The 123,536-nt window shown below is 45.2% G+C and overlaps 2 protein-coding genes across 2 annotated transcripts in view; both read left to right on the plus strand.

The window, feature by feature from the left end:
- Positions 1–6,970: 6,970 nt before the first annotated feature.
- FBXO3 (F-box protein 3) lies at positions 6,971–54,810 on the plus strand. Its single transcript, XM_073604216.1, has 11 exons — positions 6,971–7,234; positions 16,792–16,881; positions 20,020–20,177; positions 22,531–22,645; positions 23,521–23,725; positions 26,238–26,283; positions 29,247–29,331; positions 30,855–30,977; positions 33,077–33,192; positions 44,905–45,101; positions 49,583–54,810. The coding sequence occupies exons 1-11, from the start codon at positions 7,044–7,046 to the stop codon at positions 49,715–49,717; spliced, it is 1,461 nt and encodes a 486-aa protein (XP_073460317.1). The 5' UTR covers positions 6,971–7,043; the 3' UTR covers positions 49,718–54,810.
- Positions 54,811–77,028: 22,218 nt separating this feature from the next.
- The window catches only part of LOC141111970 (uncharacterized), a 50,749-nt gene continuing 4,241 nt past the window's right edge, over positions 77,029–123,536 (plus strand). The window contains exons 1-8 of the mRNA XM_073604217.1: positions 77,029–77,183; positions 80,760–80,898; positions 96,593–96,726; positions 101,811–101,949; positions 107,632–107,741; positions 111,824–111,853; positions 120,849–120,927; positions 122,668–123,536. The exon at positions 122,668–123,536 is cut by the window's right edge and continues 4,241 nt beyond it. Coding sequence (XP_073460318.1) covers positions 77,111–77,183; positions 80,760–80,898; positions 96,593–96,726; positions 101,811–101,949; positions 107,632–107,741; positions 111,824–111,853; positions 120,849–120,927; positions 122,668–122,905 — 942 coding nt within the window. The 5' untranslated portion in view covers positions 77,029–77,110 and the 3' untranslated portion in view covers positions 122,906–123,536. The remainder of the gene's footprint in view (positions 77,184–80,759; positions 80,899–96,592; positions 96,727–101,810; positions 101,950–107,631; positions 107,742–111,823; positions 111,854–120,848; positions 120,928–122,667) is intronic.

Raw genomic sequence — 123,536 nt, forward strand, 5'->3', positions numbered from 1 at the left:
AAACTTATCTGTAGCCATGAAAGAGGTACCCTTCAGGCTTTTACCATGGCATAACACATAATGTTTTGACAAGCAATGATCCGCAAAAAGCCTTTGTGGATATTAGCCAAATGCTCCTTGAGTCTGACCATTATTCGGTAGTCACTCCTTTTAGTAAATAGTATCTCCCATATGTCTGAATCATGTGCCAGCAAATTTTGGAGGTCTTAACCATGAATGGGAGTCTGCTGGTGGGAAAATCAGAATGTTGATTGGAGGAGCCTGGAGACCATAAAATGTGCACTGTAAATCTCTTATGGTCAGAGAATGTGAAGTTTTAGGATTGGGCTCCTTCACTCCAGCATTGCATGGCTACACCGCCTATAAGCTTTCCTTTTAGGACTTGTCACACATGAGGTTGGGGCAGGGCGCCAAGATGGGGGAGGGGCGGGGGAGAGCAGGGTCACTGATAAGGGGCAGTACAGCTAGCTCTTCTGTACTGGGCCCCATCAGTACTGTTTGGATAAACACTGATTCGGCAAGGTGCACCTTCACCTGCGTGGACAGGGATCTTTGCACCGGTACTGAGTTGAGGGGCAGTAAAACATCATAGTTGAGCCGCAGTCTTCCCCCACTTACTACTGTAGAGGCAGGGGCTGGGGGTGTACACACGGTGCTTTGCTTTTTGGCCGTGGCAGGAATTAGAACACCTGTGTGATCTGCATTTGGATCTCAGCGGGCATTTGACAGCCAGTGACTAGGTGTTACATCGCCTCCTCACCACCTGATTTAACACTATAATGCCGCACTACTGTGCTGCAATCATGTGCATTGCACGCAGTTGCAGCGTGGCCCCATTGAACTCGATGGGCAACTTTGACAAGCAGTGTCGCTTGTCAAACTCTGCATGCCTCAGCATGTGAGCAGCCTCGTCTGACTGATATTTTACAGTTTAGGTAGGCATCTGGGGGGTGGTAAAAAAGCAGCCCAGCCGCCAGTTATTGCCATTCCCAGAACACCCATCTTAAAGAGACCTGTTGTTTTGCACAAGTGGTTGCATGCAGGGTGCTTATGTGGGGTCCAATGGGTTAACCACTTTCCGCCCAGCCTATAGTCAATTGACAGCTGGGCAGGCCTCTCATCGATCCAGGTGGACGTCATATTCACGGGGCCAAGGACACAGCCAATGACTGATCACTGTACCCAGCCACTGCTGGTACCATATGATCACTGTAACCAATCAAAAGCAGGTCATATGACAGTTGTAAACAATGGATGACTTTCTTTCAAGCCATCCATTGTGTACAATTGTGTTGCTAGCTGTGATTGGTCACAGTGATCACATGGTGCAGACTGGGCCAATAACAGCCCATCTGTGCCATGTGATCAGCTGTGGCCAATCACAGCTAATCACAACAAAACAAACTGAATAAATCAATTTAATTTCATAAAACACTTGCTTGCTTATAGCAATGAAATTCATTGCTATATGAAAACATAATGTGTGAAAAAAAATACTGATCACTTCCCCAGAGTAGTACAATGTTACTTTGTATATTATATGATGACGCTGCATGGGTGACATGGGTGTTATTTTTTTATTAAATGTAATAATTTTTTTTTTTTATTTATTTTCCAAAAAAATTATGACAAAAAGGTACATCTTTAACCGCTTGCCAACCGCCTCACAACGATATACGTCGGCAGAATGGCACGGCTGGGCAGGTCAACGTATATATACGTCACCTTTGAGACGCGACATTGTGGGCGCGCGCACTGCCCGCGGACTCTATGTCCCCTGGGAGTCCCGCGGTGGTCTCACGGAGAGGAAAAACAGGGAAATGCTGATGTAAACAAGCATTTCCCCATTCTTCCTAGTGACAGGACACTGATCACCGCTCCCTGTAATCAAGAGCGGTGATCAGTGTCGTGTCACAAGTAGCCCCTCCCCCACAGTCAGAACACATCCCTAGGACACACTTAACCCCTTCAGCGCCCTCTACTGGTTAACCCCTTCACTGCCAGTCACATTTACACAGTAATCAGTGCATTTTTATAGCACTAATCGCTGAATAAATGACAATGGACCCAAAATGCCGTCAAAAGTGTCCGATGTGTCCGCCATAATGTCGCAGTGATGATAAAAATCGCTGATTGCCGCCATTACTAGTAAAAAAAAAAAAATATTAATAAAAATGCCATAAAACTATCCCCTATTTTGTAGACGCTATAACTTTTGCGCAAACCAATCAAACCAAAAGCTTATTGCGATTTTTTTTTTACAAAAATATGTAGGAGAATATGTATCAGCCTAAACTGAGGAAAAAAAATGTTTCTTTATATATTTTTTGGGGATATTTATTATAGCAAAAAGTAAAAAATATTGCCTTTTTTCAAAATTGTCGCTCTTTTTTTGTTTATAGCGCAAAAAATAAAAACCGCAGAGGTGATCAAATACCACCAAAAGAAAGCTCTATTTGTGGGGAAAAAAGGACGTCAATTTTGTTTGGGAGCCACATCGCACGACCGCGCAATTGTCAGTTAAAGCGACGCAGTGCCGAATCGCAAAAAGTGCTCTGGTCTTTGGGCAGCCAAATGGTCCGGGGCTGAAGTGGTTAAAAAACTTGCCACGCCTCTTCCTAAATACCTTGAATGGTCTACAAGAAATGAGATTGTCCGTCAGTACATCAGGACAGTTTGTGGCATGGGCGTCCGCAGGTAGGGGCAAGGGGGGTCAAGTGCCCCCCCCCCCCCCCGGAATCAGGGATCGGATCTTAAATTCAGCACAGTTGCGTCGCTATAGGGTGCTGGCAGCCCGCACCCGGGTACCACCCGCCAGTGGGGTGACACCATCAAGGTGCTGTCAAGCCCCCCCATCAGTGTAGTGTGACTTTGGCTCTTTTCCATGCTTAATACAGCAGAGAACTCGGCAGCGCTGTGACAGGAGAAAGGTGAGCTGCGGGCTGTCAGAGGTTTCCCCCGCTCACCCCCCTTTCTCCTGTCAGGGAGAAAAGACGACGGCTCTCACCAGGTTCCCTGCCCAGCTTCCTGCCCACACTGTTCCTTCCCTATTGGCCATAACTGAGGGCCAATCAAAAGAGACTAGGAGAGGAGAGCATCATGGGACATGTAGTCCCAAAGATTGGCAGCCCCATTTTCCACAGGGAGGAGGCTATAGTTCGATCAAGAGAGAAATTGAGAGACTGCAGCCTGAGGGAGAGACAAAGAACGAGGAGTGTGCTTGGCGGAAGCCAGAGAGAGGGCCACCCTGCCCAGCACCACCAGAAAGAGCCACCAAAGAGAGCCACGCTGCCCAGCACCACCAGAGAGAGAAAGACTAAGCCACTACCAGGGTACAGACATGCTACACTACTGACCAGAGTCACCCCCCGGGGAACCCAGAGTGAGCAATTGTCTAGCCGGAGGGATCACTGCTGTAGTTTCGCTGGGTTTGGTAAGAGGGCCTGTTGGCCATTATGCATTACTTATCCTAGGGACTGTACTACGTCTGCAGTCTCTGACCATGATAATGACATTGTCAAAAAGGGGCGGTGCATGGGTGACACTAAAATGAGGCCACCCCCTGAAAAAAGTTCTGTGGACGCCCATGGTTTGTGGGCTCTATAACTTTGCAACAGACTAAATAATAAACAATGATTTGGGTTATTTTCACCAAAGAAATGTAGCAGAAAACATTTTGCCCTAAATTTTTGAAGAAAGATTATTTATTTGGAAAATCTTATAACAGAAACGAAGAAATACTTTTTTTTTTTTCATGTATTTAGCAAAGAATAAAAAACCCAGTGGTGATTAAAGTGGTTGTACACCGTATACAACCACTTTTACCAACAGGTGACATATATTAGGCTTACCTGTAGGTGTTGGAAATATCTCCTAAACCTCCATGGTTTAGGAGATATTTACAAAAAAGCCGTGCGCCGATGATGACGGCGCATGCGCACTTTAGAAAGGGCACATCGTGCCGTTTCTAATAGGGGTCATGCCGTGACTGGCGGCTCCCGCGCGCATGCACGGAGTGACGTCACGCGACTCCGGCCAGTCACAGAGTTCGCAGACCCAGAAGGAAGAGGGGTGAAGATGGACGCTCGCTGCTAGTGGGGACAGCGGTGACATTGTAGGCTTCGGTGTCAGGTAAGTGACACATAATGGGCTACTATGCGATGCATAGTAGACCATTATGCTTTACCTTTGCAGGAAAATAAAGAGCAAGTAAAACACATCAGGGTTTACTTCCTCTTTAAAGCGGAGATCCGCCCACCGCTGCAAGAATTAAAATCCAGCAGCTACACATACTGCAGCTGCTGACTTTTAATAATAGGACACTCACCTGTCCTGGAGTCCAGCGATTTTGGCACCGCAGCTGATGTTTCCATCAGCTGTCGGGTGCTGCCGCCTCCATTGCGAGTAAGGGAACCTGGCAGTGTAGCCTTTCGGCTTCACGCTGAAAACCCTACTGCGCATGCGCGAGGCTCCGCTCCTCTCTCCTACTGGCTCCTACCTGCGGCTGAGGCTCCCGGAAGTGGGGAAAGCATACCTGTGACAGACAGGTATGCTGCCCCCCCTCCCGCCCGAAAGGTGCCAAATGTGGCAACGGAGGGGGGGAGTAGTACAGTGGATGGAACTCCGATTTAAAGTGGTTGTAAACCCTTTACAACCACTTTTTACTATAGGCAAGTCTTTAATTAGGCTTACCTGTAGCTACACTGGATATCTCCTAAACCCATACCTCCCAACTTTTTGAGATGGAAATGAGGGACACCTATCAGCAAAAGTATGCAGGCATAGGACACACCCCTTGCCACGCCCCCTTAAAGGAGAATTGTACAAAAAAACAAACTTGGTTAAACCCCAAGTGCTTTTTTTTTACCACTACTATTCCTTTATATTTGCTTTTGGAATTTACAAATGCAGCAATTTAGAAATCAGATGAAAGGTTTAGCTCTGGGAAACACTTTTGGAAAGATAAAAAGTGCATTTTATATACAACTGTATAGTTCAGACCAAAATGAGGGACAAATGAGGAGGAATGAGGGACAGAGGGACATTGCTCCAAATCAGGGACAGTCCCTCGAAATCAGGGACAGTTGGGAGCTATGCCTAAACCTGCACGGTTTAGGAGATATCCCTGTATTTGCATGTGCTGACGTCATTGGCACATGCACACTTAAGCAAACTGAGGCAGTGGCACGTACAGTCAGACTGCGCCGTTATCAGTGCGCATGCCGGCCGGAGCCACGATAACCGGAAGTAATCCCTGGGAGCGATGTCGGCCGCCGGAACGGTGAGAACGAGGATGGCTGTGGGGCCTTCGATCTCAGGTGAGTAATTCATAATGAGCTAGTATGCTATGCATACTAGCTCATTATGCCTTTGTCTGCATTATTATCATTATGCCTTTGTCTTGCAGTTTTTTTGGTTTTTTTTTAGGGTTTACAACCACCTTAAATACCACCAAAATAAAGCTCTATTTGTGTGAACAAAATGATAAAAATTTCATAAGGGTACAGTGTTGCATGACCGCGCAATTGTCATTCAAAGTGCGAGAGCGCTGAAAGCTGAAAACTGGCCTGGGCAGGAAGGGGGTGAAAGTGCCCCTGTATTGAGGTGGTTAAAGCAGGCGGGTGAGGTGGTAACACCTCCTCCCTGCCTGTCAAACTCTCTCTGAAGAGTGATCTAAATGTGGATCACTCTTTAGAGAGCACCGCCATGTAAACAAAGCCTTATCCGTCATACTGCAAGTAGGCAAGGATGGGCTCAGCACAGCCCTCAGTGATGGGAGAATGAACCCACTATTCCGTGTATTCTGTGCCAAACCCTTCACTTCAAGTGATGGCAGAGTGGGCATAAATGCAAAGCTTCGTCTGAGGAGCAGGAAAAGAACAAAGATGGCGGTATGATGGATAACGCAGTGCTGTGAGAGGGGTTAATGTGTCATTTGGGGAGAGACACTGAGAAAAATGCTTTATTTGTATATAACAAAAAAAAAGATGGCCAAGGTGTTTAACCACTTGACATCCGCGCTATTGGCCGAATGACGGCCACAGCACGGACCTGAATTCCCGGGAGGCCGTCATATGACGGCCTCCCCTGTGCACGCGCCCTGCCGAGCACGCTGTGATCACCGAGTCACTGAGACTCGGCTGATCACCGATCCGAGTAAGGGGCCGGTCACGGCCCCTTACCATGTGATCAGCTGTCAGCCAATGACAGCTGATCACATGATGTAAACAAAAGCGTGAGTAGAAAAAAAAGCCGATCACCGGCTCAGATGCGAGGGACAAAGGTCCCGAAGTTGAAGAGGCACATCTGCCTCATCTGTGCCACCTAACAGTACCCACAAGTGCCACCTATCAAGGCCCACCAGTAGTGCCAATCAGTGCCACCTAGCAGTGCTGCCTATCAGTGTAACTGATCTGTGCCCATCACTGCCGCCTCATCAGCATACATCAATGAAGGAGAAAAATTACCTGTTTTAAATTTTTTATAACAAAATATACATTTTTTTTTTTTAATTCAGTCTTTTTACATTTTTTTACAAAAAATAAAAACCGCAGAAGTGATCAAGTACCACCAAAAGAAAGCTCTATTTGTGGGGAAAAAATGATAAAAATGTCATTTGGGTACAGTGTAGCATGGCCGCGCAATTGTCATTCAAAGTGCGTCAGCGCTGAAAGCTGAAAATTGGTCTGGATAGGAGGGGGGGGTTTAAGTGCCCAGTAAGCAAGTGGTTAAATGTTAATTTTCACTGATAGTTGAACAGAAAGGGTTAACAGCGGGTTACAGGTGGAGAATGCGGCCACTGGACACACACTAGACAGGTTAGGTGGGAACATGTTGCCTTATCGCTTTTCATTTGTTTGCGAGCGCGTAAGGGGCGCAATAAAATACAAGAGATACGGGGACGCGCACGGCACCCAACACGCAAGGCCCATGGCTCCTCCCCAGGGGGGTGTGGTCAGGCCGCTGGTCCGTGGCAGCGTTTTGTAGGCGTGGTTAAACAGCTGGAATGGCCTGGTGTTTCGTCAGATTAGGCGACCCGTCGGATGACGAAACACAGGCACGTCCCCCATGCTTCTTGGAGGGGGGCGTGGTGTGGTGGTGGAAAGGGGAGGAGTCGCGCTTGCTCTTCGGGTCGCCTAAAGATGGCGGGGGCCGGGGAGCTGGGACTGGCCGATCTGCCGTCTGACCCTCTGCTGCTGATCCTGTCCTACCTGGACTTCCGGGATATTCTCAGGTACAGAGAGCCGCTGTGTGTCCCCCATGTGTGCTGTGCTCAACATGTGTCCGCCCTGGATATGTGTCCCCCACCACCCTGTGTAGTGTGCAGCCTGTATGTCCCTCCCCCCCCGGTCAGCTGATCTCCAGTCTTCACCATGACAGGTTATGATGTGCGGGGTCACCTGTGTGTGTGATCTACCGCCACAGTCTTCCCATCCCCCCCTTCACTGATCAGTGTCTGTGTAGATTGGGGCCCTTCCATTGTATATGAGGATCACCCCCCCCCCCCCCCCCCCTGTTCATGGGCGCCTGGGGGGTCATCATCTCCCTTCTTGTGTCTGGGTGCATTGGGGGGGGTCATTCTTTCCCCATCCCCGGGTGCATGGGGGATCATTTGCCCTCCCCCCCGGTCCCGGGCAGGTTGGGGTGTCATCCCCTCCCCCCCTTGGTCCCGGGCAGGTTGGGGTGTCATCCCCTCCCCCCCCCTGGTCCCGGGCAGGTTGGGGTGTCATCCCCTCCCCCCCCCCCCTGGTCCCGGGCAGGTTGGGGTGTCATCCCCTCCCCCCCCCCCCCCTTGGTCCCGGGCAGGTTGGGGTGTCATCCCCTCCCCCCCCCCCTGGTCCCGGGCAGGTTGGGGTGTCATCCCCTCCCCCCCCCCTGGTCCCGGGCAGGTTGGGGTGTCATCCCCTCCCTCCCCCCCCCTTGGTCCCGGGCAGGTTGGGGTGTCATCCCCTCCCCCCCCCCCCCCTTGGTCCCGGGCAGGTTGGGGTGTCATCCCCTCCCCCCCCCCCTTGGTCCCGGGCAGGTTGGGGTGTCATCCCCTCCCCCCCCCTTGGTCCCGGGCAGGTTGGGGTGTCATCCCCTCCCCCCCTTGGTCCCGGGCAGGTTGGGGTGTCATCCCCTCCCCCCCCTTGGTCCCGGGCAGGTTGGGGTGTCATCCCCCCCCCCCGGTCCCGGGCAGGTTGGGGTGTCATCCCCTCCCCCCCCCTTGGTCCCGGGCAGGTTGGGGTGTCATCCCCTCCCCCCCCCCTTGGTCCCGGGCAGGTTGGGGTGTCATCCCCTCCCCCCCCCTTGGTCCCGGGCAGGTTGGGGTGTCATCCCCTCCCCCCCCCTTGGTCCCGGGCAGGTTGGGGTGTCATCCCCTCCCCCCCCCCCCCCTTGGTCCCGGGCAGGTTGGGGTGTCATCCCCTCCCCCCCCCCCCCCTTGGTCCCGGGCAGGTTGGGGTGTCATCCCCCCCCCCCCTGGTCCCGGGCAGGTTGGGGTGTCATCCCCTCCCCCCCCCCCCCCTGGTCCCGGGCAGGTTGGGGTGTCATCCCCTCCCCCCCCCCCCCTTGGTCCCGGGCAGGTTGGGGTGTCATCCCCCCCCCCCCTGGTCCCGGGCAGGTTGGGGTGTCATCCCCTCCCCCCCCCCCCTGGTCCCGGGCAGGTTGGGGTGTCATCCCCTCCCCCCCCCCCCTGGTCCCGGGCAGGTTGGGGTGTCATCCCCTCCCCCCCCCCTGGTCCCGGGCAGGTTGGGGTGTCATCCCCTCCCCCCCCCCTGGTCCCGGGCAGGTTGGGGTGTCATCCCCTCCCCCCCCCCCCCCCCCTTGGTCCCGGGCAGGTTGGGGTGTCATCCCCTCCCCCCCCCCCCTTGGTCCCGGGCAGGTTGGGGTGTCATCCCCTCCCCCCCCCCCCTTGGTCCCGGGCGGGTTGGGGTGTCATCCCCTCCCCCCCCCCTTGGTCCCGGGCAGGTTGGGGTGTCATCCCCTCCCCCCCCCCCCCCTTGGTCCCGGGCAGGTTGGGGTGTCATCCCCTCCCCCCCCCCCCCTTGGTCCCGGGCAGGTTGGGGTGTCATCCCCTCCCCCCCCCCCCCCTTGGTCCCGGGCAGGTTGGGGTGTCATCCCCTCCCCCCCCCCCTTGGTCCCGGGCAGGTTGGGGTGTCATCCCCTCCCCCCCCCCTTGGTCCCGGGCAGGTTGGGGTGTCATCCCCCCCCCCCCCCCCCCCGGTCCCAGGAAGGTTGGGGAGGCATCCCCTCCATCCCTTGGTCCTGGGTGGATTTGTGGTCATTTGTCCCACCCCTTGATGCTGAGCGGGTTGGGGGTCATCTTTATCCAACCCCCCATCTGGGGCGGGAAGGGGGTCATCTGCTATTCCGGGTGGGTCAGGGGTCATCCATCCACTTGATCCTGGGCTGGTTGGGGGTCATGTGATCCCGGGCACTTTGGGGAAAATTATCGATCATTTTGCATTGGTCGGCAGCACTGAGATCCTTTGGTCATGAATCCGATTTGTATCTCCACCAATCAGATTATGAGTTGGCAGAGTGGAAGAAGATGCGATCAATAATTCACCTGCATGGTCCAGGTGGTCACTGACATCCACTTTCCTGTATGTGGCATATTGATCAGTTGTGTTGTGAACTACAGATCGATTATTCCTATCGATAGAGATGGCTCGGGGAAAACGTATCAGAGTGTGTGGTTACCAATAGGAATATTCTCTTGTAGTTTAATCATTCACAGATCTCTGGTAATGAATGGTGCGGGTGAAGTTAACTAATCTTCAGGCCTAAAATGTTTCACATGTGTGCAAAAAAACTCCACAAAACCAGCTCTGGTGGCGAAAGGGTTAATGCAATAATATGAATGGGCTCTGAAGGTACATCAGTCTGAATTGCACAGGTTTGTGATCGCTCGTTTAAGTCACTTTTTACCCGCTTGACCGCCAGAAGATTTACCCCCCCCCCCCCCTCCTGACCAGGCCACTTTTTGCGATACGGAACTGCATTGCTTTATCTGACAATTGCGCAGTCCTGCGACACTATATGTAGAATTTGTCTCCCCCACAAATTGAGCTTTCTTTTGGTGGCATTTGATCACCTCGGCACTTGAGTACACTATAAACAAAAACAGACTGGCGATTTTGAAAAAAAAAAATAAAAAATGTTATTTTTCTGCTATAAAACATATCCAATAAAAAAAATTAGAAAAAAAATCTAATTTCTTCATCAATTTAGGCCAATCTGTATTCTGCTACATATGTTTTGGTAAAAAAAAAAAAAATCTCAATAAGCGTATATTGATTGGTTTACACCAGAGGTTCTCCACTCCAGTCCTCAGGACCCACTAACAGGCCAGGTTTACAAGATAACTGAAATACATCACAGGTGATATCATTTGCTGCTCAGTGATTGCAGTATTCTAGTCTGCATCTCCCCCAAGGTAATACATAAAACCTGGTCTGTTAGTGGGCCCTGAGGACAGGAGTTGAGAACACTGCTTTACGTGAACATTATAGTGTCTACAAACTATCGGAGATATATTGGAATTCCTTCCTCACCCCCCCCCCTTTTTTTTTTTTCTTTTTTTTTTTTTTTTTCTTGGTAATGGTGGCAATCAGCAACTTACAATATTGTGGCGAACACTAAGGCTACTTTCACACTGAGGCGGGCGTCGGCGGTAAAGCGGCGCAGGTTTGCGGCGCTGCCCCATTGTTTTCAATGGGAAGGGGCGCTTTAGGAGCGGTGAATACACTGCTCCTACAGCGCTCCGGAGATGCGGCTTGCGGGACTTTTTTGACCGTCCTGCAAGTGCAACGCGCCAGTGTGAAAGCCCTCAGGGCTTTCATATTGGAGTGAATTGAGCGGCCCTTTCAGGGCGCTTTGCAGGCGCTATTTTTAGCACTATAGCGCCTCTGTGTGAAAGTAGCCTAACTGACACTTTTGACACTTTTTGGGAACCAGTGACCCTAATACAGCGATTAGTGCATATTTTTTAGTACTAATCACTGTACTAATGACACTGGCTGGGAAGGGGTTAATAATCAAAAAAAAAAAAAAATCAGGCAGAGATCAAAGGGTTACCTGTGTGCCTAGCCAGTGTTTATTATGTGTGCTGCTTTTAATAGGGGAAGAGATGGATTGGAGTCCCTGCTTTGCAGAAACACAGAAAGCCATCCCTTCTCCCCTCTGTTAAAACAGAACTGTGCCTTGTTTACATAGGCAGAGCCCCATTCTGATTCTCTGCCTGACGATCGGCAGGTGGCGGCGGACATCAAGTGCCCGGCACCCGCAGAACGGCTTCTGTGTATAACGGCAGAAGCAGCACACGTGGCACCCCCTGCAGGCGGAAGTGTGGGATCACGTGTGTGTGTGTGTATAATAACAGTAAAACTGCTATAGGACGGTCAGCAAGTGGTTAATTTCTGACTATCCAGAACAGCAAAATAAACCTTTTGTAGGTGAATATCCCACACCTGTATTGTGTTCTCTAACCCTCTGTGTATAATGAATCGCAGGCTTGTATACATCCACTCATCAGAGCGTGTCCCTGGAAGGGATTCTAAATTCTTAGTAATCATAGTCCTGTCGCTCTGTGTATTCTCATTTATATGTGTAGATCATCCCACTGGAACCCCAACTACATTCTCCTTCATCGGTTATTCCCATCATTTTGGTTTGCCCGTTGCCCCGCACTTCTGTAAATTTACCTTTTTTTTTTTTTTTTTTTCATGGTTATTTTATCTTTTCAGAAAAAAATGAAAAGGCCACTCACGCTGCTGCGCTTCTAAAATGCACTGCATATAAATTTAGTACAACACCTATGTGGTTTTTAGCTGGTTGTTAGAGGAGGTCCGGCCTTCCCTTGAAAAAATGTAAAAGTCAGCAGCTGCTGACTTTTAATATTGGGACACTTACCTGTCCAGGGAGCCCATGATGTCGGCACCCCAAGCCGATCTTCAGATCATCTGTCGGGTGCAGCCGCCACCATTCCTGTTAAGGCCCCTTTCACACTTGAACGACTTGTCGTGCGACTTTGAAGTCCCGAGTCGCAGGACAGGTCCGTTCCCCATGATTTCCAATCACAACCATATATATTAGTACGACTTCAAAGTAGTCCCTTCACTACTCTGGTCTGACTTTGATGAGTTACACAGGCACTCCCTGAAAAATTGCGCGACTTTGAAGCCGCGGTAGTGTGAAACAGGCCTAAGGGAGCCCGGCAATGAAGCTTTTTGGCTTTACAGCCAGTCCCCAACTGCGCATGCGCTTTTCAGATTGGTCTGGCGTCGGAGGAAGGGGCCGAACTTCCCGAAAGTGGGGAATGGTACCTGTCAAAAACAGGTGCCAAATGTGGCACTGGAAGGGGGGGTGATGGATGAGCGGAAATTCCACTTTTGAGTGGAAATCTGCTTTAAGGACTCCAGGGGGTTCTGGCTCCTTATCCAGTGATTAGTGGAGCCGTCGCTTGCCAGTGTCCCTAAAGAGATTATAAACCTCCATAGGGAAGTTGTACCTAATAGGTAAGCCTAAAATAAGTCTTACCTATTAAGTACTATAAATGTGCGCCGTTCAGGAGATATTTACTTTTTACTGCGCCAATGATGCCATCGGCGCATGCGCTCTGAAGGAACAGCCGTCCGTGCCGTTTCTTCAGGTGAGTGTGCTGTGACCAGCCGGTGATGTCACACGGTTCTGGCCAGTCACAGAGCTGGAATCCGCGGCCCCGGAAGGAAGATGGGCGAAGATGAATGCGGCCTCCAGCGGGGACGACGCAGGCTTCGTTTGTACGTAAGTGTCACATAATGCATACAAGCACATTATGCCTTTACTTTGCAGGGACGAAGAAAGGAAGAAAAACCCACCTGGGTTTACGTCCTCTTTAACAACCAGCGATATGCTCATTTGGCTGCACTTCTCTTATGGATCACAGGAGTGCAGTTTGGTTTGCACTCCTGTGACCCGTTTTCAGCAGAGAACGGTCTGAAGTCGGCTCTCCGCTGATGGCGCAGAAGTCGGTCCAGGGTCCGCGTCATCGCAACCACGGAGTCAGGATCCACCAGATCCCTGGACCGACTCCCTGCTCGACCTCTCGGCGAGCCTCTGGGAGCCTGAGCCGGCCGCCCCCTCCACAGTCCAGCGCTCCAGTGAGCAATTAGGGGGCAGAGCAGAGAGCAGAGAACTGACAGTCTGCAGGGAGCTGTGAGAACCGAGCGATCGGCGGTGTTCAGAGGCGCCGGGGGACAGATGCAGCATCCACCTAGGTAAGTATGATTCTTAAAAGGGGAAAAAAAAAAAAGAAAAACCCATAAAAAACACTGGTGGGTGCTGGCTCCACTATTCACTATGTTGGTAGGTGGCCACTTCTTAAAGCGGAGTTCCAGCCAGTTATGTGTTTATTAAAAGTCAGCAGCTACAAAGTGTACCTGCTGACTTTTAATAAATGCACACGCACCTGTCCCAGGATCCAGAGATGCGCCCGCCTGAAGACTTTCTTCTCTCCTTCTCCTCTCCACGGAGCTGGCATTGCAAGTGTGGGCACCCGGCTGTGACTAAAATGAATGAAAGTAGGTTATATGGTTTCCAATGGCATAGTTCACACCAGAGCAGTCAGTTCCAGGGCTTTCCAGTTCCAGAAAAAAAAGTAGAACATGCTGCATTTTTTTCCTGCACTGGACTGTACTGGGATGCGGTAAAACGCACCTGAATGCATCAACAACGCACAGGACCCCAGTACAGTGTGAAAAAAAAAAAAAAAAAAACATCTGGAGACGCACCGGAATGTGCCTAAAAATGTGTTAAATGCATGCAGAAACACATCCGGAACAGATCAGGAGTGCGTTTTTGTGGTGTAAACGAGCCCTTAAAGTGGTTGTAAACTCTATTACACCACTTGTACCTACAGGTAAGCCTATAACGAGGCTTACCTGTAGGTACCTTGAATATCTCCTAAACCTGCACAGTTTAGGAGATATTCAGTATATGCGCTGCTGCCGACGTCATCGGCGCACTGAAGAAACGGGTAGCTGGTGTAGTTTCTTCAGGAGTCATGCCGTGACCGGCGGCTCCCATGTGCATGCGCGGGAGTGACGTCATCGCGGCTCCGGCCAATCACAGGGCCAGAGCCGCAAACCAGGAAGTAACTCCGGGGGAAGATATCCGTGCTGTGCTCGGAGGGCCGACGCAGATCCAGGGCATCGTTCTAAGGGAAGTATTTTGTAATGTATATGCGATGTATGTATTTGTAATTGTTTTTTTGTTTGTTTGTTTTTTAGTTTTTTTTTTTTTTTTTTTTTTTTTTTTTTTTAGTTTGTTGTTTGTTTGGTTTTTTTAGTTTTTGTTTTTCTTGTTTTTGTTTTCCCGAGGTTTACAACCTCTTTAAGCTCTGTTGACACAGAAAAGGTGTGACGTGAGATTTTGCATGGGTGTTTTTTTTTTTTGTTTTTTTTTTTTGTTTGTTTTTTTGCGCACACTACTGCAACGCAGAGGAGTGAATTGCCCCCATAGGGATCAAGCATGTCTTGCACTGGAAATAGCTGCCCAGCGCCTATAATAAAAATGGTGTGAGGTTTTCTATAGATCTGCATGTTATGTAACCCCGCAGGTGATGTTTGCATGCAAAGAGTTGGTGTGGTACAGTCAGATAAATATGCAGTGTGGATATCATCACAGAGACACATCCAGGCTTGTTATCTGGCAGGGACAGATCCTTGTAAATGTAAACCAGTTCTGTCCCCGCCCCGTCCTTCACTTCTTCATACGTCACCATCAAGTACAGTCCCCAGTACAGTCTGGTACGATATTCCCAAGCTCTCTGTGTTCTGGCACCGTGCCAATCTGCAGCAACTGTGATTGGATGACTGTAGGGAATGACTTTTTTTTTATAAAACAAATTGACTTGGGGATGCGCAGCTCCTGTCAGCTGTTGTCTTTCATAACAAAAGACACAAATTTGTATAAACTCTCACTAATCTCCTATGGGAAAATAAGTCTTTCCACTGAGTTTAGCAGTGTTAAAGGATAACTCCACTTTCATGGTAAAAAAAATAATGAAAATAAAATAAAAAAAAAAAATTGTATGTACAGTGAGGGGGAAACCGTGTTTGATCCCCTGCTGATTTTGTACGTTTGCCCATTGACAAAGAAATGATCAGTCTATAATTTTAATGGTAGGTTTATTTTAACAGTGAGAGGTAGAATAACAATAAAAATATCCAGAAAAACGCATTTCAAAAAAGTTTATAAATTGATTTGCAGTTTAATGAGTGAAATAAGTATTTGATCCCCTATCAATCAGCAAGATTTCTGGCTCCCAAGTATCATCTATACAGGTATCAAGCTGAGTTTGGAAGCACTCTCTTAGAGCCCTTTCACATTGAGTGGCGATTAACCGTCGTTTTAGTGGCGCTATTCGGCCGCTAGCGAGGCGCTTTTAACCCCCAGTAGCGGCCAAAGAAAGGGTTAAGTGCGACTGAAAAGCACTTTGCAGGGGCTTCGGCAGCGTTATCAGTTCATTTCAATGGGCAGGGGCGGTGGAGGAACGGTAAACCGTGCAGGTTTAGGAGATATCTTGGGTAGCTACAGGTAAGCTTTATTATAGGCTTACCTGTAGTAAAAAGTGGTCTGTAAGGGTTTACAACCACTTTAATCTTTTAGACCTAAAGTAGTGTTTGTTTTTTTTGTTTTTTTTTAAGTGTGCATAAACTGCACTGACCTTTGGGCTCAAATCTGGGGATATTAAACACGGGACTATACTGTCATCACTTTGTTTTTCGTTTCCTCTTTCTCTCTTATGCACTTTAAAGCAGAGTTCCACCCAAAAATAGGACTTCCGCTTTAAGTGATGGTGACCCCCTGACATGCCACATTTGGCATGTCATTTTTTTTTTTTTTTGGGGGGGGGGGGGTGGGCAGCCAGCTCCCACTTCCTCCTCTGGCACCTTGGCGCCGGAAGGAAGTTCACCCCTCCCCACTCCCTGCAATCTTCTGGAACACGTCACAGGTCCCAGAAGATTGCCCGGCAATTCGCAGCACGGCTCACGCATGCGCACCTGGCTTTGAAGCCACAGCCAGGCGCCCACAGTTAGAATGTTGTGGAGAGGGAGATGAGCGAGGCTTCCTGCGCCCGCATCGCTGGGCCGCGGGACAGGTGAGTGTCTGATTATTAAAAGTCAGCAGCTACACTTTTTGTAGCTGCTGACTTTTAAATGGGTGGAACTCCGCTTGAAGGGCCAGTTCACACTACATGCAGTCCAGTGCGTCTTCTTTTTTTTTTTTTTTTTCTTCTGCATCAAAAATGCATGGAAAGTAGGTTATATGGTTTTCAATGGCGTAGTTCACACCAGTGCGTTCCAGTTCCAGAAAAAAAATAGAACATGCTGCATTTTTCCTGGACTGTACTGGAAAACAGTAAAACGCATCAGAAATGCACCTAAACACACAAAAGCGCACTGGAACACACATGTCCTTATTTAAGGGTAAGAAAAAAGAGGGGAAAAAATGCACTGGACTGCCTCAAAATCGCACTGGTACACATCCAAAACGCGCATGCAGAAAAGCACCTGGAACGCATCCCAACTGCGTTTCTATGGTGTGAACTGGCCCCTACTCACACTTTTATTTTTTTTAATGTTTAATTTTTCTAATTTTGTATCTCATACAGGGGTACAAAAGAGATCCATGTACCATCAGCCAATGATGGTGGGGTTCTGGGTAGCAAATTCAAATGACAAAACCTGCTCCACCAGTGTATACATGACAACCTGTTTCTCTGCATATTTTACTTGTATGATGATTGATTTTTTTTCCTTGTAGCTGCAGTCTTGTTAACCGAAGACTCAACCAGCTGTCCAACCATGATCCTCTATGGAAGCGGCCGTGCCGGAAGTATTGGCTTGTGTCTGAGTAAGTTTACTTCATATCCTTTTTAATTTATAATCTTGTATTGCTGCATTTTTGAAAATGAATTCCAGCTTTTGTTCGACTTTAAAATGGAACTAAACCCTCCCTATCCTTTACAGCCAAGGAAGCTGCTATCTTGGCCTCTGCTTGATCTGCAGTTGCCATGGTGCTGCACATGTGATCTGTTAAGATAACAGCCGCATAAGTGGAGGTAAACCCTCACATATACCCAGTGAAGTGAACAGCCGTAGATTATACACAGAGATGAAACAAATCTCCCTACATAAGCTTTTCATGTATATCTGCTGTCTTTCCCTTTCTATATTCTTTAGATATTTTTACTTCCTCATTCTGCACTGTGAGTGTAGCCTTTGCTTACACAAGGAGACAGCTGATTGGAGGAAAGGTACACACCCCCATCCACATAAGCAGAGACTTGCAGAGCTATGCTCTGACAAGACAAGCTCTCTGCTAATCTATTTATAGCAGCCTCCCCTGACACAAACTTCAGGCTGGTTTTATGTCCCGTCCTGGAGAACTTGTCAGAAGTTATCATGCAGATAACAGAGAAACAAAACGGCAGAAACACACAGGACTCAGTGCTTTGGAGAGAGATAAGAAAACACTACAGCTATATGTGCATAGGTCAGATTTCATGAATCAGGTTTGCATCCACTTTAAAGTTCGGGTGAGAGCTGACATAGGCACACTGGCAACTGTTTTTTTTTTTTTGGAAAACCAGTAATAATTTGGGTTTAGTTCTTCTTTCAGTTTGTGTGGGCCAGGCTTGGTCAAACAAACTGTTTCCATTACACATTGATGTGGCTTCTGCTTGCACCTCACTGTACTGTAGTTATTGTGTAATTAAACTGCACTTGAGTTGGTGAACAACCAATCAGTGTACAAAAGCAGCAACTCAACTGTGAAGTATTGACACAGTACAATATAACATAAACATCAGAGCTGAACTAACACAATTCAATGTGATAATAAATATACATCTCACAATAGAAACGCCAATGATATAAGACAAATATGAAGAGAGAGGAAACCGACCTCTACGTGATTGAACCAGTAAATTCCTTAATACAGTAAGTGTCCATCACCATTGAGCTATCCCATCCTTGTGTAAAACCACTGCCACAAATGGTAAAAATGCACACTTACGGCCGCCGCAGATGACCCATAGAAGTTCTACCAAGCTCAAATCATAATCGTCACAGGGTGGACAGCAAAAAGGCAGCCCCAACTCCTTTCCATAGGGGGGCAGGAAATGAATGATACTCCTCCGCCACAGATCCTCTTGCTCAAAAGAGGAATATAAAGACAAAATGCACCAATGGTGTGATATCCTTGGTATAACTTTATTAAAACAATAAAATCACACTTGCGTGCTAAAAGAAGTCTTTGCGCAATACAGTAAACAAATGATTTTGGCAGCAATTCTCATAACGCCTGCACTTCCAGGATCAGTAAGACGCAAGGACTTCAGCACATATCTCCTCCCTACACGTTTTGTCACAAGTGAGGTCATCCGACGTCACGTGCGACTAAGCAGATAGGGCGGAGATACTTGCTTACGTGACTGATTGTGAGATTTATATTGATTTATTACATTGAATTTTGTTAGCACAGCTCTTTTTATGTTCTGATGTACTGTAGTTACATTAGCTACATGCAGTATGCAGCATGAGCGACACGCTGACTGCTTCCGGAACCAAAAAGAGTTGGGCTGAGTGCTTTTCTGCCATTCAGGAAGAGCCTTCTATTCTTAATTTGTACAAAGGTTTCTCTAATTGGCTGAGGTGCAAACCATGACTGTCTGCCCGCCTCTCCATTTCGGCCAGTCAGAGGAAGTCTTTTATTTGTTGATAATAATGGAAGACTACTCCTGAATGGTGGCGAAACGCTCAACCCGACTGTTTAGTTCCAGCAGGAGACAGGAAGTCACCGGTACTGCTGTCAGAACGCAGCACTGCATGCTGTTGGAAGCTAATGCACTTGTACATTGCAACGCACACAGCAGCCACATGAACATGTGTAATGGAAGTAGTTTGTTTTGGCCCAAACTAACTATATAAAGGAAACTGATCGCTGGAATTCTATTTATGAATAATTCAAATTTAAAAACTGTTTATGGCCTACTGCAGTATTGGAAAGAGTGGAGAGGGATTAGAACACTTGTCAGGTGTTTATTTTTTTTATTTTTATTTATTGCTGTCTGTGTCCCCATTGGGGAGCTTCATACTTTTTTATTTGTCTTAGTGACCTTTCTTACCGAGAGTGTTTTGAGTGGTCACCAGAATAATAGAGAGGAAATCTTCCAATGGGGACACTGGTTTTGGTAAGTGAGGGATTCCCTCACTATGGAGGGAGGGGGGGGAGGGTTCCTCTCACTTCATGATGTGCCTATGGGACAGGAAGTGAAGTGAAATTTCTCCAATAGGAAACGGATGGCAAAAAATCCTGACAGGGGTTATTACCCTCCCTTACCCTCTCCAAAACTAACAAAAGAAACTTTTGCTTTCAGTTCTACTTTGCTCTGTACAAGTGTTGTATTTTTTTTTCTTTAGAATGCCTTAAAGGGGTTGTAAAGGTAAAAATTTTTTCACCTTAATGCATTCTATGCATTAAGGTGAAAAAACTTTTGACAGTACCGCCGCCCCAGCCCCCCCCGTTTTACTTACCTGACGCCTCGAATCTTCGCTCCTCGTCCTCGTCAGCTTCATTGCAGCTCAGCCTGGTCGCTGATTGGCTGCAGTGGATGGATTGAAAGCAGCGCAGCCATTGGCTCGCGCTGCTGTCAATCACATCCGATGACGCGGCGCGCCGGGGGGCGGGGCCGAGTGATACAGCGAGCGGCTATAGCCGCCGGCTGTATCACGGGAGCGCGCCCGCAAGCACTCACCACCGTGCGAGGGAGCTCGCATGAAGGTGGTAAATGCTTGCGGGGAGGAGCTGAAACAGCCGCCGAGGGACCCCAGAAGACCAGGTTCGGGGCCACTCTGTGCAGAACGAGCTGCACAGTGAAGGTAAGTATAACATGTTTGTTATTTTAAAAAAAAAAAAAAAACATCTTTACAACCCCTTTAATTTCTTTTTTTTTTAATATAATTTTGCATTAATATTTTCTCATTCAAGTGACAAGAAAAAGAACAGAAGCTGGAAGGCAACATTTATGGCGCATTACTTTGATATGGGGCGATACATACATCACTATGCCAAGCTAAAGGCCGCCTGGGATTCCCTCAAGGAATATTTGAGTGAAAACTGCCCACGGATGATCAGCTCTCTAAAAGGTATACTTCCAGGCTTTACAAGAGATGGGTAAAGGGAGAATGAACTGCAACTATCAATCACTATAATTATGTGTCTGGAGCTATTTATTTATTTGAGGATGCTCGGTTTTAGATATAGGTAGAGCCAGGTGGGCTGAATCTTGTATGCTTAGCATAGTGTTAATGGTAAGATCTCCCTACCATAATTTCCGACTCTGCTGCTGTCCATTTGGGTGTCCCTGCCCACTTTGTGTGAACCAGCTCTTCCTGCTCACATTCTCTATAACCATGATGGCGAACCTTGGCACCCCAGATGTTTTGGAACTACATTTCCCATGATGCTCAAGTACACTGCAGAGTGGATGAGCATCATGGGAAATTTAGTTCCAAAACATCTGGGGTGCCAAGGTTCGCCATCACTGCTCTATAATATCAAATTGCAGGTGTGGTGGTGGGGGCGGGCGGTTCCTTTTTTAATGGACACGTATCTAGGCAAGGAGTTACAGATGGGGGTTTTGTTTTTAATGTCCAGAATGATTTCCATAGTTTACACCAAGAGGTCCTCCAGACTTTCCAAGCAAAGGGCAAGTAAAATGAGCTTGCACCTTTTAGTTGGTGTTGGGGGGAGGAATGGTGGCCCATCGTTGGTGTCGGGGGGGAGGAATGGTGGCCCATCGTTGGTGTCGGGGGGAGGAATGGTGGCCCATCGTTGGTGTCGGGGGGGAGGAATGGTGGCCCATCGTTGGTGTCGGGGGGGAGGAATGGTGGCCCATCGTTGGTGTCGGGGGGGAGGAATGGTGGCCCATCGTTGGTGTCGGGGGGGAGGAATGGTGGCCCATCGTTGGTGTCGGGGGGGAGGAATGGTGGCCCATCCTTGGTGTCGGGGGGGAGGAATGGTGGCCCATGGTTGGTACCGGTGGGAGGAATGGTGGCCCATCGTTGGTGCCGGTGGGAGGAATGGTGGCCCATCGTTGGTGCCGGTGGGAGGAATGGTGGCCCATCGTTGGTGCCGGTGGGAGGAATGGTGGCCCATCGTTGGTGCCGGTGGGAGGAATGGTGGCCCATCGTTGGTGCCGGTGGGAGGAATGGTGGCCCATCGTTGGTGCCGGTGGGAGGAATGGTGGCCCATCGTTGGTGCCGGTGGGAGGAATGGTGGCCCATCGTTGGTGCCGGTGGGAGGAATGGTGGCCCATCGTTGGTGCCGGTGGGAGGAATGGTGGCCCATCGTTGGTGCCGGTGGGAGGAATGGTGGCCCATCGTTGGTGCCGGTGGGAGGAATGGTGGCCCATCGTTGGTGCCGGTGGGAGGAATGGTGGCCCATCGTTGGTGCCGGTGGGAGGAATGGTGGCCCATCGTTGGTGCCGGTGGGAGGAATGGTGGCCCATCGTTGGTGCCGGTGGGAGGAATGGTGGCCCATCGTTGGTGCCGGTGGGAGGAATGGTGGCCCATCGTTGATGCAGGTGGGGTTTAATGGTGGCCCATCGTTGATGCAGGTGGGGTTTAATGGTGGCCCAAGAGCTGGATAAAGGCCAGCAACGGGCCACAGTTTGGAAACCACTGGTTTACACATAAATAACTTTTGTGCACCTTTTGGCACTACAGAGCATTTTACTGGTTATTTTTGTTAGAAAACAAAAAATACTCTTGCAGTGGGGCTCCTTTACAATCACTTTTAACTCTTTCAGTGCGGGAAAGTCTTGTGTCTTTTTGTTGTTTTTTTTTTTTTTTATAGAAAGAAAAGTTTATACTTTAAAAAATGTTTATACTTTCCTGCTCTGTTGCAGTGGATTTGCACAGAGCAGCCTGGATCCTTCTCTTCTCGGGTTCCTCCTTGGCTTTCCTGGTCCCTCCCTCCTGTTGAGTGCCCCCAGATAGCTTGCTATGGGGGCACCCAAGCCGAGCTGCAGCTCCGTGTTTTCATTCAGACACAGATCTACGGTTCAGCCCCCACCCCCCCCTCGCTCTCCTGATTGGCTAACTGCCTTTGACACCAGTGGGAGCCAATGGTGCTGCTGCTGTCTCTCCCAATCAGGAGGGAGTGTCCCGGACGGCTGAGACACTTGTGGACAGAGAGGGGGCTCAGATAAGTATTAGGGGGGCTGCTGCACATACGAGGCTTTTAATCTATATCGTGGTAGAGGGCAGTATTGTGGGAAACAAGGGTTTGATGTGAAATGGGCAGAGGGCACTACTGTGGGGGAAGGGGGTGATGTGAAAGGGGCACCAGCCACAGTGCTACTGACCCACAGAAAAAGACCTACTTACACGAGGCCGCATATGTGCCCACGGCGAGAAGGCCTTAATGCAAATATTTGATAAATTGATTGTAATTTTATTTTTCTATGTTGTTGACGTTCTTGCGATGCTTTGGCAGCTGGGGTTCCCGAGGAAGATCTTGATGCTGTTGAAGAAAGGGTAGGCTGTAAACTTCCCGACGATTATCGCTGCTCGTTGCGAATACACAATGGACAGAAGCTTGTGGTGCCTGGGTGAGTAATGGAGAGTGAGCCTTGCGTCATTTTCTTAACGGAGCATCGACTGCTTTCCAACCAGCTCTGAACAAGGCAAAATGCTTCACCTAGTGTGTAGTGTTGAGAATGCTTTGTTACTTCTGTATGGCTGTGCCAGGCAGATTTTTTTTTTTTTTTTTTTTTTTTTTTTTTTTTTTTAAGCCTGCTTGTGTCTGTAATGTGGATAAAGGGTTTTGAGCTGGAGAAGGGCGTTTAGTTGGATCTGTGTTAGGGACCTTGTGTAGGGTAAATACTCCTCCAGCTACACTATATTGTCAAAAGTATTGGGACGCCTGCCTTTACACGCACATGAAGTTTAATGGCATCCCAGTCTTGATCCGTACGGTTCAGAATTGAGTTGGCCCACCCTTTACAGCTATAACAGCTTCAACTCTTCTGGACAGGCTGATCACAAGGTTTAGGAGTGTGTCTATAGGAATGTTTGACCATTCTTCCAGTAGCGCATTTTTGAGGTCAGGCACTGATGTTGGACAAGAAGGCCTGGCTCGCAGTCTCCGCTCTAATTCATCCCGAAGGTGTTCTATCGGGTTGAGCTCGGGACTCTCTGTGCAGGCCAGTCAAGTTCCTCCACCCCAAAATCGCTCATCCATGTCTTTATGGACCTTGCTTTTTGCACTGGTCCAAATCAATGTGCAGTTATTTTTTTATTTTTTTTAAAAGGAACTTCTTTATGGAAATATTGAGAGGACTTTTGGATTTAGCATGTATGATGTGTCCTAGATATCTTGAGCAGTTCATAGACTAGTTCATTTGTTACTGGTGAAATGCTCTCTAACCTGCGCTGGTTGTTTTTTGTTGCTCATGCCATGTTCCATTTTTTTTTTCTGTTCTAGGTTAATGGGCAGCATGGCTCTGTCAAACCATTACCGGTCAGAGGACTTGCTGGACGTTGACACGGCAGCGGGCGGATTCCAGCGCAGGACGGGGCTCAACCAGTGCTTGCCTATCACCTTCTGTATCCACACAGGGCTCAGCCAGTACTTGGCACTGGCAGATGCAGAAGGAAGAAATTGCAATGAAATCTTCTATCAGTGTCCAGTAAGGATTATTATTAATAATAATTTTTTTTTTTGTATGACTTTAATGCAAATGTGTTATTACAGATTAGAGAAGGTAACGGTAACTCATGTATAATAATTGCTAAGAGAGTTTCATTACCATTTTGTTAGTTTTACAGTAACTTCTAAATTTAGGCTACATGAGCACTTGCGATTATGGACTTTTTGCTTTGTATGTAGATGTGCTTGCTGTGGGTCGGTTTAGAGATGAGCAATCTGCTGTAAATCAGGCTGGCAATGCCAACTAATTCCTTCAATATTGCTGAACTCATTTGACTAGAACATGGAGGGTTTGATAGCATTTGGCACAGGTTAAGAGGGTAGTGTGCACTACAGGTACACACAGACCTAGTACTGTCACAGCCTACTTACTGGTGTACATATGCCTTGGGATAACACACCAGAATATATTTCTTCTTGTTGCTCCCACAGTAAAGGGTCAACTTATTCAGAGTGATCTTTCACTTTTTTTATTATCCATTGACACAGGAATACTTAAAGCCTGTCTCTGGGGAAAGTATAACTTCTCCCTTGCATTGTGGCTGCCCCGGCACTAAAGGGGTTAATTGCTTATTTGCATCTAAGGTGGTTCAATATAGAACTTTTCCTTACCAGATCCCACGTTCCCCCCCCAGCAGCCGACGCTGTCCTCTTCTCCCCTATACCTCGGCAGTGGAATGTTCCTCGTGACTTCCTGTTCTGCCTTCTTTGAGTGGCTTAGGCGCTTCCCTATACCTCGGCAGCGGACTGTTCCTCATGACTTCCTGTTCTGGCTTCTCGTTCCTCCATCTCTAGGTGGTTCAGATGCTCCCCTACACCTTGGGAGTGGACTGTTCCTCATGACTTCCTGTTCTGGCTTCTCGTTCCTCCATCTCTAGGTGGCTCTGACATAGGCTGGAAACCGCGGATGATCAAAGTGAAGAAAATGTCATCAACAGGGATGCCCTATTCCTTCTACTGCCCCCATTGGGGGCATACCCCTTCATATATGGTAGAAGTGAAGAAAAGGTCATCGGCACACCAAGGATTCCTCAAAAGAGATTTATCTTCCGTGGTCACATGATTAACATACAGCAACGTTTCAGAGCCACGCAGGGCCCCTTTGTCGGGCAAGAATCCCGTATGGGTCAGCTGGTTACAAAACACAAAAGATGTCCATCGAAATGGTTAAATGGAGAGTAAAGAATGGTTAAAATGTAAGTGGTCGTTATAGGCTATCCAAGGATCCCAAATCTTCCGAAATTTGGTGTAGGCGTCGGAAGTTGTGTATGGTTGTGGTCAGGGTCTGCCAGGTTGCCAAAGAACACAAACCCCACTAACTTCCTCTGAGCTTTAGTCAGACAGGAGCCATAAGTACTGACTAATGCAGTAGGTGGTATAAATATCAGGGGCTTTTTGACAGATTAAATTGCTTTAGGTCTCAAGCTTCTACCAAAAAAAAAAAATGGTAGACTCTTCATTTGATATCCGATAAGTAAAGACTTGATTGATGAGTCAAGGGTTTTGAAAAGTGACTGCTCTTCACAGGCATATTTTAGTTTTTAAGCCTGGCCTTTGGCCACCCAAGGATGTGCATTTTGCACATTTCACCCTAATTCCCTGAAGGTATATTTGAGGTATCAGTGAGCAAAAAAAAAAAAAAACATACATCCTTGTAGTGCTTCCAATACAACACACTCTCATAACTTTGCCTGTATGGGCAAAGAACAAGTTTGCTCTAAAAGCTATCTTCTCCAAAACACTTACCAGGAACATTTTGTTCACCAGCTGTTTGTCTACATTATGAAGACTGTATTGAGGAATGATGTCATCATTTTATTTGTGTAATGACATTTGGGCAAAGCTAGGAGTTCTGACGTGATCTTGCTGCTGGAGTTCCCAGCTTATGAGAAGTCAGCATATTGGTTGATTGTTAGTAATAGTCAAGTGAAATAGAAATGTATTTGTGGATCAAGTATAAGGCTGCTTTCACACTGATGCTCTTTACAGGCGCTATAGCGCTAAAAATAGCGCCTGTAAAGAGCCTCTCCTCTTACTCCAGTGTGAAAGCCCGAGGGCTTTCACACTGGAGCGGTGCCCTGGCAGGACGGTAAAAAAAGTCCTGCAAGCATCATCTTTGCAGTGCTGTAGGAGCGGTGTATACACCGCTCCTAAATCGATTCTGCCCATTGAAATTAATAGGCTGCGCCGCTGAACCACCGGCAAAACTGCAAAAAAACAGCGACGCTTTGCAGACGGTCTTAACCGTTTTTCATCCGCTAGCGGGGGTTAAAAGCGGCCCACTAGCGGCCAAAAACCTCCGCAAAAACTACGGCAAAGGGCTGCTAAAAATAGCGGCGCTTTACCACCGATGCCCTCAACGCCCCAGTGTGAAAGTAGCCTTAGTATAATTGACTAATCTGCAAGAAACAACCAAGTTTTGAAAAAAGGGGGAAAAAAAGGAGTCAAACGTCACTGAATCTGAGTGTAAGTGCTTGTGTTCTGTGTTTTAGGACCAAACTGCACATAACCCAGCTGCCCTGGATATGTTCATCACAGGTAAGATATGTTCTTGGTTCTAACTTAGAGGGGTACTTTTTAACGTTTACAACAGGTACACGGGTAAGATGCTTACTGTTGTGATCTTATTGGACAGCTTGGTCCAAAGTTTCAGTGAAACAGCTCTCTTGCTCCTCCTACTGAGTGGCCTCCCTGGCTAACCCAAAGTGCTTTGGTATCCTTTGTCATGTATTAAAGCACAATCTGTATTTAAAGCTGACCTCCAGGTTTTCTGTGACTTTAAATAGTTCATTTGCACCAAGCTGGTCCAAACTATTTCCTTCACTTAAGTGTTGCGCTGGCTCTAAGCACTGTATGTACATAGAGTACACCGTGTTGGATTCTGGCTGTAAGACAGAGACTTCCCTTCTCTCACCCAGAACATTGCAGTGTCGGTCTGAGCAGTGCTCAGCCATTCATAGGCAGCTTTTTATTCTGTGAATGAATACAAAGCTTCCTCCAACTGTCCAAGTCGGAGATCGTGATGTCCTCAGCCTGCCCCTCTGCCTCAGCCAATCAGAGGAACTTTGAATTCATTCACAGAATTCAAAGCTGCCTATGAATGGCTGAGTACTGCTCAGACTGACTCTGCAGTGTTCTGGGTGTGAGATGGGAAGTCTCTGTCTTACAGCCAGAATCCAGCACTGTGTACTGTATGTAGCTGATAATTTCATGTAATGCACACAGTGCTTAGAGCCAGTGCAGCGCTTGGTAAAGGAAATGGTTCATTTGATCCAAGTGAGCTATTTAAAGTGATAGGAAACATGAAGATCAGCTTTAACCCCCCACCATCACCCTGAAACCCATACATAAAAAAAAAATTATGTTCCTTAAGACCCCTTTCACACCGAGCGTGTTAAAAATAGCGCTTGCAATCCGCCCTCAAACGGCTGCAGCATTGTCTCCAGTGTGAAAGCCCGAGGGCTGTCACACCGGAGCGCTGCGCTGGCAGGACGTCAGGAAAAGTCCTGCCAGCAGCTTCTTTAGAGCGGTGAAGGAGCATGTGTTTACTGCTCCTCCACCGCTGCTCCCCATTGAAATCAATGGGGCAGCGCTGGGATACCGCCGGCAAAACGCCGCTATTGCGGGAGGTTTTTAACCCTTTCTCGGCCGCTAGCGGGGGGTAAAAGCGCCCCGCTAGCGGCCGAAATGCGCCGCAGATCCGATGGTAAAACGCAGCTATAAATAGTGGCGTTTTACCGCCGACGCTATAGGCGGCTTGGTGTGAAAGGTGTCTTAATTGAGCAGTCATCCAACTGGTCATGTGACATTCTTGGGGCTTGTGGTCTTAAATCCAGTAAAGAGCTATTAACGGATTATTATTATTATTATTCAGGATTTATATAGTGCCAACAGTTTACGCAGCGCTTTACAATATAAAAGGGAGACAATACAGTTATAATACAATAAGATACAGGAGGATTAAGAGGGCCCTGCTCAGAAGAGCTTACAATCTAATAGGGTGGGGCAGGTGGTACAAAAGGTTGTAACTGTCGGGAATGAGCTGATGGAAGTGGTAAAAGGATTAGTTAGAGACGTTATAGGCTTTCCCGAAGAGATGAGTTTTCAGGGATCGCCTGAAGGTAGCAAGAGTAGGGGATAGCCGGACAGGTGGAGGTAGTGAGTTTCAGAGGATGGGAGAGGCTCTGGAGAAATCCTGGAGACGGGCATGGGAGGAGGCGATGAGAGAGCTTGAGAGTAGGAGGTCTTGAGAAGAGCGGAGAGGATGATTTGGGTGCTATTTGGAGACCAGATTGGTGATGTAGCTCGGGGCAGAGTTGTGAATGGCTTTGTATGTTGTGGCTAGTATTTTGAATTTAATTCGCTGGGCAATTGGGAGCCAGGGTAGGGATTGGAGGAGAGGGTTGGCAGACACTGAGCGGTTGGTAAGGTGGATAAGTCTGGCAGCAGCATTAATGATAGACTGAAGAGGGAATAGCCTATGGAGAGGTAAGCCAATGAGAAGGGAGTTGCAATAGTCAAGGCGAGAGATAACAAGGGAGTGAATGAAGAGCTTGATGGTTTCATTTGTTAAAAAGGGGCAAATTTTAGAGATGTTACGGAGGTGAATTCTACAAACTTTTGTCAACGATTGGATTTGAGGCTGAAGTGACAAGTTTACTAGGATTACAACTAGTACCCTGGCATGAGGGGAGGGACTGATGGTTGCATTGTTGATTTTGATGGAAAAATCGTAGAGGGGGTCACGGGCGGGGGGAAATATTAATAACTCAGCTTTAGAGAGATTTAGTTTAAGGAAGTGGTGCGACATCCATGCTGATATGTCAATTAGTAAGTTAGTAATGCGAGAGGAGACTGAAGGAGTGAGGTGAGGAGTAGACAGATAGATTTGGGCGTCATCGGCGTATAAGTGGTATTGGAAGCCGTGGGCGGTTATCAAGTGACCAAGGGAGGCGGTGTAGATAGAGAAGAGAAGGGGTCCAAGAACAGAGCTTTGGGGGACACCCACAGAAAGGGGCAATGGAGAGGGATTACGTTGGTCTGGGGATTACGGTTGTACTGTAATCCCCAGACCAACATGGTCACAAACCCCCAAAAGGTGTGTCCATGATACCCTGGGTTTTACAGTAAGTTGTTTGAATTGCCTTTCAACCTCTAAGAGACCTGGTGGAGCAGATTTTCTACAAATATTTCAGCAAAAGATTTTATTGAATTTTTTTTTTTCATTTTCTTGTATGCCTGGCTAACTTTTTTAAAAAGTTCAGCTTTTAATGTTTATTTGGTAATTGAGTTGTGTGTGTGTGTGTGTGGATGTGGTGCATGTACTGTGTATATATTGAAAAGGTTAAAAAAAAGGTCAACTCTAAACCATTATGGTTTCCCTTTTTAAATGTGAGTTGAGGAGAGGATTAGGCCGCGTCGGCTCCTTATTAGACTTATAAGACTATTATTAAGACTATTAAAGACTATTATTAAGTCTTTGTCTATTCTCTCCATATCAGGCACCTCCTTCTCTCAGTGGTTCACCACCTATGTGGAGCGTGTAGTGTCATGTGACTACCCCATCATCAGGGACCAGATCTTCAGGTAGCATGGACAAAATGCATAACTTACCGTATTCAATCATATGGGATCAGATGGGAAAGCGGGCAGTCCAGGCGCTTTGTTTATAGTGGAACATTGGTATAAATTGCAAGTTTTTTAAAGGCTTTCATAAGATCTGAATTGTGCTTGCTTCTGGCTAGAGTTGTGCTGCCACTTGATCTCTGTACAGTGCCTTGAAAAAGTATTCATACCCCTTTGAAATTTTCCACATTTTGTCAAAAACTTAAATGTATTTCATTGGGATTTTATGTGATAGACCAACACAAAGTGGCACATAATTTTGAAATGGAAGGAAAATGATAAATGCCTTTTACAAATAAATATGTGAAAAGTGTGGGGTACATTTGTATGGTGCCCCCCTGAGTCAATACTTTTGTAGAACCGCCTTTCACTGCATTTACAGCTGCAAGTCTTTTTGGGGATGTCTCTACCAGCTTTGCACATCTAGAGAGTGACATTTTTGCCCATTGTACTTTGCAAAATATCTCAAGTTCTGTCAGATTGGATGGAGAGCGTCTGTGAACAGAAATTTTCAAGTCTTGCCACAGATTCTCAATTGGATTTAGGTCTGCACTTTGACTGGGCCATTCTAAATCATGAATATGCTTTGATCCAACCCATTCTTTTGTAGCTCTGGCTGTATGTTTAGGGTCATTGTCCTGCTGGAAGGTGAACCTCCGCCCCAGTTTCAAGCCTTTTGTGGACTCTAACAGGTTTTCTTCTAAGATTGCCCTGTATTTGGCTCCATCCATCTTCCCATCAACTCTGACCAGCTTCCCTGTCCCTGCTGAAGAAAAGCATCCCCACAACATGATGTTGCCACCACCACGTTTCACAGTGGGGATGGTGTGTTCAGGGTGATGGGCAGTGTAATTTTCCTTCCACTTCACAATTATGTGCCACTTTGTGTTGGTCCATCACATAAAATCCCAATAAAATACATTTACATTTTTGGTTGTAACATGACGACAAAATGTGGAAAATTTCAAGAGGTATGAATACTTTTTCAAGGCACTGTGTGTGTATAATAATAAAAACAAAAAAAAAAAAACAGTACAGAAAACGAAATGTACAGGGCCTGGCACTTGGATTTGCAGAGCCCTGACCACAAGCTTGTTAAAGGATAAGTTCACCTTTCATAACATGTTAAACCCATATTCAGGGTGTAACATGTAACATGTTAAGAATGCACTGGCCCCTGCAAGTGCTCCTTCAAACCATATCCACAGATCTGCAGGAGACCTCCATCGCTGGTGCAATGCTTGACAGGCTCCCAAAACGAAGAAATGTGCTTTTTATTATTTTTTTGTCAAAAGGTGAACTTTATCCTTTTTTTTAAGGTATTCATCTGGTAGAAGAAACCAGGGGCTTTTGTGTGTGGTTAGTATTCGTGCATATTGTGTTTGGAATGTTTAAAACTAAGTCTCCTATACTTGAGAACTCGCCTATTCATGTTGTGTATGGAGTCCTTTTTAACAGATTTATTTATTTTTTCTTCCCCTCAGGTATGAACATGAGCAGGACTGTGTGGCCACTACTGATGAGCTGTCGGTGTCAGTCTCCACTTCCTTCCTTCCTGAGCTGAGCTCTATTCACCCACCACACTTCTTCTTCACCTACAGAATCAAGTAAGCGTGAACAGTGCTAATCATTTAAAAAATGTGATTGTGTGAAAGCTGTATTAAACCCAAAACCAGAGGGACCACAGAGGTTACTAGTTAGTAATTAGCATTAGTTACTAGCTAGTAATGATACAACTACACACATTTTCATACATAAACCCGTTTGCCCTGTTAGACCCCTTTCACACTGAGGCAGTTTTCAGGTGTTTTAGCGCTAGAAATAGCGCCTGAAAAGTGCCTCCCATGCCGCCCGAGTGGTTTCACACTGGCCATGCGCTTGCGAGATGTCAGAAAAAGTCCTGCAAGCAGCATCTTTTTGGGGCAGTTTAAGAGCGTTGTATACAAAACGTCCCTGCCCATTGCAATGAATGGGCAGCACTTCTGAAGCACCGCAGCACGGGTGTTTTTAACCACTTCTTTGGGGTTAAAAGCGCCCCGCTAGTGGCCAAAAAGCGCCGCTTAAACAGAGGTAAAGCGCCGCTAAAACGAGCGCCCTTTTATCGCTAACGCACGGGCAGCCCCAGTGTGAAAGGGGTCTTGCTGAGTTCCTGACAGTGCCTGGTCACACACTCTCTCCCAGTGAAGTCCATAAGTGCCTGTGCCAACACACATGGCACTGGAATGGTCCTCTGTTACCATCAAACCTGCCCTAAACAGCCAAACCTGTCCTGTGGTGGTTTTAATAATTTTTTTTTTTTTTTTATTGCAAGTTTTCTTTTAGTAGAATAAATAAGGTTACAGGATTCTCTGGGGATACAGAGACCAAAATTACAGCGCTAAGCATAAATGAGTACATCCCAACAGATTTGTCAGAAAACCTTTTACTTTTCTTTCAGAATCAACATTTTCTATGGGACGCTATACTACAAAATACTCCAACAAATGTGGGCTCATTAATTGAAACCAATATTTGTTATTTTGCACACAAAGTGTTTTTCCTAAAAAAAAATTCAAGACCATGTTGCAAAAATGAATACGCCCCAATGAAAGTCTTAAGAGCAAAGCTAAATTTTAGAAAGCAAAATCCTAATTATCGTATTGGTGTATAAAACATGCACCCCAGTCTTAAGAGGGAAGTTTAAGGAAAAAATGTTTTAAAAAAAAAAAAGTATTTTTTTTGAAAAAAAAATGGGATATTATAGCAAAAAGTTCTTTTTAGTTTTTTTTTTTTTTTTTTTTTAGTTTTTTTTTCAAAATTGTCGCTCTTCTTTTGTTTATAGCGCAAAAAATAAAAATGGCAGAGGTGATCAAATACCACCAAAAAAAAGCTCTATTTGTGGGGGAAAAAGGACATCAATTTTGTTTGGGTACAGCGTCACACAACCGCGCAGTTGTCAGTTAAAGTGACGCAGTGCCGTATCGCAAAAAATGGCCTGGTCATTGAGCAGCCAAATCTTCCAGGGCTGAAGTGGTAAAAGTGTATTGCCCGCCGTGAATAAAAATACTGGGGTTATGGCAGCTATCTGTTAAATACAATGGTATTTAACTTCAAAGTAGCGACGTATATCCACGGTGGGCGGTCCGGAAGTGGTTAAAAAGAATTCAGCTACAGGTGAGTCTAATCATTAAACGGATATCTAGCAGACAGTTGCTTATAAAAGAAAACCCCTCCCATTTCATGCTCTCAACAATGTCACAAGGCCTGAGAAAGGATTATCATTTCTTTACAGAATAAAGGTGAAGGCTACAAGATCAGCAAAGCTTTACTTAACTGCAGTTTTGCTCCAGTATTCTGACTGATAAGTAAAGAAGTAGAAAGCCAAAGAGGGGTGATTGTTTCCCGTGACAGAATATGACGTACACTGCAGAGGAATGGCATCCATGGGCCTTTTAAAAAGCCTGTTTGTCTGTTACAAAGGCATTTCTGGAGAGCATGTAGACAAGAAGGGGTTGCAGGAGACCAGCACTCCTGACAACAGAAGAAGAGTGGAGATTGTGATACATGGCGCTTTCGCAAATGAAATGTAATTGATAGGATTTACATGTACTTTTATGTTTGTACAAAAAGATGCAAATTATGCTGTTTAAACATAATAAACTGTTTTTGTCTGCAAATACTTGTCAATCTTTCAGACAGTAATGTCCGCCTCTCTCTTGATCTCCAGACTGCAAATGGCCAAAGATGCTTTACCAGAGAAGGCATGTCAGTTGGATACCCGCTACTGGAGAATAACCAATGCCAAAGGGCACGTGGAAGAGGTGAAAGGCCCAGGAGTAGTAGGTGAGGGTCTGAAGTTGGCATAATTTATCCAAACCTGTCCTGTGCTCGTAATGCAGAATTGGGGCTTATACTATATAATTTTAAATCGCATAATGTTGGAGATCCTGTGCTATCCCCATGCAAAATGCAAAGTAGCACGTTTACTCACAAGCCGTCCTGCAGTAGGGGGTACTTTCTGTGCATATCCTGTATTCGTTCACATGATCCCACATGGCCCAACATAGAAAATTCATGGCGGTGTCCCTGAGCTCTGGTCTGAGTGTGTGTTTTTGTTTCTCTGCTGCAAAGGCTTTTTTGTGGCTGCATTGAAACCACATGCCATGCTCTTCGTTTTTTTGTTACACTGGGGTAGTAAAGGCAGGGGGTAGTGCAGTCTGTCTTTTGCGTCTGTCGTGGAGGTGGTTGGTTTTCATAACTGCAGCACCACATTCTTCTCCCTGTTTTAAATATGCCACATGGAGGCTATCCTTATGGATTTCTCATGCTGCGATAGGTTGCTTGACTATCGTGCTGAACTTCTGGCTTTATTAACTTGGATCATTTACCTAAGATAATGGAATCCTCCCGTATCTTGTAGACATTTACAAATGAATAAACTTAATCCAATCACGGTCTTAAAACGCTCCTTTTATCCTTAGTAATTAGGACATGTGTTATGGAAATGATTAAGAGCTCCAATCGAGCCCAAGGTTATCTGCTGCTGTCTCTAATTTGAAAAGTGTTGATATGCATGCATATAAAAGTAAACACTCTGAGACACGCTCAGCGCTATTACTTGTTTCACTTCTAATTTATTCAAGGCGGTGTTAATGTTTTATACACACAAATACGTCATTGCTATGTTAGTCTAATAGGTACATCTCATTGGTTAAGATAGTAAAGAAGATGGAGAATGTTCATAACGAGGTTTGGCTCTCTTTGGTTTTATCTCCAGTTCCGCGTTCTTCTGATGTGTGGGATGTAGGGGGTATCCGCCATCTTGAGAAAATATAGGAACAGAGCAAACCTGTATACTTATATAATGAGTAAGGAGAAAAATATGTATGCACATAAGAAAATAGACATTTTCAGATTACTATTATTATTATCTACATCACATTCCTTCACAATCCCCCCTAAAATGACTATTTTTTTTTTTCTGTCCCTAATACTAAAGGTCCTACTTTTAGCCTGGCCCTTCTCCTCAGCAACTCTTTTAGGCTGTATATAGAATTGGGCAGCAACTGTTCACTTCCCTCCTCGATACAGCTGGAGATGTGCAGTCAGGCGCTATCTATCCCTATAACCCTATAGGATTGTGAGATTTTGGACAGGCAGTGACTGTAGAGGAGTGAACGGTTTGTCATCTTCCATCATAAGGAGGTCCTCTTCTTCTTGGTGGAGAAATGTAGGTGTGCTATTGTCTACAGCCTTGCTCATTAACTTTTTACAAAAGGTAGAATACAGCATACAATCAGGGCTAAAAGAACCAGGATTATTAATACCGTTACCCCTATCTGGACGAGCACCTTCTGCCACCCACTCGTCCAGCTAAAGTATCGGTCCCATGGGTCTGTGATACCTGAGTTCTTCTTCAACTCCAGTGACAGATCTTCTAATTTCTTTATAGCTAGAGTAACCTTACCATTTGGGCCAATATTATCAGGAATGTATGTACAACAGGTTCCCGTTTTTTCCTATGATTTTACAAACACCCCCCTTCTCGGCTAACACCATGTCTAAGGCCATCCGGTTCTGGAATGTCATGTAGGAAGTGGGGGCTAACTGGTCAGCAATTCCCTGGAGGGCATCTTTAGTGTAATTTACACATCTCTGTTGGTTATAATATGTGTAGTGTCAGGTCACCTAGAGGCTGGGTGACAGATGCACACCGTTGGGATCAGGAGTGCACCGCAAGGTAGTGGACCCTACGGGTGACTGCTGCGGCTTAAACCCTGGGAGGTTCAGGAATCAGGTCTACTGGATCACTGACACAGATCCCACTGGGAGCTAGAGCATAGATTCCCCAGGGCGCGGAGTCTAAGAGCCAGCAGGTGTTCGCCAGAGCCTCTAGTGGTGAGGATGGACTGCGCTGCAGTCTGGCTCCAGGTCGCGGCCCCCAGGGTCTCACAGCTCACGCTCACGGTAGACTACAGGAGAAGAGGAAGGAGGGAGCTGGCTGGAACATCAGGGTCACAGGCAAACAGGGATGGCCGGGAACAGGCCAAAGTCGGTAACAGAAATCAGATGTAGGAAACACAGCAAGTACACACAGAGGCTAACACACAGTGGTTGATCAGCACTGCTGGCTTGCAGTGCACAGGTTAATATAGGGTTCCCTGATAGGGCCTGGGATGGGGCCATGCTTAGAGGAGAGGTTACAAAAGCAGTCAGGTGAGGGTCAGCTGGTCTCTAGAGATGAACACATGGAGACAGGTATGCTGATCGACAAACTCTATTGCATAACCATGACATGTAGTTAATCCAATCTACATTCTTGCTGACAGTTGTTATGGGGATCAAAGACTCAAAACCAGCTTTTACCTGATCACTGGCTTTAAACTCATCAGGGACCCCCCTTGTAACCCCTATGACATGTATGTATACATGAGGATCAAAAGCTTCCGGAGAGAGCTGCTCGCTTCCTCCTCTGACTGTGTGCTGGGTCAGTGCATGTATCAGGGGTATCTTTGGTTAGGATATGGGGGCTTTCTATTTTCATCTTTTTTGTCTAATGCACTCTGTGGTCGCCCAGTCTGGCCCTGTGTTCCAACCCACTGGCCCCCACAGAAACCACAACTCTGTCCCCAGTAACTGTCTGTGTGGCATACATATATGTCCTTACCGTCAGGGATCTCACTGTACCAATGGCATCACCATGAAGGGTCAAACGGACAAGGTACTATGTCACAGTAATCTAAGGTAAAGGTAGTCACATGTGTACCTGAAGAGTTACACCAAAATGTAATTATGTTATCATTTTTGTGATGGCCACCTCCTGGGCCCCTCCCCCCTAGATCAAACAGAAAAAGGATATGTAGCACCCGAAAACACGCTCTCCTGCAGTGATAAGCGTGCATTCAGGTGTTCTTCCTAGCCAACTTGACTGAGGTGGCTGTGGTCACCAAAACTTGGAATGGACCATCATAACTTGGCTCAAGGATCTCCTGACAGTAGTTGGTGTGTTCCTGTATCTAATTCAGGATCTGGAATGGAAGAAAACACCTGGACATGCATTCAGGTTAATTCTCGTGATAATGTGGTTACATAATTAGTCAACACATCAGACTGTAACTGTAACTGTTGTGGAAAGTAACAACCAAGTCTGGGAGCTGAACCAAACAAAATTTCATAAGGGGATAGGGCATGTTTCCCCTGGGGGTGTGTCTGACACTGAACAGGGCAATGGGCTAACTGTCTGGCCAACTCATGTTAGTCTCTTGGGCCATCTTTAACATCCTGTTTTTAGTGTCCCATTCATCCTTTCTACCTTCCCGCTACTTTGAGGGTGGTATGGGATGTGTAGTGCCAACTGAACCCCCAGTGCTGCCCAAATCTCTTTTTTAAGGGTTGTTGTTAGGGCTGGTCCCTGATCTCTCAATATCACCTCTGGGACCCCAAATCTACATACTATCTCACTCAGTAGTTTCTTAGCTGTGGTCCTGGCAGTCGTGACCACTTCCACTAGGGCGTTTTCAAATCTGTCACTTCTTGGCACTTGAGAATGATCAATTTGCATCCTCTGGAATGGGGTATAGGGCTTTTGCCAGGTGCTTCTTCTGTGCTTCTTCTGTGCATCCTGGGTTACATTTGGTGCAGATAATGCATGATCTGCAGAAGTTGTCGGTCAGTGGAGTAACTCTTGGTGCAACACTTGTTGATAAGAGAGTTCATAAAAGTCTTTGTCAAGTGGGCAGCTCCATGTGCCCATTGCACCACAGCTGGGTACATACTCCTGGGTAGACAAGGCTTCTTGTTGCACTCGAATAGTCCATTTCTGAGAGTTGCTCCTCTCCGTTTCCAGCTTTCCTTCTTATCCGGACTTGTTGTTTCCTGTAGTTCTTTTAGATAAACTCTGTCCACTGGGAAAGTCTGTAAGGTAAGCACGGGGTGGTCTTCTTCTACCACCCTGCTGTCCACTTCCCGTGGACCACCAGCTGTCTGTTTGGCAGCTGTATTGGCTCGATGATTGCCTTAAGCTTCCTTTGAGTTCATTTTGTCGTGTGCTTTACTCAGAATAGTCACTTAGGTTGTGAGAAGCAAGGCATCAATCAAGTTTTCACAGGTGTTCCTGCAGCCATCAGGAGTCCTCTGTTCTAGATAACACCATAATCATGGGCAATGTTGAAAGCATATCTTGAGTCCATATGAATGTTGGCTCTTTTTCCCTCTGCCCATTTACATGCTGTAGTAAGTGCTTACAGCTCTGCCTCCTGTGTAGACATCACCAGTGGTAAGGCTTCAGCTTGTAGAACAGTGTTTTCAGTGGTGACCGCGTGTCCTGTGTGGTCATGGGGTGACAAGTCAAGACTCTACTCCTCCTCCTTTCCCCCCTCGAGAAGTGGAAGAAGGGTGGTAGGGTTCAGTGTTTGACAACTTAATAGAGTAATGCTGTCCAGTAGGAGGGAACACAGGAGTCTCAAGTGTCTGGTAGTGGACAAGTGTTTCGGTTGGATCTTGGTTGAATATGGCAACAACGTCATGGGGAGCAAGCAGAACGAGGCAGTGTCCGAGGACCAAGTTCAAAGTTTTGTCAAGCAAGGCTTGTGTAGCAAATCCAGCTCGCAGACACAATAGGCCTCCTCTGACTACCACATCCAATCGACAGGAATAATATCCTACAGGGCGTAGGCTGATGCCGTGTGATTGGGTGAGTACACCTGCAGCATGTCCCAGACGTTCGGATACAAAGAGCTTGAGCGTTTTGTCGTAGTCTGGGAGCCCTAGCGCCTGAGATGGCACACTTGAGGGCCTCAAACTTAGATATTTCTTCAGGAGACATCTGGAAGGGGTCTGATTGCAGAGCATCAGTAGGAAGGCTTCTGGAATCCATGCTCTGCACTAGGAAATTAGTCCAAGGAAAATGACAGGTGTTGAGCACCACTGCATTTTGGGCTTTGTGGTTCTGCAGCCCTGGTTGGCAAGATAGCACAACAGGCTTTCTGAGGTGACTTCAACAGGGGGTAAGTCAGCTGCACAAAAGAGAAGGTCATCAACATGTTGGAAGAGAATCACTTCCGGGTGTTCCTCTTGTCATGTTTCAAGGATGATAGCCATAGCTTTTGCAAACTGGCTTGGAAAGTTCTGTGCCCCTTGTGGCACAACTGTTTAGGTATGTTGCCGTTTCTTTCCGTGGATGAATGCAAAAAGGTACCAGCAGGAGGGGTGAGGGTGGACACTGAAGAAAATGTTTGTAAGGTCCACCTCTGTGAGGTATTTTGCAGTCAAAGGCATCCACAGTAGGTACCTGGTTCTCTTTTTAGGATTCTCTTCTTGGGGTTATTGTGTGGTTTCCGGGGCAATGATGCGCCCTCTTTTAGCTTGACTGAAACTGGTGGCACCTTTAAGTGACCGTTGTCTTCCGGTCCTGTGGACCATAGGCACGCAGGGATTCTGTCAAGTACTTCCTGCAGTATTGAACTTGAAGTTTTTTTTCTTCATTAAGTGTCATCAGGAAAGGCTGAGAACACAAAGCAGATGAGTCTTCTAGAGATAGGGGAGTATGTAACTTCATCCCCCCTTCAGGCGTGTCCTGATTGAGGCCTGTAGTCCGGGCAACACATCAGCTCCTAGTAGATTCAAGGGACATGTAGAGGACACCATAAATCTGGCAAGCAAATCAGGAAGTGGACTGGAGCGGGGCACCCCATCCATTCCTACGCAGGAAACATCAATAGTGGAAAGGAAAGAATTATCAGGCAGGTCCACAGCCCTCAACAGGCTTCTGGCTGCACCCGTGTCAATGAGAAAGGTGGTAGGTTTTCCTTGTATGGGTAACGTGACTTTTGCTAAGGGTCCCCCAGTTCCACTTGAGGACACTGCCATAAGGGGTGACACGGGTTTGCCCATTTCCTAGTGAGAGTTGGGGCGTGGTGGTGGTGGTTCATGTCCCTGTTGCCCTGCATAGGGTTCCCTGTCTCGTTTGGGATATTTTGGGGCTCTGCATTCTTTCCTTATGTGACCCCGTTTCCCACAGTTGTAACAGGTGATCCTTACCCTGGTATTGGGCAGTGGTGGTGGACGAGTGTAGGTGGGATCTTCGTCATGGATTACCATGAGGGGCGTTGGTTTTTTACCTTTTTGATTTTCTATACCTCTGGCCACCAACAATAAATCAGACATTTTCATTGAACGGTATTCAGGGCGGGCCACCATCAGGCCTTTTCTGATATCCTCTCTGAGCCCTGAAACAAAAGCAGTTGATAACGTGTGTGTGTGTGTGTGTGTGTGTGTGTGTGCCTTTATGAGTCTAGCATGATACTTCTTCACAGACTCCCCTTTATCTTGGGTAATATCTTGGATTGTGGTCTTCTGATCCGTCAACTTCTCCTTTGCCCAGTCGTGGAGTTGTGCACAGAACTCCACGCCTGAGGTGTAGGAAGTGGCACTTGTCAGGCAGGCATCATTGAAGGCCATCTGCATGACTGGCCAAAAGACATATCCTGCTTTGATTTGGCATAGGCTGATCAAGTCTCTCCAGGCAGCTGAGTAAGTTTCTTGTATCTGCACTATCCTGTGGTAGAAGGGAATTGGCTGCTTCTCTGGGTCAGGCAGACTTGTCACTAAGGCCGCTGTTTGTGATAGAGTAAAAGCGACATACATCACTGGTGCCCCTTCTGGTAACCGAAACTGTTGTTGGGGCGGGGGCTGACAAGAGGCACTGTTCTTTAGGGTTGCCAGCATGTGTTTGAGATCCTCTCGGAACTGAGAGTCTGGAGCTGGATTGGGCGTTAAATCAGTGGGTGGCCCTGCTGCCTGCTGTCGGGCTTCCCACTCAGATGCTTCTTCATCATTAACATATCCGGCCTGGGAATGTGATGCTCCCGTATTGGGGAAGACAGGTGTGTGGTATGAACCATCTTGGTTTAAAACAGGGAGGGCTGGGTACAGGCTGTTTAAGCTTACTAGGTGTACTAAGATGGCCGCCGGCAGGAAGTGCACTGGACTGGGTAGAAAGTGAAGGCATGGGTGCACTAAGATGGCCGCCGGGCTGAGTTGTCACAGTGGGTTGTGCTTGGGTGGTGAGAAAGGAGTGGTTGTTAGACGGAGGGCAGTGCTGTCCCTCCCCTCCTTTGTTTCAAGTTCCAACATATCATCAGCTCTGTGATACACATACATAATACAATCGCCATCTTTCTTAACTTCCTTTATCCAATTTTCTTTATCACACAGGATTTTTCTCCCTGTCTCTTCAGCAACATAACTTTCGCCACTTCTTTCAACTTTGTTAACTATTTCAACATCTTCTTTGCAATATCACTTTCTTTTCTCTCGTACAACCAAGGGGTTAATATTTTTCTCAGCGTTCTTATCAGCAAATTCCTTCGGTGGGGGCTCATAAGACTAATGTACGGTTAATCTCAGAACAAGAACAAACACATCAGGGGTAGTGAGGAGCTACGGCCCGCGACCCAACAGATCCCCCGGGCAGCCCCCCCTCCGACCTTAACCAGTCCCCACCCCCTCTCATGTATAGCGAACAGTAAACCACAAATACACTCACGACAGGACATTACACCTGCCACTCTTCGAACTGCAAAATTTCAGCAGGCTAAGATAACCACAAGGGCAGACCACCCTGCAAAAATAAACCCGTTTATAGACGTTTTTTTTTTTTTTTTTTTCTTCTCCCGCTCTACACCAAGAGGCCGACAACTCGTCTTGGGGTGAGACTTCTGTAACACTTTCAGACTGCAAAGCCAGCAGCTGAGATATCCCTCAAAGGTTCATCGAACCCAGAGTACACCCGTCTATAAACGTTTGCCACAAGGGAAACAATCTCATTCCAGAGGCCGACAGCTCATCTGGAGATGAGACCACACATTCACGCATGTAGCACTTTTAGACTGCTGAGTTTCGTAGCCCAAAGAATGGCAGACAGTGAACAAATAAAGACAGCAGAAACCCATTGGCAGGTTCGTTAAAACAACCTCAGGCGAGGAAATACCTGCCTCTAAGACAGTCTCAGCATACCGACAGAATCCAGCCGTCAACCGAAAGATAAGAGAGTCGTACAGTGGTAAGAATATTAATTAAATATAATTAAACTCCTGTCAGCAGGGAATTCCCTGCTGACAGGAGAATGTAAACAGAGGGGGGCAGTGTTTACAAAGCATGGGGAGTGTGTAGACAGAGGATCTGTCACTTGCCGATGTTCTAGCAAATAATGCCCATCGTCAAAGTGCCCGCGCTTGCGCAGTATGGAAGAGCACTCAAGCTGATTTCCCGATCAGCTGGCGTGATGTCACAATAGTGCATGCGCACATCATAGAAGGCATTTTTCGACAGGGAAGATACTATTTGACAGGCACAATTGAAGGCTATGCAAACAGCGGAGGGACGCTGTAGTTATCAGATTGTGCCTCGCTGTTGCGGGGCGGGTTTACAGTGTGCTCAAGGTCAGGTTTTGCCTGTGTTACAGGGTGGGTTTTTAAGGAGAGATCTGGGGAATTGGCGCTGCCCTATAAGCAGTGTATATTACTTAAAAATCAAGAAATAAAAATAAATAAGTGACAAAGTGCGTGTAAGAGGAAAGGACTTGATGTGTGTCCCTTAGGTGAATATACCCCTACGCATGTGCAAGAATACAAAAATAAATAAATAAAGTTGAATGTTTGGTGAAAAATATATATAGTATATGACCCTTTAAAGGTGAACGTGCAATTCCTCTGTGTTGTGTATGTGAATGATCCAATGAGTGGGTTGGGTTTACACTTGCCCAACCTCCATTATAAATCTTTGCATTTGCAACAAACCAAAATTTTTTTTAAAATAGTGTGTAGCCTCCCCTTGAAATTATTGGGGTCCGTGAAAAAGCACACAATTTGGGGGCTACCAACATCCGTATAAGGTTACCACATATCCCCAATTTGTATAGTGACTGAAGTGCACTGTGTGTAAAAAAGAGAAAACGTGCTAAGACTCTATATTACAGTATATTAGACTTCCCCAAAATTCATGTATAAAAATAGGAATCCAAACATCAGTTAAATTAAAAACAGCGTATATGAATGCAGCATCTGTAAAAAAGTCCCTGTGATGGACCCAGGCAAAAGTAAAATGTCTTATTTGCAGAAACAGGAATCTTAAGAACACCAGGATCGGTTGACATGCAGTTAAAAATGCCCAAGGGGTAATAAGAGGTGACTTCCGTGCATGTAGAAGCTGGTGACTCCAAGTGCTCCCCCACTCACCAGAATCCGTCACCCCCTAGGGGGTACTAGGCAGAGGAGTGGGTGTCTTTGGGTAGCTGCCTCTGATGGATGTCTCTCTTAGCCTTCACTGCTCCGTGAGGTTCCTCCGTTGATCCGGTTATAAGGGTCCCTTTATAATGATCCAGGCCCGGGTACCTCCACTATTATCCACCTCCGTACTGCTAGATCTTGCAGCTTTTTTTCTTTCCATAAACAATTTTTATTGACTTGCACTGTGCCTTTAAACTTTCTCCTCCTCTTCTCCTAATCACTGTCTGTGCTGGCCCCCCCCACCCTTTACTTTAGCAAGGGGGAGGACTTGCCATGTAATTTCCTGCTGGCAAGTGACAGATCCTATGTGTACCCACTCCCTGCGCTCTGTAAACACTGCCCCTCTCCTGTTTTACACAGTGTCCCCCTCTGCTATTTATATTCTGCTGTCAGCAGGGAATTCCCCCGCTGACAGCAGAGATGTGTCACTGGTTGTTAGGACGCTGACAGGTGCCAGCTCCTCACAACCAATGCAAAAACACACTGTTTGTCTGACATCTGTTTTTTAGGTCCACTTCCATTTTTTTTTTTTTTTTTTTTTTTTAATGAAAGAAAAATTGGCCTTTCTTCCATTCTCATCCAATGACCTGCCCATAGAAATACATTTGTGTCAGTTTTTCCTCCGTCTGTTGACTGGTGAAAAAAGAAACATACAGAATGCCAGTGTGAAAGGGGACTAAAGTGGTTTCTGCCTATCCCTCTGGCTGCAGTTCACCAAAATGAAATGTTCCCTCATTGTCTGTCTGGATGTGGTTCGGCGATGAGAATCCGTCAGCCACTGGTTCTTTCAGGAAGACTGATTCCCTTTTTGTCATCTTGGATGGACAACATAAGGGTGCACCAGCTTCTCATTCCACCATCTTTTGGTATCTCAGTCGGACCTTTACCCAAGTTTATGGTCTTGTGGATCTGGTTCCACGTTTTTCCTGTCAGGACACACTGCTAGATTTGTGATTGCTCCTTTGGGCTTTTCAGCATCCAGCTTTTTTTTTTTTTCCCCATATTTGCAAGGCTGCTACCTGGTTCTCTGCCCACAAATGTTTATAAGTTCTGCCAGGTAAAGGTTTTAGCGTCATCTGTTGCTAACTTTAGATGCAAGGGCCTTCTGGGACTTAAGGTTGCAGGCAAGTCCACATTTTTTCCTTGGTCCGTTACTCGCTGTGTTGCTGACCCCTCAGTTCGACAGCTTTTGGATGTCCCAATGATTGACTTTGTGTGTCTCTTTATAAGATGAAAAATAGTTTTGTACTCGCCATAATTCATTTCTTGGAGTTCACTGAGGGACACCCCTCTGTTTATGGCCTTGCTCTTGGTATATCTTGCATGTAGTAGGAGGTGTTTCCTGTGCCGGTCTAGGAGTGTGCAATATTACTCTTTTTTTTTTTTTTTTTCCCTTGGCCAATCCCCCTTTTGTAGGCAGCAGTATAACCCTCAATTGAACTCAAAGATGAGAATTTTACAGTGAGTGCAAAAATCTAGCATATGTACTTCACTCTGTATTTATTTAATCTCCTTCGTTGCCGTAAAGCTGCACTAAGAGACAACCAGCCTTTGCTGCATGCATGTGTGTTGATAGGAGGACCAAGTAGAATGAGCAGAGTTGATAAATAAGTCTGCAAGTGGGGAGGTGCCATCTCTGAATTCCCTAAAGCATAGCTCCAGCCCCCCACACTAAAAAAAACTCAGCAGCTACAAATACTGTAGCTACTGACTTACTATTAGGGCACGTACTTGTCCAGGGATACCACGGTGTCCTCACTCAAACCGATTCTTGAATCAGCTCTTGGGCGCTGGCATCGCCATCTTGGGAAAGGGTAAGCGGTATTGAGGCCTTGCGACTTCACAGCCGGTTTAATACTTGCATGTGTGAAACGTGCTGCGCTTTCGCAATTGGTCGGCTGCGGCCAAACTTCCGGCTGAGTTCGCTGCTGTGATCTCAGCAGGCAGTGGGAGCTGGTACCTGTAAAAACCAGGCACCCGCCCCCACCCGACAAGGTGCCACAAGGCTCCCCACCAAAGGAGGGGAGGAGGCAGACAAGTGGAGCTTTCCCTTTTTAGGTGGAGCTCCGCTTTAACGCTTAACAGAGGAAATCCTGTCACACTGCTATTGTATAAATCACAACAATGGCTGGACAAAATGATAAGCTCTTAAGGCTATTCATACATTTGTATCTCAACTTTGTAGCTGTTTACCTGGAGTTCAGTCTGCCAGGATTTTGTTCCCTTTTATGTAATTAGTTAATCTGATGCCTTTGTATTGTACCTGCAGGTGATTACCCAATTCTGAGACCAGGCCAGACGTACGAGTATACAAGCTGCACAACATTCTCAACAACCTCTGGCTACATGGAGGGCTATTACACATTCCACCGGCTGGACAAGAAGAGCGAGGTCTTCAATGTAACCATTCCTCGTTTCCATATGAAATGCCCCACATTTCGAGTATCTAACATTGCCACAGTAAAAGTATGTTGAACATCCTGAGTTTCTCTGATTTCATTGGAATGTGGGTAAAGGATAGTTGTACTTGGCCATGTCCAACTGCACCCATTTGGGGATGTTTAACGTGTGTTTTTTTTTTTTTTTTTTTTTTTTTTTTTTCTTTTAAAACCAGAAAACGGTCTTTATTTAGGAAAATGTACATACCAAAAAACCCCAAAAAACTAAAGAAAACCTAACATGGTGACCGTCCTGAGGGGGGGCAGTAAGTTGTGTTTTTGGGTTTTTTTTTTTGTTTTTTTTTTGTCAGAGGCATGTCCCACACACAAGCAAATAAGAGGTAGTGCATTCCACATAAACCTGTAATACAAAGATAAAAGGTGTGATTACTAAACAGAACCCAAAGCATGAAGTTGCATCATGTGCAAATATCCTGACAGTTGTAACCACTGGTCCCAGTTCTTGGATGTTAAACATTTTAACACTTTTTTTTTATAAAACTGGCTTCCTCTGAGTGTCTGGAATATACTTCAGGAATTATAACCACACAAGGAAGGTGGCTGCCTACAGCAGTGGTCAATGGTAAAACTGGCCTCCTTGGGGCTGTAATTAATAAAGTTGCCCCCCCATATAGCAGTGAACAATAGTAAAGCTGGCCCCGTCGCGGCTGCTGGGTGAAGTTGGCCTCCACCCATGTTAGATTTTAACCATTGGGAGAAATATAAATCATATCATTGGTGTTTAGTGGTTGGTTACTTTGCTGTCTCCCACCTTCTAAGTGTGTTTTTCAAATTTAAAAATCCATAAACAAAAAAAAAAAAAACCCATTTGCAACAATTTTAAGCACAACTTGACCTCCTGATAACTTCCCATTATTATACCCACCAGTGGAGTATTTGTGCTTTTTAGAGAAGAAATTGTACAAGTTCCTAACTTCAGCGTCCCCTTCTCTAATGGCATGAGTGTAATGACGGATACTTTGTTTTGGCACCCTTTCCGTTCATTTAGGAACACTTCTGCAGGTATGGTGTATCGCATGTAATCTGTGCTAACCCCGACTCTTATCCCATTAATTAATGTGAATACAAATTATATAAACAATGTTGCCACTTTGAAATACTAAAAAAGGTTATCAAGAAAAAAAATTGAAACAAATGACTAGAAGTGCTGCAACCTTAGAAAAACAAGAATTTTCAGTTTTAACAATATGATAAAAGAACTCAGGTGCGCTACTAATGTCTGACCCACCCGACTGCAGGAAAACTCCCTTAGCCTGGGTGTGTATGTGAACAGTGCCTTAGCAATATTAAATAAAAACACAAATGAAACGCTTGTAAATAAAACACTAACAATGTGACAAAGTCCCCTTGAGGAATGGGTGATTGGAAAAAAGACGATTTTAAGCAGTCCTGTAATTCAAATAGGTGCTTTCCTAGATAGAAAAGTTCTTTCAATAAGTACCAGGATCCTGGGATGAAATGAAAAAAGGGCGGCCGCTTACCAGATATGTGGGACCCCTGTTACGGGGGTCTTACAGGCTCAGATGTAGTAAATCCCACAGACAGGAATGGCCGATGAGGTCCTCCTATTCAGATATCCATCTGCATACTGTCTTCCACTAGCATCAGGACGGCGATATGGAGAAGTCCAGCGGACTGGAACAGCTGATCAGGAGAACAGCTGATCTGTTTAACCAGACTCCGATCCTTCACATGCACTGTGGATTCAATGTAGCCGGCCGGTTTTGGTTCTACCGCTTGCCATGTTTGAGAGGGGATTAGAAGAACAGAAAAGCACCCATGGTATAGTAAAGTAAAAAACCTTCTTTTATTAAAGTTAAAATATTGGAAAAAGATCAAAAAACGAATGTTGGAGCAGTACTTAATCGTCTTTTTCCAATCGCCCATTCCTCAAGGGGACTTTGTCACATTGTTATTGTTTTATTTACAAGTGTTTCATTTGTGTTTTTATTTAATATTGCTAAGGCACTGTTCACATACACATCCAGGCTAAGGCTCGGTTCACACTACCGCGACTTGGGATCCGACTTGTAAGCCCTCAAGTCGCCCCAAGTCGCCCCAGAAAGAGATTCACATTACAGTGCATGGGAGCGTCTTAATAGACACTACTGAAGTCGCTCCGACTTCAGAGCGTACTCCCTGTACTACTTGGATCCGACTTTGATCCGACTTCAGCCTATTGACTATCATTGAAGTCGGATCGCCGTCTCGCATGATCCGACTTCGGCATGCGACTTGTGCTCAAATGATCTTGAGGGGAACTCCACGCCAAATTTTAAATAAAAATCCGGCATGGGTTCCCCCTCCAGGGGCATACCAGGCCCTTGGGTCTGGTATGGACCTTGAGGAGAACCCCCTACGCCGAAAAAACGGCGTGGGGGGTCCCCCCAATCCATACCAGACCCTTATCCGAGCACGCAGCCCGGCCGGACAGGAATGGGGGTGGGGACGAGCGAGCGCCCCCCCCTCCTGAACCGTACCAGGCCGCATGCCCTCAACATGGGGGGTTTGGTGCCTTGGGGGAGGGGGGCGCGCTGCGGCCCCCCCCACCCCAAAGCACCTTGTCCCCATGTTGATGAGGACAAGGGCCTCTTCCCGACAACCCTGGCCGTTGGTTGTCGGGGTCTGCGGGCGGGGGGCTTATCGGAATCTGGGAGCCCCCTTTAATAAGGGGGCCCCCAGATCCCGGCCCCCCACCCTATGTGAATAGGTATGGGGTACATGGTACCCCTACCCATTCACCTAGGGAAAAAAGCGTCAATAAAAAACACAGTACACAGGTATTTAAAATAATTTATTAGGCAGCTCCGGGATCTTCTTCCGACTCCGGGGGTCTCTCCGGCGTCTTCTCCCGGTGTCCGCATCTTCTGCCGGCTCCACCGCTATCTTCTGGCGCTCTTTTGCCAGCGGTGGTCCGGACCTCTGGATCATCTTCTTCCCTCTTCTCTTCCAGAGATGTTGACACGACGCTCTCCCCAGCCAGAATGGTTTCTGTGCGCTCTGCAAGGGACTTATATAGGCCGTGACCCCGCCCCCTTATGCCGTCACAGTCCCTGGGCATGCTGGGTCTGTGACGTTTTAGGAGGCGTGGTCACCGGGTGATGACCACGCCCCCTTATGACGGCACAGCCCCAGCATGCCCTGGGACAGTGACCTCATAAGGGGGCGGGGTCACCGCCTATATAAGTCCGTTGCGGAGCGTTCAGAGACCATTCCAGCTGGAGAGAGCGTCGTGTCAACATCTTTGGAAGAAAAGAAGAAGGCAGAAGTCCGGACCACCGCTAGCAATTGAGCTGCAGAAGATAGCGGAGGAGCCGGCAGAAGATGCGGACACCGGGAGGAGACGGCGGAGAGACCCCCGAAGTCGGAAGAGGACCCCCGAAGTCGGAAGAAGATCCCGGAGCTGCCTAATAAATTATTTTAAAAAACCTGTGTACTGTTTGTTTTATTGACGCTTTTTTCCCCTAGGTGAATGGGTAGGGGTACCATGTACCCCATACTCATTCACATAGGGTGGGGGGCCGGGATCTGGGGGCCCCCTTATTAAAGGGGGCTCCCAGATTCCGATAAGCCCTCCGCCCGCAGACCCCGACAACCAACGGCCAGGGTTGTCGGGAAGAGGCCCTTGTCCTCATCAACATGGGGACAAGGTGCTTTGGGGTGGGGGGGGCCGCAGCGCGCCCCCCTCCCCCAAGGCACCAACCCCCCCATGTTGAGGGCATGCGGCCTGGTACGGCTCAGGAGGGGGGGGGGCGCTCGCTCGTCCCCACCCCCATTCCTGTCCGGCCGGGCTGCGTGCTCGGATAAGGGTCTGGTATGGATTGGGGGGACCCCCCACGCCGTCCTTTCGGCGTAGGGGGGTTCCCCTCAAGATCCATACCGGACCCAAGGGCCTGGTATGCCCCTGGGGGGGGAACCCATGCCGGATTTTTATTTAAAATTTGGCGCGGAGTTCCCCCTAAAGATTCATACCAAACACAGTGGCGGGGATCCAAGTCGGATCCCCGTTCATTGAAAGTCGGATCCACAAGTCGTGTTGAAGTCGGGTTAAAGTCGCGTTGCAAAGTCGCGTTGAAGTCGTGTTGCCCCTGTGTGAATCGAGCGTAAGGGAGTTTTCCTGCAGTCGGGTGGGTCAGACATTAGTAGCGCACCTGAGTTCTTTTATCACTTCTGCAGGTATCCCAGGATTACTAATGCTGGCTTATGGGGAATATTAGCTAATGTTACCCAGGATCATACAGAGTGGACATGAGGGTTGCTTTTTCTGTTTATCTGGGCAGACCTCAGTGACTAGAAGTTTCAGTCCATAACCCTTGTCAAATTCATATGTTTCCCAGTAAGCTTAGAGACTCATTGTACATCTATACAGGTTTCCATATAGATCTTGTTGAAACTGCATACTAAGCTTTGTATTGGAGATTGTTATTGCATTGGGTTTGGTCAATTTTGGCGCATTAAAGACCTAAATTGCTCTTTTCTGCTTTACAGCATGAAAGAGAGAGCTGCAATGACTGTGTCCTAGATGACTATGACCCTGATGACAGCGATGACTTTGATGATGAAGAGAGGAGAAGAGTCTTCAATATGCCCAACCCCCCAGTCCACTGCCCACGCTTCACCTGAATCGCGAACAGCTGCTCGGGAAGAACGCCTTGTGCAAGATTTCACTAATTTTTGTTGGAGGGATATTGGACAAATGCCTTGTGTATTATCAACATGGCCAATTTCTTGCTTTCGTGTAGCCCCTTATTTTATTTGTTTTTCCAGACTTTTTTACATAGGGCAGGCCATATGAGCATAAGGTTCCCCATCAGTGAAGGAAGAGATGTACAGGCCTGTGATAGATCCCAGGTGAACATGTGCCTAACCGTACAGTTCTTTACAACCACTGTGGAACATGAAGGCGGTGCTTCTGTATTCTGCTGTTAGCATCTATATCCATTGAGTAATCAACCTGTCCCATTATGAGAGTTTTAACAAAGCAACATTTATCTCTACGTTCAGGCATTTTGTATTTCCTGTAAGTACTTGTAATACTTCAAGAATCATTTTTTGGGTGCCCCTGAGCTTGCAAACATAATATGGTAAGGCTGCCCTATCTGCTGTAACCCAAACTCACTTTCTATAATCGTATGCAAGCACCTAATTGGCTAGTAGAGCTGTTCACATCAGATTGTTGACTCAGAAGAGCTCTGTGTTGAAGCAGAAATCTAGGCCTCCATATATTGTACATCAGGGTTGCACCCCTGCTTTGGTGCTCGCTTGGAACATGAAGCTGTGGCTTCACTCCCTGACACCCCTGTTTTCTGGAAAGGAAAACTGCACGAAGGAAATCTGCAGGCTGCCATTGCTGACTGTCATTTAGATCCAGCAGCTTCAGTGCTTTGAGGCACCAACTTGGAAAGAGTATGCAGATAAGGCTTAACTACTTGTATACTTGTTCTGGGTCAGTGACTTGGCACTGAAGGAGCTCGGCATGGCAGCCATGCATCTAGCATTTTTAGGAGGAGAGGTCTGAAATGGCAGCCCTTGTTTCTCTCAGTAAAGTGTGTTTAGAAACATGGTGCCCTTTCCTATGCAGGGCAAACTGACCGTGTCTCTGCAAAGGCCCACCAACCCATTTTAATATATCTTGCAAGCACTCCCTTGCTGCTGTTCTTCTTTCTTCTTTTTTTTTTTCTCCATTGCAGTTGGTGACAATACCCTGTGCTTTTGGGTACAGGGAAGCCTGTGACTTGTGATGCCACATGGTCATGTGACGGTGCTCTAGCTAGTAGACAATTTGTAGGCCCAAGCATTGTCACATGACCAAATAATGTCACTGCTTCCAAGCTTGCTACCACACTGATTTGAGTGCTGGCTGTATCAGAAAAAGGAACAAGGGAGTGCAAGCAAAAGGAGTAGGGGAGGGGGGGCCTTTGCAGAGACACTGTCACTTTGCCCTGGGTGTGCATGGTTAACATGTCTGTTTCTGAAATTCCCCAGTTAGGCTTAAATGCTAGGTTCTCCTTTTTAGGAAGATGTTCCTCAGTCCCCTCACTGTGACAGTGCGCTGGGGTTCTTCTTCCCACAGCCCTTGTCACATTCAACATCGGAACTACTGATTGGCACACTTGTAGTCCATTGACAGTTCCTCCAGCTCTGCAGTTTAAAGCCTGTACAGAGAGCTGTAGGAAGCGTCTACAGAAGCCTGCCATTGCACCCATGATCCACTGATCACAGGTGCAATACCTTGTTGGCTCCTGTGAAAAGTAATAAATGCACGCTTTTTTCCCCTGCAAAAGTATGTGCATTTTTTTTATTTTTCCCCCCATAAAGGTAAACACAGCCTTTAAAATTTGTTAATGTGGTTGTAAAGCTAGAAGTTTTCTTACCTTAATGCATTCTCTGCATGAAGGTAGAAAATCTTCTTCTGTGTGCAGCTTCTCCTTTTTATATTTACCTGAACCTGATCCCAATGCAGCACTAGAGCAGCGGCTCTCCACTCTTCCCCTCCTCATAGGTGCAGAGACAGCCAGTGATGAGGGGGTGGGGCCGAGCCATGGCTTGCTAGTGAATCTGCATGAGTGCCCCCATAGCAGGCGGCTTGCTGTGGGGGCACTCATCAGGGAGGAGGAGCCAGGAGTGCTGGTGGGGGACCCCAGAAATAGAGGATTGGAACTTCTCTGTGCAAAACTTTTACACAAAACAAGTATGACATGTTTGTCCTTTTGTAAACCTGCAGTTTTTATTTTTTTTAAATCACTTTAAAGACCCTCTTTCCATCCATTTTTTTTGTATAGCAAAGCCCTTTAAATCTATTGCTTGCTGAAGATTTTAAGAGCTTGTGGAGGTCCTGGTACTGCCTGGCAATCTATCTGTTACCAAGCTGTATCTGAACTTACACAGCCTTAAATCTCCTTTAGGCCAGGTTCACATATGTGCGGCCGCTGGTTCATGCCTGGGGTCCGGTGCGTGTCCAGCCACCAGTTCAGGTGCAAATCTGGTCCGATTTATTTTTGTTTTTTTTATCCAAAATTCACACCTGAATCGGATCCAAAGACGCACAGGACCCTTTTTGAATGTGGATCGTGGCGGCCCCCCCCCAGACATGTGTGAACCGGCTCCATTGAGAGCCGGTCACACTTGCCTGTCATGTGAATTGGCTGCGGAGAATCTTGTATCCAATTTGCATATATGTGAACCCAGCCTCAAGGTTAAATATCTGGGGGCAGGCACTACAATATTGGAGGGAGTTGGGCTGTAAGGTGAGGCAGTCTTGTTCTTACCCTTTTTAAGGTATGCAGTTCATTTGATTTATAAGCTATAAACCCATATTTTTCTAGAATGTGTGTATCTTTTTTTTTTTTTTTTTAATGACATCAGGAGATGGAATTCTTAGTTTTCAGTTGAAACAAATGGACATCCCAGACATATTCCCCTTTTTTCCCTTTTCTACCTTTATTATTTCTAAAGTAACCTTTTTATGGTGTGCAATTTCAGTTTGACTCAGAAATGGGTGTTAGGCTCTTTAGGAAAAAAAAAATAAATAAATGTCTTTTGTTAAGAATTTAGTATTATTTACATTGAGCAATTTGCATATTTGTAGTGCAACACTGAAGCAAAACTGGTTTAAAGATAAAGTCCACTTTCAGTAGATCGTTCCTGGTCGAACAGGGCAGAGTTTATAGTGCAGTTCTTGATGCAGCCCCCCGACCCCCAGAGTTCCCACAGTAGTATTTTTTATATTCCCTTTTTTTTAAATACTTGTCTGTTTATACTGACTAATCATGTGATGGGCTGGGTCATCAACTAGTAGGGCGTGTCAACTGTCGTCCCTTGTATTACCATAGTGCCACACATAATATTCTATATATGTAATGCTTGAAAGAACTGAATCTTCAGACATGCTAGAGGAAATCGTGGGCAGACTGAACATGCCACAGGTGTGGTTGGAGACTGGACACATGCTGCAAAAGACAGTGAGAGATTGGGGGATTATTACCCAAGGCAAGTTATAGATCATTGCTATTAAATAAATGCTGCCACTCTCGCTACTAACTACTGGGGTCCAAGGACCATACAGCAGTTATCAAAGGGCATGCGTTGGAGCTGAATCTGTTGCCCTCCAGCTATTGCTGAACTACAAGTCCCATCATGCTTCTGACTTTGGGAGTCCATGTTTGTAATGGTCAGTCTTGTAATGCCTCATGGGACAGCTGGAGGGCCACAGGTTTATTACCTATGTAAGGACCTCTTTGGTCTTTACCCAGCAATGGGTGGCTTCAATGATACAGAGAGTGGTGACTTATGTGCATCATTGTATACAAATGCTGGGTAGTCTTCAACCTGGATGACTGAGGATATCTTGTGGTGAAAAGAGTAATGGAGAGGATGTCTCCAGATTAAGAGTGAATATCGCAGCCTGCCCTGCTGTTTTATTTATTCTCCTGAGGGGGACATTAAAGTGGTTCTAAAGCCTTAGGGCCAGATCACACTACAGAAACGCAGTCCAGATGTGTTTTTGCATGTAGGGGTTGTTTGTTTGTTTTTTTTTTATGCATTTCGTTGCATTTTTGATGCTTCTTCAATGCTTCCCAGTATGTTTCTTTTTTCCCCTCTTGGGTATTTTTTTTTTTTTCTTCATAATGTGTTTTGATGCATTTTGCAAAGCTCCAGTGCAGTTCTTGCAAAAAAAAAAAATGCAGCACGTTCTACTTTTGACTGTACTGGAACGCATTGCAGTGGTGTGAACTTTGCCATTGAAATCCATGTAACCTACTGTCCATGCATTTTTGATGCAGAAAAAAAAAAACTTCTGTGCTGCATGTGTTCCCCCAGCCCCCACTTATACCTACCTGAGTCTGATCTTGATCCGGCGCTGTACACAAGAGCAGCAGCTTTCACGGCTCTGTCCCTCCTCACTGGGCAGATTGATAGAAGCAGGAACCATTGGCTCCCGCTGCTGTCAATCAAATTCTGTGATGAGGGGGTGGGGCCTAGCCACACTGTCTGTGTCAATAGACACAGACAAGGCAGCTCGGGAGAAAGCCTACATATGGACGAGTGCCCCCCTTGGAAGCAGCCTTCTGTGGGAGCACTCATTGAAGAGGAGGACCCCGGGGCTGTCCTGTGCAAAATCATTGCACAGAGCGGGTAAGTATAACAGGTTTGTTTTTAATACAAAAAAAATCCTTTAATGTTACCTTAAAAAAAAAAACGCTCCCAGTTGGGCTTTATAAATACACTAGTACCTGAACCCACAGCAAAGGAAGCTGACACAAGGTCGTTTGTCTCTAGTGCTCTATCCACTGCAACAGGTCAAGCACAGGTGATGTCAAGCATACAGATCAGGACCAGCTAAGATGTATATAGGCCAGACCACATCCCAATCCTTAAATTTTTATATCACAAGTACCTACCTAAAGCGGAAGCTTTGCATCGGCTGGGCAGTAAGGCCACCATGGCCACAGGTTTAGGCAAGTATTACTGAAGACTTCTCTGGTAAAGGGCCCTTGTCCTGGAGTTACTTTAAGTGGATGTTTCCTTTAAACCGCAAATTTCTAAAATCTCAATTCTTACATTTGTGGCAATATTTTTTACGTGTATGTTATAGTTGAAATGTTTTTTGTTTATACTTGTCTGCTTCACTACAGAGTAACATGGAGTTTACACGGCAAATGTTCAGAACTCTGTATTCCAAAAAAGCCAAAGCAGCTTTCTTAATTTTTTTTTTTTATAAACATACCAAAGCCATATTTGCAGCGATTTTGCCATATCCTGTGAATATTGGCTTATTCTTTCAAAATGGCTGCGACTAAATATTTACATCCTACAACACTGCTGCGGCAATCTGGTGGAAGAGGTACATGTATCCTTGTTAAGGCCTATCTCATCCTTTTTTTTATTAAGCTATTCAGCTTCTTGCCTTGTAAAGGTGGATATGTCCTCTGCTGTGTATATCGGATCAGAAACTTTCAATAACGCAGCTTAATGCGAATTTAGGCTTGTGTGTAAAAATTGCAATTTTTCCTAATTTATATAACCTAATTTTATGATGACATTGAATACAGTAAATAACGTTTGAAACAAATAAAAAAAAAAAAAAAAAAGTTTAAGAACAAAATGGCTTGGTTTAATGCGTCTGTTTGTTTTATTCAGTCCAGTCCAGCAGAGAGCTTGTGTGATTTTTGCAAAGCTATTTAGGCTTTTGAAGGTGCCCTCGGCAGCATTCAGTAGGCTCAACAAACACAAGATAAAAAGAAAACCTTGTTATTCCAAAGATTTAAAACATACAAACATTTTAAAATTTGGGAACAATAACCGGTGTCCCTGATATTTAGCTCTAGAAAATCACAGATGGAGTGACCTCTGGAAGATGACCATTGTACCACTTCAATACCTGGCACTTATACACCTTCCTGCCCAGACCAATTTTCAGCTTTCAGTTTGAATGACAATTGCGCGGTCATACAACACTGTACCCAAACTAAGTTTTTATCATTTTGTTCCCACAAATAGAGCTTTCTTTTGGTGGTATTTGATCACCTCTGCGGTTTTTATTCTTTGCGAAACAAATAAAAAAAAGACCGAAAATTTTGAAAAAAATTAAAGTTTTGCTTTTGTTTAAAAATTTTGTAAATAAATTCTCTTTCACTGATGGGCACTGATAAGGCGGCAGCGATGAGGTGGCACCAATGAGCGGGCACTGATATGCGGCACTGATGGGCAATGGTAGGTGGCACTGATGGGCACAGGCTGCAAAGATGGGTTCTTATGGGTGGCACTGATGGGCACTGATACGTATCCCTGGTGGCAGTGGTAGGCATTGGAGTGGGCATTGATTGGCAGCTGCCTTTGCACTGATTAGTTTTTCCCTGGGGGTCTAGGGGGCATACCTGGTGGTCCAGTGTGGCTGGTTTCCCTGGTGGTCCTGGGTAGGATCCGAGGGGGGGCTGTGCTGATAAACAATCAGCACAGACCCCCCCCCGTCAGGAGAGCAGCTGATCGGCTCTACTCTACTCGTGTCTGTCAGACGCGAGTGAGGAAAAGCCGATCACCGGCTCTTCCTATTTACATCGTGATCAGCCGTGATTGGACACGGCTGATCACGTGGTAAAGAGTCTCTGTCAGAGACTCTTCACCTAGATCGGTGTTGCGGGGTGTCAGACTGACACCCCGCAACAACGATCGCCGCGATTCGCGCCTCAATATCCTGAGGATGTCATTTGATGCCCGGTCAGGATATTGAAACCACTTTGCCGCCGTCATTCTGCTATATGGTGGGCGGCAAGTGATTAACGCTAACAAATACCAGCTGCGTATTGGACGCTCAGCATGTTTCGTGGGAGAAACCACTGCTTCTTCAGGAATTATTACATAGAGAGCAAACCCCACATTTAATATTATAATAGAGTGTAGAGGGAAAAAAAGAGAGTAATTACAACAATATTATATTACAAAATACAGATGCATATACAACTACAATACAGAGGGGTCCCATGTACGCTATCTTACCCAGGACGAGGTCAAAGGGCAAGGACCCAGGAAATGAGTCTGCACCAGCGAATACCAGAACTCCACACCAAGAGGGGGCACCCCGTCCTGCGTCTAACAACTGTAATAGTACAATTTATTGAAATGGTGTACATACTTGTAAAACACAATTAGTGTTCACAAATAATAAATATATATATAATGTGTGTGTACATTCTCTGTAATGCACCGTATGAAGATGTGCAGTGCATCTGAGTCAGAACCTCTGATTTGGAGCTGGATCATGGCAGGGAAGCTCTTAAAAGACAAAAACCACTGCAAAAGCAGGAAACAGAAGACATGATATGCTATTCGGCAACCCAAGACCCCAGATAAGAGGTATTACCAGGCTTTACCTTGTAAAGTCAGTATGACCCCTTTCACACTGACAGCCTGAAAACCACCTCCCATGCCACCTGAGTGCTTTCACACTGGGGCGGTATGCTTCCGGACTTTACAAAAAGTCCCACAAGCTGCATCTTTGGGGCACTTTGGGAGCGCTGTATACAGCACTCCTAAACCACCCCTGCCCATTGGAATGAATGGGCAGTGCTTCCTAAGCGCCACAACAGTGCTCCTTGGGATGTTTAAAGCTTGGGAAATATTTTGTATCCAAATCCGGCTTTAAACTTCTCCACAACAGTATTACGGACCTGCCTGGTGTGTTCCTTGGTCTTCATGATGCTCTCTGCGCTTTCAACAGAACCCTGAGACTATCACAGAGCAGGTGCATTTATACAGAGACTTGATTACACACAGGTGGATTCTATTTATCACCATCAGTCATTTAGGACAACATTGGATCATTCAGAGATCCTCGCTGAACTTCTGGAGTGAGTTTGCTGATACAATCAAAAATCACTTGTTTTAAGGCCTTGTTACATGAATCAAGAGAGAGAGGATAAAAAGAGGATAGAGAGGGAGGGAAATGAGGGGAGAAAATAGGTAAGGGTGAGGAAGGTCAAGGCAGATGAGCAGGCCTTGGTGCAGCACATTGGAGGGTCTAGGCAGAGTCCGTTTAATTAGGTGGCATTAGCAAGGTTTTTAGGGCATCTGAGGTGGAATAATCAATCCAGATAAGCCATAGGGTTTTGAATTTATCAAAGGTATCATTATCTAGGGCAATCATCTCTTCCATTCGCATAATATCGTTGACGATAGAGACCCATGAGGGCAGAGGAGGCGTAGTAGTGGTTTTTCCAAAAGAGGGGTATAAGTTGCCTAGTTGGCGAAAGAAAAAATCGAAGTAGGGTACGTTTTTGCGAGGGTATGGAGCCTGGAAGCATGGACAACAGTGCTACTTCTGGCGTGGGTACCGTTGGCCTATCGTAAAGGCTACTATATATGGCAAAGACCTGGGACCATAGGGGCTGTATGGCATTGCAGTCCCACCATATATGGAGATAGCTTCCATCTGTTTCTCCACATCTCCAACAAGACGTAGGGGTGGATGAAAAAATTCTATGGAGAGATTGGGGGTCCCTGTACCACCTAGCCAAAAGTTTAAAGTTCTTCTCTTGTGTGTAACAAGAGATGGAGGATTTGTGTGTGAAGTGGAATGACTTTTGCCAGTCTACCAGCGAAAGGTCCCTTCCCAGATCCGAAGCCCACCTCTTCGTGTAAGGTGGAAGTTGATCATGGGTCAGTGAGTGTAGTAGTTTGTAAATAGTAGAGAGTAAATGTTTAGGTGTTTCCGAGAGAGAGCATAGCTGCTCGTAGCCAGTCAGAGGTCTATGTATGTGGCCGGAGGAAAACAGGTCAGAGCAAAAAGAGGATATACGTAGAGCTGTAAGCCAGTTACTGCGGTCTCCAGACAGAGCGGGTGTACCCTCAGTTGGATGTATGAATGAGTTTGCTGTAGGCCAGGTGGTCCGTAAATATGAGCCCACTGTGTTGGATCCCATGCCCTGGGGGAGATTAGGATGATCAAAAAGTGAAGTAAGTGGTGAGGGGTCTGTAGATAGCAATGTTGATAGTCCCTTTTTGTACCACAGGTATAGTGCCGCAGTCGTTAATGGGGAAGAGTTTGATAGGATAGACAGTTTTTGACCATATCCCCAAAGCAAAGCCCGGAGGTCAGAAGTGGAGAGATCTTGTTCTATGGCAGTGGATGCCTTGGGGAATGGACGAGGGAACCACTCGAGGATCCTAGAGAGGACGGCAGCCCTGTGGTACATTTCAAAGTCTGGGAGACCCGCACCATAGCGTTTAAACGTTCAATCCAAGGTCTCACGTTGAAGTATATGCTTGTCCCAGTTCCCGATCTGGTGAAATGACCTCAAGGGCAAAGAAGGAAACCATCTCCGTATGGTATTTATGATGAAGACCAATATGTCTAGTAACTGGAGTAATGATTTTTCCACTACCTGAGTAGTATGGTCTCTGATTCTTTGTCCTAACTGTTGCTTTGTTTTGCCAATATAGAATGCTCCACAACGGCAGGTCATAATATATATGACCACCTGTGTCGAGCAGTTCGAGAAGGTATTTGATTTATGCCACTGACCTTTAGGTAATCTAATGCCTGGGCCCTCCCGGACCCAGGGACATCGTGAGCAGGTACCGCGTGGTAGGGAGTTGTTGTTGTGTGGTATATTTTGACTCAATGCCAAATTTTAAAATGTTTAAATGTTTTAAATCTTTGGAATAAAATCTGTATATTTTTATCTACCTTGTGTATGTTGAGCCTTTGTACGGTACCACGAAAGTCTAAAATAGCCTCCATTTATTCTCCCCTCATATACTGTGTATAGTTACACTGGTCCAAGTTGGACCAATGTACCTATGTAAAAATATACCATGCCTGGAATTCTTCTTTAAATTAAAGCAGATCCCTTAAAGTGTGTGGTTTACTGGCTCATAAAAAAACTGGAGATCAGAAGTTTTTTTGTTTGTGTGCCAATTCTAGGTCAGAAATTACTAACCCTGTTGCTCTTGCAACATTTTAAGCAGGTCAGCAATGGCCGAGCAGACATCAGCAGACATCAGACTACTTGAATCTAAAGAGTCTTCTTTCTTTTGGACTGCAGAGTGGGAGGTTCCTTCCTATGGTTCCTACATCTCTGTCTGGGTGGACATCAGCATTTTCCATTGGGTGTCCAGAGGTAGGGTTCTCACAGGTTCCAGAAGACACCAGTGGCATGATAATGTCACAACAAGGGCCAATGGAAAAAGACTGGCCAGTGGCAGACCCAGACTGTAGCAGCAGATCACTGGTCTCCACTCCCAGAAGTGGCATTGGGGAGGGATATGGGATGGCACATGCGTGTAATTAAAGGTTTTTGTTGCAAGACTTACCTCTCCACCACCTCTGCAACATCCATGAGCTTCCTTGATGGCTGTTCCATCTTCACCCAGTCTTCTGCATTTGGTACGTAGCCGAATCAGTGCAGCCTCAGTAAATCTTTGGGCACTGTACCCAGACCCCACGCTGTGGAGACAGTTTGTTAGGTTGTTTCTGGTCCTGGCTCCTGCATGGGCACTCCTGGACCTTGGCACTTGTTGCAATATGTCAGCTACAGGGTGCTGTACAGGTCCCGGGCTGTGTTCCATCGATATAGAACCTAGTCCCTATAGACCCCTTCGGGGGTATACCCAGCGTGACAGGTGAAGCCTGGAGTTCATATACAGTCCAGCATCATGGACAGGTATCTCTGACTGTTATTGTATAAATGGGGCTATGTTTTTGTAATGTATTTACTTAAAAAGTGTAAACTTTTCAAACTTGGCTCTAAAATTGAACCACTCCCGAGTTCAGTCTCAGGTGCATGACGAGGTGTTGTATCACACCATTGGTTGCACATTTTAACGCCACTCCACCTGTGTGCTTCCTCCTACCCTTTCGCCATGAGCATTCGTTGCAGTACAATCTAGACATGTTTTTTTGTGCACTCCTACTGGACATGCTTACCCTCTTCCATCTCCCAAACTCTACTCTGTGAGTACAACAAAAGGGAAAACCCTCACTTGTAGCTATGGCGGATCCAATTCAAAATCACAGGTAAACATTCACTTTGTCAAAGGCCTGCACAACATTAAACATGACAGTGACGATGCATCGCAGTGGAGCAGGCAGGACCCAGTCTTAGCACAGGCATTAGCATCTGATTCCAAAGCTATTTCAGACACAAGCGGCCTATTTGACTAAAGCAGAATTTTCTGAATTTACGTCACATTTCCTCGGACAAATTGGCTATCTTTTCCTAGGGCTCAGAAACACTCTGCTCTCTACAACATGGCAGGCCCAGCCCTGCAAACCAGCTCTTGCTGCAATTTCAGTATGCCAGACTGCAGCTAACTGTACTAGGACAATGAACAACCAACATTACCTTTTTATTTAAGGATCGGGCTGTTACAGAACAATTACAGCACTTCTGCTTTTTATGTAGATGCCCTAGAACATGTCATGAGACAAATCTCCAGATTGGCTCTGATCTCCATTAACATACACAGAGCGTAAAGGTCCTAAAGCTTGGACATCTGAATCTGCCTGCATAGGCACCTCCCATGTAAAGCTGTGGCCAAAAGTTTTGAGAATGACACAAATATTAATTTTCACAAAGTCTGCTGCCTCAGTTTCTATGATGGAAATTTGCATATACTCCAGAATGTTATGAAGAGTGATCATATGAATTGCAAAGTCCCTCTTTGCCATGAAAATGAATTTAATCCCATAAAAAACATGTCCACTGCATTTGCAAAGAAGGCTTCAGGGCGTCCAAGAAAGTCCAGCAAGCACCAGGACCGCCTCCTACAGTTGATTCAGCTGCGGGATCGGGGCACCACCAGTGCAGAGCTTGCTCAGGAATGGCAGAAGGCAGGTGCAAGTGCATCTGCATTCACAGTGAGAAGATTTTTGAAGGATGGCCTGTTGTCAAGAAGGGCATCAAAGGAGCCACTACTCTCCAGCAAAAACATGAGGGACAGATTGATATTCTGCAAAAATGTTTGGGGCATCCAGAAAAAAACTTGCCTAGAGAAGAAAATGTGAGCGCTAACATCAGCCCTGTGTCATGCCAACAGTAAAGCATCCTGAAACCATTCATGTGCGGGGTTTCTTCTCAGCCAAGGGAGTAGGTTCACTCAATTTAGCCTAAGAACACAGCCATGCATAAAGAATGGTACAAAAACATCCTCCGAGAGCGAATTCTCCCAGCCATCCAAGAACAGTTTGGTGATGAACAATGCCTTTCCCAGCATGATGGAGCATCTTGCATAAGGCAAAAGTTATAACTAAGTGGCTTCAGGAACAAAACATCAAAATTCTGGGTCCATGGCCAGGAAACTCCCCGGACCTTAATCCCATTGAGAACTTGTGGTCAATCCTCAAGAGGCAGGTGACACACACACACACACACACACACACACACACACACACACACACACACACACACACAAATTCTGACAAACTCCAAGCATTGATTATGCAAAAATGGGCTGCCATCAGTCAGGTTGTGGCTCAGTCAGGATGTTGCCCAGAAGTTGATTGACAGCAAGCCAGGGCGAATTGCGGAAGTCTTGAAAAAGAAGGGTCAACACTGCAAATATGGACTCTTTGCATTAACCTAATGTAATTGTCAATAAAAGCCTTTGACACTTATGAAATGCTTGTGATTATACTTCAGTAGACCATAGTAACATCTGACAAAAGGATCTAAAAATAGGGAGGCAGCAGACTTTATGAAAATTTATATTTGTGTCATTCTCAAAATGTTTGGCCACGGCTATATGTCCTTTTAAGGAATCTGTTTGGTGAGACAATTGAGAAATTAATTAAAGAGGTGACAGGCAAAAACATTTTTCTTCCAGAGCAGAAGGTTTCATTACCATTCTCCTCAGCAACCTAGCCTTTCCCAAAGCCCTCTTCAAAATGAAGGGGCATCCTCAGTCCTATGAGTGGGGGGATGTTTATTACAGCTTGCCTCTCTCTGGGTCACAGATGACCCAGACCTGTGGGTTCAGTCAGTGGTTTCTAAGATATACAAAATAAAGTTCAAGACTCTACCACCTCACTACTTTCTTCTTTCAAATCAACCAAAAGCTGTGCCAAAGGACAGTTAGATTTGCAGCCTGAACCACCTCTTGTCCTGGGGAGTGGTTGTCCAAGTACTACCATAAGACAGGTTCAAAGGATTCTACTCAAACCTGTTCATGGTACCAAAGTCCAACTGCAGCGCTTGTCCTATTCTCGAGTTACAATTCTTCAGCAAAAGTGTTCATATTCCAAAGTTTTTCATGGAATCTACAAGGTCAGTTATTGCCTCTAAATCCAAGGGGAATATACCGTGGACATGCCCATCTCCATGTTCTCATTTACCCACCTCATCAGCGCTATCTGTGCTTCACAGTTCCACTTTTTTGCACTATCCTCTGCTCCTAAGGTGTTCAAAATGGTCTTGACACCCTTACTTTTCCTTCTCAGAACTCAGGGCATTCAAGTCAATGTAACATGACCTGCTCCTGAAGGATTCATCTCCATTGCAGCTTTTAGAAAATGTCCACAAGACAATTCAGCTACTCTCTATGCCTTTGGCTGGGTGATAGATTTCAACAAGTCAGTTCTCCACCACTCTCAAACTGGCCCGGAAGAACCTGGTACACAGATGTACTCAAACTTCTAGCACACAGCCTTCCCGATAGGCCAGATCTACTGTCTCAAAGCCCTCTGTTCACCTTGCTTCACCATCTCTGGCTTTAACACCTTGACTGTTGAAACCCAGATCCTAAAGGATGGAGGGATTTTGGAGTATGTGATTTTTAGCTTGCTGAAAGCAAGAAAAGTTCCTTCCAGGAAGATCTATTCTTGCACCTGGAAGTCTTTTTTTGCCTGGTGTGATCACAGCCAATTCAGTCCCAAAAATTACTATGTGCATTGCATTCTGGCTTTCCTCCAAACAGGACTTGACCAGACTTGGTTCTTCCCTTAAGGGTCAACTGTCGGCTTTGTCCATCCTTTTTCAAAGGTCTCCGCCTTCACACTCCCTTCACAGGCGTTTCTTTTATCAGGCCCCCCTTGCAGCACCCTATGATTCCCTGGGACCTTTAGAAAACGCCCTTAGAACTTATCAGGGAAATTCTTCCTGGAGATTCCTGCCAGCAAAGTGGCCTTTTTTTAGGAGCCATCACTTCTGTCTGCTTTGTTTCTGAACTAGCAGTCCTTTCCTATACAGAGCCTTTCCTCATACTTCGAAAAGACAAGGTTTGTCCTACCCTCAAGATCATCCTTTTCCCGTAGATAGTTTCAGCATTCCACATCCATTAATGACTGCTGTGCCCTGCTCCTAAGCACATAAAGGAATTCCCTCTACATTGCTTGAATGTAGTCAGAGCCATTAGCGCATGCTTAAAAGCTACTGCTCCCATTAGAAAAATGGATTCCCTGTTTGTGCTATTCCTTGGGATCTCACAAGAGGCACCCTGCTTCAAAATCCCCCATTGCATGAGGGATAAAGAATCTGATTGCAAGAACCTGCTCTCCTAAGTAAAAACCTTCTCCAGAGAGGCCTGGAGCAGGTGGAATAAAATGAAGCTAGCAGAAGGCCGGCATGACAGGGGGATAAGGGTACAGCTAGGGTTAAATTGGAAGTTGTTTTAGATTTAGGGTGAGGGGATTGGGTACAGATAATGTTGTAAGGGGAGGGGTTTAGGTTATTTAGGGGACAGGAGGGGTCCCGGGCAGCATTGCGGGGAGAGTTACAGAGAGAAAGAAGTTTGTATCCCCAGGTAGAGAGCGATGGCTGAAGTAGACAGCTTATTGGCCCAGCTGCGGGCTGCGGCGACTACCCATGGCCCTGGATGGCTGCACAGCCAGGTGGCTAGACTCCTCGGACCTCAGGCTGGAGAGGAGGTGAGGGGGCAGGACCTTCCACGCGCCCGGAGGTCGCGGCCTCCGGAGCGTTTTTCACCAGAAGCCTCCCCCAGAGCTGCTCGCCACATTAGGAGCCCCCCGGAGCGGGACCCGTCAGGTCCACCGGCGAAACGACACCCGGTTTCTGCCGTGGTGGTTCCTGGACGGAATCCTCGTCATCGGCGGAGCTCAGTGGGCGGGGCGTCAGCAGGACCCAGCGTGTCCCCCCCGCCCGCTCGACGAGGGCAACGTGAGGCGCCGGACGCTCCCTGTGTTGTGCATACAGCCAGGGGGCGGTCTCAGCGTGTGAGGATGACGTCAACGGCCGCCGGGCTTTCCCCATCCCCGGCCGGCGGCTCGGAAGTCCGGAGCGATACCCCGTCCAGGAGGAGTGGGAGGCCCAGCAGCCAGGTATCCAGAGCGACGATGACGGCGATGGGAGGAGCCAGCGTCAGGAGGCGGGGTCAGCGCGGTCAGGAGACGGCAGCATCCAGGCCCTCTTCCACGGGGATGGATGACACGGAGCCCCTGCAAGCGCCCGGTGACCGGTCTGAGGGAGAGTTGAGCGGGTCTGAGGAAGAAGAGAGGCAGGAGCGTCCGGCGCCATCGGATTCGGGAGCAGCGGCGGCGGGGACACCCCCTGGTCGGCCCGGTAAGTCACTTCCTGTGTCCTCTCATACACTGACCAATGCTTTGCAGGGGTTGTTGGGGGCGGCTGATATGGGGGGGTCTGGGGTCGCATTGGGTGTGCTGCAATCGGGGGCTACAGCGACGGCCGGTCCCCAGCCAGCGGGTTCAGGACCTGTTTCTGGTGGCACGGATGGACAGTTGCAGGCTTTGTTGGGGGGTTTGCGGGAATTAGTCCAGAAGTTTGCGCCAGGTATGGATGGGCGGGCACCACATACTGCAGTGTGGGTCCCTCCAAGTGCAGAATCGCCAGTGGTTGGGGCAGTGCCCCTTCCGGCTGCGGTGGGTGTGCCGCCCCCCACGGGGACGGTGCCCCCAGTGGTGGCCACCCCGGCCACTAGTGTGGTTGCTTCAGGTGACGGGGACAAAAGGACGGACGTGGTTCGCATTGCGGATGCCGCAAAATGCGAGGTGTACGTCTGCTTCGAAGGGCCGCTTGGGGCACATTTGAAGTCGGAGGTCCGGGAAAAAATCGTGAAAGGGGAGTATGTGGAGATATTTTCACTGCTGCCCTGGGAGAAGTTTAATCTGGATAGGGTTAAGCCAGATGACAGTAGAAAGGAGGATGAAGAAAAACGGCGGTATAGGTTGATACCGCGCACGTTTGCTAATTGGCTACAGGCGTTCGCGATTATGGCGAGTGTAATTGGCGAGAAGAACCCTGAACATTGTTCGGCGCTCTTTTGCTACTTGGATGCCATTGGTGAGGCCTACAGGGTGTATGGGGGTACAGCGTGGCTCAGGTATGACGAGCAGTTCCGGCAACGGAGGGCGGTGCGCCCCTCCCTTCGCTGGGATCACAAGGACATTAGCCTCTGGATGAAGCTTATGTCCTCGGCTCGGGCCTCGAACCAGTTTTTTCCAGGAGGGGCCGGCGGTTCAGCGTCACCCGGACAGCCGGCCGCAAAAAAGTGGGGCGTCTGTTGGCAATACAATGACGGGACGTGTAAGTTCGGGGGCGCCTGTCGTTTTAAACACGAATGCTCAGGCTGCGGTGGATCTCACCCCGGATCCCGTTGTTTTAAAAAAGGGAAAGGTCGCCCCGGAGAATTGGGTAGCAAAAGGGAAGACACCAGTGAAGGTGGAAAAGATGCAGCCTTTCCTAAGTAGGTACCCGGACCGGGCGGCAGCCCGGCTTCTGCGGGAAGGGTTCCTGGAAGGTTTTAGAATCCCTAGTTCATTGACTGTTATCCCGCCGGTGGCAAAAAATTTACGCTCTGCACTGAGTCACCCCAGTGTAGTTGGGGAAAAATTGGGGAAGGAAGTGGCATTGGGCCGGATGGCTGGGCCATTTCAGGAGCTACCGCTGCCGAATTTGGTGGTCTCTCCGCTTGGGGTGGTCCCCAAGAAGGAGCAGAATAAGTTTCGACTTATACACCATTTATCATTCCCTAAAGGCGGATCGGTCAATGATGCGATCGACCCTGATGCTTGCACGGTTTCATACACGTCGTTCGATGCAGCGGTGGGTTGGGTGCGTCGTTGTGGGAAGGGAGCGCTTATGGCAAAAGCGGACATCGAATCGGCTTTTCGCCTCCTCCCGGTGCACCCGGACAGCTGTTGGTTGTTGGGGTGTTGCTGGCAGGGTAGGTTTTATGTCGATCGTTGCTTGCCTATGGGCTGCTCGGTTTCATGCGCTTTGTTTGAAACTTTTAGCTCATTCATTGAGTGGGTGGTTCGGGATGTGTCAGGTTTGAATTCTGTAATTCATTACTTGGACGATTTCCTATGTGTTGGCCCCCCAGCATCTAAGACGTGTGCTATGCTGTTGGCCACGTTACAACACATGGCATTACTTGGACGATTTCCTATGTGTTGGCCCCCCAGCATCTAAGACGTGTGCTATGCTGTTGGCCACGTTACAACACATGGCTGGTACGTTTGGTATCCCGTTGGCACGGGATAAAACGGAAGGCCCGACTACCGTGCTTAGTTTCTTGGGCATAGTCATTGACTCCGAGGCAATGGAATGTCGATTGCCTGAGGATAAGTTGGTGGCTTTGAGGAGGGAGATACGGACGACGGTGGCGTTGCGTAAGATTCAGCTTAGAAGCCTGCAGTCATTGCTGGGCAAGCTTAATTTTGCGTGTCGCATAATTCCCATGGGCAGGGTGTTCTGCCGACGGCTGTCGGCAGCTACAGCAGGGATTAGGTCCCCTCATCATTTTATTAGGGTGACCAGTGAGCATCGGGCTGATCTGAAGGTGTGGGACAAATTTTTGTCCACATACAATGGTAAATCACTGTGGTTGTCGGGACCATTGAGCAATTGCGATTTGCAGCTGTTTACGGACGCAGCTGGGTCGTCGGGTTACGGGGCATTCTACCAGGGGCGTTGGAGTGCTGAACCATGGCCTAAGGAATGGCAGGAAGCGGGACTCTGCAAGAACTTGGTGTTGCTGGAGCTGTTTCCGGTGGTGCTGGCAGTGGAAGTTTGGGGTGAGTCGTTCAGGGACTTGAAGATCCGATTGAACTGTGACAATTTGGGGGTGGTGCAGGTGATTAACCGCATTTCAGCCTCCTCGCTACCGGTCGTTCGGCTGTTGCGGCACCTGGTGCTGCGCTGCCTGCAGTTGAATATCTTTTTGTATGCGGTGCATCTTCCGGGGGTAGATAACACGTTGGCTGACGCCTTGTCTCGTTTCCAGTGGGACAAATTCCGGGACTTGGCTCCGGCAGCAGATCAGCAAGGGGTTCGGTGTCCCCGAGGGCTGTGGTCGATCGTTTGGGACCCCTCGCGCGATGGATAAAGGGCTCGGTGAGTGTATCCACTTGGGGGGCTTATGAAAAAGTGTGGTCCGAGTGGTGGGCACTTGTCAGGCAAGTTGGTGTGGACCCTGGAGTTGGGGACGTGAGGTTGCTGGTGTTGTATTTTGTCTCCAGGAATCTGGAGCAAGGGGTTTCGGTTTCAATGATGGACCGCAAGCTCGCCGGTCTGGCATTTTTGTTCAAGCTGCAAGGGGGGACGGATCTTACCAAGGATTTTTTGGTAAGACAAGCAATGAAAGGTTATCGGCGGTCGCGAAAAAGTCAGGACACGAGGAGGCCATTGACCTTTAACAACCTGCGTGTGGTATCTGATCAGTTGGGCACGGTATGTGCGTCGGCTTACGAGGTGCTGTTGTTCCGGGCAGCTTTTTCGCTGGCCTTTTTTGGTGCCTTTAGGATAGGGGAGCTGGTTAGCCCTTCAAGGAAGGTTTCGGGGGGCATGGGGATACAGGATGTGAAAGTCACGGGGTCTAGCTTGGAGGTGTGGTTGAGAAGGTCAAAAACAGATCAGGTTGGAAAAGGGGTTAAGGTGCAGCTATATCGGATGCCGGATTCTTCGGTATGCCCGGTGAGTGCGATGAGGGAATTCTTGGGGCAACGCCCGTCGAGGGAGGGGTCTTTGTTGATCCACAATGACGGTTCACCTTTAACAAAATTTCAGTTTGTGGCTGTTTTCAAGAAATGCTTGAAAGCAGGGGGTCTGGAGTGTACGCAGTATGCTTCGCACTCCTTCCGCATTGGAGCGGCCACAGAGGCGGCCCGATGTGGGTTGGACGAAGCGTCTGTTAAGCGCATTGGCCGCTGGGAGTCTAGGAGATTTCGTACATATGTGCGGCCACAATTAGTGGTCGAGTGAAGTGCGGCTCAGCAATGGAATTTTTAGGGAAGGATGGGGGGTTTGTTTTGGTTAAAGGGATCTGATCATGGTGTATGTTATTTGACTTTGGTTATCTGTGGTTTTTTCTTTTCTTTTAGGTGGAATCAAGAGGGGTCTCGTGTGGATATTGGGCCACTCCTATGTGTTTTGGGGGGCAAAACGAGCAGATATGAGACCTAATGGGAGGCAGTTAGGGATTCCCAGGGAAGAGGCTTGTATACGTTGGGTAGGCAGGCCGGGAATGCAATGGGCTAGGGTGTTGCCAGAAGTACAGCATTTCGCGCGCCTGGATAGACCACCAGATGTGTTGGTGCTCCATGTTGGAGGCAACGACCTGGGTGGACGTCCCAGTCGGGAGCTCATAAAAGACGTCAAGATTGATTTCTTGCGTTTGAGAACTTCCTTCCCTGAGATGTTGATTGTTTGGTCCGATATTGTGGCCAGGACAAGTTGGAGGTTGGCGAGGTCAGTGGACCGCATAAACAAAACCAGGATTAAGGTGAATAAAAGGGTGGGCCAATTTGTGATACGGAATGGAGGTTTGGTAGTTCGCCATTGGGAGTTGGAGAAGGATGTGGGGCTGTACCTGCGAAGGGATGGGGTTCACCTGTCCGAAGTCGGCATTGATCTTTGGTCCCTGGGTTTGGAGGAGGGGATTCGGAGGGCACTGCGTGTGTGGAGGGGCTCCCAAGGGTAAGGGGGTCACCCTTGTTAGCTTTGGCGGTGGTGGTGGTCTTTGATGATGGTAACTAACCCAGGAGATGGAAGTGTGGGGGGACTCAACGGTTATGGGCCCCTATTGGTGTGTACAGTTAACACTGATTAGCTGAAGATGGTAATGGTGACACTGCGGGTAACGAGTTGTCTTTGGGCTGATGTTATCACGGCCGTAGGCCTATTATGATAGAAGGCCCGCAGTGTAGATGTGGAACAGAAGTTACGTTGGGAAGTGCCGTCATTGACCACCAGGAGGAGAAAACTGACAGTTGATTTTTGTTACGTTAAAATGTTACAGATATATATATATTTTTATATGGATTTATATTGGTTAATAAAAGGCTGCTATGGCCAGTTTTACCCCAACATTGGTGTGGTGTCGTCACTATAGTTAAGGATAAATGGGATTTAAAGTTGGGGTAAGATAGATGGCGGCAGCCATAAAAGGGAAAAGGTGTGCATCTTATTTACACTGGTCAAGAGAGGCCTGGAGCAGGTGGAATAAAATGAAGCTAGCAGAAGGCCGGCATGACAGGGGGATAAGGGTACAGCTAGGGTTAAATTGGAAGTTGTTTTAGATTTAGGGTGAGGGGATTGGGTACAGATAATGTTGTAAGGGGAGGGGTTTAGGTTATTTAGGGGACAGGAGGGGTCCCGGGCAGCATTGCGGGGAGAGTTACAGAGAGAAAGAAGTTTCCCACCCACCCTCCCTGAATAAGTGGTTGTGTATCTTGGGTTAATGTTTTCTTTACAGGTGGTATGATGGATTACGTCGTGGCAGCATATGAATGGCGGTGGTGGTGGTCTTTGATGATGGTAACTAACCCAGGAGATGGAAGTGTGGGGGGACTCAACGGTTATGGGCCCCTATTGGTGTGTACAGTTAACACTGATTAGCTGAAGATGGTAATGGTGACACTGCGGGTAACGAGTTGTCTTTGGGCTGATGTTATCACGGCCGTAGGCCTATTATGATAGAAGGCCCGCAGTGTAGATGTGGAACAGAAGTTACGTTGGGAAGTGCCGTCATTGACCACCAGGAGGAGAAAACTGACAGTTGATTTTTGTTACGTTAAAATGTTACAGATATATATATATTTTTATATGGATTTATATTGGTTAATAAAAGGCTGCTATGGCCAGTTTTACCCCAACATTGGTGTGGTGTCGTCACTATAGTTAAGGATAAATGGGATTTAAAGTTGGGGTAAGATAGATGGCGGCAGCCATAAAAGGGAAAAGGTGTGCATCTTATTTACACTGGTCATGAGCTTTTGTGCACTTACTACAGCAGATCTGTAGGAGTTTAATGGGCTTTTTGATACTAAGCCTCTGTCACCCAACTGTGTAAGGCTGCCACCTGGTCTTCTGTGCATACTTTCCCAATGTTTTACCAGGTGAATGTCCAATCTCCTGCGGAGGCAGCTTTTGGCAACAAGGCTTTTGCAGCAGCACTCTGCACTTCGGTTTTTTGACCCCTCTTGTTGCTTGGGACTGTTGGCACAGTTCCATTTGCCTAGTTGTTGCCCACAATTTTGTATTCATTGCTTTTGGATGTCCCATGGTGTATGCATGTATTGCCTGTGTCCTGTACTGTGTGATTAAGGTAAAAGGAATTTTGACTTGCCAGTAAATCCCATATCTTGGAGTACATACAGGACACAGGTCACCCTCCCTTCTTTTCCTTGGTTTACTGTGCATTGCTTACTACAAAACGGAGGAGTCGTGTAGTGGGGTAGGGTTTTAGGAGGAGGCGCCCTAGGGGCTGTTTACTCAAAAGCTTGCAGTGTCCAATTACCTGAATCCATGGTATATGAATGTTGCCTGTGTCCTGTATTCCAAGATATGGAATTTACAGGCAAGTCAAAATTCCTTATAGTGCTCATTCACAAATAGTGTGGTGACTGGCGTTTTTTCTGTGCTGAAAAAAATGCCAGTCACTGCTGAGACACATAGAAAGCAATTGTTTTCTATGTGCCCTGTTCACACTGCAACTCAATCTGCAGGTGCAGTGGGCTGTGATAATATGAAGACATGCTGCATTTTAAAACAGCGCACGGGAAGGGACCACGCAGCTGTGCGCTGACATCAATGAAGTGTCACTTTGTGCGCTTCAAATAAAGATTCCATACAAATAAGGGAAGTGTGCGATGTACTGAAATGTGCATCCCACCGCCGACTCACTGCAGCCAAAACTAATCTCTGCCCATACACTAAAGCTGGCCATACATTATACAATTTTCTTATTCATTTTTCTTTAGATTTACCTTCAACTATCTAGTGCAAGGGCCTGCCTAATTGCATACAAATTGAAAGTTTTTAGGTTTGACCTCATATTATATGGTTTTGGTAAATCTAAAGGAAAATTGTATAAGAAAATTGTATAATGCATGGCCAGCCTATACTGCGATCGTTTAGTGTGCAGGCAATGTGAATGGGCCCTTATTCTTTGCATGGGAGACTTTTATTTTTAACATAGCATCAGATTCACTTTATGCTTCCTTAACCTAAAAAAAACACAGCTAACATAATTCATTATGAATCATGTCAAAGTTGCATACATTTTCTGTATCTTTAGGAAATGGTACAAATTTGTAAACATCTGTAGCGGTTTTGTAGATTTAGGGTGCTTTCGCTCTGCCCTGCTGTGGTTTAGCCGCAGCGAAGTGTACCTGTGGTTTCCCATAGACTTCTATTGCGGCCTGTGTTTTTGGTGCCTTTTCTAAAAGTGCACCGTAGATGCAGATTACAGGGCTTTTGCTGCGCTTTCAGAAAATTCACATAGGTCATAATAGAAAGTCTATGGGAAACCACAGGTACACTGTGCTGCAGCCAGACAGCAGTGGGGCAGTGTGAAAGTGCCCTAAGTCAATTTATTTTTTTAAATTAACAAGCCTTTAAATATAAGACTGTAGCATGTATACACGATTCATAATCTTACATGATAGCCAGAGGCAGGTTTAACACTAATACCTAAACAGGTCCTTCCACATTCCCTATGGTAAACATTGTGTCCTCATTGCTTCTAGTATAGCAGACTTAGAAGGAATTCTGGGGCTGTGCCTATGGGCAGGAGCGCTGTGTGAACTTCAAATTGGGGTGTGTAGGAGTTGGCCGAGAAGGAATGTGACTACTCAGACTCTTGTTGTAACATTTTAAACCACTCTCTATGTCAGCTGGAGTGCTGGTGGTTTAAAAAGTACGCAGGTCATCCAGGATAAAGACAATACGTCACACTGACTTATTCATTTCAGTAATCAAAAATAAATGTAAATGACCTAAATATATTTTTTCCCTCGTAGTGACGTCACGTGTGCATATTATACTAATTTCCCACATAGGTAATGGAGAATAGTCACGTCATTTTGTAAATTATAGCATTTGCAGTAGTGATGTCATTTGTATAAAATGTATAAATTTAAATTGGAAGGGATTTCAACATTATGAAATATAACATATTTTGGAGGGTAGTGATGTCACTTCTGTAAATATTTAACACATAACTGGGGTGTAGTATTGTAGTTCTGTAAAATATAATATAAAATTGGTGTGTAATGATGTTAGTACTGTAAACTTTAACATCAGAAGAGTAACAATATCACATCTATAAAATATAATATATTTGAAGCATATTGATGTCACCCCCTATATAACATTTTGGAGGGTATTGATGTGACCTCTATATAATATAAATACATTTGATGGCATTGATGTCACCCCTATATAAGATAACATATTTGCAAGCTAATGATGTCATCACTTTATAACATATCTGGAGGATAGCGTTGTTCTATCTATATAATATATATTTGAAGTGAATTGATGTCACCAGTATAAAATATAATATATGTACAAGGCATTATTGCCCCCCCCCCCCCATATAACATCTTGGAGGGTATTGATGTCACCTCTATACAGCATATTTGGAGGGTATTAAGGTCACCCCTACAGTATATAACACACAGTATTTTAAGGGCATTAATGTCCCCTCTATAAAATATATTTGGAGGGTATTGATGTCTCCTCTATGCAACATATTTGGAGGGTACTGCTGGGACCCCTATATATTATAACATATTGGAGGGTATTGTCACCCATATATAATACAATATAACCTATTGGAGAGTAGTGATGTCCCTTCTATATAACATATAGAGGGAATTGTTTCCCCCCTATATAAAATAACATTTTTGTAGGGTATTGGTGTCACCTCTATAAAAAATATTTGGAGAGAAGTCACCCCTATATAATAAAAATTGGGAGAGTATTAAGATCACCCCTATATAACATATAATAATTTAGGGGTGTCGATATCCCCTCTATAAAATATATTTGGAGAGTATTGATGTCACTTCTATATAATATATTTGGAGGGTACTGCTGGGACCCCTATATATATATATATATATATATATATATATATATATATATATATATATATATATATATATTATAACATATCTAAGGGGTGACAGTGTCACCCATATATAGTATAACATATTGGAGGGTGGTATTGTTGTCACCCTTATTTAATATAACATATTGGAGGATAGTGATGTCAATTCTATATACTGTGACATATAGAGGGTATTGTTGTCACCACTATAAAAAATAACATTTATAAGGTATTGATCTCACCTCTAAAAAATATATATTTGGAGAGTAGTGATTTCACCCCCTATATAATATAAATTGGGAGGATAGTGATGTCACCCCTATAAAATATAACATATCTTGAGAGTATTGATGTCACCTCTATATAATATAAAATATTTGTGATGTCACCCTTTTGGAGCAAAAAACAGGAAATCGCCCCGGGACTTTAAATGAGGCAAATGCGGTTAGCCAACAATTGACAGAGTAAATGCAGTCTCAAAATGTATTAAAATTGTCATGCAAACATAGACGTGAATCACAGCCAAGCCACTGAAATGATACATGCAGTAAAAAATGTCATTACACTTATCATGGTATAAAATGTAAATTGAAAGGTACTCAGGCATGAAAAGTATCCCAACACGTTTCGCAGGGGTAGATGCATCTGTAGGGGGTATAATGAACCAAATAAGTATCATCACAGAGATGGTAACTTGACAATTAGTCAAGAGGGTCCAAAACGCTTGGCCCTATACGCACCGGAGGCTGGATCAGACTGCCAATTGCTGGATACCCAGAGGCGGCAGTAATGAGCGTCCGGCTCAGGAGCTGAGGAGGCAGAAGAAAAACCAACCCAATAGAGCACAAATGGGGGGCAGACATGGCCTTGATGGGGGAATGTGTCACCAAAGATCTCCCAGTATCCATTAAAGATGTCAATTGAAACATAAATGCATATGTATCAATAGATGCTGTCATAACAGCATAGAAGTAAATTAGTACATAATATAAGAAAGTATATGCATGAACCATCTGGTTCAATAATGGTATGGGCTTAGAATCTAGGGGACAATAGAAAAAATAAATGAAAAATAAAATAAATAAAATAAAATAAAATGTGTACATAAAAACAAAAAATGACAAAAACAGTGCGATAGAGGGTGTAGCGTGTTAGAGTGTGTCCCGCATAGCATTTGTCTTTTCATTCATATACACATTTTATTTACCGTATTTATTTGTTTATTTTTTCTCTATTGTCCCCTAGATTCTAAGCCCATACCATTATTGAACCAGATTGGTTCATGCATATACATGCTTACATCATATACTAATTTACTTCTATGCTATTATGACAGCATCTATTGATACATATGCATTTATGTTTCAGTTGACATTATTAATGGATACTGGGAGATCCTTGGTGACACATTCCCCCATTCCGGCCATGTCTGCCCCCTGTTTGGGCTCTGTTGGGTTGTGTTTTCCTCTGCCTCCTCAGCTCCCGAGGCGGATGCTCATTACTGCCGCCTCTGGGTATCCAGCAATTGGTAGTCTGATCCAGCCCTCGGTGAGTATAGGGCCATGCGTTTTCTACCCTCTTGACGAATTGTCATGATACCATCTCTGTGTTGATACTTATTTGGTTCATTATACTCCCTACAGATGTACTCCACACGCATCTACCCCTGATGAAGCGAGCATGGTCTTGTGAAACGCATTGGGGTACTTTTCATGCCTGTATACTTTGCAATCTATATTTTATACCATGATATGTGTTTTTTTACTGTATGTCATTTCAGTGGCTTGGCTATGATTCGTGTTTATGTTTGCATGACAATTTTAATACATTTTGACACTGCATTTACTCTGTCAATTGTTGGTTAATCGCATTCACCTCATTTAAAGTCCCGGGGCGATTTCCTGTTTTTGTCACCCTTTTGGAGGGTAGTGTAATGTTACCCTTATAAAATATAAATGATATTTGAAGGGTGGTGATGTCACTTCTGTAAAAAAAAAAACTTTCAATATATTGTAACCCCTATTGAAGGTAGTAGTGTCGCTTTTATAAAAACACAATATATTTGGGAAATAATTATGTCATCCTCGTAATATACAATGTATAACATATTTGGACAGTAGTGATGTCACTTTAAAATGTACAAAAATGCTAATGTAATTTAAATTTGACTGAGTTTACTTCTAGCCAAATCTACGCTTTGAAGAGCAGGAATGTCCTGGCTGTGAATTATAAGTTTGAAGAGTGGTGACTTGACTCTTAAAAAATTAAAAATTGAATTTGGTAATTATTAATGTCACCCTTAAATGTCGCTTATATTTGGAGAGAACAAATGTCCTTACTGTGAAATGTGAAAGGGAAATGTTTTCACTTCTGTAAATTTAATTAACTGTAATTATCCCTAAAGGTATATTGTACGTTTTGTATTATATCTAAAAAGTATATTGTATATTTTTTATTCTCTCTAATGCCCTGTACACATGATAGGAAAATGTGTGATAGGACCTTGTTGTCAGAAATTCCGACCGTGTGTGGGCTCCATCACACATTTTCCATCGGATTTTCCGACACGCACAGTTTGAGAGCAGGCTATAAAATTTTTTTTCATTTTTTTTTATTTTGTTGTCGGAAATTCCGATCGTGTGTACACAAATCCGACGCACAAAGTGCCACGCATGCTCAGAATAAATAAAGAGATGAAAGCTATTGGCCACTGCCCCGTTTATAGTCCCGACGTACGTGTTTTACGTCACCGCGTTCAGAACGATCGGATTTTCCGACAACTTTGTGTGACCGTGTGTATGCAAGACAAGTTTGAGCCAACATCCGTCGGAAAAAATCCTAGGATTTTGTTGTCGGAATGTCCGATCAATGTCCGACCGTGTGTACAGGGCATAAAAGGTATATTGTTTATTTTTGTATTAATATGTGAATTGCTGTTAGTAGGAAGATGTGAGTTCCTAGGAAAGGTACTAATTGTACTGTCTGTGCCAAGAGAAACTCTTGATAACGTTGACTGTGGTGACTTTAGTAGGATTGAAGGGGGATGACACATAGAGGTGCAGCTGCATGCCTGCGTCATGTTCACTCTTTCACACCTAACCATAGGCGAGTGTCACATACTGCCCATCCTCCACCCCTCCCACTATAGACACAGGTACGCTCCCTCGCTTGTCTTATCACACACCTAGGTTTTGGACAGACACTGACAATATGCTTCAGCAAACTTTGTGTCTCTCTCTTCTTCTTGCCGTAATTGGGATATGTTCTACAAATGACATCCCAGGTAACAAAAACTTTATTCTTTTACATACGTTTTCTGAGGATCTCTTCTTTGTATATTGACTTATATCTTAATTCAAGGAAATCTGTATTCAGGCAGCCTGTTTATCAAGCTAGGCTTGGGGCATTAGGTGAAAAAAGCCTCTCTCAACCTCTTTTAATGTGGAGGAAGCTTTTAAATAACTCTCCGCTCTCAAGGAACCCCTGCTAACATCTATAGATCACCGTACATTAGCAAGATGGTCACTGTTGAGAATGCGCCTTTACATTTGTGGTCAATGGGAACATTTCCCTCTGACAGATAGCTGAAAAGATCTTTGTTGTCATTGGTTGATTATCTGAGATTTGAAAATTGCTCATTGCTCAAGGAACCCCTTGCAACCTCTGGAGGAACCCTAGGGTTCTATGGAACCCCGGTTGAGAAAGGCTGGAGTAAACCCTGACTTGATATGTTTTTTAGTTTGCTGGCAAGGTCATGTGGAAAGGCCTTTCATTAGTTACGAGTGCCTATTGTTATTACAGTTGTATGGGATGGGTTTATACCCCAGTCAGTTTATTTTTGCTGTCCATGTCAGGGAGATCTCTCTTCCCTCTGTCCTGCAGACACAACAAACTTTGTACAAATGTTTTTTACAAATAAATATCTGAAAAGTGTGGGGTGCATTTGTATTCAGCCCCCCTGAGTCAAAACTTTGTAGAACCACCTTTCACTGCAATTACAGCTGCAAGTCTTTTTGGGGATGTCTCTACCAGCTTTGCACATCTAGGAGAGTAAAACTTTTGCCCATTCTTCTTCGCAAAATATCTCAAGCTCTGTCAGAATGGATGGAGAGCATCTGTGAACAGCAATTTTCAAGTCTTGCCACAGATTCTCAATCGGATTTAGGTCTGGACTTTGACTGGGCCATTCTAACACATGAATATGCTTTGATCTAAACCATTCCATTGTAGCTCTGGCTGTATGTTTAGGGTCGTTGTCCTGCTGGAAGCTGAACCTCCGCCCCAGTCTTAAGTCTTTTGCAGACTCTAACAGGTTTTCTTTTAAGATTGTCCTGTATTTGGCTCCATCCATCTTCACATCAACTCTGACCAGCTTCCCTGTCCCTGCTGAAGAAAAGTATCCCCACAACATGATGCGGCCACCACCATGTTGCACGGTGGGGATGGTGTGGTCAGGGTGATGTGCAATGTTTTTCGCCACACATAGCGTTTTGCTTTTAGGCCAAAAAGTTCAATTTTGGTCTCATCTGACAAGAGCACCTTCTTCCACATGTTTGCTGTGTCCCCCACATGGCTTCTCGCAAACTACAAACTGGACTTCTTATGGCTTTCTTTCACCAATGTCTTTCTTCTTGCCACTCTTCCGTAAAAGCCAGATTTGTGGAGTGTACGACTAATAGTTGTCCTGTGGACAGATTCTCCTACCTGAGCTGTGGATCTCTGCAGCTCCTCCAAAGTTACGATGGGCCTCTTGGCTGCTTCTGTAATTAATGTTCTCCTTGCCTCGCCTGTCAGTTTAGGTGGATGGCCATGTCTTGGTAGGTTTGCAGTTGTGCCATACTCTTTCTATTTTAGGATGATAGATTGAACAATGTTCAAAGCTTGGGATATTTTTTTTAAACCTAAACCTGCTTTAAACTTCTACACAACTTTATCCCTGACCTGTCTGGTGTGTTCCTTGGTCTTCATGATGCTGTTTGTTTACTAAGGTTCTCTAACAAACCACAGAGGGCTTCACAGAACAGCTGTATTTATGCTGAGATTAAATTACACACAGGTGGACTCTATTTTCTAATTAGGTGACTTCAGAAGGCAATTGGTTCCACAAGATTTTTTTTTAGGGGTATCAGAGAAAAGGGGGCTGAATACAAATGCACACCACACTTTTCAGATTTTTATTTATAAAAAAAATTTGAAAAACATTTATCATTTTCCTTCCACTTCACAATTATGTACCACTTTGTGTTGGTCTATCACATAAAGTCCCAATAAAATACATTTATGTTTTTGATTGTAACGTGACAAAATGGGGAAAGTTTCAAGGGGTGTGAATACTTTTTCAAGGCATTGTATGTAAAGCTTTGTGTAAATTGACGGTGATGAACAAGCACCTGTAATAAATAAAATAAATTAAAAAAGATTTTGCTTTACATACACTTAAATTTCAATGCTTTATGATGATTCCTAGCACTGTGTTTTAGCCATAGGTGGCTGAAATGCTTCTCGGGTATCTCACAAATCACCTGAAAGACTGAAGGTTAACACATTTAGGCCTTTTACTCATTGATGTCAGACGCTCCACGAAGGGCACCCCTGAACAGCTTATTTCTCACTGGAGCATCCTATCTGGCTGTCATATTAGGAACAAGTGGTTTATAATTCTATGTTATAGTTGGCCTGGGCATTTTCATTTCTTTGTGGTCCTATATACTTTTTAACAAATATGTGTGGTAAATCTTTGTATAATTTCACAAAGTGAATACTGTTTTGTGAAAGGAAAAACCAGTTGCTCAGCATGCACATTATACATCAGGCATGTCGAACTTCATGCAGCCTCCTCCCCTATATTTTGTGGCTTTCAGCCAGTTAAAGGGTTTAACCACTTGCTTACTGGGCACTTTCATTCACCCCCCTTCCTGCCCAGGCCAATTTTCAGCTTTCAGCGCTGTCACACTTTGAATGACAATTGCACAGTCATGCTATACTGTACCCAAATGAAATTTGTATAATTATTTTCACACAAATAAAGCTTTCTTTTGGTGGTATTTAATCACCACTGGGCTTTTTTTTTTTGCTAAACAAAGGAAAAATTGAGTTAGGAACTGTTAAAACAGTGGTCATCAACCAAGTCCTCAGGGCTCACTAACAGGCCAGGTTTTATGTATTACCTTGGGGAGATGTAGACTAGAATACTGCAATCACTGAGCAGCAAATAATATCACCTGTGATGTATTTCAGTTATCTTGCAAACCTCGCCTGTTAGTGGGCCCTGAGGACAGGGTTGATGACCAGTGTGTTAAAGGACTGTTGCTATAGGAGACAGCGTTCCTGCATGTGCAGATGTGGCACATTGCTGGGGCCTTTCCCCGCACAGCTGTCCTCCTTTTGAAGTCTCGGAGTCTGCCAATTGAATCTACAACTGCTTAAGGGTGTCCTGGCCCTAACCCTCTTTCCCCAAAAAATACTAGCTATCTTTGGCTTTGAAGGTCCTCATTAGACTGGACAAGGCCAGATACCTTGCTACACATATAATGTGTAAGCACTAATCTTCAGACCTAAAGTGATTTTTTTTAAATGTATGCAACCCCCCCCCCCCCAAAAAAAAACAAAATTGGCTCTTGCAGCAAAGGGGTTAAGGCCCTGTGTAATGCAAAAATGCTTCATATCCTATTCTGATAGAAATGCATTCAGCTGCAAGTCAAAGATGAGAATTAGATACATTGTAATGAATGAGACTTCTATACGAAATGCACTGTAATGATGTAAAATGTAGACGGGCATGGGTGAGTAGGTCCTGATGGCTTTTTGGCGACTGTGACCATATGGGCGGCTTTATCGTTTCTTCATATCTGTGTTTCAGTTATCTCTGGAGTGTTCATGCCGAACAACATCACCGTGGACTATGACGGGGCCAAAGCCGCCTGTGCAATGCACTACAGCCGACTGGCGACTCTGGATGAAATTACTACAGCCTTCAAAAAAGGATATGAGTTCTGCAAGTAAGTATGAAAAAAAAAAAAAAACATGGTACCCTATGCAGATCATAAATTATACCTGTCATTGAATTTCGGGTGAATTTTTTGTTATTCTGATGTATCCAAATTTCCGAATAACATTTAATTTCAACGAATCCGAAACAAGGAATCAAAATTTTGGACAAAATTCGAATTTGAATAGTTTTACAATCGAATATAGTTTTCGAATCAAATTTAAATACTTTTCAAATTAAATTTGAATTTCCGAAGGGAATAAAATAGAATAGAAAATAAAGGAATAGAATAGAAAATAATATAATAGAATATAATAGAAAATAAAAGAATAGCATATAATAGAGTAAAAGAGAACAGAATACAAAATAAAAGAATAGAAAAAAATACCAGAATATAAAATAAAAGCTTCCACTGCGCGCACCAAACTGGGCTCTGAAGAGTGCCGAGGTGATGTCACATCACATACACCTCCACCTTTGAATCTGCCCCACTGCTGATCTGGAGCTTTTGTGGAACCTGGAAGGAGAATACATTGACGGATCGCCACCAGCGTGAACAGACCTGCTAGTCAGGATGTAGCATCAGCATGGTTTTGGGTGAGCTTGTTCCAGGGTAGCTGCTCCTGATGTTCTCACCCTTACTGCACTGCTGCCACCACCGCTGAGTGGATGCCCCCCCACCTCCATACATTAGGGAGTGGATGCCCCCCCACCTCCATACATTAGGGAGTGGATGCCCCCCCCCCCCCCCACCTCCATACATTAGGCTGCAGTTTCACCAACTAGCCTCTCCTTTCTTCGTTCCGATGTCAGCCCTTTCCACATGCTTGTTTAATCAATCCTTCATCTCCCACTAGCGCACGCAAGCACCTGAAAAAACAGCAAACAGTCCACACAATACGGATGGATCGGTTTCCCCTTATTGGTTTCAAGGACTATTTTTGATGTGCCCATTTAACTGTCTAGGTTGGTCTACTATTTTTCTAGCGATTCCATTGGCCATAGCTGCTTTCTTTGAAGTGCCTAATCAGGGCACAGGGTTGACTGGTAGTGTGAAAGTGGGTAATGCATGTGAGCCTGGGTCCCCTTCTTTCCTATTTAGATTTTTTTTTTATAACTTCTTTATTTTTCCATAGATTTCACAATACAGTTCATTACAAGTACTGCTATCCATCTGTGTATCTTGTATTACTTTTGATTAGCTCTTTCATTTCATGTGATTTCCCCTTTTCTACTTTTACCCCCCTCCCCTATCTAAATTATCGTCTACCTCCCTAGCCCCCCCCCCCCCCCAAAAAAAAGGGTGGAAGCTATGGAGGGTAGAGGATTTATAACCCCCTCTCCCTACCTCTCCCCCCTCTTCTCCTCTCCACCAGACACCCCGGCCCTCTATTCTTAGATTCGGACTTAGCACATTTTTTATGTCATTCTGATCTCTCCCTGTACGCCAGATACGGGGCCAATGTCTTCCGGTATCTCTCATCTTGATCTTTCATTGCCAATGTAAGATTCACCATTTGTTGGATTTCTGCAATTCTAGCAAGCCATTGTGCTCTAGTTGGAGGGCTGTCTCTTTTCCACAGGACAGGGATACATGCCCTAGCTGCCGTTAGAGGATGTCTCAGCAGAGAGTTTTTAAATTTTTCCACTGATATAGGAATATCCAGCAACAAAAAAGTTACCAGTCTATCTCCAAGAGAGATTCCTGTTATTGTTTTGATAGTTTCAGCAACCATTTCCCAGCACTCTCTAATTCTTGGACATTCCCAGAAAATATGTAATATTGTACCTTCTGCTTCATGGCATCTCCAACAAACATCTGACATTTGGGGGTAAATCCGATGTAATACATTTGGTGTTCTATACCACCCAGTAAGAATTTTGTATCCCCCCTCCTGGCATCTACTTGCTACTGATGCTTTTTGATTAAATAGCAAAATCCTGCCCTTCTGTGCATGGGAGAATGACATCTCTAGATCTCTCTCCCACGCCTGGAGGAAAGTAAGTTCCTGAGCTGTCTCTAGTCCAGTTAATGTAGTGTAAAAATAAGACAGCGAGCGTTTCATTGATTCTCCCTTCAAGCATGTCTCCTCAAACGCAGTCAATGCTCTCACTTCTGCATATGTATTTAATTTAGATCTGATAAAGGATTCTAGTTGCATCACTCCACTGAAAAGTGAATGATCCTGCTGAAACCCCTACGTCGTATTGCTCCAAACCTAGGGTCCGTCATTCTGAAACACTGGCGTACCCAGGATCGGGAGCAATGGACTAGGTTTTATCGAGATAGGCGTTTTTTTAAATATCTTTTAAATCGTCTGCAAAGTAGTGCCTATTGTTGCATGTTTCCTCACTTCTGTTGGCACCTCAGCTCCTGATATCCATACTAGACCTTCCAATGGAATACCTATCGATGCCTGTTCTATCAGTATCCAGGGTTTCTTACTTTTAAGCCTACACCACTCCATCACTCTGGCTAAGTGTGAGGCTTCCTGATATCTTATTGGGTCTGGAAACCCTATCCCTCCTTTTCCTTTAGGAAGCTATAATATAGTTCTGCGTACTCTTGCTGGCTTTCCGGCCCAAATAAACCTTTAAAAATCTTGATCTGAGATCTCTTAGGAAACTTGAAGAAATCTTAATTGGCAGGGTCTATATTAGATACAGAAGTGTTGGCATCACATTCATGCTAATGATATTTGTTCTCCCGAACCATGTAAAAATTTAATTTCCTTTGAAGTTACATTTTTTCCCATACTCACTTAGCTCCATCAACAGGGATGGAAGGGATATGGCTGGGGCGGTTACAAAGAAAATTAAATCGTCGGCATAGGCCACAATTTTCTGTTCTTCCTTTATTTTTATCCCCTTAATATTCAAATTTGCCCGTATTTTTCTTAAAAAGGGTTCTATTGTCAAAATGAAGATCAGGGGTGAAAGAGGGCACCCCTGTCGCGTTCCGTTTTGAATAGAGAAAGGCTCCGAGATTCTATTGTCTATCTTTACCCTGGTGCTTGGTGTTGAGTATAAATTGGAAATCCATCTCAGCATCCCATCTCCTAGACCTATGTGTTGTAGTACCGCCTTTAAAAAAAATCCAATCTACCCTATCAAAGGCTTTTTCCGTGTCAGCTGAGACTATCACCATTGGTCTCTGCTGCCTTTGTGCAAGGTAGATCGTGTTCACCACCCGCTGTGTGTTTTCTCTTCCTTCTCTCTCAGGGGTGAACCCCACCTGGTCTGGATGTATTAAGCCCGGGATGTAATCTACCAATCTCATGGCTAAAATTTTTGTGAACACTTTAAGGTTCACATTCAGCAATGAGATAGGACGGTAACTAGGACATTGGGAGGGATCCTTCCCCTCTTTCGGAATAACTGTTATGTGTGCCAATAGTGTTTCTGTTAGGATTCGCTTCCCTTCGCATACTGAATTATAAGCTGCTATGAATCTCGGAGCCAATTTCTCAGCGAACGTTTTGTAATACGATAAGGTGTACCCATCTGGGCCCGGAGCTTTACCCATTTTCAGTAATTTTAATGCCCTCATAAAATTCCTCTATTGTAATTGGTACATCGCATTCTCTGGCTATCTCCTCTGTCAGTTTTGGCATTTCTGTCTCTTTGATATACTCCCTAGCTGCTTCCCATTTATTTTGAGCATTAACTGAGGTAGATTTCCTTTCTAACTGGTATAAGCTCTCATCATATTCCTTAAACACCTGAGCGATTTTCATCTCTCTGCATTTTGATTTGTGTGATGTGATTTCGAGTAGTGGTTTATCTAAGAGGATTTGCCAACATTCTCCCTGGTTTATTCCCAAATTCGTAAAATGTCTGTCTCCTTTGGGTTAATTTGGCTTTTGCTTTTTCTGTTAACTGAAGATTGAGCTTTTCACGTAGGCCAGCTAGTTCCTGTTCTATTGCTTGTGCCTGAGATTTTTTATGGACTACTTCTAATAGGGCGTACACATGGTCGGATTTTGTTCAGACATTCCGACAACAAAATCCTAGGATTTTTTCCGACGGATGTTGGCTCAAACTTGTCTTGCATACACACAGTCACACAAAGTTGTCGGAAAATCCGATCGTTCTGAACGCGGTGACGTAAAACACGTACGTCAGGACTATAAACGGGGCAGTGGCCAATAGCTTTCATCTCTTTATTTATTCTGAGCATGCGTGGCACTTTGTCCGTCGGATTTGTGTACACACGATCGTAATTTCCGACAATGGATTTTGTTGTCGGAAAATTTTATCTCCTGCTCTCCAACTTTGTGTGTCGGAAAATCCGATGGAAAATGTTCGATGGAGCCCACACACGGTCGGAATTTCCGACAACACGCTCCGATCGGACATTTTCCATCAGAAAATCCGACCGTGTGTACGGGGCATAATTCCCCAATACATTTGAGCAGCGGGTCAATTTGTTAATTCAGTTTTCGTTTCCTATGTGCCCCCATGGAGATAAAAATACCTCTCATGACACATTCATGTGTCTCCCATATACAGAAAGGTGTTGTTTCCCCTGTGTCATTTATTATAAAAAAATAATCCAGTTCTTGCTTTAGTTTCCCCTCATACTCGCTCTCTTTAAGGAGAGTTTCATTGATCTTCCAATGCCACTCTCGAGATTCCGCCTCCCCCATTTCTAGCGTACAGCTTGTCGGAGCATGATCTGATAGGGTAATCGATCCAATCAATGCTTCTATTAAGGATGTAATTATATTTTGGGAGGACAAAATATAGTCAATTCTGGAATAAGTCTTATACTTTGCCCGAAAAAAATGTGTAATCTCTGTCCTGTGCATGGACTGTCCTCCAACTATCTATCAATTGCAGTTCCTGTATAATTTTTTTCGCTTTCCTCAGTTTGACATAAGAGAGGTGAGTTGATCCTTTTGATGAGTTCCTCATCGGGTCTAGGGCCATGTTAAGGTCGCCCCCCAACACTAAGATTCCCTCCTTATGTTGTTGCACTGTCTGCAAGTAAACCTCCAAAGAGTTTACTTGGTCTTCATTTGGTAAATATAAATTTACCAGCGTGACTTTTTGAAGACCCAGGGTTCCCTTCACTATAAGGAGACGTCCCCCCTCATCAGTAATTACACCTGATTCCTTCCATGGCATCTGTCTTACTATTACAATAGACACCCCACAAGATTTCAACGTCTGCGATGTACTATGATACACAATCGGGAAACCATGGTTTTTACGCTATGGAATTTTATCCCTTTTAAAATGTGTCTCCTGTAGACTTAATTTGGGATTTAGGTCTTCCTAATTCCGCCATTAGTCTTATCCGTTTCTCTGGGATATTTAATCCCTTGACATTATACAATGTAAAAGTTATCCTAGTCGTTTCTAGAGTTGGCTAAATCTGAGAGAGAGGAGAAGGGGGAGAGGGAAAAAAAAATTTCCAAAACAATATTCCCCTTCCCTAGGAGCAAAAACTCTTCGGGTGGGTAGGTGGCTGAGTACAAATCCGGACCAGTCCTCTACCCCCCCAAAAAAAAAAAAAAAAAAAAACCCCAACGCCTCCGACTTTTCCTCCACCCGGAGGAGAGGCGTTTAATATGGGGGGTGCTGTCAAGCAGGCAGGAGTCTGTGCATTGAGATCTTACACAGTGCCCTCCACATATATCATTTTATGGCCTCTACCAAATCCACACTTTCTTCCTTATTTCCTACGACCTGGAGAAATAATTTTGAATCAGCCCATTTTTGCACCCTCATATCCCCGACATTTGCAATTCCATGTTCCCCCCTTCCCTAATCCAGCTCTTCTATCATCCAAATCCTACATATACATTCTAATTTTTTCTAATTTCCCCTCTCTTCCGTTTTACTCCTCCCTCCCCCCCTTTCATAAATTCCCCCCCCCCCCCAAAAAAAAAAAAAAAAACCCAAACAGGCAAGTTGCCATGCCAAAAAAATAAAAAAATGTCTCCCTTCCCTTTTCCTTTTCATCCAGTGTCCCATATCTTGTGTGTCATATGTGTTTTATGTCTTTGCGTATATATTTTACGTGTGTGTCTGTGTGTGTCTGTGTCTATTATATATCTTACTAAATAAATCCCTCCCCCCCAAAGAACAACAAAAAAAACCAGACATCAACTAAATATTAACCCTTCTCGCCCCCCTCCCCCCTCCCTCACCCCAGTGACTATCACATTTTACATTTCATTTTACAATTTTGTGCTAATATCCAGTGTTTTGTTCCTTAAATTGCAAATTAGTGTTGTAAGTGATTAATTCTGTGTATTACATATTACATACAAAGGGTTTCCCTCCTCTTTTTCTTCCCTTTACCCTCACACCACACACACCAAAAAAAAAAAAAAAAAAAAAAACCCCAAACGACAAATCACCTCCACAGTTTCTTAGGAGGGGCAACCGTCCCATATATATATTGAGAAGGGGGGGGAAAAAAAAAAAAAGTAGAAAGTTCTCTCCGTCTGCTGGGGGGAAATCAATCCATTTGTTTGCCAGGTCTTTTGATTAAATGATTTACTCCGTCTGGGATGGCCCCCACCTCTGTTGTTCCCTTTGCTGAGAAGATCCTTTTTCCCCTACTGTTGGTAGGTCTATCCAATTAGGCACCTCAAAAGCTGCTGACCCCAGGAACTGAAACAGCTCAGGTAGTTGCTCTGGGTCATGTAAATTAAAAGTGCATTCCTCCTTTTTAATTATCAGGGAAATTGGGTATCCCCATCTGTATGTCGCCCCACTAGACCGCAGGTGGTCCAATAGTGGTCTTAACATCCGTCGCCTATCTTTTGTCTGTCAGCATAGATATGAAAAAACTTGTATTTCCTGCTTTTTAACAGGGGTTGTAAAGGTAATTTTATTTTTTTTAAAAAATAACTAACATGTCATACTTACCTTCACTGTGCAGCTCGTTCTGCACAGAGTGGCCCCGAACCTGCTCTTCTGGGGTCCCTCGGCGGCTGTTTCAGCTCCTCCCCGCAAGAAATAACCACCTTAATGCGAGCTCCCTCGCATGGTGGTTAGTTGTTGCGGGCGCGCTCCCGTGATACAGCCGGCGGCTATAGCCGCTCGTTGTATCACTCGGCCCCGCCCCCCAGCGCGCCGCGTCATCGGATGTGATTGACAGCAGCGCGAGCCAATGGCTGCGCTGCTTTCAATCCATCCACTGCAGCCAATCAGCGACCAGGCTGAGCTGTAATAGAGATGACGAGAACGAGCAGCGGAGATTCAAGGTGTCAGGTAAGTAAAACGGGGGGGCTGGGGGCGGCGGTATTGTCAAAAGTTTTTTCACCTTAATGCATATAATGCATTAAGGTGAAAAAATTTTTACCTTTACAACCCCTTTAAATTCCACTGGGTTCTTTCGCCATGCCGCTCTCATTATCTCTTCCTTTATTTTATAAAAGTGTACTCTGCAAAGGACATCTCTGGGAGTTTTCTGGGCAGGATTACGGAATGTAGGGATCCTATGCACACGGTCGAGCTCAAAGCTAAATTATTCCTTCTACTCATTTCTATTTCATTGGACACCCCCTATTCATGTATGTATCCTTATAAAGGGGAAGATTACCATTAACCAAACGTTTCCATTGTATCAAGGAGGGAAGGTTGGGTTTCTTCCATTGCATGGCTATTTGCTTTCGGGCGTAAAAAAAGAAGCAACCCCACCAGTGTACGTTTTGCTATAGTCGGTATCAGCGTTTCAATCAGTCCTAAAAGACAAATCTCCATTACTGGTGGCAACGTGTTTAATGCGACTCTGTTTATCATGTCAAGTACCTCCCTCCAATATTTCTATATTTCAGGGCAGTGCCAGAAAATATGTGCGAAATCTCCTGGTGAAATTCCACACCTCCAACATTCAGCGGAGCAGGCAGGGTTTATAGTGTGAAGTCTATGTGGAGTATAATATGCTCTGTGTACTATTTTAAATTGTACTAATCTATCTCGTATGGAAACTAGAGAGCGAAAAGGGAAATCCCACACATCATCCCAATCATCGTTATCCAGGGTGGGTATATCACGTTGCCAGCGAGTCCAGAGCTTATCTAGAGGAGGCAAGGATATTGAGACCAGATGTGCATATAAATGTGAGGTAGGTTTCTCATCACAGTTAGTTCTAAGTGTTCTCTCCAGCCCGGACTGGACTATGGTACATGTGGAACTTGGAAATTGTGCATCAAAGGCATGTGACAATTGAAGATAGCGAAATGACATTATATAAGAAGGAAAGCTGTGATAACGGTAATAAGGACATTTGTGATACTATTTGTGAAAGATTTAGTGCTAAAGCAGCATTACAGATTTGTCGGAAAACATTGTATGAATGTGGCAATAAATGTGGCAGAATGCTAGCTAGATCCCTTAGGAAACAGAAATTGGCGACCTATATACCATACCTAATACTGCCAAATAGCCCCAAAGTCACAATGCCCCACGATATTGCCATAGGGACAACTAAACCAGGGAAGGCACCGGGTCCAGATGGTTTCACCATCCAGTATAAAGCCCTTTTACCCTCTCTCATGGTCAAACTGTTCAACACAGTAGGATCCACCTCATCATTTGCTGTAGATACCCTGCAAGCTCACATATCAGTGATCCCTAAAGAGGGCAAAGATCCAGCTTCATGTGGGAGTTATAGGCCAATTTCACTGATCAATATAGGACTCAAACTATTCAGGAAGATCTTAAAGACTAGGATTCAGCAACATCTACCGCATCAGATTCACTTAGACCAAGTAGGATTCGTCCCAACCCGGGAATCTAGAGACAATACCACCAAAGGTCCTAAACCTACTACACATATCCAACAAATCCCACGCCCAATGTGTGTTTCTAGGCACAGACGCTGAGAAAGCCTTTGACAGGGTGAATTGGAATTTCATGCTTTCAGTTTTATGGTATGCAGGATTCGGCACTAAGATGCTCCAGTGGATTTTCACAATTTACTCCTACCCCAGAGCTCGGGGCCGAGCCACTGGGGTCCTGTCAGAACCTTTTTAAAATAAATCATAAAATAAATGGGACACGACAGGGGTGCCCTGTCGCCCCTCCTCTTCGCCCTGTCATTGGAACCTTTTTTAGGTACCGTATGTTTGAACCCGGATGTTACTGGCATAAATGTTAGGGACACTCAACTAAAGGTTTCGGCTTACGCTGATGACATGTTATTTTCCCTTCCAAACCCTTGATCTCACTCCCGAACCTCCTTAAAGAATTTGAGAAGTATGGGGCCCTCTCCAACTTTAAAATCAACTTTACCAAATCTGAGGCAATGGGAATTAATCTCCTGCAGCCAATTCTTTCACAGCTCCAGCTGAACTTTAAATTAAAATGGAATAGCTCCGTGCTGACATACTTAGGCACACTCATCCCCTCTAACATATCCAAGATATTGGAACTAAACGTCCCCCCATTACTAAAAAGAGTCAGAGCTCTCCTGGACAAATGGAATACAAGACTCCATTTGTGGTTTGGCTGCTGCAATATCCTCAAAATGAGTATGCTTTCTAAATTCCTATATCTCCTACAAGCTCTACCAATTTATATCCCATCTCACTATTTCAAATTGATTCAGAGGGTATTTTTTGAATTTATATGGGCCCATAAACATCCACGTTTAAAGAGAGATCAGCTCACACTACCCAAACAGTATGGAGTGTTGGCAGTGCCTGAAGTATGTAAATACTATCAGGCTGTCCATCTGAGTAGACTCATTGACTGGAATGGACATCAAGACATCAAGTTATGGGTTCAGTTGGAACAGGCTCAAAGTGCCATATCTCTCTGTAGAGCATCCTGGTGTTACAACGCACTGCCTAGGGATGTGAAAAACCATCCCCTTATTGGCTAGACTACACGACTTTGCTCTCTTCTGTTTGCACAAGCATCTTTTCTTCCCCAACTTTGCCGCTATTCCCAATATTGGGGAATCCACTTTTTACCCTGGGATACCAAGATGCATCCTTTCAAAATTTGATGAACTCTGGCTGTTCACAAGCCTCTTACTTCTTGATTGATAGATGCTGGCCATCGATCTCTGACCTCACCAACCCCTCAGGTTCCTTCTGTCTGGAGGGCTCTCCAACTCACTCACTTTTTCAGATCTCTCCCGCTCCCGAGCAACTTCTGCCAACTTCTCATAACTCTGGTGGAGTACTGAAACGGAAACGGGGGTGATGCCAAATACACTTTCGACCATCTATAACCTACTGATCATACCTCCAGAGACTCATTCCTTATGCTGCCTTAGGGAGTGGGAATGGGATCTTAGTCGCACTCTTAGTTCACATCAAAGGCAACATATCCTTCGATTTACATATAAATCTTCCATCTGCATGAGAGTGCAAGAAACTAACTTTAAAATCCTAACCAGATGGTATAGGACACCGGTGAGGTTACAAAACATTTTTCCTGCAACCTCCGTTTGTTGCTGGAGATGCCAGGAGGAACGGGGCACTCTCCTACATATTTTTTGGTCCTGTCCCTAAAGCTAAAATATTTCTGGAAAGAGGTTAGATGTGTTGCCCAAAAATGTATGTAACGCTCGATAAATTGGAAGACCTTGTCCTTTCGGCATCATCAACAAGAACATTACTCCAAAACTTTGTTGCTATGGAACATGTTCGTCTTCTCTGATGAGGGCTGAACCCTTTTTGAATGCGACTCTGTAGACTAGATGTACTCTGTTATGACTAACGTCTTTTTCCCTCTCCCTAGATCCATGTCTCTACGACTCTACAGCCCTATAGTACTCTTCTTTATATAAAATTTAAAAAAAAATGATTTGGGCTGGTTCCGTGGGCCCACCCGACCGAGCAATTTATTCTTTGGCTATGATCTACACTAGCTTTTTCAGGTTTCGAGGTTATGTCTTCCTTATATTCCCTATAGCCAGGAATATAAATGATGCCCTGGGCATTTAGTGGGCATAATGACTTTTGTTTTCAGTATTTTTTCATTTTTTGCAATGACAATGTGTTGTGCTGTACTATATGTCACTATGTTTATACAATGTTGTATGTCCTCGGACCATGTCCTTTGACTAAATAAAAGATTTGTAAAAAAAGAATAGAAAATAAAGAAATAGAATAGAATAAAAAACAGAATAGAATAAAATAGAAAGAATATAACCATCTTCTGAAATTCAAATAGAATAGAAAATAAAATAGAACAAACAATAGAAACAAATAGAAGAAAATAGAAGAAAGTAATAATATAACCGGTTTCCGAAATTCGGATTACGAATAGAATAAATTCTATTGTACCCTCCTCTGAGCACCATCCCTTGGTTTTACCCCCTTCCCGCCTCCTAGTACTGCTCCTTTTAGAGAATACAGAACCAAGTATCATTTTGTGCTACTAAGTGATTTGCATGGAATTTTTTTAGACCCCACCAGCAAAAATAGATCCCCCACACACCAATAAACCTCCCCAGCAACAATAGATCCCCCACACAACAATAGACCTCCCCCCAGCAACAAAATACCAATGCAGCAACAATAGACCCCCAGCAGCAACAGACCTCCCAGCAGCCAGCATCAATAGACCCCCCAGCAGCCAGCAACAGTAGACTTCTCCCTCAACATTAGATCTTTCCCAAAAACAATTGACCCCCAGCAACAAAAGACCCCCCCCCCCACACACACACACCAGATCTCCCAGCAGCCAGCATCAACAGACCCTCCAGCACACCTTGCCATAAAAAACATTCAGTGCTGGAGGTGCCAGACCTGCGTTCCTGCTTCTCCTTCTCCTCAGTAATAGTCCGCACAGAGAACGTCCTATTAATAGCCCATTCATTAAATGCATGCCACGTCGTGGAGTCTGTGGTGTCCTATGGAGTTTTCTCTGCTGGCCATACACTATGCAAATTTCATCTGGTTCCTGATGTACTTAGTTGCAAAGCAGCTTAAATTCACTTGAATGGGTTGCGTTCGACAGGGGGTATAATTCCTGCCACAGCTGCGATGCAAGGTTTTTCCACCCCCAAATGCTAATTCAAAAGAGGAATTAAACATCCATTTCTTATTCTGTCCCTCCACCCCCTTCTAACAAATGCAACATTTTTACCCTTGTGTTGCTTTTTTTTACCATTTTGTGTTGCAAGTCAGCACTTCCTGGTTTCTGGTCTAGGATGGGCCCCACTGCGTCCTGGGATTGCTATGTCACAGCTATCCCAGGAGACCACATGTTACTGAGCCCCAACTTTGTGGTGCATATGTGTGCGGTGGGTTTCCACACATGTGCGCAAATGCTGCAGGGTGCTATAGTGCAAGAGGCTGGTGGCGTTTGTGCGCACGCACAGAAATCAGCACACATGCACCTAGGGTTGCCACCTCATCCCTTTAAAACCGAAAACATAAATTACACAGGTTCTGAGACATATTAAGGTGATAATTAAACTCACTTGGTGCATTATCTGCTTTTTTTGTTGTAGGCCCTTTTCACACGATCGGACCGTTCAGGTCCGCCTGTCAGTTTTGACGGCGGACCTGAACGGGCGCTCCATGTTCGTCCATGGAGCATCGGATGTCAGCGGAGACATATCCGCTGACATCCGACCTGGTCCGATCCGCTGAAAGGCAGACGGATGGCTCTACGTCCAGGTCCGTCGCTGGCGGATCGGATCGGGGGAGATCTGACGAAAACGGACACGCTGTCCGTTTTCGTCCGATCCCTCCATAGGCGGCAGCGGTGCCTGACAAGCCCCTCCCCGCTCAGTGGGCAGAGAGGGACCTGTCATCCGCCGGCTCAGCGGAGATCAACGGACTGATCTCCCGCTGAGCCGGCGGACCGAGGCGGGCTCCGTAGAAACGGAGCCCGCCTCGTGTGAAAGGGGCCTTATTCTTTTATTTTAAGTGTTGCAGTTTACAGTCAAACAGATTAGGTTTGCAAGCCACCGGAGCCACACAGTAGAAATGGTCAGGGAAAACAGATCAAGTATGAGGGTGGCCTACAGTTGTTCATACATGTGCAACAAATAAAATAGCGATGTGAGAACAAGCACGAAAATTCGTAAGCTTAAAACTGTGCAACCATTTTTAACGGAAAAATATATTATATATTATACTGAGAGGAAGGGCTTCCTGGTGCCCAGGTGGACCCATACTGGGAGTCATGAAAGGGAGTCACAGGATATTTTGATATCCAAAAAAAAAAAAAAAATCAGCACCCAGAGCAAGCCTATTAAAACAGGAAGGGGAGCAAATGTGAAAAAAAAAAAAAAGGAAAAAAAAGAAAAAGTAAGAGGCAGTTGTGAAGAGTAGGAGTAAGGGATCACCTGTCCAATGTACAGAAGAGTAGAGATGAGATTCAGCAAGAGGGGTGGAGCCTGTAGCCCAGGGAATGTAGCCAATCTCAAGGGTTCAGCCCAATTGCGAGAGCCCCTGAAGATAGACATCAGTATATACAAAATGTTGCCATGGTCTCCAGGTGTCATGGAAGATCTCCTCCCTGTTGTGTGAGATCCTCCATGTCTCTGAGTTCATTGACGTTGGAAAACCACAAGGATTTCGACAGTGGTTTCTCAGATCTCCAACATAGGGGGATGCATGCCTTAGCCGCATTCAATAACTGAATTGTGAAGGAGGCCTTATACTTCTTGATTGGATTTTCTGAAAGATGGAGCAGACAAGCTGCAGGGTTCCCCTCCAAGTCGACGTTGGTCAAGTGCTTGACAGTACCAATAACCCCCCCCCCCCCCAAAAGGGCCCCAATTTGGGACAATCCCAAACAATATGAAGCATTGTTCCCTCTGCATTACCACATCGCCAACATGTACTGGGAACTTGAGGATAAAAGCGGTGCAAAGCCACGGGGACTCTGTACCATTGAGCCAGGATCTTGTAACCAGTCTCTTGAATTTAGTGTGCAAAATGGCAAATTTTCTCCTGCGCGTCAGTGAATTGAGTTTCAAGGTTTGCTTCCCATTTAGAAAGGAACCCGGGCACATACCCTGCTATCGGTCGGATCAGAGACGTGTAAATTAACGAGAGGCGGATTGGTTCCTTCCTATGGCAGATATGTTCCAGTTCCATGAGCTGTCAAGATAAACCCGGGGTGCGCGAACACCGACGGAGAAAGTTGTGCAACTGGAGACTGCTCCAGAAGTCTAGAGGTGGGTCTGTAGCTGTCGCGCAGAGGGGGAGAGCTGACTGTCTGGTGCCAAAAAAATCGCAGAGATGAAGGTGCCCACTTACAGCCAGGCGCTGAAAGTGAGGGTTCTGAAGACCTGGTATAAATTCTGGACTGCCCAAGATACGCACCAAGAGGGAAGGTAGTGGTGATATTGAAGAGTGTCTGAATGCATCCCTATCAACCGACAATGTGCTGCCAAGAGTGGGGTGGTCGCTGAGGGCCTTTGGTAAGGAACAGGTGATCCAGGGCCAACTCTTCACTGTGTCATTGGATTCTTCCAGTTCCATGGCGACCCACTGTTTTGCTTCACCATGGCAATACCAATCCACTATTCTGGTAAGATGCACTGCTCTGTAATAGGCCATCACATCTGGGAGTCCTCCGCCCTGAGGATGGAGATGGAGAAGTTTGAGCTTGAGGCGAGGTCTCCGATGGGACCATACAAACTCTCTAAACATAGAACTCACCCGTTGAAAGAACTGTAAGGGGAGATGAATAAGCAGTGCCTGCAGCAAATACAGCACCTTAGGCAGCATGGTCATCTTGAGTGTGTTGCATTGTCTAAACCAAGTTAGAGTGAGGGAGTGCCAGTGGAGAAAATCAGTTTTAAGCCAGGGGAGCAATGGGACGAAGTTTGCCGAATAGAGAGTAGAGGGGTCAGGTTTGCTGTCAACTCCCAGATAATGGTTCGAGTCAGTTGCCCAGCGAAGAGAGAAAGAGGATCGTAGAGATAAGGCCGTGGTTCTGTCTACTATGATGTTCAGCATTATCTGCTTTAATTAGCCTCAGAACCTGTGTAATTCATATGTGTTCGGATTTAAAGGGATCAGGGGGCAACCCTACATGCACCACTGGTCTTTGTCAGCTCCCAAATAACTGGAAGAAACTGGTGGCACATCTACGCACATGCTGTTTTTTTGTTTAAATGGAGCCATGGAAAAGGAGCCAGCGTGCAGGCAGATATAAAAGACACAAACGAATGCAGCTCAGTATTAACATATTAAATGTACTGCTTTGTAATTGCCAGCAGTCTAAGATTCTGAAGCTACCTTTCAAGGCTCTATATAAAATAAAAGTTTTTAAATCATTATTATTATTATTACTTTCTATCAGCATCTTGCAATCTCCTGTACAGTAGAGCTCAGACTGGAGAGGGAGAAGCAGCACAAAGAACCAGGAAGTAGAAAAATGGTGATAGAAGGAGAGATCACAGAGAGGAGCTCAAGAGTCTGCTGCATCATCTTTCACTGTCCAGTCACAGCTTTGGGGAGGGACAAGACCTGTGGGTGCTACTAGTCTGCACCCAGAAAAGAAAAATCAGGTCTCCTGTCCTGCCAGACAGAACTATTCTATGTAGCAGAGCTGTGTAAATCATAGAACTGAATGGACAAAAATTCAAATACTTTGGCAGGTAACATGGCTCACTTTTATGTATTACACCTATGAATTAAGCTCTTTTATGGGGTTCTGCTTTACCAATTGTTAGGGGTGGCAGTGGTCATGTTTAGTTAAACACATGATGCAGAACGGAGGAACACTAATAAAAATATATTGATTTCCCTCTTACCCAGGTGGGGCTGGATTGTTGAGCACAAGCTGGTCATGCTGCGGTTGACCCCCTTCGAACCTTGCGCTGGCTACAGCATGGGAATTTTAATAAGAGACTGTCCGCTCATAAAATCAGTTATCTGCGCATATGGAAATGGTGAGTTTCAGAAGAATAGACTGACGTGCTACTAACCTCCTTACTGGTGTGCCTTGATGTTTGGCATGGTGGAGAAGTAGATGGAATAACTGTAGCTGTGTAATGTATAGGTCAGGGGTCTAAACCTTCTAAACAAAGGGTCACTTTAGAGGGGCCTGACTGTGACCAATGGAAGTACAAAATGCCCCACCATCAACTGGAATAGACAATATCTCAGGCTTTGTGAGTAAACAAGTTGCATAGCGTCTGTGGTCAGTAGGAGGGGGGGAATAGTGCCCCATCAATGGGAAGAATAATGCCAAATTGTTTATATCAGTAGGAGGAATAGTGCCCCATCATTGGTGTCAGTAGAAAGAATAGTGCTCCATCATTGGTGTCAATGGAATGAATCATGCCCAAGTGTTTATATCAGTAGGAGGAATAGTGCCCCATCATTGGTGTCAGTAGAAGGAATAGAGCTCCATTGTTGGTGTCAGTAGAAGGAATTGTGCCTCATTATTGGTGTAAGTGGGAGGATTAGTGCCTCCTATCCCAGGGGGAGATAAAGGCAAACAAAGGGCTGCATATGGCCCATGGGTCACAGTTTTGGGACCACTGATTTAGGTTGTCTAACATGAAGGTCAGTGCCCAGGGCATCTTTTAAATTTAATTTGCAAACACTAGTGAACAGCTTAGTATTTTAGGGGGAAAATATATAATCTAAATATATAAACTTGCGCTGATGGTGTGAAAAAATTTTAAAAATTTTTAAAAATGGGTGGTAAAAAATGATTGAATGAAGCTGCTAGACAATTGACATAGTGATAATATATATATATAAATACAGCGTTCACAAACAAAAACCCATAGTGAGTGATAACAAAAACCATAAAGTCCATACAAAACTATGAAGGTGCTTCACAAATGGTGCGTAAAAATGCAGGGAATGCTTCACATCTGGTGTGCAGAAAGTGCAGAGAAAATGTTGCAGAAAAATTTTCAGATGTACCAAAACACCCCCACATGTGTCCCCACTCACCAAATCACAATGACACCCAGCTTTTCAGTCTGGGAGTCGGTAAAGGCTTGTAACGATATCCAAATAATGTTGCAGGATAGCAGGTTCACTGATGAGATGATAAACGATCCTTCATCAGTGAACCTGCCATCCTGCAACATTCTTTGGATATCGTTACAAGCCTTTACCGACTCCCAGACTGAAAAGCTGGGTGTCATTGTGATTTGGTTAGTGGGGACACATGTGGGGGTGTTTTGGTACACCTGAAAATTTTTCTGCAACATTTTCTCTGCACTTTCTGCACACCAGATGTGAAGCATTCCCTGCATTTTTACACACCATTTGTGAAGCACCTTCATAGTTTTGTATGGACTTTATGTTTTTTGTTATCACTCACTATGGGTTTTTGTTTGTGAGCGCTGTATTTATATATCTTAACCGCTTAGTATTTTAGTTGGCATTTACCAAGGTATTTATTAAGCATCTGCAGAGCTCAGCTTAGTAGCTACCTTCAGCTTGACAAATAATGCTTTCTAAAATGCATTGTATGCCTAGTCCAAGTTATAGCCAGTAGTTAGGATACCAGTGCAGGCATTGGACTAAATCCACTCATTACTGCTTGCCACCCCTTCTATCCATGGCATCAAGGCCGGGACAAGGGATGGGCAGGAGGGGAGGCTGCCCTGGGCACTGTGGTATCATGTGAGGTGGAGCCACAAGGAGATTGGGGAGGGGAGGGGATTTGTGTTGGAAGGGGGCATTTGGGGGGTGGCAGAGGGTAAGTATTTTTCTAGGAGGGGAAGGGGGGAGAAGAATTGTGCTATGAGAGGGGATTTGGGTACAATTTGTGCTTGGAGAGGTAATGGGGGGGGATATGATTTGTTATAGTAGGGGGATTTGGGGGGCGGGGGGAGAAAAGATTTGTGCTAGGAGGGGGGGCTTGAAGGGTGGGGGGGGGGTCATGTTAGGAGGGGGGATTTAGGGGGAATTTGTACTTGGAGAGGTAATGCAGGGGGGAAGATTTGTTAGAGGAAGGGGGGTTGGGGGGGGGAAGATTTGTGCTAGGAGGGGGGGATTTGGGTGCAATTTGTGCTGGGAGAGGTAATGGGGGGGGGGGATTTGTGCTAGGAGGGAGGGTTTAGGGGCAATTTGTGCTTGGAGAGGTAATGGGGGGGGAGATTTGTTATAAGAGGGGGGTTGGAGGGAGAGAAGACTTGTGCTAGGAGGGGGGACTTGGAGGGCGGGGGGAAGATTTGTGCTAGGAAGGGGGATTTGGGTGCAATTTGTGCTGGGAGAGGTAATGGGGGGGGGGGGGGATTCGTGCTAGGGTGCTAGGAGGGGGGATTTGGAGGGAATTTGTGATAGGGGGCCACAGTTTGGCATGTTTGCCCTGGGCTCTAGGTGACCTTGTCCCAGCACTGCATGGCATGATACTCATGACTCAAGTTCTGGGGGTACATGGAAAAGCAACTCTGGCTATACATTCCACTCGTGTTCTCTGTATAATATTAACATACCGTATTTATCGGCGTATAACATGCACTTTTTTCCCCTTAAAATCAGGGGAAAATCGCGGGTGCGTGTTATACGCCGATCCCCTGCGATACTGAGCTGACGAGTGTACTCAGCTAGGTTCGGATAGCTCCGCTCACAGTCACGCCCATCCCGGGCGGGACTACGAGTGGAGCCGAAAGTGAACGAGAGCCGCCGAGGACCGGCTCTGTGTATTTCGGCACCGGCGGCGCCATTTTCAAATCGCGGTCTGCGATTTTGAAGCTCAGGATCGCAGAGGATCAAACTGCGAGCTGCAAGGCTGCACTGGGGCAAGGCTGCACTGGGGCAAGGCTGCAATGGACACTGGGGAAGGCTGCACTGACAAGGCTGCACTGACATGGCTGCACTGACATGGCTGCACTGGGGCAAGGCTGCACTGAGAAGGCTGCAATGATGGGCATTTAAATGTAAGTTTTTTCCCTTCAACTTCCCTCCTAAAAGTTTTTTTTTCCTTAAAATTCCCTCCTAAATTGGGGTGCGTGTTATACGCCGATAAATACGGTATATATATACACACACACACACACACACACACTTTAGGTTGAGTGTGATGGCTGAAGTCATCCTGGCACCCTCTATTCCTGACACGGGGTCTGGCTGAAGCTTCCACCGTGGTCCCCATGTCACCAGATTTAGCTTGTAACTTCTAATCTCAAGTGCAAGACTGCATCCACCTAAACATGACAGATCAGAGCTAGCTTGATGTAAATGGTGCCCATTTACCTCCACACACCCACAGAGCCATCATGGGTCTGACACTGTCTGCTGTGTAAATGTGGACACAAACTGAATGGACACAGATGTAAAAAAACTGACATCCACCCCGTTAAGGTCCGAATCAGCAGAGGATCTGCTCGTTGATCCCCTGCTAAATGGAATTCAGGAGCACCATGTGAAAGGGGCCTTAGGCCCCTTCCAAATGGGCCTCATCCAGCCTGATCCCCTGCTGAATTTCAGCAGAAGGACCGCATGTTTTTTCTGCTTTTACACACTGAATTCTTCTGGACCCTGTTGAATCTATAGGAGGCCAGATGAAACCAGACCTGCCTCCATTTATATAAAACTACCTTCAATACATCAAGTTTAGGTCCAGAAAAATGGATAAGGATCTTTTTCAATTTTTTTTTTTGGACCTGGACGGAAGTAGTCGGATGTAAGTGAATGCACGTCAGGAGCATACCTACTGGGGTCACAGGGGTCTCAATTGTGACCCGGCCCCATGCTGCAGGGGGCCTGTGTGCCCCCCTGTAAGCCTGAATAGGAGAAGGAGCAGGGGCAGCTACACATAGCCATTGCCTGCGGGAGGGAGAGAAGGAGAAGTGGGCACTTAGCGGCTGCAGGAGGAAAATGGAAAAATATATTCCTCTATATGCAGCCACCCCTGATGCTCCTCCTATCCAGCTTACTTCTGCTGCACCCCTTGTGCTCTTTCCTACCCCCTCTCGTCCCCCCGCAGCTCTGCCGGGTCCCCCCCCTCCTTTCCCGCCGGCTGCTGCGAGGGATCTGTCAGGATGGGGAGCAGGGAAGGGGCTTGTAAATGTATCATTTACTGACCCCTTCCTTTTCAAATTAGAGAAGAAAAAAAAATGGTAAAAAAAAAAAGAAAATAACAAAAATAAAAAACTGACACCAGTGGTGAAACTGCCAGGGTCACAATTGTTGCTCTTGCAACTGGGCCCTGGCTTTCTACCTCCGGTGTCATGAACAGGTGTGACCAGATTGTGCGGACAAAGAGGAAACCAAAACGCATGTAAAGTGAAATAGGAATAATGTTTATTTAAGATAAGTGATATAAATAAACAAACACCCCAAATACAGATAGTGCTCAACCAACCAACAGAAACCCACAGACAACAGATAATATATACAGCCAAAGGGAAGTACCGAAATCAAACACGTAAGCCAGGCCAGGGTCACACACAGGGGATAAGCAACTGACCAAGGGCAGGATAGGAGAGGGAGATAATGGATGGGATATGGATACAAGGGAATAGGAACACAGGAAGGACAGGATCAGGATGGGATCGGATACAGGCTCAGGAGCAGGCTCAGGTTCAGATACAGGTTACAGGTCAGGGCGCAAGGAAGAAAGATACCAAGGCAAGCCTGTGAGGGCTTGCCGGGTATTTAAAAGGCTGTAGTAATTGACCTCATGTTACAGCTGAGCGCAGAGGGTGCTGTTTGCTCCACACTGCCGGAGTGCACCCGCTGGTTGACACCGGTACTACGGCCCAAGCATGCAACAGTGCCACCAGCAGGAGAGTCCTCTTACTACAGGTCCTAGGTGTTGGAAGACACCCGCTGGTGGACACTGGTACTGCGATCCAAGAGACCGATAGCGCCACCAACGGGTAAACCCTCTCTTTATGGTCTCTTGCACTGGGGTCCTGAAGGTTCTAGTTACGCCACTGATGGACGTAGCTCATAGACTTACAAGACACTTCCAATCAGGACTTGATTATACCGCTTGTGTGAAGCATTACTTCAACAATATACGTGGAACTCACTTTATCCTTTGATTCTTTTTACTCAGGTTCAATAAATGTCACTTCTATAAAGAACAAAGTCCCTTCATATGAAAATGCCAGCTTGACCTGTAAGGACATTGGCTCAATAGCCACAAAGCAGCAAATTGAGGACAACATCACAAACATCACAAACAACACAAACACGTATGACTTACAGATAATTGGCTCCTCCAATCTTGTCTAGTTTGGTTTACAAAGGGGGAACTATCATTTCTGAGACCCAGCGGGGGTTGAAAATTGCCTAAAAATTGCTGTGTTTTTGATATAGTGGGAAACAGGCTGGGTTCACACATGTGCGGTGAGAATTGAAGCTTCGTTTTCACAGCTAATTGACAAAGTAATTGTTCAGTGTTTCACATCAGTTTTTGATCAGGATCAGGTCAGGATTGCATCAGTATCAGGTCAGGTTTACATCAGGATCAAGTCAGGATTTTATCCTGTTCACAACGAAATGCATCTGCGAGTCAGATGCATTCCCATAGAAGATAATGTGCTTGCAATTCGCACAGCAATGCCCAGAAAATGCACAAGTTTTTTGGGCAATGCGGAGTGCGAATTCAACGCACATATGTGAACCAGCCTAATTCAAATGAACATATTTTAAAATGTCATGCGAATTGGATGCGGTGTAAGCTGCATCCAATTCGCATAGGTGTGAACCGGGCTTTACATTTTCGTTATGCCCTTATTTCTGTCTGTGACCCCCATTGGGAAGTTCATAAAAGGGGGGAGATTTGGGACTTTAAATGAGGCACAATAATGTGCCTCCATCCCGATTATAGGTACAATAGAAAGGGAAGTTGGGACTTTAAAAGAAGCGCTTGGGTAGTGGAGGGAAAATAGACCATAGTAGAAATGCATTAAGAAATGTTTATTAATTATAAGGAGTACCAAACAATAAAAGAGTAATCATTTCATATACAGTAGACAATTCATTAATATATGCATAGGAAATGTACACATAACATAAACATAGTAAATATTGTATATACGTATAGCAGCACAGGATCCGATGTAAATACAACAGTAATATGGCATAATATTGCTAGCGACAACAAGCCTGATATCGACACATGCACCCACATGGTAAATGTGCATTTATTGAAAAAGGAAAAAATTGATGTAATAAAGGAAAACAGATGGTATAAGTAACAATGGTTCCATATGAGATGTAGCTGGGGCATCGTTAATACAAAGCTCGACGCGTTTCGTGGGTATGTTCCCACTCATCAGGAGCTGATGCGATTGGGTTTCCTAAAGAATATATATAAGAGTATAATGAACCATAGAATCCATATAAAAGTAAAAAGTAATAAAATGAACATTAAATATCTATAGCTGTTTATACCAAACGCACTCACCGACTCAAGCAACAAGTGCAGTGTGCTGTGGTGGGAGCAGGGTGGGCCAGGGTCATAGCCTCTCCACGGGAGCCGAGGCGGCATAAATGTAGATGCGACATCGGGCAGGAAGAAGAAGATAGAGTGGGGTAGAGTGTGTCCACAATGAAGATGTATTGTCGTGGGAACAGACAATTCTGGGAACAGAGCAATATATCTCATTAAGTGTATATCTGATTAATAATGATGTTTAATGAGTAATATAGGTTAAAGAGTAAATAATGTACCCAGGAAGTTCCAAGAGAGGTGATGATGTGAATAGTAAGTGTGTGTATATGGGGATCTGTGTTTATAAGTGAAGGCAAGAGGGTGGGGGTAAAAGTAACCAAAGAGAGTGAAAGCATAATAGCAAACAATGCGGGAGAAATTGGAAGTAAATGGCGACTGATAAGTGAGGATAAGGTAAGACCACCATAGAGATAGTCACATGTACCAGGAGAGCAAAAAACAAAAAACAGGAGAAGAAGGAGAGGAGAAAGGACATTGAACCTACCCAGATGCAGCATCAAAGGCACCAGCAACCAAACGTACAACGTAGGGCTGGTCTGCAAAGACCCCAGAAAGAGACTGGCCGTGTAAACAGCCAGCTCCAAGTGGGGAATATAAGTATGCCGCCAACTCCACGTGGGTGAAGCAGAGGAGGAGCCGCCGCACCTGAACCGAGTTACACTCAGCCGTCTGCGTGGAAAAGCTCCTCCCTGATGGCACCGAGATGGAACACGCTGGACGTCGGCGCGGTGACGTCAAGGACTGACGTCACGCGCACGACGCAGGGGGCGTGGCTCCGATGCGCAGAGGGGCGTCCGCCCGATCCCCCGATCACAAAATAGATGGAGAGAAAGGGAGGACCCACTGGCGCATCGCAGCTCCCGCAGGGAGGGGAGCCCAGCACCACCCACATGCCCAATCATCACACACAAAGCACAGGTGCTGGTCAGGTGGAAGGTGTATCTAGGGCATTTGTAAGGAAAAAACCATGTGGGGCATGGGATCAGTGACCAAGATGCTGCATAAAAGAGTTGGAATAAAAAGTGAAATAGACAATAATATGTCCACAACTAGAGGACATATATGTCTATAAACGTATAAACGGGACACTGTCCTATGCATAATGATCCCTTTAAAATAAAAGCGGACCTCACACAGGGAGGGTAGGGGAGCACTACCAATCCCATATAACCAATTGCTTCCATCCCAGTAATATATGAATATAAAAGGGGGGAGATTTGGGACTTTAAATGAAGCACACGTTTATAGACATATATGTCCTCTAGTTGTGGACATATTATTGTCTATTTCACTTTTTATTCCAACTCTTTAATGCAGCATCTTGGTCACTGATCCCATGCCCCACATGGTTTTTTCCTTACAAATGCCCTAGATACACCTTCCACCTGACCAGCACCTGTGCTTTGTGTGTGATGATTGGGCGGGTGGGTGGTGCTGGGCTCCCCTCCCTGCGGGAGCTGCGATGCGCCAGTGGGTCCTCCCTTTCTCCCCATCTATTTTGTGATCGGGGGATCGGGCGGACGCCCCTCTGCGCATCGGCGCCACGCCCCCTGCGTCGTGCGCGTGACGTCAGTCCTTGACGTCACCGCGCCGACGTCCAGCGTGTTCCATCTCGGTGCCATCAGGGAGGAGCTTTTCCACGCCGACGGCTGAGTGTAACTCAGTTCAGGTGGGGCGGCTCCTCCTCTGCTTCACCCACGTGGCGTTGGCGGCATACTTATATTCCCCACTTGGAGCTGGCTGTTTACACGGCCAGTCTCTTTCTGGGGTCTTTGCAGACCAGCCCTACGTTGTACGTTTGGTTGCTGGTGCCTTTGATGCTGCATCTGGGTAGGTTCAATGTCCTTTCTCCTCTCCTTCTCCTGTTTTGTTTTTTGCTCTCCTGGTACATGTGTCTATCTCTATGGTGGTCTTACCTTATCCTCACTTATCAGTCGCCATTTACTTCCAATTTCTCCCGCATTGTTTGCTATTATGCTTTCACTCTCTTTGGTTACTTTTACCCCCACCCTCTTGCCTTCACTTATAAACACAGATCCCCATATACACACACTTACTATTCACATCATCACCTCTCTTGGAACTTCCTGGGTACATGATTTACTCTTTAACCTATATTACTCATTAAACATCATTATTAATCAGATATACACTTAATGAGATATATTGCTCTGTTCCCAGAATTGTCTGTTCCCACGACAATACATCTTCACTTGTGGACACACTCTACCCCACTCTATCTTCTTCTTCCTGCCCGATGTCGCATCTACATTTATGCCACCTCGGCTCCCGTGGAGAGGCTATGACCCTGGCCCACCCTGCTCCCACCACAGCACACTGCACTTGTTGCTTGAGTCGGTGAGTGCGTTTGGTATAAACAGCTATAGATATTTAATGTTCATTTTATTACTTTTTACTTTTATATGGACTCTATGGTTCATTATACTCTTATATATATTCTTTAGGAAACCCAATCGCATCAGCTCCTGATGAGTGGGAACATACCCACGAAACGCGTCGAGCTTTGTATTAACGATGCCCCAGCTACATCTCATATGGAACCATTGTTACTTATACCATCTGTTTTCCTTTATTACATCAATTTTTTCCTTTTTCAATAAATGCACATTTACCATGTGGGTGCATGTGTCGGTATCAGGCTTGTTGTCGCTAGCAATATTATGCCATATTACTGTTGTATTTACATCGGATCCTGTGCTGCTATACGTATATACAATTTTTACTATGTTTATGTTATGTGTACATTTCCTATGCATATATTAATGAATTGTCTACTGTATATGAAATGATTACTCTTTTATTGTTTGGTACTCCTTATAATTAATAAACATTTCTTAATGCATTTCTACTATGGTCTATTTTCCCTCCACTACCCAAGCGCTTCATTTAAAGTCCCAACTTCCCTTTCTATTGTACCCATTGGGAAGTTCTTTCCTTCACTTCCTGTACCTGTGACACCAGGAAAAGAAAAGGGGGTAGCAGTTGTTAACAGGTCAAGGCAAGGCACAGACAGCATTCAAAAACATGGCCCAACATTCTAAACCTTTCTGGCTGTCCTAAGATGGGCTTCTGTTTTTGTCTGTCTACCTTCGATATTGATGGATGTGTTATGTGCAGGAACAATGGTGATGTCAATATCTGACAAATACCACAAGCTTTTCTGCTGTCTTTGAGCATTGCCTATCTGCTGTCAGTCAGCTTGAAAAAAAAAAAAATGGCGCAGACCAGGGCTGGGCAGACGGGTAGACAGAGGAGCAAAGACAACATGCCCTACTGCAAGTTACCTGGGAGACTGGAAACTGCTGCTCTGAACAAAATGCCTTTGAAATGTAGCAATAATCCTCTCATACAGTGAAGCTGGCTACTCAGTAACATCCATTGAGACCATTCTTTATTGGTTACATAGCAAGATACGGTAATAACACGCTAACGTGTTTCGGCAGAAGCCTTATTCATTGCATGTCTGTACAAACATGTAATGAGCAAGGCTTTGTCCAAAACACATCATCGTTTTATTACTGTATCCTGCTATGTAGTCAATAAAGAATTGTCGCAATAGTTAACGAGTAGCCACCTTCATTTTATCGGAGGGTAGACAGAAGAGACAGCTGCCTTGGGCGCTTCAGCGGGAGGGGGTGCTAATAGGGGCAGGATCTTCAACTTATGCTGCTAAAATAGTTCACAGCTCATGGGGAAAGGGAAGGGGGGAAAGTTGTCACTTTGTTCTTTTTGCCCTGGTTGCTCAAGGACCTTGTCTTGCCACTGGCACATACAATAAACCTGTCATAGTTCTAGGAAATAAATTTTTATTATTATACAGGATTTATATAGCGCCAACAGTTTGCGTAGTGCTTTACAATGTAGAAGGGGGAAAGTACAATTACAATACAGTCCAATACAGAAGGGACAGGAGGGCCAATAAATTTGATAATTTCGCTACTATCAGTTCTTCCAAAGCCAGGAAACCAAAAGGAATTGATGCACACTCTATATTATCCACCCCTCGATTGCAGTCTATATATAACAGTGGTGGCAACTTTCTTTATATAGCAGGCCTCAAGTAAGACCCCTGACATCACCAAAAGGGACATCACCCCAGGCCACAAGATGGGCACCAAGGGACCTACAACTCACCACATGTTACAATCTGAATGTGCAATCTTTGTACCACCTCCTTTAGGTTTACCAATACTTTGGCATATGAAGACCCACCTAAACTATCCATTTACTTTTATTCAATCAGGCAGGCCCTTGCACTACAGAGGGGCTGGAAGATCTAAAGGAAATTGAACAATCAGATTGTAATATGTGTTTTGAGCTTACAGTGAGTTACAGTGTGATGGTTTTTTGCAAAATATATTTTTACTAATCTTTCTACATCTTTTGTTCTTTATAGCATGGCCTGGTACAACTGGGGAGTTGGAGAATTTAAGAACGGAGTTTTTGCACCCAGTTTGTGCTATGATACATTGAGCCAGGCGTCTGCCTTCTGCTACAACCCGTCCTGTAAGTACTACTCTTAGGATATTCAGAAACATACCGATCAACGTATTCAAATCCAAAATTAATATAATTTTGACACAAGTTTATGCTGAATGTTTTAAGAGTCTATGTCCTTCACATAAAAGACACTTAAAGGGTTAGTTCACCTTTTCATAAAAAAATAAAAGGTGAAGTAACTCTAAGTATCCTAAACACCCCTCTGGCAACATGGTAACATGGTACGCTATGTGCAACAGGATCCAAAGTAGCAGTCCATACAATGGGTGAATACCCATCGTAATGCTAGCAATGGTTAACACAATCACGTGACTGCCCTGACCAATGAAAACACCTTCCAGGAAGAAGAAGCCTCAGATGCGCTTCTTATTGGTCAGCACTGTCCATCCATTATGATGTATACTCACTCCAGTTCTGTGTAATGTATAGACCACTACACAAGCAGCAAGGGGGCATCACAGCCACTATGTGCAGCAGGGTCTGGAAGGGTGGCCAGATATTTGAAATTTGTTCACCTTTTAATTTTCATGAACAGGTGAACTTACCCTTTAAAGAGTCCCTGTCACCAACCTAAAAAAATTCAAGTAAAATCTCAGATAAAAGTATTTTCTTGATCATTGTTTTCTTTGGTTATTTTAAAGCTAAACTCCAGGTATGGATATTTTTGCATAGTAACATTGATCCAGCTACATAAGTGTAGGACAAGAACATTAAATTTCAAGAGAGCCAACTTTAATTAGCTGCGCTCCATACTACATGACATTAAATGGCATCAAATTCTAGAAACAAAGAACAGTGAGGGAAAATGGGAGTGCTTCAAGGCCATATTAAATTGGATGTAAACCCTCACATATACCCAGTGAACTGAACAGCCTCAGATGATACACAGGGATAAAATAAATCTCCCTACATAAGTTTTACATGTATATCTGCTGTCTTAAGCTTTATATACTGTTTAGAAAGTGCATGTCCTGTTAGAATTTTCTCTTCCTGATTAACCTGTGGGTGTGAATTCTTACCATACACTACAAGACAGCTGATTGGAGGAAAGGCACATCCCTTCTGTGAATAGCTCTTCTGTGAATAGACCAGCTCTCTGCTAATTTATTTAAAGCACCCTCCCTGACACAAAAATTCAGCCTGGTTTTATCACAGTTGTTGGAGAACTTGTCAGAAGAACGGAGCAGGAGAAAGCCACGGGACTTAGGGCTTTGAAGAGAAATAAGAAAACACTTCAGATATATGTGCCCAGCTCAAATTTCATGAATCCTGTTTACATCTACTTTAAATAATGGCATTAGCCAGTGCATTCCAATGGGAAACAAACATAAAAGAACAAAAGTTAAACCTCCGGTGTGTACATTTTACCGTAAAAAGGAATTTTAACGAGAAAAAACTGTCCTTTAAAAAATATAAGGCAGAGTGGTCACTGTTGGCATTCCAGCACTACAAAGAGTGCAATAAGAAATGTAAGAGTGCAATCAGGGCTGCCAAAATAGACCAGGAAAGAAACATAGCAGAGGAAAGTAAAAAAAAAAGGGTTTTAAATGTATTGTAAAAAGGTGAGGTCAGAGCATATTGCCCCATAAAAGATAATCAGGGGAAGTTGGTTTTATGTGGCAAGGAGAAGGCAACTGTATTAAATGCATTCTTTCCCTCAGTTTTTTCAAAGGAAAGGAGGTGTATATTATTGGAGACTGTAATGTTAGTAACACAACACAGAATGTAGGCCACTTTCACACTGAGTCGTTTTACAAGCGTCTTTGCGCTTAAAATAGCACCTGAAAAACACCTGTGAACTGCCTCTTCTGCAGCCCCAGTGTGAAAGCCCGAGCGCTTTCACAATGATGTGGTGTGCTTGCAGGATGGGAAAAAAAGTCCTGCAAGCAGCATCTTTGGGGTGGTGCGGGAGCGGTGTACACACCCTGCTCTTAAACTGCCCCTGCCATTGAAATGAATGGCCAGCGCTGCCGAAGCACCTGCAAAGCGCTTGGGCAGCGATGCTTTGCGGGTACTTCTAACCCTTTTTCGGCCGCTAGCGGGGGTTAGAAGTGCCCCGTTAGTGGACGAAAAGCGCCGCTAAAACAACGGTAATGCGCTGCTAAAACTAGCGGAGCTTTAGCGTCAATGCTCCCTCTGCCCAGTGTGAAAGTGGCCGTACCATTGTGGCTAAGAGAAGTCAGTGTTCAAAAAAGACTTAAAAAACCTAATGTGAATAAATCACCAGCACAAGATGGTTTACACCCAAGAGTCCTCAAAGAAGTGAGCCATGGTATAGCCAGACCATTATTCCTAATCTTTAAGGACAGCTTAGTGACTGGAATGGTACCAGCTGATTGGCGAAAATCCAACACGGTACCACTATTCAAAAAAGGGCCAAGATATATACCTAGAAACTACAGATCCATCAGCCTAACATCAGTAGTATGTAAACTATTGGAGCAGATAATAAGGGACCAGATCCAAGAATTTGCTAACAAAAATAGTATAATTTATAGTAATCAGCATGGATTTATGAAAGATTGTTCAGAACGACAATGTGGAGGTAAGTTGTAATCTGGATAGAGAAAGGCCTGTGTAAGTGGTATATCTAGATCTCATCAAAGTGTTCAATATAGTTCCCCATAAACGCTTAATTTACAAATCGAGGTGTGTTGGCATCAATGATAGCTTGTGTACCTAGATGGAAAACTGGTTACAAGATAGCGTCCAGAAGGGAATGATAAATAGCATACTGTAACTTCTGAATGGTCTGCAGTTATAAGTGGGGTACCCCAAGGCTCTGTACTGGGACCAATTCTGTTTAATATGTTCATAAATAATATAGAGGTTGGTATAAATAGTTCAATCTCAGTGTTTGCTGCAGATACAAAGCTGAGCAGGGTAATAACCTCACTATAGGATATAGCAACTTTACAAGAAGACCTTGATAAAATCGGCGTGGGCAACTACATGACAAATGAGGTTTAATATTGATAAATGTAAAGTAATGCACTTGGGGGCTAAAAATATGACTGCAAGTTACTCACTAGGGGAAGAACCTCTGGGGGAATCGAGGATGGAAAATGACCTGGGAGTCCTAGTAGATCACAGGCTCAGCAATAGCATACTGTAAGGTTCCTGTGATAGGTAGTGTTCGAAGTGGAGCTTGTGTGCTTAGGATTCAGGCGAAAACTTAGTCAGGCAGATCAGGATGGCAACAGATCAGGCAAAGCGGTACACGATCGAAATCCAGAGATTGGTCAGGCAGGCAAAGGTCATACATGAGCTGGCGGTGAAGTACAAAATCAGCAGGCTAGAGAGTAGTCAGGAATTCAGGCAGAAGTTCAAATATGGTATTCAGCATCACAAAGCAGTCAAAACACCCAGGAAGCTAGTCCAAACAAACGGGCACTGAGAGATAGGAAGTGCTGCTATTTATCGGCTGCTTTGATTGTAGATTGTCCACAGCTGGCAGCAGGTGGGGCTAGTGAGTCCAAGGTAATGCATCAAACTAAGAGAACATAGTTATAACTCCAGAGCTCCTCTGTGGCACAACAAGTAATACTGCAGCTGTGGGACCAGGAACATCCCGGTTCAAATACACCCAGGGTACATGACACATACAATGTCAAGCTGCAGCAAGCAATTGGCTTCTGTTGAGTTCAGTCCAGTGGGGAATTTCAATTAGTGTATGGTCAACTTTTAGTGTCCTGCTGAATATGGTAACCCGTCACCTTGCGGAGGTGTGAAGCTTTTGACTGTTACTTGTCAGCTGTGTGTTGAGCATACATTACTATTATACAAAAACAGTATATAGCCGGATAACTATAGATTCCCAACCATGGAGTTTGCATGTTCTCTTTGTGCCTTTGTGGGTTTCCTCCCACACTCCAAATACATGCTTGTAGGGTAATTGGCTCCTGTCTAAAATTGGCCCTAGCATGTGTATGTATGAATGTGAGTTAGAGACCTTAGATTGTAAGCTCCTTGAGGGCAGGAACTGATGTGACAATATACAATACAATATATATGTGTAGCGCGGCGTAAATTGTTGGCGCTATGTAAGTACCTGTAAATAATAAATCATTTATTGTGTTTCTTTGCAGTGGCGGATGTCATCATTAACAATGACCAAAGTAAGAATTTATTTTAATTATTACTGTTTATCTACCACAAGCTATTAGACAGGTTGGAATTATTAAACCAATGCACATAGCAACCTGATAGTGAACCTTGCATTACATACATATGTCCTCAATCCTGACTGATCTCATGCATTCTGTAATGGCCCCAGGCTACTCTCATGGGCCACTTACCACTCGCCACCCAAAAACACAATGGGCCAGTGTTCCATTACATGTGGAAATTTCTCTACTCATGCAGATTTTCCAGTTATTTTGAGATATCATCTGTATATGTTGGGAGATTTGTAACAGACACTATTGTAGATCCTTGCCATTAATGTTATGGGCCTCTCAATGCAATATATTTTTTTATATGTGGAACCTGGACATATGGACATATGTTGTTTGGGGTAAATGGACCATAAATGATGGGAATATTATTTATACATTTGAAAAGTGTGTACCACTTTTGCAGCATCTGTTACCCACTGTGATCTCGGGCATCCCTTTTAGATATATATTGACTCAACAGGGATGGATTCCCAGTGTAGTAAACCTAAGGCTGGGTATACACTTTTAAAATTTAGTTCTACATTTTTTTGTTGTAAGAAAGTTTGTTCAGTTTTCTAATTAGTGGAGTCAAATTGACCTTCGCTGTCTACTGCAGTAACGAGAACATTTGAAAGAGCAAGATAGAAAATCTTCTCAAATTTCTAACAGTGAATATGGTTTCTGTTTGGTAAAGTCCATTCATTCCAATATTGAATGTTAAAAGCAAAACTGAAATGAAATCTTGAACTACTTTCAAATAACAATTTTCAGAGAGTATTCAGATTAATTTTCCTAAGAATTTTTGTACACACTTCCATCTGAAATTCCACTAGTGTATACCAAGCCTAAGTGTATTAGTAGGGATGCCATTGACCAGACAACAGGCTGCCTATAACTTTACCAGAAGCTCTGTGCTCTCTTGGAAAGTATCAAATACAGGAGCAGAGATAAGGAATCAAAAGAAGTTTGATGCTATTGCCATGGCTACAAGGAAAATACATTTGGGGCTTTGTCAGTTGTATATCACAGCTAGCTACAGACTGAAATGCAATTTCTAAAGGATATCTAAAGCAAGAAACATACAGTATCTCACAAAACTGAGTACACCCCTCACATTTTTGTAAATATTTTATTATATTTTTTCATGTGACAACACTGAAGAAATGAGACTTTGCTACAATGTGAAGTAGTGAGTGCATAACAGTGTAAATTTGCTGTCCCCTCAAAATAACTCAACACACAGCCATTAATATCTAAAACGCTGGCAACAAAAGTGAGTACACCCCTAAGTGAAAATATCTAAATTTGGCCCAAAGTGTCAATATTACCATTATTTTCCAGCACTGCCTTAACCCTCTTGGTCATGGAGTTCACCAGAGCTTCACAGGTTGCCACTGGAGTCCTCTTCCACTCCTCAATGACGACATCACGGAGCTGGTGGATGTTAGAGACCTTGTGCTCCTCCATCTTCCGTTTGAGGATGCCCCACAAATGCTCAATAGGGTTTAGGCCTGGAGACATGCTTCGTCAGTCCATCGCATTTACCCTCAGCTTCTTTGGCAAGGCAGTGGTCATCTTGGAGGTGTGTTTGGGGTCGTTATGTTGGAATATTGCCCTGCAACCCAGTCTCTGAAAGGAGGGAGGGGATCATGCTCTGCTTCAGTATGTCACAGTCCATGTTGGCATTCATGGTTCCCTCAATAAACTGTAGCTCCCCAGTGCCGGCAGCACTCATGTAGCCCCAGACCATGACACTCCCACCACCATGCTTTACTGTAGGCAAGACACACTTGTCTTTGTACTCCTCACCTGGTTGCTGCCACACATGCTTGACACCATCTTAACCAAATAAGTTTATCTTGGTCTCATCAGACCACAGGACATGGTTCCAGTAATCCATGTCCTTAGTCTACTTGTCTTCAGTAAACTGTTTGCGGGCTTTCTTGTGCATCATCTTTAGAAGAGGCTTCCTTCTGGGAGGACAGCCATGCAGACCAATTTGATGCAGTGTGTGGCGTATGGTCTGAACACTGACAGGCTGACCCCCCATCCCTTCAACCTCTGCAGGAATGCTGGCAGCACTCATACTTCTATTTCCCAAAGACAACCTCTGGATATGATGCCGAGCATGTGCACTCAACTTCTTTGGTCGACCATGACAAGGCCTGTTCTGAGTGAAACCTGTCCTGTTAAAACGCTGTATGGTCTTGGTCACAGTGCTGCAGCTCAGTTTCAGGGTCTTGGCAATCTTCTTATAGCCTAGGCCATATGTACAGCAAAAATTCTTTTTTTCAGATACTCAGAGTTCTTTGCCATGAGGTGCCATGTTGAACTTCCAGTGACCAGTATGAGAGCATGATAGCGATAAGACCAAATTTAACACACCTGCTCCCAATTCACACTCGAGACCTTGTAACACTAACGAGTCACATGAGAACGGGGAGGAAAAATGGCTAATTGGGCCCAATTTGGACATTTTCACTTAGGGGTGTACTCACTTTTGTTGCCAGCAGTTTAGACATTAATGAGTATGTGTTCAGTTATTTTGAGGGGAGAGAAAATTTACACTGTTATGCAAGCTGTACACCAGGGGTAGGCAACCTTTTGAGCACAGTGTGCCGAAAAATGTTTTTAAAGAAATTGAGCGTGCCGATTTTATAACAAAAAAATGTCAACTTCACACTCTCAATCATGAAAAGGGTTTTTTAAAAGTAAAATGCTGTAAACTACTTTAGTAGTGAGAAATTAACATCCTGCACTCTCACGCCTCAGATCAGCCCCAATTCATGCACCTTCACACCTCAGATCACTGTCCCCCCTGCAAATCTGTTTCACCACTGTACTCCCCTGCTCATTTGCCCCACCACTGTACCACCCTGCTCATCTGCCCCACCACTGTGCCACCCTGCTCATCTGCCCCACCAATGTACCCCCTTTCTCATCTGCCCCACCATTGTACCCATTTTCTCATCTGCCCCACCAATATACCCCCTTTCTCATCTGCCCCACCAATATACCCCCTTTCTCATCTGCCCCACCACTGTAACCCCCTGCACATCTGCCCCACCACTGTAACCCCCTGCACATCTGCCCCACCACTGTAACCCCCTGCACCTCTGCCCCACCACTGTAACCCCCTGCACCTCTGCCCCACCACTGTAACCCACTGCACCTCTGCCCCACCACTGTAACCCACTGCACCTCTGCCCCACCACTGTAGCCCCCTGCTCATCTGCCCCACTAATGTTCCCCCTTTCTCATGTGCCCCACCAATGTTCCCCCTTTCTCATCTGCTCCACCACTGTACCTCCCTGCACATCTGCTCCACCGCCGTACCCCCATGCTTTTCTGTCTCACTGCTGAACCATCTTCTCATCTGTCCTTTCACTGAACTTATGTGCTCATCTGCCCCATCCCTGCAACCCTTTATCATCTGCCCCACCTCTGTTCCCCCTGCTCTTCTGCCCCACCACTGTAACCCCCTGTTTATGTGTTCCACCGATGTACCTCCTTTCTCCTCTGCTCCCCTCTGCACATCCACCCCACCTCTGTACCCCCCTGCTCCTCTGCCCAATTGCTGTAACCCTCTGCTCATCTGTCCCACCAATGTACTTCCTTTCTCCTCTGCCCCAACACTGAATTCCCCCCCTGCTCACCTCTGTAACCCCCCCTCTCATCTGGCCCAACACTGAACCCCCCTGCTCATCTGCCCCACCACTGTAACCCGCTTTCTCATCTGCTCCACCAATGTACCTCCTGCACATCTGTCTCACCTCTGTACCCCCCTGCTCTTCTGCCCCACCTGTATTTCCCCTGCTCTCCTGCCCCATCACTCTAACCCCCTGCTCATCTGTCCCACCCATACACCTCCTTTCACATCTGCCCCACTGCTCTACCCCCCTGCTTTTCTGTCCCACCACTGAACCCCCTTCTCATCTGGCCAACACTGAACCCCCCCTGCTCATCTGCCCCAACACTGTACCCCCCTGCTCTTCTGTCCCACTGCTGAACCTCCTTCTTATCTCTTCCACCACTGTACCTTCCTGCACATCTGCCCCACTGCTGCACCCTCCTGCTCATCTGTCCCACCTCTGAACCCCTCCTGCTCATTTTCCCCACCGCTGTACCCTCTTGCTCATCTGCTCCACCGCTGTACCCTCTTCTCATCTATGAGATGCGTGATATGCAGAGTGGTGAAAGGAAGCAGAGATGAGACACATCTACCTGTCCTGGCACACGCATCCTGCTGATCCACCTCTCACATCTAGCCCACATGCTTGTATGTGATGTATGTGATGTATGCACATACAAGCATCTGAAATGGATGTGCAATGATGAGCTCAGGTCAGGGGCATTTTCTGAAAGCAGTGGGCCTGTGTGCAGAATAATAAGTTGGGCCCCCCGCAGCTGAGAGAAAGTGCGGCGCTCTACTCCACAGGAAAAGTTGGGTGTGATTTTCATTCCAATGAATACTGGCTCTGACTTAAAGGTATACAGAGTGCCAGGGTTCAGTAGTAAGTGACGCAAAGGTTCAGGAATAATTTCAAAATGTCAAAAAATTTTAATGTCACCTAATTGTGGTTTTTTCAATCACAGTGAAATCCCTTCTTTCTGAGATTGGTAGTGGCAACCAAGAGAGTCATCTTCCTCCAGATGGTGGGCGGGGCTAGCAGGATTGTGATTGGCTTTAGCTGTGGCCAATCACAGTCCTCCTCCTCCTGGAAACAGGGACCACCCCCCCCTTAGCAGAACTGCACCCAATATCTTCCCCATCACAAAAGCTGTTGATCGCAGCTAAAGCAAAGTTAGAGAACCAAACAATGTTTCCCATCCTTTACAATGTGTGGGGGCACAGTGCATCCCCCCTCAGTGCAGGTGCGGTGTGGGTAACTAAAATTGGAATGCATTAGTGTCTTACCGACACTTCCCTGTGCTGCTCTGCTGATGGGGAGGGAGTCGAGTGCCGGCAAAAGTGGCTTTGTGTGGCGCTTGCGGCACCAGTGCTGGGGGTTGCCTACACCTGCTGTACACTCACTACTTTACATTGTAGCAAAGTGTAATTTCATCAGTGTTGTCTCATGAAAAGATATAATAAAATATTTACAAAATGTGAGGGGTGTACTCACTTTTGTGAGATACTGTAACTGTAATATATTGCAAAGAACCTATCTCTACGCTCTTTTCAATCCAGGATCTTATTGGTCCACACCCTATATAAGTAAGCGACTTTCAATCAGGTGTTCCTTCTCATTCTATCTTCTTTTCACAGCACTTTAATTTCCCTAACTTCTCTACATTCCTGCTGCAACACATATACCCTGATGAATCATTGACCGTTAATTACTTCCCTCCACCTCTTAATTACTTCCCTCCACCCCTTAATTACTTAGCTCCACAATAAAAACTTGTAGCATTGGTATTCTGAGTAATCCATGCTCAAGACATGAACCGAAAAGTTAGTTTTTGTCATGTTACTCTACAGGGGTGTCCAAACTTTGGCCCTCCAGTTGTTCAGGAAGTACAATTCCCATCATGTCTAGTCATGTCTGTGAATGTCAGAGTTTTACAATGCCTCATGGAACATGTAGTTCTGCAACAGCTGGAGGGCCGTAGTTTGGAGATCCCCGCTCTACAGTTGTACAAATTGTACATACATCCTATGTTATAAGTCAATTGTTCATACTGTCATTATGTTGATGCATAGGAACCCTGTTTTACCATACAATCTCTAATGGATATTGATGCTACTTATAAAGAATGCAAAAAATAACAATAATAAAAAGAAAAACATATTGCAGCTTACCAGTCCTTAGATGTTTTGGCTGCATTTGGTTTCAATTTTTCTATTCCTCCAAGTACAGAAAAAAACCTGTTGATTCGGCCAGAAATCCAATGTGCACTGAACTGCAATCTCAAACAACGTTAGAAGTAATCTCAACTAGCTTTTGTGAACCACAAAACATCGCCCTATGTAATGGAGATAAAGTTGAAATGGAGGTATTTGTAGTCAAATCAGGAGAGCAGCCATGGGTGGCAATGCTGCTCCTCCATAGATACAGTGAAGTGAGTGAGCATTGCCACCTTAAGACAGGAAGAGTGGTACTGGGAGGATCACCCAATGAAATAAATGAAAAAATCTAAAGCCACTTTGGGGGAATGGATTAAAAGTGTTGGCAGTATCAGCATAAAGGGTGCCTGAACAGGTATGAAAAACTGTGGGCAAATTAGTTAGATGTTCCTGGGTTAGCACCCATAGATCTAATGGACAGGTTGGACACTGAACTGGAGGGTGAGGATATAATTTATGCGCTTGCCCCTGTACTTTATGAAATCTGTTTTCTCTCACATATTAAATGTTGGTCTTGACAAGCAGCTGTATACTATCTGTGTACTACTTCAACTCTTTGCCACTGTTTCTGTTTGACTTGATTTAAATTGTGGCCCACTCGGGTAGCGTACTGTACTATAGTGTATGGCAATACTATGGTTCTAACTTTCAATAAAGTTTTTTTTCTTGAATAAAAAAAAGCAGCTACCACATCTAAGGACTAATGAGCTGAAATATATTAAATGCTTAATATATTCAATGTTTGTTTTTGGATACACTTTAACAGAATGAGATTACAGAGTGCCTTGTATAGCATTTATGTACCATTGTTTAAAAAAGAACTTCAATTTAGTCTGGATTGTATGAGACATAAAGCTCTGATCATAAATCCTCAGTTGTATCTTCACATAGGGCTGTGAATGGTAGGAAATGTACTGAACGTTTAAATTTCTCCAGGCTGGAAAAAAATACCCTTGCAATATTCATCTAGGACAGCTTTTCTCAACCTTTACAAAACAGAGAAACCCTTGAAAAAAACTTTTCAATCTCATGTATAACTCATGATACATTAGTGTGATGGTCAATGGGAAGAATGCTCCTTACACTTGTGGACATTGGGAAGAATTCACCCTTACAGAGAGCTAAAAGGATATTGGTGTCATTTGGAACCAATCTGAGAAGCAATAATTGCTCGTTGCTCAAGGAACCCCTTGCAACCTCTGAAGGAACGTTAGTTGAGAAACCCTGGTCTAGGGGGTGGAGGAAGATTAGAAGCTGTACTTTACTCTTCTCTGTAGCACTTTCCTCTTCTCCCTGGTGCTTCAGACTGTTGATGTCCCCTCTGCACCATCATGTACAATGCAGGGCTATTAGACATATATTATATGTGGAGAAGGCGAGCATGTGACAGAAACCAACAGTGTCTTAAGCTGTAATCACCCACAGTGTATACAGAAATACAAATGAGGTGAATACAGACTTATCCTTCACCGAACATCAACACACCAGGCCTCTTACCAAAAAGAATGGACCACTTAAAGCGGAAGTAAACCCATCAGTTTCAAAAAGCAGTTACATTCCCGGCATGCCGGGAATGCTAACTGTCACATTGATTGTGCTCTCAACCAAACTGTCAAACCATCCAATGGCTGGTGTCATAACTGATCACATGTGCAGCATCATGGCAGTTGAAGATTAAACAGAGGCCAAGATGGCAGCTTCCTTGACTGAAAATGATAGGAGGGTTTACTTCCCCTTTAATCACAAGTGGTCAAACAGGCATGATAAATCCACAGAGCCACAAAACCATTAATGGAGATCACAGATGGCTGGGTCTTGTAGTTCCAAATAATCAGAGGTGCATGCATAAAATATAAAAGGAGGAACTCCTCATGGTGTAGTATTATAAAACCAGGGTCAAATTTATTCAAAGAAAGACCCAGGGTACTCACATTTTATCATCTAATGGGGATCTGTGATCAAGGCTGGAGCCACACATGCACGGTCCACTCCCAGCTGCAGATCTCCATTAATGGTTTCGTGGCTCTGTGGATTTATCATGCCTGTTTGACCACCTGTGATTAAGTGGTCCATTCTTTTTGGTAAGAGGCCTGGTGTGCTGATGTTCGGTGGAGGATAAGTCCGTATTCACCTAATTTGTATTTCTGTCTACACTGTGGGTGATTCCAGCTTTTTCTCCTGAACAAGGACTTTATTTCAAACACTATGGACTTTTTATTTGCAATACCACATTTATAGCGCTGCATATCATTATATTTTTCATGCTTCTTATTGTCACCATACAATTTATGCAGCTGCTTTATTACCGTTACTAGTGCAGTGATTATTCTTGAATTTAGTGTCTTAAGCTGGCCATACAATATACAATTTTCTTGTAAAATTTCCTTTAGATTTACCTTCAACTATGTCTGCCTGATTGCACACAAATTGAAAGTGTATAGGTTTGACCTCATAATATACGTTTTGGTAAATCTAAAAGAAAATTGTATAATGTATGGCCAGCCTTAGAGAGGACAAAAAGTTACTGCCCCCACCTATAACTGGCCTTTTCCGCAAGGAGCATTGGAGGGCAACATATGTCAAAAAAGGTCAAGGAAAAAAAATCCAAGGAAAATTCCAAGCTCTACTTACCGACCAGCCTGCAACCAACCAAATTGACCTGTCTGACAGTATGCTTGTGCTTCCACTGTGGAGCCTCTTAAAAGTTAGAGATAGAGGCTACAGGTAACAGGGTGCATTGCCTGGGCCTGTAGCTTACGCATGTATTTGCAAATGTGTGCAGACTAAACCCCTGTTTTTAACGCATACTGTTAGACAGGTCAATTTGGTTGGTTGCAGGCTGGTCAGTAAGTAGAGCTTGGACCTTTCCTTGGATTTTTCCTTGGCCTTTTTTTGACAGCCGTGGAGAGGAGGCTTGGGGAACCAGTCACCCCGCGTGAGGTTATTACTCCTTTTTCCATTACCCCCTAGACCTAAGGAGCATTTAGCCCTTAAAGTGTAGGAGGGCCCTTATGCAAGGGTAGTTTTTTTTTCTTGTGCTCTGAATTTGGCTTTAAAACATTCTTTTACCTGTACTGTACTGAGATTTCTACTATGTATCATTTACAGCCTGGAAGACAATCGTCATGGCATGCTTGCTGAGCCTGATCTTCATAGTATTGCTGTTTGCAGCTGTGTTCATGAAGGGGTAAGCTCTAAAATATTTCCACAACAATAGAGTCTACAAACTGTTTTGCGGAAAAAAAACCCCAAAACGTCTGTTTCCAAGTTTGTGAAACCATGGGTGTTGGCAGGATTGAAAGATCAACTCCAGCCAAAACTTTTTGGTTTGTTTCGTTTTGGATAGAGTGGGGCGGTTTAGAGTGGGTCTGTTGGGTTTTTATATGTGTCACCATCGGGGAGGTGTTACTACATTCGCTGTGCCCAGAGAGACCCGTCACCCAACATGTAAATTGCCGCAAAATTAGCAGAAACACCACTTTTGTTAGTTGTTACTTGAACAGGTGTCCCCATTGGAAGATTTTGTCTCTTTTTTTTTGGGGGGGGGGGGGGGGGTTCTATTACACCTATGAGGGAAGCAGCAGGGTTAGTCCACCCATGTAATGTTGTACAAAGCGGCGTACACATGGTCGGACTTTTCGACCGGACTGGTCGGACGGACCAATGCCGGCGGACAATCCGATCGTGTGTGGGCTTCATCGGACTTTTCCAGTCGAAAATCTGACGTCGGAAAGTCCATCGGACCAGTCCAGTCGAAAAGTCCGCCCATGTGTACGCGGCACAAGAGTCCCTTGCAAGTCCCATTAAAATTACAGGAGGCTAGCTGCACCCATGCTTACTTGGCATCTATTCCATTGCTTGAAGGTTGTGCCTTTACCCTTTGGGGATTGTTCCTCTATTGCACATGTTCCTCACAGGGAATCAATGACAAAGAGGATGATTAGTTTAAAGTGGCTGTAAACGCTAAACATTTTTTTACCTTAATTCATTCCCTGCTTTAAATCTTTTGTTACTGCAACACTTCATATTCCTGATATGTGCCTGCTGTACCGTGTACTTGTATAGGAAAGTATCCTGTTCTCTTTGTATTGATTCCTTTGTGTGAAATCCCTGGTGTTCCTGCTAGTCCTATTGCTTTCCTATTAAAAACTGACCACACTAAGCAGGAGAGCACACCATGGTCAGTTCTCTAGCTATGCTGGGAATTCCGTGTGCTTTCCTCCAATGATCAGACTTGGCCTGACACTCCCCCACTGAACAGCCATTCACTGGCAAGCTCAGTGTGCTGCGGCTTCTGCTCTCTCTAGCTCTTAAGCAGCTGAGAACAGAGGGAATGTGATCACTTACAAAAAAGGGAAAAAAGGTATTTATAATTTTTTTTTTATATTTATACAAAAATATTTTGCCTTTCTATTTTAAACCAAATGGGTTGTTTTACAAGGTGATCGGTTACAATCACTTTAAGGTAAAAAAATGTTTCAGGATGTGTATCGCCCCCTCACAACTCCCTCTTATACTTTCCTGAGTCCTTACTCAATCCAGCGCTGCGTCGGTTTGTTGCGGCTCTTTCCTCTTCTTCCCGCCTTCACAGACTTTGCTGAGAGCAGCAGGAACCATTGGCTCCCGCTGCTGTCAGTCAAATCTTGTGACCAGGTAGCTGGGGGCGGGGCCGAGCCTCGCTGTCTATGTCTATAGAAGCAGGCAGTGGGGCTTTGGATCCAGCCTACGGGTGTGCCTTAATAGGAAGTGGCTTCCTATGGGGGCCCACTGAGAAGAGGAGGAGCCAGAAGCGCTGGTGAGGGACACAAGAAGAGGCGGATCGGAGCTGCTCTGTGCAATACCATTGCACAGAGCAGGTAAGAATATTATGTTTGTTATTTATAAATAATATAACTGTACAATCATTTATCTTCCTTTCTGCTTTCAGGAACAAGTTTATCTGCTGCATGGGGCCAAGGAAGACCTCACCGCAAGACGTCATCCAGTCTCCAGGACCCACCTGGAACAATACGGGCATCTATCGACGCATTAGCGTAGCCAACAAGGGAGTGCTATACGACAATCTCAGCAACGTAGATAAAAGAGCATCTCCCATTCGCCCAGAAATGAACACCTACAAGACCCACTACACAAACATGGCCTTTGACACCATTGGAGAAGAATGAGGGTGTCAATGAACGTTATATGAGGAGTTCCTAGTTTAAAGACCTTTGCTACACAGAATCACCTTTAACTCCTTATTATCCTTTTTATGAAAGGTCCAAGAAAACGCTTCAATTTTAAGTGCTATTGGAGTGGTGAACTTCACTTATGAGTCTTTAAAAAAATAAATAGGAGGTTTAGGAACCCTCAATGGGCCTCTGTCGACCAGAGGTGTGTGTGTGTAGAATGGATGCTCCAATGCCTTCTCGGCCTAAAAAAATGTTAAAGAGCCATTAGTAATACTCATTAACATGTATGCAAAAATTCCTGCATCTGCTCGGGAAATTTGAATTTTTGTGTAACTTTGATGTTTTTTTTTTTTAGTTCTGTTAGCTGTTATTTTAGGGAACATAACCCCACAGAATTTTCTGCAGTTATTGGCATCAGGCTTGAAATACCAAAAACATGATTGAAAATTGAAATATATCCTCTGGTAGATATGTGATAGCGATGGAACGATGAAAATGGGAATTAGTTGCACTGAATATGAAATAAATCGTATTCTGCTTGAAGGACGTTTATCCTGATGGAAGTATGGTGTCCTAGGCTGCTTTCTCCTTGATCGCTGAATCCATGGTCAACTCCTCGGTGTGT

The sequence above is a fragment of the Aquarana catesbeiana genome, linkage group LG11, assembly GCF_042186555.1.
Source record: "Aquarana catesbeiana isolate 2022-GZ linkage group LG11, ASM4218655v1, whole genome shotgun sequence".
Taxonomy (NCBI): Eukaryota; Metazoa; Chordata; class Amphibia; order Anura; family Ranidae; genus Aquarana; species Aquarana catesbeiana.

Excerpts from the sequence above, each read along its gene's own strand:
- FBXO3 (XM_073604216.1), top strand. The coding sequence starts at position 7,044 with ATGACGAAACACAGGCACGTCCCCCATGCTTCTTGGAGGGGGGCGTGG. Across the intron at positions 7,235-16,791 it reads GACTTCCGGGATATTCTCAG|CTGCAGTCTTGTTAACCGAA; the intron begins GTACAGAGAGCC and ends TTTTCCTTGTAG. Across the intron at positions 16,882-20,019 it reads AAGTATTGGCTTGTGTCTGA|TGACAAGAAAAAGAACAGAA; the intron begins GTAAGTTTACTT and ends TTCTCATTCAAG.